Source organism: Electrophorus electricus, chromosome 2 (assembly GCF_041902795.1).
Source record: "Electrophorus electricus isolate QZ-2024a chromosome 2, ASM4190279v1, whole genome shotgun sequence".
NCBI lineage: Eukaryota > Metazoa > Chordata > Actinopteri > Gymnotiformes > Gymnotidae > Electrophorus > Electrophorus electricus.
Genome location: NC_137498.1, coordinates 4,298,281 through 4,431,767, shown reverse-complemented (window position 1 = coordinate 4,431,767; position 133,487 = coordinate 4,298,281). Strand labels below are relative to the sequence as shown.

General features: G+C 39.9%; 1 protein-coding gene, 1 long non-coding RNA gene and 35 other non-coding genes across 38 annotated transcripts; 36 read left to right on the top strand and 1 right to left on the bottom strand.

Annotated features, from left to right (window-relative positions):
* Positions 1 to 4,606: 4,606 nt before the first annotated feature.
* Positions 4,607 to 6,871, bottom strand: LOC145659965 (uncharacterized). Its single transcript, XR_014126163.1, has 3 exons — positions 6,809 to 6,871; positions 4,966 to 5,019; positions 4,607 to 4,661 (listed from the first exon to the last, which is right to left on the bottom strand). It is a non-coding gene; the product is annotated as an uncharacterized LOC145659965 (long non-coding RNA).
* A 6,116-nt stretch (positions 6,872 to 12,987) lies between these two features.
* On the top strand, positions 12,988 to 18,331 carry LOC145659963 (alpha-1-antitrypsin homolog). 2 transcript variants are annotated; one of them, XR_014126160.1, is made up of 5 exons: positions 12,988 to 13,188; positions 13,377 to 13,524; positions 16,110 to 16,421; positions 16,740 to 17,179; positions 17,322 to 18,331. XR_014126160.1 is itself a non-coding variant. In XM_081723823.1 (5 exons), the coding sequence occupies exons 1-3, from the start codon at positions 13,001 to 13,003 to the stop codon at positions 16,122 to 16,124; spliced, it is 351 nt and encodes a 116-aa protein (XP_081579949.1). In that variant the 5' UTR covers positions 12,988 to 13,000; the 3' UTR covers positions 16,125 to 16,421; positions 16,682 to 17,179; positions 17,322 to 18,331. The 2 variants fall into 2 exon arrangements, 1 of the variants encoding a protein (XP_081579949.1); XM_081723823.1 differs by having other exon boundaries at positions 16,682 to 17,179.
* A 13,401-nt stretch (positions 18,332 to 31,732) lies between these two features.
* On the top strand, positions 31,733 to 31,805 carry trnav-cac (transfer RNA valine (anticodon CAC)). The gene has a single exon. It is a non-coding gene; the product is annotated as a tRNA-Val (tRNA).
* Positions 31,806 to 34,303: 2,498 nt separating this feature from the next.
* Positions 34,304 to 34,376, top strand: trnav-cac (transfer RNA valine (anticodon CAC)). The gene has a single exon. It is a non-coding gene; the product is annotated as a tRNA-Val (tRNA).
* A 2,498-nt stretch (positions 34,377 to 36,874) lies between these two features.
* trnav-cac (transfer RNA valine (anticodon CAC)) lies at positions 36,875 to 36,947 on the top strand. Its single transcript has one exon. It is a non-coding gene; the product is annotated as a tRNA-Val (tRNA).
* Positions 36,948 to 39,763: 2,816 nt separating this feature from the next.
* trnav-aac (transfer RNA valine (anticodon AAC)) lies at positions 39,764 to 39,836 on the top strand. The gene has a single exon. It is a non-coding gene; the product is annotated as a tRNA-Val (tRNA).
* A 2,202-nt stretch (positions 39,837 to 42,038) lies between these two features.
* trnav-aac (transfer RNA valine (anticodon AAC)) lies at positions 42,039 to 42,111 on the top strand. Its single transcript has one exon. It is a non-coding gene; the product is annotated as a tRNA-Val (tRNA).
* Positions 42,112 to 46,588: 4,477 nt separating this feature from the next.
* Positions 46,589 to 46,661, top strand: trnav-aac (transfer RNA valine (anticodon AAC)). The gene has a single exon. It is a non-coding gene; the product is annotated as a tRNA-Val (tRNA).
* A 2,202-nt stretch (positions 46,662 to 48,863) lies between these two features.
* On the top strand, positions 48,864 to 48,936 carry trnav-aac (transfer RNA valine (anticodon AAC)). The gene has a single exon. It is a non-coding gene; the product is annotated as a tRNA-Val (tRNA).
* Positions 48,937 to 51,138: 2,202 nt separating this feature from the next.
* Positions 51,139 to 51,211, top strand: trnav-aac (transfer RNA valine (anticodon AAC)). The gene has a single exon. It is a non-coding gene; the product is annotated as a tRNA-Val (tRNA).
* Positions 51,212 to 53,413: 2,202 nt separating this feature from the next.
* On the top strand, positions 53,414 to 53,486 carry trnav-aac (transfer RNA valine (anticodon AAC)). The gene has a single exon. It is a non-coding gene; the product is annotated as a tRNA-Val (tRNA).
* A 2,193-nt stretch (positions 53,487 to 55,679) lies between these two features.
* On the top strand, positions 55,680 to 55,752 carry trnav-aac (transfer RNA valine (anticodon AAC)). Its single transcript has one exon. It is a non-coding gene; the product is annotated as a tRNA-Val (tRNA).
* Positions 55,753 to 57,954: 2,202 nt separating this feature from the next.
* Positions 57,955 to 58,027, top strand: trnav-aac (transfer RNA valine (anticodon AAC)). Its single transcript has one exon. It is a non-coding gene; the product is annotated as a tRNA-Val (tRNA).
* A 1,861-nt stretch (positions 58,028 to 59,888) lies between these two features.
* trnav-cac (transfer RNA valine (anticodon CAC)) lies at positions 59,889 to 59,961 on the top strand. The gene has a single exon. It is a non-coding gene; the product is annotated as a tRNA-Val (tRNA).
* Positions 59,962 to 65,031: 5,070 nt separating this feature from the next.
* trnav-cac (transfer RNA valine (anticodon CAC)) lies at positions 65,032 to 65,104 on the top strand. The gene has a single exon. It is a non-coding gene; the product is annotated as a tRNA-Val (tRNA).
* Positions 65,105 to 67,602: 2,498 nt separating this feature from the next.
* On the top strand, positions 67,603 to 67,675 carry trnav-cac (transfer RNA valine (anticodon CAC)). The gene has a single exon. It is a non-coding gene; the product is annotated as a tRNA-Val (tRNA).
* A 2,498-nt stretch (positions 67,676 to 70,173) lies between these two features.
* On the top strand, positions 70,174 to 70,246 carry trnav-cac (transfer RNA valine (anticodon CAC)). The gene has a single exon. It is a non-coding gene; the product is annotated as a tRNA-Val (tRNA).
* Positions 70,247 to 72,744: 2,498 nt separating this feature from the next.
* On the top strand, positions 72,745 to 72,817 carry trnav-cac (transfer RNA valine (anticodon CAC)). The gene has a single exon. It is a non-coding gene; the product is annotated as a tRNA-Val (tRNA).
* Positions 72,818 to 75,315: 2,498 nt separating this feature from the next.
* Positions 75,316 to 75,388, top strand: trnav-cac (transfer RNA valine (anticodon CAC)). The gene has a single exon. It is a non-coding gene; the product is annotated as a tRNA-Val (tRNA).
* Positions 75,389 to 77,875: 2,487 nt separating this feature from the next.
* trnav-cac (transfer RNA valine (anticodon CAC)) lies at positions 77,876 to 77,948 on the top strand. Its single transcript has one exon. It is a non-coding gene; the product is annotated as a tRNA-Val (tRNA).
* A 2,498-nt stretch (positions 77,949 to 80,446) lies between these two features.
* On the top strand, positions 80,447 to 80,519 carry trnav-cac (transfer RNA valine (anticodon CAC)). Its single transcript has one exon. It is a non-coding gene; the product is annotated as a tRNA-Val (tRNA).
* A 2,498-nt stretch (positions 80,520 to 83,017) lies between these two features.
* trnav-cac (transfer RNA valine (anticodon CAC)) lies at positions 83,018 to 83,090 on the top strand. The gene has a single exon. It is a non-coding gene; the product is annotated as a tRNA-Val (tRNA).
* A 2,498-nt stretch (positions 83,091 to 85,588) lies between these two features.
* trnav-cac (transfer RNA valine (anticodon CAC)) lies at positions 85,589 to 85,661 on the top strand. Its single transcript has one exon. It is a non-coding gene; the product is annotated as a tRNA-Val (tRNA).
* Positions 85,662 to 88,159: 2,498 nt separating this feature from the next.
* Positions 88,160 to 88,232, top strand: trnav-cac (transfer RNA valine (anticodon CAC)). Its single transcript has one exon. It is a non-coding gene; the product is annotated as a tRNA-Val (tRNA).
* A 3,539-nt stretch (positions 88,233 to 91,771) lies between these two features.
* On the top strand, positions 91,772 to 91,844 carry trnav-cac (transfer RNA valine (anticodon CAC)). Its single transcript has one exon. It is a non-coding gene; the product is annotated as a tRNA-Val (tRNA).
* A 3,539-nt stretch (positions 91,845 to 95,383) lies between these two features.
* Positions 95,384 to 95,456, top strand: trnav-cac (transfer RNA valine (anticodon CAC)). The gene has a single exon. It is a non-coding gene; the product is annotated as a tRNA-Val (tRNA).
* A 3,539-nt stretch (positions 95,457 to 98,995) lies between these two features.
* trnav-cac (transfer RNA valine (anticodon CAC)) lies at positions 98,996 to 99,068 on the top strand. Its single transcript has one exon. It is a non-coding gene; the product is annotated as a tRNA-Val (tRNA).
* Positions 99,069 to 101,566: 2,498 nt separating this feature from the next.
* trnav-cac (transfer RNA valine (anticodon CAC)) lies at positions 101,567 to 101,639 on the top strand. The gene has a single exon. It is a non-coding gene; the product is annotated as a tRNA-Val (tRNA).
* Positions 101,640 to 104,137: 2,498 nt separating this feature from the next.
* Positions 104,138 to 104,210, top strand: trnav-cac (transfer RNA valine (anticodon CAC)). Its single transcript has one exon. It is a non-coding gene; the product is annotated as a tRNA-Val (tRNA).
* Positions 104,211 to 106,708: 2,498 nt separating this feature from the next.
* On the top strand, positions 106,709 to 106,781 carry trnav-cac (transfer RNA valine (anticodon CAC)). Its single transcript has one exon. It is a non-coding gene; the product is annotated as a tRNA-Val (tRNA).
* Positions 106,782 to 109,279: 2,498 nt separating this feature from the next.
* Positions 109,280 to 109,352, top strand: trnav-cac (transfer RNA valine (anticodon CAC)). Its single transcript has one exon. It is a non-coding gene; the product is annotated as a tRNA-Val (tRNA).
* Positions 109,353 to 111,850: 2,498 nt separating this feature from the next.
* trnav-cac (transfer RNA valine (anticodon CAC)) lies at positions 111,851 to 111,923 on the top strand. Its single transcript has one exon. It is a non-coding gene; the product is annotated as a tRNA-Val (tRNA).
* A 2,498-nt stretch (positions 111,924 to 114,421) lies between these two features.
* Positions 114,422 to 114,494, top strand: trnav-cac (transfer RNA valine (anticodon CAC)). Its single transcript has one exon. It is a non-coding gene; the product is annotated as a tRNA-Val (tRNA).
* Positions 114,495 to 116,992: 2,498 nt separating this feature from the next.
* trnav-cac (transfer RNA valine (anticodon CAC)) lies at positions 116,993 to 117,065 on the top strand. Its single transcript has one exon. It is a non-coding gene; the product is annotated as a tRNA-Val (tRNA).
* Positions 117,066 to 119,563: 2,498 nt separating this feature from the next.
* trnav-cac (transfer RNA valine (anticodon CAC)) lies at positions 119,564 to 119,636 on the top strand. Its single transcript has one exon. It is a non-coding gene; the product is annotated as a tRNA-Val (tRNA).
* Positions 119,637 to 122,134: 2,498 nt separating this feature from the next.
* trnav-cac (transfer RNA valine (anticodon CAC)) lies at positions 122,135 to 122,207 on the top strand. The gene has a single exon. It is a non-coding gene; the product is annotated as a tRNA-Val (tRNA).
* A 2,498-nt stretch (positions 122,208 to 124,705) lies between these two features.
* On the top strand, positions 124,706 to 124,778 carry trnav-cac (transfer RNA valine (anticodon CAC)). The gene has a single exon. It is a non-coding gene; the product is annotated as a tRNA-Val (tRNA).
* The last annotated feature ends 8,709 nt before the right edge of the window (positions 124,779 to 133,487 follow it).

Genomic DNA, 133,487 nt, shown 5'->3' with positions numbered 1-133,487 from the left:
TTCAGTTCAAATTCAATTACCTCTTAGAAATAAATCTTTAATTTTTAAAAATGTATTTTTTTAGTTGTCCAAAAACACATACAAATGTTGACTTTTTAAAAGAAATAAAACGGCTTTATTATCGTTCAATACAATAGAACTTTCTTCTGTCCTTTCTAGATGCCAAGGGACAACTTCATTACTAATATCATTACCAGAAGACACAAGAGTCATAGAGACCCTGCTACCATTGCTGGGTTTAAGCAGCATTACTCGGCCAATCTGGGAGAAAGTGTCTACATCATTTTTTACTATAATTTTAATAAATTTTATATAGACTGTATCCACAGTTTTATTTATTTAGCCTTGACACTTTCCTGACTTGTACAGATGGTAGTCCAAAATATGCTGTCCATTAGTGGAGTTTCCACTGCCCAGGTGGGGTCAATGGATGATTCATTTCCTTTACAATTCATCACTATTTCTCACCCAAGAAACAGGAGGACTGTAAGGAGGTTCGTACCATCCCGAGCAGAACTGCTGAATACTTTATGATCACAGAGTCAATGGGAGAGATTTGCTCTTTGGACCACAGCGCCCATGTAGAAGGTGCAGATGTACTTTCTTGCAAAAATCAAGCTTTCCATTAAGAACACACAGTAGGACATGATGTTTGTTCACTTTAAATATGTGCCTGTACTTTATTATGTAATTACATTTTTATTGATTTTTTTGGGGAAAAAAAACATCTGTAGATGTAAGAGAGGATCTGGGTGGAGTAGTGGAATCTATTACAGAGGCAGTCAAAGTGGAGAACGCCCCAGCTGGTGAGTAGCATCAAAGCACCACATCAATAATCAGAGTTTACATACATCCACTCCATGGACACCAGTTTAAAAATTCTACTTTTATTTCAAATATAAAGGCTCAGAATGCAAGAAGTTGAAGAGAGTACGCATTTTCTTCAGACGAGCGTGGCAGGCTATAAAAAGCACCTTGTCCTGTGCCAGGCGCTCCAACAAAATTAGCCCTACTCTTTAACTTTTCCCAGCTCTTTTTAGCAATTTATTTTGTATTTCTTTTTTCCCTTCATTTTCCCCAACCTGTCTTTTCATTTTCTGAAATAACATCTTTTGACTTTTTGATTTATTTTTTATTAATAAACTTTACTTCATGCAAAGATATAGAATGTTTGCATTCTGGACCTTGTAATCATATTTTTCATTCTAAGACCAGCCAGGTTATGATTCTAATTTGGCCAAATAAATCTTGAATGATTCAATTCACTTTAATAACAATTTTAGATTAGCACATATATGTACAGTTTCATGTCACTCACCTTTAGTGAGAGGATGTACAGTAAAGGGAAAACACAAACTGAGCATTCTTGTCTCAATGGAAACACCACTGACCTCCCAGCACACACTGACAACTCAACACCCAGATCTCCACTACCACTGTGGACACACACTGACTCCAGAACTCTCACAGCATTACTTCAGTACTCCAGACCCTAATGTCCACCCAGCAGAGAGGAACTGGGAACAAATTAACTTGACCACAGCTCTTATGTTTCTTTTCAAGTTCACATCACCAGCTTTACGGAGACATACAAAACCACACAAAGTGCCATCATGTCCTTTGACCTGTGAGGACTCTGGTTGTTTCTTCCTTTGTGATGTATCCCACAACCCCACACTGACCATGATGCTGCATCTGTGAAACCGTATAGGAGGCACACATGCTCATTATAAAGCAAAGGGGGTGGAGTCTGATGTAGAGGAGAGAAACAAACAGATATATTATCCCCTCACTCTTATTCTCAAACTCCTCTTTCTAAGTTTATAGTTTTAAAATGCAGTTTATAGAGTTAATCACCTCAAAGCTTGCGTACATAGAAATATTTGCATTACTTTTTCATGGCTTGATATATTTTATGTTTGCACTATCTTATGATGTCCTGTGTACTTAATATTTTATTCATTGTATCAAATTTGTTTTAGTGGTAAATATACTTTGAACTATTATGCACTGTCACTACAGAATGCTGTCTGCTTTATGTCTCCAGAGACTATAAGCATGCAAACACACATACCCACACCCACACCCACACACACACACACACACACACACACACACACACACACACACACACACACACACACACACACACACACACACACACACACATTCAAGAATTTCTAGATAGTGAGAGGACCTACTTTTTGCTTGCTTTTTCAGCTTCCACATCACAATAATTTGTTGTGGACCATTGCTTATGCAGAAAAGTTCTTTAAGATTTTTTTGAGTAATATGAAGTTCTGAATTTACTGAATGAGTCAAAAACAAACAACAAAAACCTGCATTACTCACAATAAGAACCTATTTGAACTTTGATAAACTCTATTAATCAGCCTTTGAACATAGACATGGTTTGGTAGTATATGAGCAGTCCCTTTTCTCAGTGAAGTACTGACATCTCTCCTCACAGTACACAATATTCCCCAAATTATCAGTAACCATACCAGTCCTACTCATACTAAACCTGTTTTGTACTAAATTAAATTCAAACTGGACCTGCCATTGAGAACACACTGTAGGCTACAGTGTGTTCTCAATGGCAGGTCCAGTTAGAATTTAAGTCCTAGTTTTAGTCTGTGTTTAAAACATCATCCTTTATCCCAATTTCACATTAGAATAGACCCAGCAGTCAGAGTTTTGCTGTTTTGATTATTACACTACACTTTACAGAATAAATGTAGTATTTTGTACTATTTCTAGCTAGAAACCACTGATAAGCCTGTCATGGCATAAGGCAAGAAATAGAATAGAAGGAAAGTGAGCTTGTGAGTGTGTGACCACAGCTCAGCTGCAGAGGTGCAGAAGCAGCACGGTTGTCACTTCTGGTCTAAAATGGGCTTTAGACTCTGATCTGGTATCCACTGCCCACTGGTTGGAACTGTGAGAAATGAAACCACATCAGACATCCTGAGCTCTCAGACCAGAACAGTCTCCTCCTTCTTATGGGGTGTTCATAAGCTGTTTTGAGAGCAAAATGTTTATTGACTTTAAAAACTGCACATATTCACATTAAGATGCCATACACATATCAAATACTTTTCTACCACAATTTAGTCCACAAACCATATTTTTCTCACACCACTAATAGATTAAGAACACTGCTGTAAAAGTGGAGCCTGTATGTTATATCTGATGTATTCACTGAGCTGAGATATTTCATGACACAAGTATTTACATGAAAGTAGGGTCATACACTGACCATGACTGCAGACATTAGCATTAGGGTATTTATTCAGCAGTAGACAAACAGGGAATATCTGCGAACAATTACTGGGAGGGGTAAGAGACAAAACTCACATGAGACACATGTCAAGGAGCAGAGCAGGGGAGGAGCTACAAACTAAAACATACAAAAGCACATGGAGACAAAGACATACTAAAGCAATAACATGTAATTGTCTTCTACTCTTTACAGTGTAGCCTATAGAAACGTATACCAGGAAATATAGGACAATTGTATTTTAACTATATTAAAAAGTACACAGACTTCATAAGATGGAATCATAAGATATGCAGAAATATTTAATAATTATTTGTTAAGCAAAACATTTTTCCAGTTCAACCTGAAAAAAAGTCAGCTTGCTTAAATAACATTTTTATTAACATTAACAAATAAATGTACAATTTCATGCAATTCAGCATTAAAAGAGAATTTCACACTCACTATCAGTGAAGAGAAGACACAAACTCAGCAGCATTGTCACTATGGAAACACCAGCACACACTGACAACTCTACACCCAGAACTCCACTACCACTGTGGACACACACTGACTCCAGAGATCAGTCCAGAAATCTCTCAGGAGTACTTCACTGAAGTCCAAAAGGACTTCACTACAGTAATGTGGGGTCTTGTGAGTCCTGAGAACAACTGAGGTCTGTTTTTTCATTGTGTAGTTTCACAGAGCCCACAGGGCCCCTGGTGCCTCTGTGAACCAGACATGCATGTTGTGGTTTCAGTGTGGGGGTGTCTGTGGGGGAAGAAAGACGAGGCTTGAGAAACCACCAGAAGGCTGAAAAAGCCTCCTTGTTGACAACTTACCGTTAAAGCAGCCATGTAACACAGCCAGTCTATTGGTGGACAAAAACTGCATACGCTACTTATAGTGTAGCCATGACACTTTATAAACATAAAATACATAAATACAGCAAACATCACACAGCATAAATACATAAAATCAGCAATAGAGTGTAAATATAAAGTGTAAATATAAAATGTAATAAAGTGTAAATATTTGTATTATTCTATTTATTATGTATTTGAAAGATATTTGACAAGCCAGTTAAACAGAGCCTGGGTGATCAGTTATAATTAGACTGTGCCTTTGATATGAGCCATTACACTTAATACTAAAAATTGCTGGTTAAAACCACAAGGACCAAAACCACGACTCGCTCAGATCACGTGTTTCTTTTTAAAAACAGCTCAGCTGGCACAGAGGTTCTAAATCCGGTCATTGTGGCCGTGAGGGAAGTACCACCTGGAGTGACGTATCCACCCCTGACATGCTCCATCATCAATGTCACCACAAGCTTCCTCCATCACCTGGAGAAGGTGTATGTGTAGGTGGGGTTGGTGATCATGGACCTTCCACCTCCATGCTGAAAAGAACTCAACAGGATTTAGGAATGGAGAGTAGTGGAAGGTGAAGCACAACACATCATGAGTGTTCAGTGTGTACCAGAGCAGCCTGGCAGAAACTTGTTATTGCAGACAACAACAAACCTGGACTGCTCTGGTCCAGTCCCCTAGTGATGGGGAATGAGTGTGTTGTGTAGTGTATGGAGGAAGGTGATGACGTGGGCAGTTGTAGGGACCAAGAGTGACATGATGATAAATGACATCATTCTGGCTAATGGCTGCACACATTGTGACATCACTCATGTGCTGCTCAGGGATACTGACCATAGTGTAGTGACTTAGATTAGACTGGACCCCTGCTCAGCTCTTCTGAAACACCTGTAGAGAGAAGGTAACACTCACCATCAGCAGCGTGGAGCACAAGGAGCAGATAAACACACACCTGCATTCTTACTGAGTTACACACACACTACACACAGCTACAGCAGGACTGCTGATACACACCGTACACACTCTTCAATACAGTCTACTGAATGACTTCACAGCTTCACTTATAGTGGAGAGAAAGTGTATTCAGAGGAAACTCTGACTTACTTCTGTCCGCAAGATACACACAGCGATAAATTTGGAAGTCTTCATTTGGTACATCCTCTTTCTTCCTCATCAGTCAAACTTGCATATGACCAAATGGATCTTTTATTATTATACAATAAAAACCCAGGTGGAATTACAGCAGCCAAAGTACTGAATATTTGAGATTTGTACGACATGTTGAACAAACTTATAAAGTAGCGTTGTAATATCAGGGCATGTTTTACCCATAATGCACTGCAAGACAGGTAATTCTCAGCTGATTTGAACTGCGCATGTTCAGTTGTTTAGTGAGGTTCAGTTTCACATTTGATGGAACATATTTGGGAAATGTTTGTTGGCCAAAAACTGGTCCACGCTGTGCAACACTGTCACTCCACCACTAGAGATGTGAACTCTACTCACACCACAAATGTACTGTTGCTTTCAGCTTCTGCATATCAAAAGTCTTATCTTACCTACAATGATGTGCTGGTTGAATTATTTAACTCGTGAATTTTTTAACTCGTGTCTTTATCACAATAATAATTTAAAAAAAATACATCAATCTTATAGAAGGAAAACGAGTTAATTTAAATTTTTTTTTAAAGAAATGACATCAGTCTTAATAAGAAATATATTGCTTTTTTTCCGCAGTGTTTCCATATAATTTAAGGTCCACCTAGTGGTAAAACGTTAGATTCTGGTTTTGACAGGATTTTATAACTAAAGTGCACCTGGAAAAGATAATTTCCAGAATGTTAAATTGAATAAGTTTTGCGTTGACATTTTAATTACACATTAAATACACACACACACACACACACACACACACACACACACACACACACACACAGGTCTACAGTGCATGTGTATATTTGCCCCACACACTCATCTGTTGTACGTGTGTGTATGTCGTGTGCTGTCCTCCTCTATCCTCTTTAGTGCTGATCTGTGACTGTCTTACTGTACGTGTGATGTCCCTGCAGCAGGAGTGAGACATCACTGACTACATGAAGAACTATCTGAGTGCTCCTCAACGAAGCCTGTCATACATACACACACTGTTTTTAGGACTGTGGCGTGAGTGAGTGAGTGAACACATGAGAACTGAAACCGAGACAAACACAGGAGCAAATAAGCACTATGAATTCATGCAAAATCTAAACAGTGAGTTTTAGATTTATGTGACACTTTTATCTAAAGCAACTTATACTTATGACTGAGTACAACTTGAGCAAATGAGGGCTAAGGGTCTTGCTGAAGTGCCCAACAATGGCAACTTGGCAGTAGTGGAGACTGAACGCAGGACCTTCTGACTGACACACACACACACACACACACACACACACACACAGAGTGAAGAGTCAGAGCTAGAGCGGTATGTAACACAAATATGAAAACAGTGTCAGCAGAACAGAATCTGAGGCCACATGTGTCAGGCCTCTGATACCAGGCCAGGGTTGAGAGGTCATCACTGACACCCACAATGGAATGAAATGAATAAATATATTTAATACGGCCATGTGTTACTTATAAAGTAGCTACTGAGTAGATATTTGATCATCTACAGAATTAGAGAGAAAGTCACACTCACCATCAGCAGCATGGAGCACAAGAGGCAGATAAACACACACCTGCATTCTTACTGAGTTCCAAACACACTAAACACAGCTACAGCAGGACTTCTGATATATACCGTACACACACTCTTCAATACAGTCTACTGAATGATCTGACAACTAGACTTACAGTGGAGAGGAAGTGTATTCAAATGAAGTTCTGACGAACTAACCTCAACACAACACACACACCAAATATAGAGATGCGGGAGATTTTGTAAGTTGTCGTGTGGTATGTCCTCTTTCTTCTTTATCATTCCGTGATCTAGCAGATATTCTCAAATTGTCAGTGAGGACGGTCTCATTCTTAGTTAAGTGGCTCCATCCTTTGTCAAAGAGACACGATGTAGAAGCTCAGGGGGTGAGATCCAACATAACCTCCCTCACTACTGTTTGGTCCGTTCATTTCACTATGGCGCCCAAAGTACTTCAAATGATTATTAATGAAAATAGCAGGTGGAATTACACCAGCCACAGAACTGGCTACCTGAGACATTAAAAAAAGTGTGAACAGTTGTTTAAAGGAGCATTTAATTTCAGAGCATTATTTTTTACCCACAATGCAGTGCATGAAACATAAGTCAGGGTGAATTTTAATTGCACATTTTCAGCTTGAGTAGTGTGTTTCCATTTCAAATTTGATGGGTAATTAGTTTGCAGGAGAGATGTGTTTGCTGGTCAAAAGATGGTCTTCACACTATAAGAATGTCACTCCACCACTAGAGATGTGAACTCTGCTCACACCACAAATGTACTGTTGCGTTCAACTTCTGCATATCAAAAGCCTTTTCTTGGTCCATGTAATAATGCTGAGGTTAAAGGTGTGAATTATGTAAATAAAAAAAATACATTCATCTTGTAGAAGGAAAATTTGACATTTTTCTTTCTATAAATCAGTCTTAATAAGAAATTTGTCATTTTTATAGTCCTAGTGTTGCCATATGATTTATGTAAAATTTGTAGCATGGGTCCACCTAGTGGTAAAATGTTAAATTGCAGTTTTTACTGGATTTTAACTTAATTGTTGGTTTGAATTTTTTCTACATGTAAACTCATATGAAGTCTGTTGATTCTCCTACATTCTGACTCTATTGTCTTAATTATGAGTAGGGGTGAATAAATGCAGTGACTAATCCCCCTACAAAGGCATAATGATCCATTACACTAATGAAAATTGCACTGTACTGTTACCAGTACATTTATTTATTTGGTTAAAGTAACATTTACTCTGTCACCACGTAATGATTACTTACTCTGATTATTTGATTATTTGTCTTAGTGCATAGATATCTGTGATATATATATATATATATATATATATATATATGTATATATATATATATATATATATATATATATATATATATATATATATATATATATATATATATATATATATATAATTAGATATAACTGTAAAATTCACCTGATAAAAATAACTACCAGAATTATCGAATTTATCAACTTTTACTATACGTTTTCAGATCATATCTAATGCTACAGCATGGATTATAAATAACACACATACTTTTATATACTCACAACCCACTTTACTAGAAACAGAAAGACGACCTGGGGCACAGGGTCTGTGAGTTTGTAGACAAAAACAAATGCATCTATTTAATGTTTTATATATGGATCCAAAGGGAATTGTAAAATAAAATTAATAGCATAACTCATAATTGGTAAACAGTACAACACCTGATCATGTCTTACATGTTACCTGACTCTTAAATATGTACAGGTATCAATTGGACTAGTGAAATTTTACTAGCACTTGAAACAAACTGATGTTATATAGACTGTCCTCTAAACATCTACAACAAAAGACTGGACTGTCCAATTAAAGTGAAAGCTAAAATGACCTAAAATGTCTATAGACTATTAACTAAATGTCTATAATCATGGAATAAATTTTCCAAATAAAGTGAAAGCTGCACTATGTAGAATATATGTTGTCCACTACACTATCTGACAGAAAACTTGGCCTCACCAGGAGAAACAGTGTCATCTTGAGGACTCACTGTGCCCTGGGCCTACATGGCACTGTATTTCTCTTTGTTTGCTTTGTCTGACTCTTCAGACAGAAACTGACGCTTCCTCCCTTTTTTGTACATTCTTCACCTGTGAAAGAACGCATGCATCTGTATTCATTGATGTGGTGCAACTCTGGAAATCAATCACAGCTCAGGCAGAAGGCAATATTTCAATGCGTTATTTAACTCCACCGTGTCCACCGTTGACACAGCACAAACCTGTTCTCACTTTCCTGAACCCTTTATCCATCTGTCTGAGTTTTATAATTGCTAAACTTTAGTGTGTCTCTTGCTCTGAGAGGACAGAACACAAGAGCTGAATAACAGGAACCATGTGCGTGATTACGGCTGTCAAATGTGATGGAAAGAGTGAGTTGGCTGTCATCCAGGAAAGGAGCACTTGAGGAACAGCAGGGGGGTCAGGGAAACCACAAGGGTTTAGAGGAACTAAAGAAAGTGTGTGTGACCGTGCGCTCACTCAGAGGGCTCACTCTCCTTACAGTTACTCTGTAAGAGAGACTGAGTCCCTTATGCACTAAGGTATTATTAAGTAAAGCAAAGCACTTCTGAGAGAGTTCTGAAGTCCTCGACAGCCTGCCTGCTGCCCATAGTGCTGAAATTACAGACACAAACAGGGCCATTTAGTAAATCTTAGTTCTTTTTTTGTTGTTGAGTTTGCTGTTCAGTTTCCAGTTTTGTATGAAGGATTTACTAAAGATTGTGTGCTAAACATATATTCAGTGCTAACATTCCTCTCAAGGTATCTTTCTCAACATCTCAAAAAGTTTAAGTCAATGTTACACAATTAACACAACTCAGAGTTCTTATTCTATATGTTACATTCTACATAAAATTCACCAGGTTGCCTTTACATTATGTGATGATGTCATTAGTCTGATGTTACATTATCAGTTATGATGTGTATGATGTCATATCCTGAGTTATCATTATTTTGATTCATATGGTTCCTCTTGCTAAAAAGGACACTCTGGGAGTAAAATTAGCTAATGTTACCTTAACCAAAAATCAAGAGAATGCCAGATTGATCCTTCCCCAAACAAGTATTGAAGCTAAAATTGTCCTGGGGAAATATTCCTGTGGATTGTGGCTGTGAATTAGAAAAAAAGACAAACAGTTCACAGTGTGATTAATCTTCTTAGTACCTTCAGGAAGGAAAATAAAATTATTCCTACTTATTGCTTAGTGTCATCAAGGAATGTTTTACAATGTAAGTAGATTTTCCAACAGTTAACTAAAAGGTTAAGTGTGTGACAGGAAGTTAATGTTTATAATTTCTCTTATATTATCTTAGGGGGAAATATAAACATGCTGTGACACTGTGTGTGTGCTTCAATAAAGTAGTATTAAGGCACACCTCAAATCCACCATGTGCAGCTCAGGTGGACCTCTACCATGCAGACCTCATCTTCACCAGGTACACCATAACTCCACCAGGCAGAATTTAACTCCACCAGGTACACATCAGCTCCATCAGGCACTCCTCAGCTCCACTGGGAGGTCTGTAATAGGTAAATTAGAGTCACATCTAACATTAGCATTCCTGCTCGAATTCTTATCATTTCATAAACATGTATCACTGAATCCTGTGGAACTGGAAAATGTACAAAACAGAAATGTCAAGAAGACAAATGTAATGACACAAGCTTCCAGTTTGTTTGCTCTTCATGTATGCTGGCTGATCATGAAGGACTTTCCACAGAAGTTGGTACCAACTCTCAGACCTCTTATTCTATCAGAGTTCACAAAACAGTTTATTCAGCTCATGTCCTGAACTTGTGCCAAACCAAATGTACTAAGTCATTAAAAAATCTCACAAGCTTAAGTCTGCTTGCCTTATCTTGTTAGAATAGCAAAAAAAAGTACAAATACTCTTCAGCTAACTTTGGGATCAAATGAACACTGGACACAACATTTGAACATTTGGCTCTTTGTATGTAGGTTAGCTAAGAACATGATCATAAGAAATCTCAGTAATACTGTCATGCCAGGCACTGCAGAGACAAGCTTCATACCCTTACCAATAGAATCATGTGCTAAATAAAACATATAAGGGGTTTAATTCCATGTGAGCTGGAACTGAACTTAAAATCAAAATTCACTGCGTGCACAATGCTGTTCTCCCTTTTAGAATAAAATTAACAATATACTTCAACAGCTCCAATTAGATTGCTAGATTGCTTTCTTTGAGGGGCAGTAAAACATAATGGGTTGGCATAGCATGCTCATGGACCGGAGCACCGCCCGTTTCCATGGCTACCTAACCACTTCCTTGTTTTCCCACCATCCCCTCCCTCTCTCTCTCTCTCTCTCTCTCTCTCTCTCTCTCTCTCTCTCTCTCTCTCTCTCTCTCTCTCTCTGTTTTATTCTGTTCCCTCGTCCATTGTACTTTCTCACTGTTCTCTCGTCTACGTTGCTTTCTCTTTTCGCGTCAGGTGTTCTCCCGTTGCTTCGTTTCTGTTTAGGTTTCCTTTACCATTTTCATATACGATAGTGTTGTGTGGTTTTCCTTTTAGTTCTGTTACCTGTGTTTGTCTCTTACCTTTAGTCTAGCTAAAGTAGCCGGTTCTGTGTGCTCCCCTTCCTTGTTTCTTCTTCCCTCGCTTGTCTTAGTTTTATGTTTCATTGTTTTCCCGTTTGTCTTTCCTTAAATATTTATTTCCCTAATTTACGTAGTGTTCATCCTCACCCTGATTAGCCTGTTCTTCTTTTGTTTGTTCCTTGGTTTTGTCCTGTATTGTGTTCTCCTGGTGTTTATTAAACTTGTTCCTTTTCACTGTTCTGTCTATAGTTTGTTTTCTCCTGTTTTTGATTCCGCTCACTCGCATGTCAGAGACGATGGTACTACGCACGTGTGTTCGCCCTCCACCTTCCACGAGTTACACACGTTTAGTAATATTTTAAAATCCAGAACTGTATTAAGGGCTTGATTAGAGGAGGGATGTGAGGAGATGCAGTAAAAAAAAATACATGTGGACAACCAACCCTTTGTAAAACATATCTCCCTTTCCACGCCATTTGGATTAATATTAATGTGATGTCATTTAAGATGTCTGACTATTGTCACTCTAACCTTATGTGTGATTGACACGCTAAGTTACGTTGGGCATAGCAGGAATTCCTTGTGTCAAACGAGGTGGATCCGTAGAGTCTCGATCTTTCTCTTTACATTGGTGACTCAGTGGAGGGTTTGGTGCGTCATGCATCTGCCTTGCATGATTCTAGAAATGCAACAAGATCTATGCACTTTATTCAAGAAGGAAAAACTATAACCAGCATTAACCAGTGAAAGATGTTTGGAGTTAATAAAACAGAAAATCTTGTCTTAATTATCTTAATATATAATTATATGTGTTTTTTCTTTGTAAAGGCAAATAAATGTTACACCATCAGGTCATGCTACAGTACTGCTGTGCATTTAAACCACATAAAGGCTCAGAGAGAGTTTGCAGCTGATCCCGATGACAAATGATGACAGCAGAGCTAATGATACAGGCTTAAATTGAAATATGAGGTAAATAACTAAAATATAAATGCATACACCTGAGACTGAAATGTGCTTTGTGGCCAAATGTGTGCTTTCAAAAAGCTTTCAAAACTTGCTGCGATGGCGAGGAATCGTTCAAGCCATGTGAAGGTTCTCAGAGAGGTCAGTGGCACTGACATACAAAGAGCTCGGAAAGTAGATCTCTGTTGGAGATAGGAGGAGCTGCAGCTGTACAAAAAGGCTTCAATCCTGAAGGCAAGTTTCTGAAAGACGTCCAGCATTTCTACAAAGGTGAAGCCATCAGTGTGGACTTTTCCATACCTGAAGTCGCTGTGCAAGAAATCAACAAGTTAATTGCCAAAAAGACCAAGGACATGATCACTGATATGGTCAAGAGTCTGGATGCTGCCACTGTGATGATGCTCATCAACTATATGTATTTCAAAAGTAAGAGTAGACAAGTAGAACCCACTAGAGATTAAAATAATTTTTCATGTATTTCACCTGAACTGCAGTAACCAGTCTTGGATTTCATTCTCTCAGGTAAATGGGAAGAGGCTTTTAAAGTGGAGGACACCAGCAAAGGTGACTTTAATGTGGATGAGAACACCACAGTGTCTGTGGATATGATGAACAGAAATGGTGAATATGACTTCTACTATGACCAGGGCAACTTTACGTCTGTTATCATGCTGTCATATAATGGAAATGTCTCCATGATGATCGTCCTGCCTGACCAGGGAAAAATGGAGGAGGTGGAGAAACACATCAGCAAGGATCACCTCAAGTACTGGAAGGACAAAGCCCACAAAACGTAATGTATCATGAAATTCATTATTTTCTTTTTATATAATTTCACTTATGAATGTGAAATATTACCCACAATAGAACCTTTAATCCATGACAAGGTTACCAACTTCAAAAATATTTTAAATAAATGATTTTGCTTATGCTATTCCATGTAAGAGTGCATTTGCCTATCTGATCATCTCTGTTTTCCAGCACTTTGGACTTGTTTATGCCCAAGTTCTCTGTCTCTGCCTCCTCCGGCCTTGGGGACACTCTGAAGGAAATGGGAATAGTTGATGCATTCTCAGACAGCACAGACTTCTCTGGAATCAGTAAGGGGGCCAAAGTGGCTGTTTCTAAGGTATGTGGAGAAACTTTAAGAGATACGCTGTGATTTCTAGAGTCTCACATTACGAGTGTGGAAAATAATGTTTAAAGCCATCTCATTAGATGTCTGAGGGATCTTTGGGGCAAAAACCTAATGGTTTTCTGATGTCTTTTTGTTTTGGTAAGAACACTAAAGCAATCATTCTGTTATGGGATCAATCTGTTTTGGGAAACTTGGTGGGATCTCGGCAGAGACTGCCCATCTTAAATATCTTGTTCATGGGAAAGATAACTGACCCCACTGCATAGTGTCAGACGTCTCCCCCATTGTCTAGTCAGCAGTACGATGGGAGTGCTACTGAATTATCTCTCATATCAATTAGCAACAGATATATAGTCACATCTCTGTATTATCTCAGAGCAATCAAAGGCTAAAGGTCGTGCTAGTTTAGTCAGTAACAGGCATACAGAAGGGACTTTGTTTAGCTATAAACAAACTAAAAATAAAATGCTGCTTTCAGACTTAGTCCAGTCCCCTTACACCAGATATGAGAAAAAGAAAACAGACTGTTGGATTATTTCTGACATCACAGTGATCACAGATGTACACAAACTCAGGCATCTGAATGGTAATAAAGGCTTTGAGTGAGACTTGAATGGGTTTTCATTTGATTTGACAAATCAGTCATAGCAGTTTCGAACACACAAATCAGGGAAAGTTATAATATTAGGGATGTTGGTGATATTTGTCAGTGTTTTATACACATATTACTTAAGTGGAACAATGTAATTCTTAAACAGATGTGGCAATGTGACAATACACATATTACTTAAGTGGAACAATGTAATTCTTAAACAGATGTGGCAATGTGACAAACGTACATTAAGCTCTCTGACTGACCTGTGACTAATTTATACATAAGTTCTTTCCCAGTGTGGAGTTCTTTCCCAGTGTGCTGTCTTGTATGTTGATTCACTATGATGATCTGATCACAGCAGTTAGTGAAACATCCTGGCCCCTCTGAGTCTGTCAGGGTTCAAAATCATACTTATCGCCTCACTAACACTAACACTGCTTCTAAACCAGTACCTGGAGGTTCCATATTTGTAAAAATATGTATACGGTTGTGGTTTGACCATTTGAGCGGTAACTGAGTCAGAAATCAGACTTCAAAATGCTGTTCTCCAGTTAAAGAATGTACAGTATATGGTAGCTAGGTCTGACAATGAGGATTTTAGAGGGGATCTAAATTTTTTTAAGCTGTTTCTTTCTAGAGACAGAATTTTAGGTGATTTTTCAAGTATATTTGATCTTGTATGATTTATTGTCTGCACTGGACCTGAAAACACACTTGACCTGTAACAGATTTCTAAACCTTATTACATATCTCTAGGATTAGGTAAAAGATAGGCATATTTAAAACCATGCATATTAAAAGTAGTATGTTTTTAAACCATTATATGATTAGATTAAATCTTCCCCCTCGCTTCTGCATCCATTCTGTCAATGATTCACAAGGGATTCTGAGAAATTTCTCCTAACGCTCAATTTGGAGTGAGACTCTGAAAACCCTCTGTTTAGAGGGACCTGAAGCCCTAACAGTGCACCCTAGCCCTTTATCAGATACACTACCCCTGCTCACGAGCACTGCATATGGAGGGGCAGGGCTAAGTGGTAGGGTCAAGGGGTGAAATGTGATTGGGACATAGTGAAGGTGTATGAGGCACAGGAACATGAGAAATAATGATGTTGCTGGGGGCCACAATGACTGGATTTAAACCTCTGTGCTAGCTGACCTGTTCTTAAAAAGAAACACCTGGTCTGTGTGAGCTGTTAGTCATGGTTTCAGTCCTTGTGGTTTTAACCAGCTGTTTTAAGTATTATGTGTATATGTTATGGCTACACTATAAGTAGCATATGCAGATCGTGTCCATCAGTAGATTGGCTGTGTTACATGGCTGCTTTAACATAGTTAGTTATGGCTTGTAGTCAACAAGGAGGTCTTCTCAGCCTTCAGGTGAAAGCCTCCTCTTTCTTCCCCCATAGACACCCCCACACTGAAACCACAACATGTAAGTCTGGTTAACAGAGGCACCAGGGGCCCTGTGGGCTCTGTGAAACTACACAATGAAAAAACAGACCTCAGGTGTTCTCAGGACTCACAAGACACTCAATTACTGTGGGGGACGTAGTGAAGTCTTTGTGGACTTCAGTGAAGTGCTGCTAAGAGAGTTCTGGACTGAATTCTGGAGTCAGTGTGTGTCCACAGTGGTAGTAGAGTTCTGGGTGTAGAGTTGTCAGTGTACTGGGAGGTCAGTGATGTTTCCATAGTGACAATGCTGCTGAGTTTGTGTCTTCTCTTCACTTCATCCCACTGAAGGTGAGTGTGAAATTCTTTCTTAATGCTCAGTGACATGAAACTGTACATTTATATGAAACTTTACATTTATGTGTGAGTCACTGAGTCTTCTCTTTTATCTTGTCAGAATTTGATTCATTGTTTGCTTCACAAATAATCATTGGTCACTCCTGCATTTTGTGACTTCGTTTTAAATACACAATAAAGCTTCAAAAGGATTATCCTGATTATCTTAATTTACTGTTATGTGTTTCTGCAGGCTGCACTCTGGTAAAGAGTAGAAGAACATTAAATATCCAAGCACATGTAGGAGACTCAGCACTGCTGCCCTGTTCCTGCACTGACCGACACAGCAGACTTGAGAGTTTCACCTGCTATCAATTTGAAAAGTCCAGATACACAGGGATCTCCAGTGAGAGTGAACAGTACAGAAACAGAGTTCAGCTGGGTACTGCTCACTCTCCAGGAAATCTCTCTCTACTCATGTCACACCTGACTGAAGAGGATGAGGGACACTACAGGTGTTATATTAATCGGACTGAATACACAGACATGCAACTCACTGTTAGAGGTAAAACAATTTAGATCTGTATTTTTACTGACTTAACAAAACTCATTTTACCCTAACCTGTATGTTGCTTTTTTTAAATATACATGACAAATGTCTTTGCCATCTCCTTGTAGGTCAACACTATTAACATTCTAAAGATCACCATAGAGTTGTACTTCTTAATCACATGATTGTTATGATTACATGACAGTTTATTTGAGCTATGTGTCTATAATGATCTACTTTGGTTCCTGTGTGATCCACTGACTGCACGTCCACAGCTGGACAGATGAATCTACAGGGTCATGTGAGAGAGTCTGTTCTATTGCCCTGCTCCAGGACTGGACTACACACCAAACCACACACTCTTAAATGGACCTTCAGAGACAAAGAAATCTACCCCACTGACCAGACTCAGCATTACACAGGCAGAGTTCAGTGGCTCAGTTATTCTCAGGAAATATCTCTCTACGCAAATCACAGCTGACTGAGGAGGATCAAGAAGTGTATGTATGTGTTATCAGCAGTAAGCCCTTCAGGAGCGTACTACTTGACATCACAGGTATAAGACTTTGGCAGTTTTTACTTAGTTTGCATGCTGTTTTAAGATATACAGAAATTTCTCTCTCTCTCTCTCTCTCTCTCTCTCTCTCTCTCTCTCTCTACTTTTCCTACAAACTCTACTCCAGTGACCAAAGTCCAGACTAGATCAGTACCTTTAACCACAGCATCATATCAAAGATCTATAGGGACACACAGCACAGAGACCCCAAATAAAGGTAAGAGGTCATAGTTCTGATGTGTTTAGTTAAGATGTAAAGACATTACAGGTAATTTAACTATCTTCAGTTTTAATTTAGTTCACAAGCAGTTTTGAGCTGTCCTGAGATTGTAATCAGATCTCTCTCTCTTCACCTACAGGTATAACAACTGTCACGAACTGCTCCTCTTTCCACTTGTCTTCTGTGTTTCACAATAAACATCTATTACCTTTGAGGGAGTCTGAACGTCCTGCTCCTTGCCCTGTGGCACTCGGGCCGTTACAGAACGACTGACTGCCACAGGATGCCTACTCTCTCGACGGCAAACTGACTTCCTAGAGGGAAGTGCTTAGGCACGTACCAAGCTGCTGTCGGGATCCCTGGATCTTGGGGAGAGTACTGCAACCGGCGTTTGCGGCCACTCTGAAGAAGGAGTGGAACGCCCCTTGGAATTTCTTGGGGGGGCCTGGGCTACCGAGCCAGGATCAAGGAGAGCAGAGGGGCTCCACAGGGACCGCGGTGACGGCGGTATGGTGGAGTCGGCTAGGTCCCTGGCAAGTGAAGAAAAAGCCCAAGTTCTTCCTCTTCCCGTGGACATGCCAGGAATACTGGATGGGTCTGCCCAAATCCCAGGGGATGGACTGCCTCTGGGGCGCTCCTAGGGTGGCTGGCAAAAGAAGGACCATTAAAGGGAGTAGCACATTTGGAGCCTGGACGGACGTGCACCTCTGCGTGTCCAGTGGGGCCAAGGACACGCCACCAGAGCCTGCACTGCCAGCGCGTGCTGCATTACAGCGCCTTATGTGTGTGTCTATAGGTGCATCTGTTTGTGAATATCTGTGCCTTTTGTGTGTTTATAGGTGCATCCTCATTATATGGAGCTTAGTGGACTGCCCTGAGAGAGGCATGGACTCTGCCTTTCTCCCTCCTTCTGAGAGCTCTCCCTTGTTGGCAGTTCCTAGCCTGCCTTGTGTTGGGTGGCCACCAGGCTTTGCCGTTTCACGTAGTTCGGCCCCTCTCGTGCAGTAGGAATTTACTGTAATTGTTTTGTTTGTAGCCACACCCCTGGTGTCAGCACACACCTGCAGATGGTTTAGTGTATATTATCTGTGTGTATTTAAAGCGATGTTGGTGTGCGCTGTGTTGTCGTTAAACCTAAACATACGTGTATCGTTGCTTGTTAGTGTTAATGTTTGTGTTTCATGATGTTTTATGTACTACATTTACACCGTTTGTGTGACTGCCCTTGTGTTCTGTGTTTCACAATAAACGTCTATTACTGTCGAGGGAGTCTGAACGACCTGCTCCTTGCTCTGCGCCACTCAGACCGTTACAACAACCTTTGTTTTAAAAGCTTTGTTTTAAACAATATGTCAATATTATATTTCCTTTTTCTTACTCATCATATCTTGTATGTAGGATGTTCTAACTGAACTGAGGGACATTTCCTGAAGGAATACTTCACACAGTGAGAATGCTGTGCAGGTTTGTTGCAAAATCCTGTAGGAAATGTATTTTGAGTTTATGTGTACAGTATCCAATCTGTAAAGACTTAGTGAGCATTACAGCATGAACCAAACTAAACCAAACCAAAGACTGTCCTGTAGTAAGAAATGCAGAATTCTCATCACAGGTCTGAAATCTTCTCTCTTTCCAGAGGTTCCAATTAAAACTACAAAATCTACTCCAGTGATCACTGGCCAGACGAGACCAGCGACTACATCCACTCAAAAGCCTACCGGCAGACACAGTGAGCACAGCACAGGGGCCCCTGCTGAAGGTAAGAATACTGTTATGTTTTCTTATTAACAAAATAAACCACATGGGCTAAAACACCAAACAAAGACACACACACACACACACACACACACACACACACAGTGCATGGTACCATCAGACACAGGATGCAGTCCTCTCTCTCTCTCTCTCACTCTTTCTCTTCTCTCGCTCATGCAAACACACAAAGACACAACTGAGTTGTACATCTATCTTGTATTACTATCCTCTCCATTGATGTGTGTATTATTATTGTAATTAAATAATGTCTTTACCTACACAGATTCAAAACAGACATAAATATATAAACATGTAAAAAAAACAATTATTGGTTTGTTTACACACAGAAGTGTCCACTCATTCATTCCTGACTTACATCACCATTCCTGTTCTGCTGCTACTGTAAGAACCAGAGGAATCATTTACTATTTTTAACATTACTGACATTTTGTCGAATTGGTTAAAGAGAAAAGGGTTGTATGGCATCTATCCCACCTCAGTGTAAATCTCATTTTTTACATATTTTACAAATTTTACAAATTGTTCTCTTGTATTGTCTTTATTGCTTTGATAAGCTTAATTGCAATTTTTCAGGTAACTAAATAAGTAATTATAAATAAAGACTCATGAAAATGCATTGAGTACTCTTGTGTTTTATTACCAATACTTTTTAAGAACATAGTGATTTTACATCATCAACCTTTAAAAAGAAGTTTAATAATACATTAAGGACAGACGGTAGCTTGTAAGGCCGATAGAAGAGAGAGGTGCCATTTGTGGTCTGGGTGTTTGTCGTGGCTTTAGTTGTCATGGTTTCACACAGTGAGCAACAAAGGTCTAAGGCCTGCTGTTGGAAACATGCACTAAAGTTAGGTGAAGGCTACATGGTGTTTTCAATGGCAAATCCACACTCACTCTATAATGTGTATAAGAACAGGCATGATGTATGTCTGAGTTGATACTGATGGATGAGAGAATGGCTTATGTTAACAGTAGTGGTTCACTGAGAGAGATGTTATCACTGGTGGGATGAGTTTGGTCAGTTCTGATATAAGGGGTCTTGGCAGGATCTAAAGGACACATTTACAATGTTAGGAAAAGTTCTTCTGTTTCTCATGTCACCTCTGTCATGTCACTCCCGTCACATTATGCATGTGGCTCTTGTAAAAGGTTTCACAGATGCAGCACCTGAGAAGCGATGCTGTACAGGAGAAGAAACAGAAAGAGTTCTCAGGGCTCAGAGAACAACAAGGCACTGGCTGTGGGTTTGCACATGTCAAAACAGCTGCTGATAAATGTTAAATATAGAGGAGCTCTGACCAAGCTGATGTGAACTCGTCTCCTCTGTAATGGGGCGACACTGTGGGTGTTTCCAGTGAAGCTGTGCACAGAGTGTTCTGTAGTCAGTGGTAGTGGGTCTCAGTGAAGAGCTGTCAGTGTTTCTTACTGAGAATGCTTGTGAGATTTAATTTTCTCTCCACTTTGTTTCATTCACAAAAGGTGACTTTGCAAAAAATGTTTTTGGTCACACACACACACACACACACACACACACACACACACACACACACACACACACACACACACACACACATGTTAATATATAATTAATGAGGTTCTGACTGGGTCATCACCTCTTGTTTAATCTAATTTAATGAGCAATGAGAGACTGGTGGAGAGCAAACCAACACACATGAAAGCTGTGGTTGAAAATCAGGGTCATCCCACTAAATATTGATTTTGGAATTATTATTATTATTATTATTATTATTATTATTATTATTATTATTATTAGTGTTGTTTAAAAATTAATGTAAACTTGTTTTCTTTGCATTTTTGAGGTCTGTAAACATTGCATCGATTTTGTTATTTTGACCAGATGTTATGTTCTGCAAATGACAATATTTGTATTTAGAAATTTGGGAAAAATGTGTGAACCCCTAGCAAATCATGTTTATGGATTACCAGCGAAAGCCTGTGTGTGCTTTCTAGTCTCTGTCAGTCTAAGCAGAGAAAACACAGTGAGAGTAGGAAACAGGTTTGTGCAGGAAACAGCTCCATCCTGTGGCCACACCATGCATGTGCATTTCACAGGGACAGCAGCTGGGTTAGGGTGGGTGTATGCGCTGTGAAGTGAAGTTATAACAGAGTAACAGCAAGTCTTCTAGGACCCATGTGGCACTGGGTTTAGTTTTGTGAGACTAAAAAAAACTGCTCATGAGAGCATTAAAGAACGTAAGAGCTCTGGCCAACCTTATTTGTTCTCAGTTCCTCTCTGCTGGGTGGACATTAGGGTCTGATGTTTTATTAAGTTTCAAGTTTCAAGTTTGGTTTATTTGTCACATACATAGTCATACACAGTATAACTCGCAGTGAAATGGTTGAGAGTGCTCTGTCCAAACAGGAAAGAAAACAGGGGTGCATAGAGAAATATAGATATTCTATATATGTGAAATATATATATATGCAAAGAGAAATATATATATTCTATGTATGTACAAAATATATTAACAATGTATGTACAATATATGTATATTATGATTATATACACAATGTACAAGGTATATGGTTGTGTATATATGTACACAATGTACAGAATGTACAGACCCGTTTTGTGGAATAACATAACATATGTACAGTTGTGTTACAAGGTAATTGAATATATATATATATATATATATGTACAGTTATACAGTTATGTTACATGGTGGTGGTGGTCCCCACAGTTGATCAGTTTCCCTGATTCAGGGCCCGAATGGCCTGTGGGAAGAAGCTCCTCTTCAGTCTCTCTATCTTGGTCTTCAGGGAAAGAAAGCGCCTCTCTGACCTCAACAGAGAGAAGAGTCTATTGTTGGGATGGGTGGGGTCCTTCACAATCCTCCTGGCCTTGGTCTGGCACCGCTTGTAGTAGATGGTCTGCAGGACAGGAAGTTCCGTGTGAGTAATGCGCTCTGCTGAACGCACTACCCTTTGGAGTGCTTGTCTGTTCTGCTTGGTGCTATTCCCAAACCAGACTGTGATGTTCCCCGTGAGGATGCTCTCAATAGTGCAGGTGTAGAAGTTCCGCAGTACCTTGGAGGGCAGTCTGAAGTCTCTTAGGCGTCTGAGGTGGTAAAGACGCTGACGAGCCTTCTTTCCCAGGGAGTCGGTATGGCGGGACCAGGACAGGTCCTGCGAGATGTGAACACCAAGGTACCTGAAACTATCTACTCTCTCCACCGTGGTTCCACTTATCCTCACAGGTTGGTAGTGCCGCTCCTGCTTCTTGCTGCAATCCACGATCAGCTCCTTTGTCTTACTGATGTTTAGGAGGAGATTATTTTCCTGGCACCAGTTTTCCAGGTGTTTAATCTCCTCCAGGTAGGCCCTCTCGTCATTGTCCGAGATCAGACCCATGACAACGGTGTCGTCAGCAAACTTGCCAATGATGGTGGAGCTGGAAGTGGCTGTGCAGTCGTGGGTGTACAGTGAGTAGAGCAGGGGGCTTAGGACACAACCCTGAGGAGCTCCAGTGCTGAGGGTCAGGGTGGATGAGGTGCAGTTGCCCACCCGTACTGATTGTGGCCTGTCTGTTAGGAAGTTGGAGATCCAGTTGCACAGGGATGTATGCACTCCTAGATCCCCCAACTTAGTAGTGAGTAGGGAGGGGATGACAGTGTTAAATGCTGAACTGTAGTCGACAAACAGCATTTTAACATAATTTCCCCTCCCTTCGTCCAGGTGAGTCAGTGTAGTGTGGAGCAGATGTGCAATTGCATCGTCAGTGGAGCGGTTGTGGCGGTATGCAAACTGCAGTGGGTCCATGGAGGCTGGCAGTGAAGATGTGATGAAGTCTCTGACTAGCTTTTCAAAGCACTTCATCACGACTGATGTGATGGCAACAGGGCGGTAGTCATTGAGGTCAGAGGGTCGAGGTTTCTTCGGGACGGGGACGATGGTGGATCACTTGAAGCTGGACGGGACAAAAAATGATGGACTGAAGTACTGCTGAGAGAGTTCTGGCGTTAGTGTGTGTCCACAATGGTAGTGAAGTTCTGGGTGTAGAGTTGTCAGTGTGTGCTGGGAGGTCAGTGGTGTTTCCATAGTGACAATGTTTCTCAGTTTGTGTATTCTCTTCATTGTACTTCATCTAATTGAAGGTGAGTGTGAAATTCTCTTTTAATGCTGAGTGACATGAAAGTGTACATTTATGTTTTTTTATCTACAAATGTTATTAAAGTGAGCTGAACCATTCTAGATTTATTTGGGCAAATTAGAACCATAACTTGGCTAGTCTTAACCTGCCTCCTTATCTGTCTTTGCAACCTCCAGCTGTAAGGCCCACACCCTCAGTAACTGTCTCATGTTCCTGCCTCCTGATTTCCAGCTCGATTTCCTTTAGCTTCAGAGCCAGCATCTGGTCACCACCAGGAAACCGGATGACGTGAGGCTCTATGTGTGAGCCGACTACAGTGTCATCTCTGGTTTCCACCATTGACATGCCCTGTGTCAGGTTCACCACAACACCAACAGGACCACCTCGTTCTGGCAAAATTCCCTCTTGTCCTGAGCAGGCCTCCAAGACTTCCATGATTTCCCATTTTGTGGCTGAACAGGTCACCACGACATCAAAGAAATCTGCTAGTAGTAACAGGTCTGCCTTTCTACACAGATCAAACTGCTCCAGAGTAGGACAAAGAGTAAAACCAGACTAATCAAAACTCACAATCCTAACACAAGTGCTCCCAACACACTATGGCAAAACCCAAACTACACACAAACACACAACCACCCCACCCACAAGAGAACACCACCAACCAGCACAGAAAAAACTCACCAAAACACACAAGGGGCAAAGAAAAAAAGGAACAAAGGATACAATAACGCCCCGATTATGTTACGACCCTGTCTAGGCTGGGAGGCCATAACACAGGGTTGAGTATTACAACAGCAGAAATGAGTAATGGGAAGTTACAAGCTTTAAGTGTTTAAAGAAAAGAAAATGGTGCAATCACATCAGGAGTGACCAAGGCCAACACAACAAAGTCACACTAGAAACAAAACAACAACTGACTACGCTAACAAATGAAACTTACAATGACTACACTGTTTGAAACAAAGATAAACCCACACCCAAACAAAATGGCAGCCACTCCCTACCACCAGTGTGTAACTATATACGGGACAATATATATATATGACACAAGAAAATATACTAACAAGCCATCAAACAAGGGGCAAATCCAAAGTCATAAAGTCCCCCAAACATAACCTCAACATCTAACAAGTCAAAACCAACAACAGCAAACTCTTCACCAATGAAATCTAAGCCAAGCGCTTTGTCTCTTCCTTTTATGTTGTCCTCTGCTCACTGGAAAACCTGGTGTGGTTTGGATAGAGGCAGAGGCAAAACCTGGAAAACAGAATGTAGAAATACAGGCAGACATAAGAGGTGTATAATTACTGATTGATATAGATGTTGAAATCTCTTGAACTCTTCCTAGAGAGTAACATTCTGTCTCTCAAAGGAAATGAAACAAGTAAACAATGGTTGGTGGGCTTGAACTTTGCATCCTAATGGGGAGAAGACAATTCAAGCCAGTTTTTCCAAACATTACAAAAGGAAGCATAAACTGTGGTGAGTGTGTTCTAATTTTGTTTCCTAACAGAGGTTATGCTAATTAGCTGAATTTCAAAAGTTAATTTCATCAATTCTATGGCAAAGAAAAAATGCTTGCAAGGCAATGTCAAGGATACAGAATTTTTGCAATAGGTTATGCTCTATATGCCAATGAGAGAACTACAGAGATAAAGTAAAACTCTTCATATGATGCCTAGTTAGCAACAGTCTGTTCCTCAAATGGTAAGAAACAAGAGAACTTTGGTGGGGTTGTGAGAATTTTCATCCTAATGATTGAGAAGTCAGACTCCTTAGCCAGATTTAAAGCTATGATTTTCAAGTGCCAAAAATGAGCAAAAGCTGGAGAGTGAGCCCAAAAAGTCTGTTAACAGTGGTTTCTGTAGTGTAGTGGTCATCACATTCACCTAACATGCGAAAGGTCCTCAGTTTGAAACTGGGCAGAAACATCACTCTTGAAAGCACACTAGTGGGGCAATTGTTGTTTGTAAACAGTGTATGAAGTGGGTGTCTCTTTTTGCAGTTTGCCCTTTAGGTCCTGAGACTGAGACACCAAGCTCCTTGTCTAATCGCAGCATCATTTTGTCATAAATCCTGTTAACTACCAGACCTTTTGGGGGGATAATTATTGATTGATATAGATGTTGAACTCTCTTGATTTTTCTAGAGTAGTGATCAATGCATTTGCTTTCCAGGTCACAGGTCCCAGCTTATATACTGTGCAGAAGCATTTCTCATCCATTTTTGCTGTTTGAAATAGTTGGAACAAAGGGAAGCATGGGCAGGCGAGGCTAAAGAACTGCACAGGGAAAGCAACTTAAACTCACCATCATGGAACTGCAGCTGAGCTGCTTTTTAACTGTATTCAAAACGTTAAAAGAAGGCAATACTGTTCATGACTTCAAAGTACAATTGAGAGGAGTGAGGTTCTGAGGACAACTATTGGGACTGCAAAGAAAGAGATCTTTGGGTTTTATGGCCTTAAGCAGTGAAGATCTCACAAGGCCCTGCTGCATAAGTTTAGAAAGCAAGAACAGAACCTACCATTTTCCAGGACCACCAGTTTGGACTGAAGTGTCGCTCAGACTAGAGGGTTCCCTGTCAGCTAAACAATATTTTTTCTGCAAGTTTGAATCAGATATTTCTGAAAAATTAGAATTGTGAACCATTTGAATTTTAGATACATCTGCTCATTATTAGCATTTTAGGCCATCCAACATACCCACTAAATTTGCCTAAAATGGCAGCTATTTATGAACTTGCAAATATGAAAGGTTTTGGCATAAATGATATTCATTCTTTTACTCAATAACTTGCACTCATTATCAGTTTTGGGGATGAGTTGGTGAAAAGATTGTTCTGAAAGTGCAGTGATACCATACTGCATCAAGGAGTATTTGCATGATTTCTGTAGTGAAGTGGTCATCACGTTTGCATTATATGTAAAAGGTCCTTGAATTGAAGCTGAGCAGAAACAGTAGTTGGTTCTTTGGTTTCTGTCTCTTGTATTTGAAGTAGACATCAGGGAATCGAACGGCCTTCTTGCAGCAGAGTGAAAAGATTTTTTGAACTCCCTAGTTACTCCGATTGAGTTCTCCAATTCCTGTACTCCAAACTCTGGCACTATGACTCATGTGAAATCCCCAACGTCTTCTTCTGCAACTTGGTTCCACATTGTGCAAAATTAAAATTTCAAGATCAGAAGATTACTATCATCTTAGTATGGACATAAAGAGTAGTTTCTCTGTTGGGTCTCTATTTGCAAACTGAGAAAGTCAATATGTGCAGCACACTTGTGCTCCGGTGATGCAAAGACTGTGCTTTAGGAGCTGTGCTTAAGGCTGAATTCAGTTGTCACAGGCATGATGTAAAACTCATTGTAGCATGATGGGTGTGCTAATCCATGTATTTCAAACAAAAGTAAACAAAACAGAAACACCACGAGTGCATCTGTATTTGATCTACTAACAGAGATAAGTTATGTTACTTAGCTAATTCTTAAAAGTAAATTCTTTATAGTCTCCTGACAATTAAAATCCATGCAAAGCAATGTTTATGATGCAGAATCTGTCCAATAGGGACTGCTTTCCATGCCAATGAAAAACGGCTTCCAGTGATCAGGTAAAGTTCTTCATATTATAGCTAGAGAGTAACATTCTGTCTATCAAAGGCAATGAAACAAGTAAACATTGGTTGCTGGGATTGAATTTTGCGTCCTAATGGGGTGAAGACAATTCAAGCCAGTTTCTTAAACATTACTACAGGAAGCATACACTTTGGTGAGTGTGTTCTCATTTTGATTCCTAACAGAGGTTTTGCTAATTAGCTGAATTTCAAAAGTTAATTTCATCAATTCTATGGCAAAGAAAAAATCCTTGCAAGGCAATGTCAAGCATACAGAATTTGCGCAATAGGTTATGCTCTATATGCCAATGAGAGAACAACAGAGATAAACTAAAACTCTTTATATTATGCCTAGTTAGCAACAGTCTGTTCCTTAAATGGTAAGAAACAAGAGAACTTTGGTGGGGTTGTGAGAATTTTCATACTAATGATTGAGAAGTCAGACTCCTTAGCCAGATTTAAAGCTATGATTTTCAATTGCCAAAAATGAGCAAAAGCTGGAGAGTGAGCCCAAAGAGTCTTTTAACAGTGGTTTCTGTAGTGTAGTGGTCATCACATTCACCTAACACGAGAAAAGTCCTCAGTTTGAAACTGGGTAGAAACATCCCTCTTGATAGCACACTAGTGCTGCAATTGTTATGTGGGTGTCTCTTTGTGCGGTTTGCCCTTTAGGTCCTCAGACTGAGGCACCAAGCTCCTTGTCTAATCGCAACATCATTTTGTCATAAATCCAGTTGACTAAAAGACCTTTTTGGGGGATCATTATTGATTGATATAGATCTTGAACTCTCTTGATTTGTCTAGAGTAGTGGTCATTGCATTTGCTTTCCAGGTCACATGTCCCAGCTTCCATACTGTGCAGAAGCATTTCTCTTTCATCCATTTTTGGTGTTTACTGTATAAAATGGTTGGAACAAAGGGAAGCATGGGCAGGCGAGGCTAAAGAACTGCACAGGGAAATCAACTTAAACTCAGCATCATGGAACTGCAGCTGAGCTGCTTTTTAACTGCACTCAAAATGGTAAAAGAAGGAAATACTGTTCATGACTTCAAGGTAGAATTGAGAGGAGTGAGGTTCTGAGGACAACTATTGGGACTGCAATGAAAGAGATCTTCGGTTTTTATGGCCTTAAGCAGTGAAGAGCTCACACGGCCCTGCTACATAGGTTTAGAAAGCAAGAACAGAACCTACAATTTTCCAGGACCACCAGTTTGGACTGATGTGTAGGTCGGACTAGAGGGTTCCCTTTCAGCTAAACAGCATTTTTTTCTGACAGTTTGAATCAGATATTTCTGAAAATTACAATTGTGAACCATTTGAATTTTAGTTACGTCTGCTCATGAAACGCATTTTAGGCCATCCAACATACCCACGAAATTTGCATAAAATGGCAGCTATTTGTGAACTTCCAAATATGAAAGGTTTTGGCATAAATGATGTTCATTCTTTCTCCTAAATAATTTGCACACATTTTCAGTTTTGGGGATGAGCTGGTGAAAAAATTGTTCTGAAATTGCAGTGATACCATACTGCATCAAGGCATTTTTGCATGGTGTCTGTAGTGAATTGGTCATCACGTTTGCATTATGTGTGAAAGGACCTTGAATTGAAGCTGAGCAGAAACATTAGCTGGTTCTTTGGTTTCTGTGTCTTCTATTTGAAGTAGACACCAGGGAATCGAATGGCCTTCTTGCAGCAGAGGGAAATGATTTTCTGAACTCCCTAGTTACTCCAATTGAGTTCTCCAAGTCCTGTACTCCAAACTCCGGCACTATAACGCATGTGAAATCCCTAACCTCTTCGTCTGCAACTTGGTTCTACATTGTGCAAAATGGAAATTTCAAGATCAGAAGATTACTAGCATCTTAGTATGGACATAAAGAGTAGCTTCTCTGTTGGAAAAAAATATCCCATCACTGTCTCCATTTGCAAACCGAGAAAGTCAATATATGCAGCAGGCTTGTCCTCCGGTGATGCAAGGACTGTGCTTTAGGAGCTGTGTTTAAGGCTGATTTCAATTGTCACAGGGATGATGTAAAACTCATTGTAGCATGATGGGTGTGCTAATCCATGTATTTCAAACAAAATTAAACAAAACAGAAACTCCACGAGTGCATCTGTATTTGATCTCCTAACAGAGATAAGTTATGCTACTTAGCTAATTCTTAAAAGTAACATCCTTATAGTCTCCTGACAATTAAAATCTATGCAAAGCAATGTTAATGATGCAGAATTTGTGCACTAGGGACTGCTTTCCATGCCAATGAATAAGCCTACAGTGATCCGGTAAAGCTCTTCATATTATTCCTAGGGAGTAACATTCTGTCTCTCAAAGGCAATGAAACAAGAAAACATTGCTTGGTGGGATTGAATTTTGCGTCCTAACGGGGAGAAGACAATTCAAGCCAGTTTTTAAACTATGCCTTGCAGGCACCAAAAAGGAGGAAATGCTGGGCTGATCCTGAACGGCCAGTGCTGTAGGGTTTCTGTAGTGTAGTGGTTATCACGATGGCCTCACACGCGAAAGGTCCCTGGCTCGATACCAGGCAGAAACACAACTCTTGGTAGATGTGTAACTGCTGTCCTTTCAATTGAATGGAGAGCTGTTCTTCACAGAAAAAAGTCAGGCTCCTTAATTAATGGCCAAGCTGATTAATTAAAACTCATAGCATAATGGCTATGCTAATTCAAGTCTTTCAAGCATAAACTTCAGTGAGTGTGTTCTCATTTTGTTTCCTAACAGAGGTTATGCTAATTAGCTGAAATTTAAAAGTTACTTTCATCAAGTCTATGGCAAAGAACAAATCCTTGCAAGGCAATATCAAGCATACACAATTTGTGCAATAGGTTATGCTCTATATGCCAATGAGAGAACTACAGAGATAAAGTAAAACTCTTCATATTATGCCTAGTTAGCAACAGTCTGTTTCTAAAAGGGTAGGAAACAAGAGAACTTTGGTGGGGTTGTCTGAATTTTCATCCTAATGCTTGAGAAGTCATACTGCTTAGCCAGATTTAAAGCTATGATTTTCAAGCCCCAAAAATGAGCAAAAGCTGGAGAGGCAAAGAAGCATTTTAAAGTGGTTTCTGTAGTGTAGTGCTCAGCATGTTCGCCTAACACGAGAAAGGTCCTCTGTTCCATACCTGGCAGAAACATCCCTCTTGATAGCACAGTAGTTGGGCACGTGCTTTTTGTAAGCAGTGTATCAAGTGGGAGACTCTTTGTGCGGTTTGCCCTTTAGGTCCTCAGACTGAGGCACCAAGCTCCTTGTCTAATCGCAACATCATTTTGTCATAAATCCTGTTGACTAAAAGACCTTTTAGGGGGATCATTATTGATTGATATAGATCTTGAACTCTCTTGATTTGTCTAGAGTAGTGGTCATTGCATTTGCTTTCCAGGTCACATGTCCCAGCTTCCATACTGTGCAGAAGCATTTCTCTTTCATCCATTTTTGGTGTTTACTGTATAAAATGGTTGGAACAAAGGGAACCATGGGCAGGCGAGGCTAAAGAACTGCACAGGGAAATCAACTTAAACTCAGCATCATGGAACTGCAGCTGAGCTGCTTTTTAACTGCACTCAAAATGGTAAAAGAAGGAAATACTGTTCATGACTTCAAGGTAGAATTGAGAGGAGTGAGGTTCTGAGGACAACTATTGGGACTGCAATGAAAGAGATCTTCGGTTTTTATGGCCTTAAGCAGTGAAGAGCTCACACGGCCCTGCTACATAGGTTTAGAAAGCAAGAACAGAACCTACAATTTTCCAGGACCACCAGTTTCGACTGATGTGTAGGTCGGACTAGAGGGTTCCCTTTCAGCTAAACAGCATTTTTTTCTGACAGTTTGAATCAGATATTTCTGAAAATTACAATTGTGAACCATTTGAATTTTAGTTACGTCTGCTCATGAAACGCATTTTAGGCCATCCAACATACCCACGAAATTTGCATAAAATGGCAGCTATTTGTGAACTTCCAAATATGAAAGGTTTTGGCATAAATGATGTTCATTCTTTCTCCTAAATAATTTGCACACATTTTCAGTTTTGGGGATGAGCTGGTGAAAAAATTGTTCTGAAATTGCAGTGATACCATACTGCATCAAGGCATTTTTGCATGGTGTCTGTAGTGAATTGGTCATCACGTTTGCATTATGTGTGAAAGGACCTTGAATTGAAGCTGAGCAGAAACATTAGCTGGTTCTTTGGTTTCTGTGTCTTCTATTTGAAGTAGACACCAGGGAATCGAATGGCCTTCTTGCAGCAGAGGGAAATGATTTTCTGAACTCCCTAGTTACTCCAATTGAGTTCTCCAAGTCCTGTACTCCAAACTCCGGCACTATAACGCATGTGAAATCCCTAACCTCTTCGTCTGCAACTTGGTTCTACATTGTGCAAAATGGAAATTTCAAGATCAGAAGATTACTAGCATCTTAGTATGGACATAAAGAGTAGCTTCTCTGTTGGAAAAAAATATCCCATCACTGTCTCCATTTGCAAACCGAGAAAGTCAATATATGCAGCAGGCTTGTCCTCCGGTGATGCAAGGACTGTGCTTTAGGAGCTGTGTTTAAGGCTGATTTCAATTGTCACAGGGATGATGTAAAACTCATTGTAGCATGATGGGTGTGCTAATCCATGTATTTCAAACAAAATTAAACAAAACAGAAACTCCACGAGTGCATCTGTATTTGATCTCCTAACAGAGATAAGTTATGCTACTTAGCTAATTCTTAAAAGTAACATCCTTATAGTCTCCTGACAATTAAAATCTATGCAAAGCAATGTTAATGATGCAGAATTTGTGCACTAGGGACTGCTTTCCATGCCAATGAATAAGCCTACAGTGATCCGGTAAAGCTCTTCATATTATTCCTAGGGAGTAACATTCTGTCTCTCAAAGGCAATGAAACAAGAAAACATTGCTTGGTGGGATTGAATTTTGCGTCCTAACGGGGAGAAGACAATTCAAGCCAGTTTTTAAACTATGCCTTGCAGGCACCAAAAAGGAGGAAATGCTGGGCTGATCCTGAACGGCCGGTGCTGTAGGGTTTCTGTAGTGTAGTGGTTATCACGTTCGCCTCACACGCGAAAGGTCCCTGGCTCGATACCAGGCAGAAACACAACTCTTGGTAGATGTGTAACTGCTGTCCTTTCAATTGAATGGAGAGCTGTTCTTCACAGAAAAAAGTCAGGCTCCTTAATTATTGGCCAAGCTGATTAATTAAAACTCATAGCATAATGGTTATGCTAATTCAAGTCTTTCAAGCATAAACTTCAGTGAGTGTGTTCTCGTTTTGTTTCCTAACAGAGGTTACGCTAATTAGCTGAAATTTAAACGTTACTTTCATCAAGTCTATGGCAAAGAACAAATCCTTGCAAGGCAATATCAAGCATACACAATTTGTGCAATAGGTTATGCTCTATATGCCAATGAGAGAACTTCAGAGATAAAGTAAAACTCTTCATATTATGCCTAGATAGCAACAGTCTGTTTCTAAAAGGGTAGGAAACAAGAGAACTTTGGTGGGGTTGTCTGAATTTTCATCCTAATGCTTGAGAAGTCATACTGCTTAGCCAGATTTAAAGCTATGATTTTCAAGCCCCAAAAATGAGCAAACGCTGGAGAGGCAAAGAAGCATTTTAAAGTGGTTTATGTAGTGTAGTGCTCAGCATGTTCGCCTAACACGAGAAAGGTCCTCTGTTCCATACCTGGCAGAAACATCCCTCTTGATAGCACAGTAGTTGGGCACGTGCATTTTGTAAGCAGTGTATCAAGTGGGAGACTCTTTGTGCGGTTTGCCCTTTAGGTCCTCAGACTGAGGCACCAAGCTCCTTGTCTAATCGCAACATCATTTTGTCATAAATCCAGTTGACTAAAAGACCTTTTTGGGGGATCATTATTGATTGATATAGATCTTGAACTCTCTTGATTTGTCTAGAGTAGTGGTCATTGCATTTGCTTTCCAGGTCACATGTCCCAGCTTCCATACTGTGCAGAAGCATTTCTCTTTCATCCATTTTTGGTGTTTACTGTATAAAATGGTTGGAACAAAGGGAAGCATGGGCAGGCGAGGCTAAAGAACTGCACAGGGAAATCAACTTAAACTCAGCATCATGGAACTGCAGCTGAGCTGCTTTTTAACTGCACTCAAAATGGTAAAAGAAGGAAATACTGTTCATGACTTCAAGGTAGAATTGAGAGGAGTGAGGTTCTGAGGACAACTATTGGGACTGCAATGAAAGAGATCTTCGGTTTTTATGGCCTTAAGCAGTGAAGAGCTCACACGGCCCTGCTACATAGGTTTAGAAAGCAAGAACAGAACCTACAATTTTCCAGGACCACCAGTTTCGACTGATGTGTAGGTCGGACTAGAGGGTTCCCTTTCAGCTAAACAGCATTTTTTTCTGACAGTTTGAATCAGATATTTCTGAAAATTACAATTGTGAACCATTTGAATTTTAGTTACGTCTGCTCATGAAACGCATTTTAGGCCATCCAACATACCCACGAAATTTGCATAAAATGGCAGCTATTTGTGAACTTCCAAATATGAAAGGTTTTGGCATAAATGATGTTCATTCTTTCTCCTAAATAATTTGCACACATTTTCAGTTTTGGGGATGAGCTGGTGAAAAAATTGTTCTGAAATTGCAGTGATACCATACTGCATCAAGGCATTTTTGCATGGTGTCTGTAGTGAATTGGTCATCACGTTTGCATTATGTGTGAAAGGACCTTGAATTGAAGCTGAGCAGAAACATTAGCTGGTTCTTTGGTTTCTGTGTCTTCTATTTGAAGTAGACACCAGGGAATCGAATGGCCTTCTTGCAGCAGAGGGAAATGATTTTCTGAACTCCCTAGTTACTCCAATTGAGTTCTCCAAGTCCTGTACTCCAAACTCCGGCACTATAACGCATGTGAAATCCCTAACCTCTTCGTCTGCAACTTGGTTCTACATTGTGCAAAATGGAAATTTCAAGATCAGAAGATTACTAGCATCTTAGTATGGACATAAAGAGTAGCTTCTCTGTTGGAAAAAAATATCCCATCACTGTCTCCATTTGCAAACCGAGAAAGTCAATATATGCAGCAGGCTTGTCCTCCGGTGATGCAAGGACTGTGCTTTAGGAGCTGTGTTTAAGGCTGATTTCAATTGTCACAGGGATGATGTAAAACTCATTGTAGCATGATGGGTGTGCTAATCCATGTATTTCAAACAAAATTAAACAAAACAGAAACTCCACGAGTGCATCTGTATTTGATCTCCTAACAGAGATAAGTTATGCTACTTAGCTAATTCTTAAAAGTAACATCCTTATAGTCTCCTGACAATTAAAATCTATGCAAAGCAATGTTAATGATGCAGAATTTGTGCACTAGGGACTGCTTTCCATGCCAATGAATAAGCCTACAGTGATCCGGTAAAGCTCTTCATATTATTCCTAGGGAGTAACATTCTGTCTCTCAAAGGCAATGAAACAAGAAAACATTGCTTGGTGGGATTGAATTTTGCGTCCTAACGGGGAGAAGACAATTCAAGCCAGTTTTTAAACTATGCCTTGCAGGCACCAAAAAGGAGGAAATGCTGGGCTGATCCTGAACGGCCAGTGCTGTAGGGTTTCTGTAGTGTAGTGGTTATCACGTTGGCCTCACACGCGAAAGGTCCCTGGCTCGATACCAGGCAGAAACACAACTCTTGGTAGATGTGTAACTGCTGTCCTTTCAATTGAATGGAGAGCTGTTCTTCACAGAAAAAAGTCAGGCTCCTTAATTAATGGCCAAGCTGATTAATTAAAACTCATAGCATAATGGCTATGCTAATTCAAGTCTTTCAAGCATAAACTTCAGTGAGTGTGTTCTCGTTTTGTTTCCTAACAGAGGTTATGCTAATTAGCTGAAATTTAAAAGTTTCTTTCATCAAGTCTATGGCAAAGAACAAATCCTTGCAAGGCAATATCAAGCATACACAATTTGTGCAATAGGTTATGCTCTATATGCCAATGAGAGAACTACAGAGATAAAGTAAAACTCTTCATATTATGCCTAGTTAGCAACAGTCTGTTTCTAAAAGGGTAGGAAACAAGAGAACTTTGGTGGGGTTGTCTGAATTTTCATCCTAATGCTTGAGAAGTCATACTGCTTAGCCAGATTTAAAGCTATGATTTTCAAGCCCCAAAAATGAGCAAAAGCTGGAGAGGCAAAGAAGCATTTTAAAGTGGTTTCTGTAGTGTAGTGCTCAGCATGTTCGCCTAACACGAGAAAGGTCCTCTGTTCCATACCTGGCAGAAACATCCCTCTTGATAGCACAGTAGTTGGGCACGTGCTTTTTGTAAGCAGTGTATCAAGTGGGAGACTCTTTGTGCGGTTTGCCCTTTAGGTCCTCAGACTGAGGCACCAAGCTCCTTGTCTAATCGCAACATCATTTTGTCATAAATCCTGTTGACTAAAAGACCTTTTAGGGGGATCATTATTGATTGATATAGATCTTGAACTCTCTTGATTTGTCTAGAGTAGTGGTCATTGCATTTGCTTTCCAGGTCACATGTCCCAGCTTCCATACTGTGCAGAAGCATTTCTCTTTCATCCATTTTTGGTGTTTACTGTATAAAATGGTTGGAACAAAGGGAAGCATGGGCAGGCGAGGCTAAAGAACTGCACAGGGAAATCAACTTAAACTCAGCATCATGGAACTGCAGCTGAGCTGCTTTTTAACTGCACTCAAAATGGTAAAAGAAGGAAATACTGTTCATGACTTCAAGGTAGAATTGAGAGGAGTGAGGTTCTGAGGACAACTATTGGGACTGCAATGAAAGAGATCTTCGGTTTTTATGGCCTTAAGCAGTGAAGAGCTCACACGGCCCTGCTACATAGGTTTAGAAAGCAAGAACAGAACCTACAATTTTCCAGGACCACCAGTTTCGACTGATGTGTAGGTCGGACTAGAGGGTTCCCTTTCAGCTAAACAGCATTTTTTTCTGACAGTTTGAATCAGATATTTCTGAAAATTACAATTGTGAACCATTTGAATTTTAGTTACGTCTGCTCATGAAACGCATTTTAGGCCATCCAACATACCCACGAAATTTGCATAAAATGGCAGCTATTTGTGAACTTCCAAATATGAAAGGTTTTGGCATAAATGATGTTCATTCTTTCTCCTAAATAATTTGCACACATTTTCAGTTTTGGGGATGAGCTGGTGAAAAAATTGTTCTGAAATTGCAGTGATACCATACTGCATCAAGGCATTTTTGCATGGTGTCTGTAGTGAATTGGTCATCACGTTTGCATTATGTGTGAAAGGACCTTGAATTGAAGCTGAGCAGAAACATTAGCTTGTTCTTTGGTTTCTGTGTCTTCTATTTGAAGTAGACACCAGGGAATCGAATGGCCTTCTTGCAGCAGAGGGAAATGATTTTCTGAACTCCCTAGTTACTCCAATTGAGTTCTCTAAGTCCTGTACTCCAAACTCCGGCACTATAACGCATGTGAAATCCCTAACCTCTTCGTCTGCAACTTGGTTCTACATTGTGCAAAATGGAAATTTCAAGATCAGAAGATTACTAGCATCTTAGTATGGACATAAAGAGTAGCTTCTCTGTTGGAAAAAAATATCCCATCACTGTCTCCATTTGCAAACCGAGAAAGTCAATATATGCAGCAGGCTTGTCCTCCGGTGATGCAAGGACTGTGCTTTAGGAGCTGTGTTTAAGGCTGATTTCAATTGTCACAGGGATGATGTAAAACTCATTGTAGCATGATGGGTGTGCTAATCCATGTATTTCAAACAAAATTAAACAAAACAGAAACTCCACGAGTGCATCTGTATTTGATCTCCTAACAGAGATAAGTTATGCTACTTAGCTAATTCTTAAAAGTAACATCCTTATAGTCTCCTGACAATTAAAATCTATGCAAAGCAATGTTAATGATGCAGAATTTGTGCACTAGGGACTGCTTTCCATGCCAATGAATAAGCCTACAGTGATCCGGTAAAGCTCTTCATATTATTCCTAGGGAGTAACATTCTGTCTCTCAAAGGCAATGAAACAAGAAAACATTGCTTGGTGGGATTGAATTTTGCGTCCTAACGGGGAGAAGACAATTCAAGCCAGTTTTTAAACTATGCCTTGCAGGCACCAAAAAGGAGGAAATGCTGGGCTGATCCTGAACGGCCAGTGCTGTAGGGTTTCTGTAGTGTAGTGGTTATCACGTTGGCCTCACACGCGAAAGGTCCCTGGCTCGATACCAGGCAGAAACACAACTCTTGGTAGATGTGTAACTGCTGTCCTTTCAATTGAATGGAGAGCTGTTCTTCACAGAAAAAAGTCAGGCTCCTTAATTAATGGCCAAGCTGATTAATTAAAACTCATAGCATAATGGCTATGCTAATTCAAGTCTTTCAAGCATAAACTTCAGTGAGTGTGTTCTCGTTTTGTTTCCTAACAGAGGTTATGCTAATTAGCTGAAATTTAAAAGTTTCTTTCATCAAGTCTATGGCAAAGAACAAATCCTTGCAAGGCAATATCAAGCATACACAATTTGTGCAATAGGTTATGCTCTATATGCCAATGAGAGAACTACAGAGATAAAGTAAAACTCTTCATATTATGCCTAGTTAGCAACAGTCTGTTTCTAAAAGGGTAGGAAACAAGAGAACTTTGGTGGGGTTGTCTGAATTTTCATCCTAATGCTTGAGAAGTCATACTGCTTAGCCAGATTTAAAGCTATGATTTTCAAGCCCCAAAAATGAGCAAAAGCTGGAGAGGCAAAGAAGCATTTTAAAGTGGTTTCTGTAGTGGAGTGCTCAGCATGTTCGCCTAACACGAGAAAGGTCCTCTGTTCCATACCTGGCAGAAACATCCCTCTTGATAGCACAGTAGTTGGGCACGTGCTTTTTGTAAGCAGTGTATCAAGTGGGAGACTCTTTGTGCGGTTTGCCCTTTAGGTCCTCAGACTGAGGCACCAAGCTCCTTGTCTAATCGCAACATCATTTTGTCATAAATCCTGTTGACTAAAAGACCTTTTAGGGGGATCATTATTGATTGATATAGATCTTGAACTCTCTTGATTTGTCTAGAGTAGTGGTCATTGCATTTGCTTTCCAGGTCACATGTCCCAGCTTCCATACTGTGCAGAAGCATTTCTCTTTCATCCATTTTTGGTGTTTACTGTATAAAATGGTTGGAACAAAGGGAAGCATGGGCAGGCGAGGCTAAAGAACTGCACAGGGAAATCAACTTAAACTCACCATCATTGAACTGCAGCTGAGCTGCTTTTTAACTATATTCAAAACGTTAAAAGAAGGCAATACTGCTCATGACTTCAAAGTACAATTGAGAGGAGTGAGGTTCTGAGCACAACTATTGGGACTGCAAAGAAAGAGATCTTCGGGTTTTATGGCCTTAAGCAGTGAAGATCTCACATGGCCCTGCTGCATAAGTTTAGAAAGCCAGAACAGAACCTACCATTTTCCAGGACCAGCAGTTTGGACTGAAGTGTCGCTCGGACTAGAGGGTTTCCTGTCAGCTAACCAATATTTTTTCTGCAAGTTTGAATCAGATATTTCTGAAAAATTGGACTTGTGAACCATTTGAATTTTAGGTACATCTGCTCATTATTAGCATTTTAGGCCATCCAACATACCCACTAAATTTGCGTAAAATGGCAGCTATTTGTGAACTTGCAAATATGAAAGGTTTTGGCATAAATTATATTCATTCTTTTACTCAATAACTTGCACTCATTATCAGTTTTGGGTATGAGTTGGTGAAAAGATTGTTCTGAAAGTGCATTGATACCATACTGCATCAAGCTGTCTTTGCATGATTTCTGTAGTGAAGTGGTCATCACCTTTGCATTATACGTAAAAGGTCCTTGAATTGAAGCTGAGCAGAAACAGTAGTTGGTTCTTGGGTTTCTGACTCTTGTATTTGAAGTAGACATCAGGGAATCGAATGGCCTTCTTGCAGCAGAGTGAAAAGATTTTTTGAACTCCCTACTTACTCCGATTGAGTTCTCCAATTCCTGTACTCCAAAATCTGGCACTATAACTCATGTGAAATCCCCAACGTCTTCTTCTGCAACTTGGTTCCACATTGTGCAAAATTAAAATTTCAAGATCAGAAGATTACTATCATCTTAGTATGGACATAAAGAGTAGTTTCTCTGTTGGGGCTCTATTTGCAAACTGAGAAAGTCAATATATGCAGCACACTTTTGCTCCGGTGATGCAAGGACTGTGCTTTAGGAGCTGTGCTTAAGGCTGATTTCAATTGTCACAGGCATGATGTAAAACTCATTGTAGCATGATGGGTGTGCTAATCCATGTATTTCAAACAAAAGTAAACAAAACAGAAACACCACGAGTGCATCTGTATTTGATCTACTAACAGAGATAAGTTATGCTACTTAGCTAATTCTTAAAAGTAAATTCCTTCTAGTCTCCTGACAATTAAAATCCATGCAAAGCAATGTTTATGATACAGAATCTGTGCACTAGGGATTGCTTTCCATGCCAGTGAAACAGCTTCCAGTGATCAGGTAAAGTTCTTCATATTATTCCTAGAGAGTAACATTCTGTCTCTCAAAGGCAATGAAACAAGTAAACATTGGTTGCTGGGTTTGAATTTTGCGTCCTAATGGGGTGAAGACAATTCAAGCCAGTTTCTTAAACATTACTACAGGAAGCATAAACTTTGGTGAGTGTGTTCTCATTTTGTTTCCCAACAGAGGTTATGCTAATTAGCTGAATTTCAAAAGTTAATTTCATCAATTCTATGGCAAAGAAAAAATCCTTGCAAGGCAATGTCAAGCATACAGAATTTGCGCAATAGGTTATGCTCTATATGCCAATGAGGGAACTACAGAGATAAAGTAAAACTCTTCATAATATGCCTAGTTAGCAACAGTCTGTTCCTCAAATGGTAAGAAACAAGAGAACTTTGGTGGGGTTGTGAGAATTTCCATCCTAATGATTGAGAAGTCAGACTCCTTAGCCAGATTTAAAGCTATGATTTTCAAGTGCCAAAAATGAGCAAAAGCTGGAGAGTGAGCCCAAAGAACCTTTTAACAGTGGTTTCTGTAGTGTAGTGGTCATCACATTCGCCTAACACGCGAAAGGTCCTCAGTTCGAAACTGGGCAGAAACATCCCTCTTGATAGCACACTAGTGGGGCAATTGTTGTTTGTAAACAGTGTATGAAGTGGTTCTCTTTTTGCAGTTTCCCCTTTAGGTCCTGAGACTGAGACGCCAAGCTCCTTGTCTAATTGCAGCATCATTTTGTCATAAATCCTGTTAACAACCAGACCTTTTGGGGGTATAATTATTGATTGATATAGATGTTGAACACTCTTGATTTTTCTAGAGTAGTGGTCAATGCATTTGCTTTCCAGGTTACAGGTCCCAGCTTATATACTGTGCAGAAGCATTTCTCATCCATTTTTGCTGTTTGAAATAGTTGGAACAAAGGGAAGCATGGGCAGGCGAGGCTAAAGAACTGCACAGGGAAATCAACTTAAACTCACCATCATTGAACTGCAGCTGAGCTGCTTTTTAACTATATTCAAAACGTTAAAAGAAGGCAATACTGCTCATGACTTCAAAGTACAATTGAGAGGAGTGAGGTTCTGAGCACAACTATTGGGACTGCAAAGAAAGAGATCTTCGGGTTTTATGGCCTTAAGCAGTGAAGATCTCACATGGCCCTGCTGCATAAGTTTAGAAAGCCAGAACAGAACCTACCATTTTCCAGGACCAGCAGTTTGGACTGAAGTGTCGCTCGGACTATAGGGTTTCCTGTCAGCTAACCAATATTTTTTCTGCAAGTTTGAATCAGATATTTCTGAAAAATTGGACTTGTGAACCATTTGAATTTTAGGTACATCTGCTCATTATTAGCATTTTAGGCCATCCAACATACCCACTAAATTTGCGTAAAATGGCAGCTATTTGTGAACTTGCAAATATGAAAGGTTTTGGCATAAATTATATTCATTCTTTTACTCAATAACTTGCACTCATTATCAGTTTTGGGTATGAGTTGGTGAAAAGATTGTTCTGAAAGTGCATTGATACCATACTGCATCAAGGAGTCTTTGCATGATTTCTGTAGTGAAGTGGTCATCACCTTTGCATTATACGTAAAAGGTCCTTGAATTGAAGCTGAGCAGAAACAGTAGTTGGTTCTTGGGTTTCTAACTCTTGTATTTGAAGTAGACATCAGGGAATCGAATGGCCTTCTTGCAGCAGAGTGAAAAGATTTTTTGAACTCCCTACTTACTCCGATTGAGTTCTCCAATTCCTGTACTCCAAAATCTGGCACTATAACTCATGTGAAATCCCCAACGTCTTCTTCTGCAACTTGGTTCCACATTGTGCAAAATTAAAATTTCAAGATCAGAAGATTACTATCATCTTAGTATGGACATAAAGAGTAGTTTCTCTGTTGGGGCTCTATTTGCAAACTGAGAAAGTCAATATATGCAGCACACTTTTGCTCTGGTGATGCAAGGACTGTGCTTTAGGAGCTGTGCTTAAGGCTGATTTCAATTGTCACAGGCATGATGTAAAACTCATTGTAGCATGATGGGTGTGCTAATCCATGTATTTCAAACAAAAGTAAACAAAACAGAAACACCACGAGTGCATCTGTATTTGATCTACTAACAGAGATAAGTTATGCTACTTAGCTAATTCTTAAAAGTAAATTCCTTCTAGTCTCCTGACAATTAAAATCCATGCAAAGCAATGTTTATGATGCAGAATCTGTGCACTAGGGATTGCTTTCCATGCCAGTGAAACAGCTTCCAGTGATCAGGTAAAGTTCTTCATATTATTCCTAGAGAGTAACATTCTGTCTCTCAAAGGCAATGAAACAAGTAAACATTGGTTGCTGGGTTTGAATTTTGCGTCCTAATGGGGTGAAGACAATTCAAGCCAGTTTCTTAAACATTACTACAGGAAGCATAAACTTTGGTGAGTGTGTTCTCATTTTGTTTCCCAACAGAGGTTATGCTAATTAGCTGAATTTCAAAAGTTAATTTCATCAATTCTATGGCAAAGAAAAAATCCTTGCAAGGCAATGTCAAGCATACAGAATTTGCGCAATAGGTTATGCTCTATATGCCAATGAGGGAACTACAGAGATAAAGTAAAACTCTTCATAATATGCCTAGTTAGCAACAGTCTGTTCCTCAAATGGTAAGAAACAAGAGAACTTTGGTGGGGTTGTGAGAATTTCCATCCTAATGATTGAGAAGTCAGACTCCTTAGCCAGATTTAAAGCTATGATTTTCAAGTGCCAAAAATGAGCAAAAGCTGGAGAGTGAGCCCAAAGACTCTTTTAACAGTGGTTTCTGTAGTGTAGTGGTCATCACATTCGCCTAACATGCGAAAGGTCCTCAGTTCGAAACTGGGCAGAAACATCCCTCTTGATAGCACACTAGTAGGGCAATTGTTGTTTGTAAACAGTGTATGAAGTGGTTGTCTTTTTGCAGTTTGCCCTTTAGGTCCTGAGACTGAGACGCCAAGCTCCTTGTCTAATCGCAGCATCATTTTGTCATAAATCCTGTTAACAACCAGACCTTTTGGGGGTATAATTATTGATTGATATAGATGTTGAACACTCTTGATTTTTCTAGAGTAGTGGTCAATGCATTTGCTTTCCAGGTTACAGGTCCCAGCTTATATACTGTGCAGAAGCATTTCTCATCCATTTTTGCTGTTTGAAATAGTTGGAACAAAGGGAAGCATGGGCAGGCGAGGCTAAAGAACTGCACAGGGAAATCAACTTAAACTCACCATCATTGAACTGCAGCTGAGCTGCTTTTTAACTATATTCAAAACGTTAAAAGAAGGCAATACTGCTCATGACTTCAAAGTACAATTGAGAGGAGTGAGGTTCTGAGCACAACAATTGGGACTGCAAAGAAAGAGATCTTCGGGTTTTATGGCCTTAAGCAGTGAAGATCTCACATGGCCCTGCTGCATAAGTTTAGAAAGCCAGAACAGAACCTACCATTTTCCAGGTTCAGCAGTTTGGACTGAAGTGTCGCTCGGACTAGAGGGTTTCCTGTCAGCTAACCAATATTTTTTCTGCAAGTTTGAATCAGATATTTCTGAAAAATTGGACTTGTGAACCATTTGAATTTTAGGTACATCTGCTCATTATTAGCATTTTAGGCCATCCAACATACCCACTAAATTTGCGTAAAATGGCAGCTATTTGTGAACTTGCAAATATGAAAGGTTTTGGCATAAATTATATTCATTCTTTTACTCAATAACTTGCACTCATTATCAGTTTTGGGTATGAGTTGGTGAAAAGATTGTTCTGAAAGTGCATTGATACCATACTGCATCAAGCTGTCTTTGCATGATTTCTGTAGTGAAGTGGTCATCACCTTTGCATTATACGTAAAAGGTCCTTGAATTGAAGCTGAGCAGAAACAGTAGTTGGTTCTTGGGTTTCTGACTCTTGTATTTGAAGTAGACATCAGGGAATCGAATGGCCTTCTTGCAGCAGAGTGAAAAGATTTTTTGAACTCCCTACTTACTCCGATTGAGTTCTCCAATTCCTGTACTCCAAAATCTGGCACTATAACTCATGTGAAATCCCCAACGTCTTCTTCTGCAACTTGGTTCCACATTGTGCAAAATTAAAATTTCAAGATCAGAAGATTACTATCATCTTAGTATGGACATAAAGAGTAGTTTCTCTGTTGGGGCTCTATTTGCAAACTGAGAAAGTCAATATATGCAGCACACTTTTGCTCCGGTGATGCAAGGACTGTGCTTTAGAAGCTGTGCTTAAGGCTGATTTCAATTGTCACAGGCATGATGTAAAACTCATTGTAGCATGATGGGTGTGCTAATCCATGTATTTCAAACAAAAGTAAACAAAACAGAAACACCACGAGTGCATCTGTATTTGATCTACTAACAGAGATAAGTTATGCTACTTAGCTAATTCTTAAAAGTAAATTCCTTCTAGTCTCCTGACAATTAAAATCCACGCAAAGCAATGTTTATGATGCAGAATCTGTGCACTAGGGATTGCTTTCCATGCCAGTGAAACAGCTTCCAGTGATCAGGTAAAGTTCTTCATATTATTCCTAGAGAGTAACATTCTGTCTCTCAAAGGCAATGAAACAAGTAAACATTGGTTGCTGGGTTTGAATTTTGCGTCCTAATGGGGTGAAGACAATTCAAGCCAGTTTCTTAAACATTACTACAGGAAGCATAAACTTTGGTGAGTGTGTTCTCATTTTGTTTCCCAACAGAGGTTATGCTAATTAGCTGAATTTCAAAAGTTAATTTCATCAATTCTATGGCAAAGAAAAAATCCTTGCAAGGCAATGTCAAGCATACAGAATTTGCGCAATAGGTTATGCTCTATATGCCAATGAGGGAACTACAGAGATAAAGTAAAACTCTTCATAATATGCCTAGTTAGCAACAGTCTGTTCCTCAAATGGTAAGAAACAAGAGAACTTTGGTGGGGTTGTGAGAATTTCCATCCTAATGATTGAGAAGTCAGACTCCTTAGCCACATTTAAAGCTATGATTTTCAAGTGCCAAAAATGAGCAAAAGCTGGAGAGTGAGCCCAAAGAACCTTTTAACAGTGGTTTCTGTAGTGTAGTGGTCATCACATTCGCCTAATGCGTGAAAGGTCCTCAGTTCGAAACTGGGCAGAAATATCCCTCTTGATAGCACACTAGTGGGGCAATTGTTGTTTGTAAACAGTGTATGAAGTGGTTCTCTTTTTGCGGTTTGCCCTTTAGGTCCTGAGACTGAGACGCCAAGCTCCTTGTCTAATTGCAGCATCATTTTGTCATAAATCCTGTTAACAACCAGACCTTTTGGGGGTATAATTATTGATTGATATAGATGTTGAACACTCTTGATTTTTCTAGAGTAGTGGTCAATGCATTTGCTTTCCAGGTTACAGGTCCCAGCTTATATACTGTGCAGAAGCATTTCTCATCCATTTTTGCTGTTTGAAATAGTTGGAACACAGGGAAGCATGGGCAGGCGAGGCTAAAGAACTGCACAGGGAAATCAACTTAAACTCACCATCATTGAACTGCAGCTGAGCTGCTTTTTAACTATATTCAAAACGTTAAAAGAAGGCAATACTGCTCATGACTTCAAAGTACAATTGAGAGGAGTGAGGTTCTGAGCACAACTATTGGGACTGCAAAGAAAGAGATCTTTGGGTTTTATGGCCTTAAGCAGTGAAGATCTCACATGGCCCTGCTGCATAAGTTTAGAAAGCCAGAACAGAACCTACCATTTTCCAGGACCAGCAGTTTGGCCTGAAGTGTCGCTCGGACTAGAGGGTTTCCTGTCAGCTAACCAATATTTTTTTTGCAAGTTTGAATCAGATATTTCTGAAAAATTGGACTTGTGAACCATTTGAATTTTAGGTACATCTGCTCATTATTAGCATTTTAGGCCATCCAACATACCCACTAAATTTGCGTAAAATGGCAGCTATTTCTGAACTTGCAAATATGAAAGGTTTTGGCATAAATTATATTCATTCTTTTACTCAATAACTTGCACTCATTATCAGTTTTGGGTATGAGTTGGTGAAAAGATTGTTCTGAAAGTGCATTGATACCATACTGCATCAAGGAGTCTTTGCATGATTTCTGTAGTGAAGTGGTCATCACCTTTGCATTATACGTAAAAGGTCCTTGAATTGAAGCTGAGCAGAAACAGTAGTTGGTTCTTGGGTTTCTGACTCTTGTATTTGAAGTAGACATCAGGGAATCGAATGGCCTTCTTGCAGCAGAGTGAAAAGATTTTTTGAACTCCCTACTTACTCCGATTGAGTTCTCCAATTCCTGTACTCCAAAATCTGGCACTATAACTCATGTGAAATCCCCAACGTCTTCTTCTGCAACTTGGTTCCACATTGTGCAAAATTAAAATTTCAAGATCAGAAGATTACTATCATCTTAGTATGGACATAAAGAGTAGTTTCTCTGTTGGGGCTCTATTTGCAAACTGAGAAAGTCAATATATGCAGCACACTTTTGCTCCGGTGATGCAAGGACTGTGCTTTAGGAGCTGTGCTTAAGGCTGATTTCAATTGTCACAGGCATGATGTAAAACTCATTGTAGCATGATGGGTGTGCTAATCCATGTATTTCAAACAAAAGTAAACAAAACAGAAACACCACGAGTGCATCTGTATTTGATCTACTAACAGAGATAAGTTATGCTACTTAGCTAATTCTTAAAAGTAAATTCCTTCTAGTCTCCTGACAATTAAAATCCATGCAAAGCAATGTTTATGATGCAGAATCTGTGCACTAGGGATTGCTTTCCATGCCAGTGAAACAGCTTCCAGTGATCAGGTAAAGTTCTTCATATTATTCCTAGAGAGTAACATTCTGTCTCTCAAAGGCAATGAAACAAGTAAACATTGGTTGCTGGGTTTGAATTTTGCGTCCTAATGGGGTGAAGACAATTCAAGCCAGTTTCTTAAACATTACTACAGGAAGCATAAACTTTGGTGAGTGTGTTCTCATTTTGTTTCCCAACAGAGGTTATGCTAATTAGCTGAATTTCAAAAGTTAATTTCATCAATTCTATGGCAAAGAAAAAATCCTTGCAAGGCAATGTCAAGCATACAGAATTTGCGCAATAGGTTATGCTCTATATGCCAATGAGGGAACTACAGAGATAAAGTAAAACTCTTCATAATATGCCTAGTTAGCAACAGTCTGTTCCTCAAATGGTAAGAAACAAGAGAACTTTGGTGGGGTTGTGAGAATTTCCATCCTAATGATTGAGAAGTCAGACTCCTTAGCCAGATTTAAAGCTATGATTTTCAAGTGCCAAAAATGAGCAAAAGCTGGAGAGTGAGCCCAAAGACTCTTTTAACAGTGGTTTCTGTAGTGTAGTGGTCATCACATTCGCCTAACATGCGAAAGGTCCTCAGTTCGAAACTGGGCAGAAACATCCCTCTTGATAGCACACTAGTAGGGCAATTGTTGTTTGTAAACAGTGTATGAAGTGGTTGTCTTTTTGCAGTTTGCCCTTTAGGTCCTGAGACTGAGACGCCAAGCTCCTTGTCTAATCGCAGCATCATTTTGTCATAAATCCTGTTAACAACCAGACCTTTTGGGGGTATAATTATTGATTGATATAGATGTTGAACACTCTTGATTTTTCTAGAGTAGTGGTCAATGCATTTGCTTTCCAGGTTACAGGTCCCAGCTTATATACTGTGCAGAAGCATTTCTCATCCATTTTTGCTGTTTGAAATAGTTGGAACAAAGGGAAGCATGGGCAGGCGAGGCTAAAGAACTGCACAGGGAAATCAACTTAAACTCACCATCATTGAACTGCAGCTGAGCTGCTTTTTAACTATATTCAAAACGTTAAAAGAAGGCAATACTGCTCATGACTTCAAAGTACAATTGAGAGGAGTGAGGTTCTGAGCACAACAATTGGGACTGCAAAGAAAGAGATCTTCGGGTTTTATGGCCTTAAGCAGTGAAGATCTCACATGGCCCTGCTGCATAAGTTTAGAAAGCCAGAACAGAACCTACCATTTTCCAGGTTCAGCAGTTTGGACTGAAGTGTCGCTCGGACTAGAGGGTTTCCTGTCAGCTAACCAATATTTTTTCTGCAAGTTTGAATCAGATATTTCTGAAAAATTGGACTTGTGAACCATTTGAATTTTAGGTACATCTGCTCATTATTAGCATTTTAGGCCATCCAACATACCCACTAAATTTGCGTAAAATGGCAGCTATTTGTGAACTTGCAAATATGAAAGGTTTTGGCATAAATTATATTCATTCTTTTACTCAATAACTTGCACTCATTATCAGTTTTGGGTATGAGTTGGTGAAAAGATTGTTCTGAAAGTGCATTGATACCATACTGCATCAAGCTGTCTTTGCATGATTTCTGTAGTGAAGTGGTCATCACCTTTGCATTATACGTAAAAGGTCCTTGAATTGAAGCTGAGCAGAAACAGTAGTTGGTTCTTGGGTTTCTGACTCTTGTATTTGAAGTAGACATCAGGGAATCGAATGGCCTTCTTGCAGCAGAGTGAAAAGATTTTTTGAACTCCCTACTTACTCCGATTGAGTTCTCCAATTCCTGTACTCCAAAATCTGGCACTATAACTCATGTGAAATCCCCAACGTCTTCTTCTGCAACTTGGTTCCACATTGTGCAAAATTAAAATTTCAAGATCAGAAGATTACTATCATCTTAGTATGGACATAAAGAGTAGTTTCTCTGTTGGGGCTCTATTTGCAAACTGAGAAAGTCAATATATGCAGCACACTTTTGCTCCGGTGATGCAAGGACTGTGCTTTAGAAGCTGTGCTTAAGGCTGATTTCAATTGTCACAGGCATGATGTAAAACTCATTGTAGCATGATGGGTGTGCTAATCCATGTATTTCAAACAAAAGTAAACAAAACAGAAACACCACGAGTGCATCTGTATTTGATCTACTAACAGAGATAAGTTATGCTACTTAGCTAATTCTTAAAAGTAAATTCCTTCTAGTCTCCTGACAATTAAAATCCACGCAAAGCAATGTTTATGATGCAGAATCTGTGCACTAGGGATTGCTTTCCATGCCAGTGAAACAGCTTCCAGTGATCAGGTAAAGTTCTTCATATTATTCCTAGAGAGTAACATTCTGTCTCTCAAAGGCAATGAAACAAGTAAACATTGGTTGCTGGGTTTGAATTTTGCGTCCTAATGGGGTGAAGACAATTCAAGCCAGTTTCTTAAACATTACTACAGGAAGCATAAACTTTGGTGAGTGTGTTCTCATTTTGTTTCCCAACAGAGGTTATGCTAATTAGCTGAATTTCAAAAGTTAATTTCATCAATTCTATGGCAAAGAAAAAATCCTTGCAAGGCAATGTCAAGCATACAGAATTTGCGCAATAGGTTATGCTCTATATGCCAATGAGGGAACTACAGAGATAAAGTAAAACTCTTCATAATATGCCTAGTTAGCAACAGTCTGTTCCTCAAATGGTAAGAAACAAGAGAACTTTGGTGGGGTTGTGAGAATTTCCATCCTAATGATTGAGAAGTCAGACTCCTTAGCCAGATTTAAAGCTATGATTTTCAAGTGCCAAAAATGAGCAAAAGCTGGAGAGTGAGCCCAAAGACTCTTTTAACAGTGGTTTCTGTAGTGTAGTGGTCATCACATTCGCCTAACATGCGAAAGGTCCTCAGTTCGAAACTGGGCAGAAACATCCCTCTTGATAGCACACTAGTAGGGCAATTGTTGTTTGTAAACAGTGTATGAAGTGGTTGTCTTTTTGCAGTTTGCCCTTTAGGTCCTGAGACTGAGACGCCAAGCTCCTTGTCTAATCGCAGCATCATTTTGTCATAAATCCTGTTAACAACCAGACCTTTTGGGGGTATAATTATTGATTGATATAGATGTTGAACACTCTTGATTTTTCTAGAGTAGTGGTCAATGCATTTGCTTTCCAGGTTACAGGTCCCAGCTTATATACTGTGCAGAAGCATTTCTCATCCATTTTTGCTGTTTGAAATAGTTGGAACAAAGGGAAGCATGGGCAGGCGAGGCTAAAGAACTGCACAGGGAAATCAACTTAAACTCACCATCATTGAACTGCAGCTGAGCTGCTTTTTAACTATATTCAAAACGTTAAAAGAAGGCAATACTGCTCATGACTTCAAAGTACAATTGAGAGGAGTGAGGTTCTGAGCACAACAATTGGGACTGCAAAGAAAGAGATCTTCGGGTTTTATGGCCTTAAGCAGTGAAGATCTCACATGGCCCTGCTGCATAAGTTTAGAAAGCCAGAACAGAACCTACCATTTTCCAGGTTCAGCAGTTTGGACTGAAGTGTCGCTCGGACTAGAGGGTTTCCTGTCAGCTAACCAATATTTTTTCTGCAAGTTTGAATCAGATATTTCTGAAAAATTGGACTTGTGAACCATTTGAATTTTAGGTACATCTGCTCATTATTAGCATTTTAGGCCATCCAACATACCCACTAAATTTGCGTAAAATGGCAGCTATTTGTGAACTTGCAAATATGAAAGGTTTTGGCATAAATTATATTCATTCTTTTACTCAATAACTTGCACTCATTATCAGTTTTGGGTATGAGTTGGTGAAAAGATTGTTCTGAAAGTGCATTGATACCATACTGCATCAAGCTGTCTTTGCATGATTTCTGTAGTGAAGTGGTCATCACCTTTGCATTATACGTAAAAGGTCCTTGAATTGAAGCTGAGCAGAAACAGTAGTTGGTTCTTGGGTTTCTGACTCTTGTATTTGAAGTAGACATCAGGGAATCGAATGGCCTTCTTGCAGCAGAGTGAAAAGATTTTTTGAACTCCCTACTTACTCCGATTGAGTTCTCCAATTCCTGTACTCCAAAATCTGGCACTATAACTCATGTGAAATCCCCAACGTCTTCTTCTGCAACTTGGTTCCACATTGTGCAAAATTAAAATTTCAAGATCAGAAGATTACTATCATCTTAGTATGGACATAAAGAGTAGTTTCTCTGTTGGGGCTCTATTTGCAAACTGAGAAAGTCAATATATGCAGCACACTTTTGCTCCGGTGATGCAAGGACTGTGCTTTAGAAGCTGTGCTTAAGGCTGATTTCAATTGTCACAGGCATGATGTAAAACTCATTGTAGCATGATGGGTGTGCTAATCCATGTATTTCAAACAAAAGTAAACAAAACAGAAACACCACGAGTGCATCTGTATTTGATCTACTAACAGAGATAAGTTATGCTACTTAGCTAATTCTTAAAAGTAAATTCCTTCTAGTCTCCTGACAATTAAAATCCACGCAAAGCAATGTTTATGATGCAGAATCTGTGCACTAGGGATTGCTTTCCATGCCAGTGAAACAGCTTCCAGTGATCAGGTAAAGTTCTTCATATTATTCCTAGAGAGTAACATTCTGTCTCTCAAAGGCAATGAAACAAGTAAACATTGGTTGCTGGGTTTGAATTTTGCGTCCTAATGGGGTGAAGACAATTCAAGCCAGTTTCTTAAACATTACTACAGGAAGCATAAACTTTGGTGAGTGTGTTCTCATTTTGTTTCCCAACAGAGGTTATGCTAATTAGCTGAATTTCAAAAGTTAATTTCATCAATTCTATGGCAAAGAAAAAATCCTTGCAAGGCAATGTCAAGCATACAGAATTTGCGCAATAGGTTATGCTCTATATGCCAATGAGGGAACTACAGAGATAAAGTAAAACTCTTCATAATATGCCTAGTTAGCAACAGTCTGTTCCTCAAATGGTAAGAAACAAGAGAACTTTGGTGGGGTTGTGAGAATTTCCATCCTAATGATTGAGAAGTCAGACTCCTTAGCCAGATTTAAAGCTATGATTTTCAAGTGCCAAAAATGAGCAAAAGCTGGAGAGTGAGCCCAAAGAACCTTTTAACAGTGGTTTCTGTAGTGTAGTGGTCATCACATTCGCCTAACGCGTGAAAGGTCCTCAGTTCGAAACTGGGCAGAAATATCCCTCTTGATAGCACACTAGTGGGGCAATTGTTGTTTGTAAACAGTGTATGAAGTGGTTCTCTTTTTGCGGTTTGCCCTTTAGGTCCTGAGACTGAGACGCCAAGCTCCTTGTCTAATTGCAGCATCATTTTGTCATAAATCCTGTTAACAACCAGACCTTTTGGGGGTATAATTATTGATTGATATAGATGTTGAACACTCTTGATTTTTCTAGAGTAGTGGTCAATGCATTTGCTTTCCAGGTTACAGGTCCCAGCTTATATACTGTGCAGAAGCATTTCTCATCCATTTTTGCTGTTTGAAATAGTTGGAACACAGGGAAGCATGGGCAGGCGAGGCTAAAGAACTGCACAGGGAAATCAACTTAAACTCATCATCATTGAACTGCAGCTGAGCTGCTTTTTAACTATATTCAAAACGTTAAAAGAAGGCAATACTGCTCATGACTTCAAAGTACAATTGAGAGGAGTGAGGTTCTGAGCACAACTATTGGGACTGCAAAGAAAGAGATCTTTGGGTTTTATGGCCTTAAGCAGTGAAGATCTCACATGGCCCTGCTGCATAAGTTTAGAAAGCCAGAACAGAACCTACCATTTTCCAGGACCAGCAGTTTGGCCTGAAGTGTCGCTCGGACTAGAGGGTTTCCTGTCAGCTAACCAATATTTTTTTTGCAAGTTTGAATCAGATATTTCTGAAAAATTGGACTTGTGAACCATTTGAATTTTAGGTACATCTGCTCATTATTAGCATTTTAGGCCATCCAACATACCCACTAAATTTGCGTAAAATGGCAGCTATTTCTGAACTTGCAAATATGAAAGGTTTTGGCATAAATTATATTCATTCTTTTACTCAATAACTTGCACTCATTATCAGTTTTGGGTATGAGTTGGTGAAAAGATTGTTCTGAAAGTGCATTGATACCATACTGCATCAAGGAGTCTTTGCATGATTTCTGTAGTGAAGTGGTCATCACCTTTGCATTATACGTAAAAGGTCCTTGAATTGAAGCTGAGCAGAAACAGTAGTTGGTTCTTGGGTTTCTGACTCTTGTATTTGAAGTAGACATCAGGGAATCGAATGGCCTTCTTGCAGCAGAGTGAAAAGATTTTTTGAACTCCCTACTTACTCCGATTGAGTTCTCCAATTCCTGTACTCCAAAATCTGGCACTATAACTCATGTGAAATCCCCAACGTCTTCTTCTGCAACTTGGTTCCACATTGTGCAAAATTAAAATTTCAAGATCAGAAGATTACTATCATCTTAGTATGGACATAAAGAGTAGTTTCTCTGTTGGGGCTCTATTTGCAAACTGAGAAAGTCAATATATGCAGCACACTTTTGCTCCGGTGATGCAAGGACTGTGCTTTAGGAGCTGTGCTTAAGGCTGATTTCAATTGTCACAGGCATGATGTAAAACTCATTGTAGCATGATGGGTGTGCTAATCCATGTATTTCAAACAAAAGTAAACAAAACAGAAACACCACGAGTGCATCTGTATTTGATCTACTAACAGAGATAAGTTATGCTACTTAGCTAATTCTTAAAAGTAAATTCCTTCTAGTCTCCTGACAATTAAAATCCATGCAAAGCAATGTTTATGATGCAGAATCTGTGCACTAGGGATTGCTTTCCATGCCAATGAAACAGCTTCCAGTGATCAGGTAAAGTTCTTCATATTATTCCTAGAGAGTAACATTCTGTCTCTCAAAGGCAATGAAACAAGTAAACATTGGTTGCTGGGTTTGAATTTTGCGTCCTAATGGGGTGAAGACAATTCAAGCCAGTTTCTTAAACATTACTACAGGAAGCATAAACTTTGGTGAGTGTGTTCTCATTTTGTTTCCCAACAGAGGTTATGCTAATTAGCTGAATTTCAAAAGTTAATTTCATCAATTCTATGGCAAAGAAAAAATCCTTGCAAGGCAATGTCAAGCATACAGAATTTGCGCAATAGGTTATGCTCTATATGCCAATGAGGGAACTACAGAGATAAAGTAAAACTCTTCATAATATGCCTAGTTAGCAACAGTCTGTTCCTCAAATGGTAAGAAACAAGAGAACTTTGGTGGGGTTGTGAGAATTTCCATCCTAATGATTGAGAAGTCAGACTCCTTAGCCAGATTTAAAGCTATGATTTTCAAGTGCCAAAAATGAGCAAAAGCTGGAGAGTGAGCCCAAAGAACCTTTTAACAGTGGTTTCTGTAGTGTAGTGGTCATCACATTCGCCTAACATGCGAAAGGTCCTCAGTTTGAAACTGGGCAGAAACATCCTTCTTGATAGCACACTAGTGGGGCAATTGTTGTGTGTATGAAGTGGTTCTCTTTTTGCAGTTTGCCCTTTAGGGCCTGAGACTGAGACGCCAAGCTCCTTGTCTAATCGCAGCATCATTTTGTCATAAATCCTGTTAACAACCAGACCTTTTGGGGGTATAATTATTGATTGATATAGATGTTGAACACTCTTGATTTTTCTAGAGTAGTGGTCAATGCATTTGCTTTCCAGGTCACAGGTCCCAGTTTATATACTGTGCAGAAGCATTTCTCATCCATTTTTGCTGTTTGAAATAGTTGGAACAAAGGGAAGCATGGGCAGGTGAGGCTAAAGAACTGCACAGGGAAATCAACTTAAACTCAGCATCATGGAACTGCAGCTGAGCTGCTTTTTAACTGTATTCAAAACGTTAAAAGAAGGCAATACTGTTCATGACTTCAAAGTACAATTGAGATGAGTGAGGTTCTGAGCACAACTATTGGGACTGCAAAGAAAAAGATCTTCGGGTTTTATGGCCTTAAGCAGTGAAGATCTCACATGGCCCTGCTGCATAAGTTTAGAAAGCCAGAACAGAACCTACCATTTTCCAGGACCACCAGTTTGGACTGAAGTGTCGCTCGGACTAGAGGGTTTCCTGTCAGCTATCCAATATTTTTTCTGCAAGTTTGAATCAGATATTTCTGAAAAATTGGAATTGTGAACCAATTGAATTTTAGGTACATCTGCTCATTATTAGCATTTTAGGCCATCCAACATACCCACTAAATTTGCGTAAAATGGCAGCTATTTGTGAACTTGCAAATATGAAAGGTTTTGGCATAAATTATATTCATTCTTTTACTCAATAACTTGCACTCATTATCAGTTTTGGGTATGAGTTGGTGAAAAGATTGTTCTGAAAGTGCATTGATACCATACTGCATCAAGCTGTCTTTGCATGATTTCTGTAGTGAAGTGGTCATCACCTTTGCATTATACGTAAAAGGTCCTTGAATTGAAGCTGAGCAGAAACAGTAGTTGGTTCTTGGGTTTCTGACTCTTGTATTTGAAGTAGACATCAGGGAATCGAATGGCCTTCTTGCAGCAGAGTGAAAAGATTTTTTGAACTCCCTACTTACTCCGATTGAGTTCTCCAATTCCTGTACTCCAAAATCTGGCACTATAACTCATGTGAAATCCCCAACGTCTTCTTCTGCAACTTGGTTCCACATTGTGCAAAATTAAAATTTCAAGATCAGAAGATTACTATCATCTTAGTATGGACATAAAGAGTAGTTTCTCTGTTGGGGCTCTATTTGCAAACTGAGAAAGTCAATATATGCAGCACACTTTTGCTCCGGTGATGCAAGGACTGTGCTTTAGGAGCTGTGCTTAAGGCTGATTTCAATTGTCACAGGCATGATGTAAAACTCATTGTAGCATGATGGGTGTGCTAATCCATGTATTTCAAACAAAAGTAAACAAAACAGAAATACCACGAGTGCATCTGTATTTGATCTACTAACAGAGATAAGTTATGCTACTTAGCTAATTCTTAAAAGTAAATTCCTTCTAGTCTCCTGACAATTAAAATCCATGCAAAGCAATGTTTATGATGCAGAATCTGTGCACTAGGGATTGCTTTCCATGCCAATGAAACAGCTTCCAGTGATCAGGTAAAGTTCTTCATATTATTCCTAGAGAGTAACATTCTGTCTCTCAAAGGCAATGAAACAAGTAAACATTGGTTGCTGGGTTTGAATTTTGCGTCCTAATGGGGTGAAGACAATTCAAGCCAGTTTCTTAAACATTACTACAGGAAGCATAAACTTTGGTGAGTGTGTTCTCATTTTGTTTCCCAACAGAGGTTATGCTAATTAGCTGAATTTCAAAAGTTAATTTCATCAATTCTATGGCAAAGAAAAAATCCTTGCAAGGCAATGTCAAGCATACAGAATTTGCGCAATAGGTTATGCTCTATATGCCAATGAGGGAACTACAGAGATAAAGTAAAACTCTTCATAATATGCCTAGTTAGCAACAGTCTGTTCCTCAAATGGTAAGAAACAAGAGAACTTTGGTGGGGTTGTGAGAATTTCCATCCTAATGATTGAGAAGTCAGACTCCTTAGCCAGATTTAAAGCTATGATTTTCAAGTGCCAAAAATGAGCAAAAGCTGGAGAGTGAGCCCAAAGAATCTTTTAACAGTGGTTTCTGTAGTGTAGTGGTCATCACATTCCCCTAACATGCGAAAGGTCCTCAGTTCGAAACTGGGCAGAAACATCCCTCTTGATAGCACACTAGTGGGGCAATTGTTGTTTGTAAACAGTGTATGAAGTGGTTCTCTTTTTGCAGTTTGCCCTTTAGGTCCTGAGACTGAGACGCCAAGCTCCTTGTCTAATCGCAGCATCATTTTGTCATAAATCCTGTTAACAACCAGACCTTTTGGGGGTATAATTATTGATTGATATAGATGTTGAACACTCTTGATTTTTCTAGAGTAGTGGTCAATGCATTTGCTTTCCAGGTTACAGGTCCCAGCTTATATACTGTGCAGAAGCATTTCTCATCCATTTTTGCTGTTTGAAATAGTTGGAACAAAGGGAAGCATGGGCAGGCGAGGCTAAAGAACTGCACAGGGAAATCAACTTAAACTCACCATCATTGAACTGCAGCTGAGCTGCTTTTTAACTATATTCAAAACGTTAAAAGAAGGCAATACTGCTCATGACTTCAAAGTACAATTGAGAGGAGTGAGGTTCTGAGCACAACTATTGGGACTGCAAAGAAAGAGATCTTCGGGTTTTATGGCCTTAAGCAGTGAAGATCTCACATGGCCCTGCTGCATAAGTTTAGAAAGCCAGAACAGAACCTACCATTTTCCAGGACCAGCAGTTTGGACTGAAGTGTCGCTCGGACTAGAGGGTTTCCTGTCAGCTAACCAATATTTTTTCTGCATGTTTGAATCAGATATTTCTGAAAAATTGGACTTGTGAACCATTTGAATTTTAGGTACATCTGCTCATTATTAGCATTTTAGGCCATCCAACATACCCACTAAATTTGCGTAAAATGGCAGCTATTTGTGAACTTGCAAATATGAAAGGTTTTGGCATAAATTATATTCATTCTTTTACTCAATAACTTGCACTCATTATCAGTTTTGGGTATGAGTTGGTGAAAAGATTGTTCTGAAAGTGCATTGATACCATACTGCATCAAGGAGTCTTTGCATGATTTCTGTAGTGAAGTGGTCATCACCTTTGCATTATACGTAAAAGGTCCTTGAATTGAAGCTGAGCAGAAACAGTAGTTGGTTCTTTGGTTTCTGACTATTTTATTTGAAGTAGACATCAGGGAATCGAATGGCCTTCTTGCAGCAGAGTGAAAAGATTTTTTGAACTCCCTACTTACTCCGATTGAGTTCTCCAATTCCTGTACTCCAAAATCTGGCACTATAACTCATGTGAAATCCCCAACGTCTTCTTCTGCAACTTGGTTCCACATTGTGCAAAATTAAAATTTCAAGATCAGAAGATTACTATCATCTTAGTATGGACATAAAGAGTAGTTTCTCTGTTGGGGCTCTATTTGCAAACTTAGAAAGTCAATATATGCAGCACACTTGTGCTCCGGTGATGCAAGGACTATGCTTTAGGAGCTGTGCTTAAGGCTGATTTCAGTTGTCACAGGCATGATGTAAAACTCATTGTAGCATGATGGGTGTGCTAATCCATGTATTTCAAACAAAAGTAAACAAAACAGAAACACCACGAGTGCATCTGTATTTGATCTACTAACAGAGATAAGTTATGCTACTTAGCTAATTCTTAAAAGTAAATTCCTTCTAGTCTCCTGACAATTAAAATCCATGCAAAGCAATGTTTATGATGCAGAATCTGTGCACTAGGGATTGCTTTCCATGCCAATGAAACAGCTTCCAGTGATCAGGTAAAGTTCTTCATATTATTCCTAGAGAGTAACATTCTGTCTCTCAAAGGCAATGAAACAAGTAAACATTGGTTGCTGGGTTTGAATTTTGCGTCCTAATGGGGTGAAGACTATTCAAGCCAGTTTCTTAAACATTACTACAGGAAGCATAAACTTTGGTGAGTGTGTTCTCATTTTGTTTCCCAACAGAGGTTATGCTAATTAGCTGAATTTCAAAAGTTAATTTCATCAATTCTATGGCAAAGAAAAAATCCTTGCAAGGCAATGTCAAGCATACAGAATTTGCGCAATAGGTTATGCTCTATATGCCAATGAGGGAACTACAGAGATAAAGTAAAACTCTTCATAATATGCCTAGTTAGCAACAGTCTGTTCCTCAAATGGTAAGAAACAAGAGAACTTTGGTGGGGTTGTGAAAATTTCCATCCTAATGATTGAGAAGTCAGACTCCTTAGCCAGATTTAAAGCTATGATTTTCAAGTGCCAAAAATGAGCAAAAGCTGGAGAGTGAGCCCAAAGACTCTTTTAACAGTGGTTTCTGTAGTGTAGTGGTCATCACATTCGCCTAACACACGAAAGGTCCTCAGTTCGAAACTGGGCAGAAACATCCCTCTTGATAGCACACTAGTAGGGCAATTGTTGTTTGTAAACAGTGTATGAAGTGGTTCTCTTTTTGCAGTTTGCCCTTTAGGTCCTGAGACTGAGACGCCAAGCTCCTTGTCTAATCGCAGCATCATTTTGTCATAAATCCTGTTAACAACCAGACCTTTTGGGGGTATAATTATTGATTGATATAGATGTTGAACACTCTTGATTTTTCTAGAGTAGTGGTCAATGCATTTGCTTTCCAGGTCACAGGTCCCAGCTTATATACTGTGCAGAAGCATTTCTCATCCATTTTAGCTGTTTGAAATAGTTGGAACAAAGGGAAGCATGGGCAGGCGAGGCTAAAGAACTGCACAGGGAAATCAACTTAAACTCACCATCATGGAACTGCAGCTGAGCTGCTTTTTAACTGTATTCAAAACGTTAAAAGAAGGCAATACTGTTCATGACTTCAAAGTACAATTGAGAGGAGTGAGGTTCTGAGCACAACTATTGGGACTGCAAAGAAAGAGATCTTCGGGTTTTATGGCCTTAAGCAGTGAAGATCTCACATGTCCCTGCTGCATAAGTTTAGAAAGCCAGAACAGAACCTACCATTTTCCAGGACCACCAGTTTGGACTGAAGTGTCGCTCGGACTAGAGGGTTTCCTGTCAGCTATCCAATATTTTTTCTGCAAGTTTGAATAAGATATTTCTGAAAAATTGGAATTGTGAACCATTTGAATTTTACTTACATCTGCTCTTTATTAGCATTTTAGGCCATCCAACATACCCACTAAATTTGCGTAAAATGGCAGCTATTTGTGAACTTGCAAATATGAAAGGTTTTGGCATAAATGTTATTCATTCTTTTACTCAATAACTTGCACTCATTATCAGTTTTGGGTATGAGTTGGTGAAAAGATTGTTCTGAAAGTGCATTGATACCATACTGCATCAAGGAGTCTGCATGATTTCTGTAGTGAAGTGGTCATCACCTTTGCATTATACGTAAAAGGTCCTTGAATTGAAGCTGAGCAGAAACAGTAGTTGGTTCTTTGGTTTCTGACTCTTGTATTTGAAGTAGACATCAGGGAATCAAATGGCCTTCTTGCAGCAGAGTGAAAAGATTTTTTGAACTCCCTAGTTACTCCGATTGAGTCTCCAATTCCTGTACTCCAAAATCTGGCACTATAACTCATGTGAAATCCCCAACGTCTTCTTCTGCAACTTGGTTCCACATTGTGCAAAATTAAAATTTCAAGATCAGAAGATTACTATCATCTTAGTATGGACATAAAGAGTAGTTTCTCTGTTGGGGCTCTATTTGCAAACTTAGAAAGTCAATATTTGCAGCACACTTGTGCTCCGGTGATGCAAGGACTGTGCTTTAGGAGCTGTGTTTAAGGCTGATTTCAATTGTCACAGGGATGATGTAAAACTCATTGTAGCATGATGAGTGTGCTAATCCATGTATTTCAAACAAAATTAAACAAAACAGAAACTCCACGAGTGCATCTGTATTTGATCTCCTAACAGAGATAAGTTATGCTACTTAGCTAATTCTTAAAAGTAACATCCTTATAGTCTCCTTACAATTAAAATCTATGCAAAGCAATGTTAATGATGCAGAATTTGTGCACTAGGGACTGCTTTCCATGCCAATGAATAAGCCTACAGTGATCCGGTAAAGCTCGTCATATTATTCCTAGGGAGTAACATTCTGTCTCACAAAGGCAGTGAAACAAGAAAACATTGCTTGGTGGGATTGAATTTTGCATCCTAACGGGGAGAAGACAATTCAAGCCAGTTTTTAAACTATGCCTTGCAGGCACCAAAAAGGAGGAAATGCTGGGCTGATCCTGAACGGCCAGTGCTGTAGGGTTTCTGTAGTGTAGTGGTTATCACGTTCGCCTCACACGCGAAAGGTCCCTGGCTCAATACCAGGCAGGAACACAACTCTTGGTAGATGTGTAACTGCTGTCCTTTCAATTGAATGGATAGCAGTTCTTCACAGAGAAAAGTCAGGCTCCTTAATTAATGGGCAAGCTGATTAATTAAAATTCTTAGCATAATGGCTGTGCTAATTCAAGTCTTTCAAGCATAAACTTCAGTGAGTGTGTTCTCATTTTGTTTCCTAACAGAGGTTATGCTAATTAGCTGAAATTTAAAAGTTACTTTCATCAAGTCTATGGCAAAGAACAAATCCTTGCAAGGCAATATCAAGCATACACAATTTGTGCAATAGGTTATGCTCTAAATGCCAATGAGAGAACTACAGAGATAAAGTAAAACTCTTCATATTATGCCTAGTTAGCAACAGTCTGTTTCTCGAAGGGTAGGAAACAAGAGAACTTTGGTGGGGTTGTCTGAATTTTCATCCTAATGCTTGAGAAGTCATACTGCTTAGCCAGATTTAAAGCTATGATTTTCAAGCCCCAAAAATGAGCAAAAGCTGGAGAGGCAAAGAAGCATTTTAAAGTGGTTTCTGTAGTGTAGTGCTCAGCATGTTCGCCTAACACGAGAAAGGTCCTCTGTTCCATACCTAGCAGAAACATCCCTCTTGATAGCACAGTAGTTGGGCACGTGCTTTTTCTAAGCAGTGTATCAAGTGGGAGACTCTTTGTGCGGTTCGCCCTTTAGGTCCTCAGACTGAGGCACCAAGCTCCTTGTCTAATCGCAACATCATTTTGTCATATATCCTGTTGACTAAAAGACCTTTTTGGGGGATCATTATTGATTGATATAGATCTTGAACTCTCTTGATTTGTCTAGAGTAGTGGTCATTGCATTTGCTTTCCAGGTCACATGTCCCAGCTTCCATACTGTGCAGAAGCATTTCTCTTTCATCCATTTTTGGTGTTTACTGTATAAAATGGTTGGAACAAAGGGAAGCATGGGCAGGCGAGGCTAAAGAACTGCACAGGGAAATCAACTTAAACTCAGCATCATGGAACTGCAGCTGAGCTGCTTTTTAACTGCACTCAAAATGGTAAAAGAAGGAAATACTGTTCATGACTTCAAGGTAGAATTGAGAGGAGTGAGGTTCTGAGGACAACTATTGGGACTGCAATGAAAGAGATCTTCGGTTTTTATGGCCTTAAGCAGTGAAGAGCTCACACGGCCCTGCTACATAGGTTTAGAAAGCAAGAACAGAACCTACAATTTTCCAGGACCACCAGTTTCGACTGATGTGTAGGTCGGACTAGAGGGTTCCCTTTCAGCTAAACAGCATTTTTTTTCTGACAGTTTGAATCAGATATTTCTGAAAATTACAATTGTGAACCATTTGAATTTTAGTTACGTCTGCTCATGAAACGCATTTTAGGCCATCCAACATACCCACGAAATTTGCATAAAATGGCAGCTATTTGTGAACTTCCAAATATGAAAGGTTTTGGCATAAATGATGTTCATTCTTTCTCCTAAATAATTTGCACACATTTTCAGTTTTGGGGATGAGCTGGTGAAAAAATTGTTCTGAAATTGCAGTGATACCATACCGCATCAAGGCATTTTTGCATGGTGTCTGTAGTGAATTGGTCATCACGTTTGCATTATGTGTGAAAGGACCTTGAATTGAAGCTGAGCAGAAACATTAGCTGGTTCTTTGGTTTCTGTGTCTTCTATTTGAAGTAGACACCAGGGAATCGAATGGCCTTCTTGCAGCAGAGGGAAATGATTTTCTGAACTCCCTAGTTACTCCAATTGAGTTCTCCAAGTCCTGTACTCCAAACTCCGGCACTATAACGCATGTGAAATCCCTAACCTCTTCGTCTGCAACTTGGTTCTACATTGTGCAAAATGGAAATTTCAAGATCAGAAGATTACTAGCATCTTAGTATGGACATAAAGAGTAGCTTCTCTGTTGGAAAAAAATATCCCATCACTGTCTCCATTTGCAAACCGAGAAAGTCAATATATGCAGCAGGCTTGTCCTCCGGTGATGCAAGGACTGTGCTTTAGGAGCTGTGTTTAAGGCTGATTTCAATTGTCACAGGGATGATGTAAAACTCATTGTAGCATGATGGGTGTGCTAATCCATGTATTTCAAACAAAATTAAACAAAACAGAAACTCCACGAGTGCATCTGTATTTGATCTCCTAACAGAGATAAGTTATGCTACTTAGCAAATTCTTAAAAGTAACATCCTTATAGTCTCCTGACAATTAAAATCTATGCAAAGCAATGTTAATGATGCAGAATTTGTGCACTAGGGACTGCTTTCCATGCCAATGAATAAGCCTACAGTGATCCGGTAAAGCTCTTCATATTATTCCTAGGGAGTAACATTCTGTCTCTCAAAGGCAATGAAACAAGAAAACATTGCTTGGTGGGATTGAATTTTGCGTCCTAACGGGGAGAAGACAATTCAAGCCAGTTTTTAAACTATGCCTTGCAGGCACCAAAAAGGAGGAAATGCTGGGCTGATCCTGAACGGCCAGTGCTGTAGGGTTTCTGTAGTGTAGTGGTTATCACATTAGCCTCACACGCGAAAGGTCCCTGGCTCGATACCAGGCAGGAACACAACTCTTGGAAAATGTGTAACTGCTGTCCTTTCAATTGAATGGAGAGCAGTTCTTCACAGAGAAAAGTCAGGCTCCTTAATTAATGGGCAAGCTGATTAATTAAAATTCTTAGCATAATGGCTGTGCTAATTCAAGTCTTTCAAGCATAAACTTCAGTGAGTGTGTTCTCATTTTGTTTCCTAACAGAGGTTATGCTAATTAGCTGAAATTTAAAAGTTACTTTCATCAAGTCTATGGCAAAGAACAAATCCTTGCAAGGCAATATCAAGCATACACAATTTGTGCAATAGGTTATGCTCTAAATGCCAATGAGAGAACTACAGAGATAAAGTAAAACTCTTCATATTATGCCTAGTTAGCAACAGTCTGTTTCTCGAAGGGTAGGAAACAAGAGAACTTTGGTGGGATTGTCTGAATTTTCATCCTAATGCTTGAGAAGTCATACTGCTTAGCCAGATTTAAAGCTATGATTTTCAAGCCCCAAAAATGAGCAAAAGCTGGAGAGGCAAAGAAGCATTTTAAAGTGGTTTCTGTAGTGTAGTGCTCAGCATGTTCGCCTAACACGAGAAAGGTCCTCTGTTCCATACCTGGCAGAAACATCCCTCTTGATAGCACAGTAGTTGGGCACGTGCTTTTTCTAAGCAGTGTATCAACTGGGAGACTCTTTGTGCGGTTTGCCCTTTAGGTCCTCAGACTGAGGCACCAAGCTCCTTGTCTAATCGCAACATCATTTTGTCATAAATCCTGTTGACTAAAAGACCTTTTTGGGGGATCATTATTGATTGATATAGATCTTGAACTCTCTTGATTTGTCTAGAGTAGTGGTCATTGCATTTGCTTTCCAGGTCACATGTCCCAGCTTCCATACTGTGCAGAAGCATTTCTCTTTCATCCATTTTTGGTGTTTACTGTATAAAATGGTTGGAACAAAGGGAAGCATGGGCAGGCGAGGCTAAAGAACTGCACAGGGAAATCAACTTAAACTCAGCATCATGGAACTGCAGCTGAGCTGCTATTTAACTGCACTCAAAATGGTAAAAAAAGGAAATACTGTTCATAACTTCAAGGTAGAATTGAGAGGAGTGAGGTTCTGAGGACAACTATTGGGACTGCAATGAAAGAGATCTTCGGTTTTTATGGCCTTAAGCAGTGAAGAGCTCACACGGCCCTGCTACATAGGTTTAGAAAGCAAGAACAGAACCTACAATTTTCCAGGACCACCAGTTTGGACTGATGTGTAGGTCGGACTAGAGGGTTCCCTTTCAGCTAAACAGCATTTTTTTCTGACAGTTTGAATCAGATATTTCTGAAAATTACAATTGTGAACCATTTGAATTTTAGTTACGTCTGCTCATGAAACGCATTTTAGGCCATCCAACATACCCATGAAATTTGCATAAAATGGCAGCTATTTGTGAACTTCCAAATATGAAAGGTTTTGGCATAAATGATGTTCATTCTTTCTCCTAAATAATTTGCACACATTTTCAGTTTTGGGGATGAGCTGGTGAAAAAATTGTTCTGAAATTGCAGTGATACCATACTGCATCAAGGCATTTTTGCATGGTGTCTGTAGTGAATTGGTCATCACGTTTGCATTATGTGTGAAAGGACCTTGAATTGAAGCTGAGCAGAAACATTAGCTGGTTCTTTGGTTTCTGTGTCTTCTATTTGAAGTAGACACCAGGGAATCGAATGGCCTTCTTGCAGCAGAGGGAAATGATTTTCTGAACTCCCTAGTTACTCCAATTGAGTTCTCCAAGTCCTGTACTCCAAACTCCGGCACTATAACGCATGTGAAATCCCTAACCTCTTCGTCTGCAACTTGGTTCTACATTGTACAAAATGGAAATTTCAAGATCAGAAGATTACTAGCATCTTAGTATGGACATAAAGTGTAGCTTCTCTGTTGGAAAAAAATATCCCATCACTGTCTCCATTTGCAAACCGAGAAAGTCAATATATGCAGCAGGCTTGTCCTCCGGTGATGCAAGGACTGTGCTTTAGGAGCTGTGTTTAAGGCTGATTTCAATTGTCACAGGGATGATGTAAAACTCATTGTAGCATGATGGGTGTGCTAATCCATGTATTTCAAACAAAATTAAACAAAACAGAAACTCCACGAGTGCATCTGTATTTGATCTCCTAACAGAGATAAGTTATGCTACTTAGCTAATTCTTAAAAGTAACATCCTTATAGTCTCCTGACAATTAAAATCTATGCAAAGCAATGTTAATGATGCAGAATTTGTGCACTAGGGACTGCTTTCCATGCCAATGAATAAGCCTACAGTGATCCGGTAGAGCTCTTCATATTATTCCTAGGGAGTAACATTCTGTCTCTCAAAGGCAATGAAACAAGAAAACATTGCTTGGTGGGATTGAATTTTGCGTCCTAACGGGGAGAAGACAATTCAAGCCAGTTTTTAAACTATGCCTTGCAGGCACCAAAAAGGAGGAAATGCTGGGCTGATCCTGAAGGGCCGGTGCTGTAGGGTTTCTGTAGTGTAGTGGTTATCACGTTCGCCTCACACGCGAAAGGTCCCTGGCTCGATACCAGGCAGAAACACAACTCTTGGTAGATGTGTAACTGCTGTCCTTTCAATTGAATGGAGAGCTGTTCTTCACAGAAAAAAGTCAGGCTCCTTAATTAATGGCCAAGCTGATTAATTAAAACTCATAGCATAATGGCTATGCTAATTCAATTCTTTCAAGCATAAACTTCAGTGAGTGTGTTCTCGTTTTGTTTCCTAACAGAGGTTATGCTAATTAGCTGAAATTTAAAAGTTTCTTTCATCAAGTCTATGGCAAAGAACAAATCCTTGCAAGGCAATATCAAGCATACACAATTTGTGCAATAGGTTATGCTCTATATGCCAATGAGAGAACTACAGAGATAAAGTAAAACTCTTCATATTATGCCTAGTTAGCAACAGTCTGTTTCTAAAAGGGTAGGAAACAAGAGAACTTTGGTGGGGTTGTCTGAATTTTCATCCTAATGCTTGAGAAGTCATACTGCTTAGCCAGATTTAAAGCTATGATTTTCAAGCCCCAAAAATGAGCAAAAGCTGGAGAGGCAAAGAAGCATTTTAAAGTGGTTTCTGTAGTGTAGTGCTCAGCATGTTCGCCTAACACGAGAAAGGTCCTCTGTTCCATACCTGGCAGAAACATCCCTCTTGATAGCACAGTAGTTGGGCACGTGCTTTTTCTAAGCAGTGTATCAAGTGGGAGACTCTTTGTGCGGTTCGCCCTTTAGGTCCTCAGACTGAGGCACCAAGCTCCTTGTCTAATCGCAACATCATTTTGTCATATATCCTGTTGACTAAAAGACCTTTTTGGGGGATCATTATTGATTGATATAGATCTTGAACTCTCTTGATTTGTCTAGAGTAGTGGTCATTGCATTTGCTTTCCAAGTCACATGTCCCAGCTTCCATACTGTGCAGAAGCATTTCTCTTTCATCCATTTTTGGTGTTTACTGTATAAAATGGTTGGAACAAAGGGAAGCATGGGCAGGCGAGGCTAAAGAACTGCACAGGGAAATCAACTTAAACTCAGCATCATGGAACTGCAGCTGAGCTGCTTTTTAACTGCACTCAAAATGGTAAAAGAAGGAAATACTGTTCATGACTTCAAGGTAGAATTGAGAGGAGTGAGGTTCTGAGGACAACTATTGGGACTGCAATGAAAGAGATCTTCGGTTTTTATGGCCTTAAGCAGTGAAGAGCTCACACGGCCCTGCTACATAGGTTTAGAAAGCAAGAACAGAACCTACAATTTTCCAGGACCACCAGTTTGGACTGATGTGTAGGTCGGACTAGAGGGTTCCCTTTCAGCTAAACAGCATTTTTTTCTGACAGTTTGAATCAGATATTTCTGAAAATTACAATTGTGAACCATTTGAATTTTAGTTACGTCTGCTCATGAAACGCATTTTAGGCCATCCAACATACCCACGAAATTTGCATAAAATGGCAGCTATTTGTGAACTTCCAAATATGAAAGGTTTTGGCATAAATGATGTTCATTCTTTCTCCTAAATAATTTGCACACATTTTCAGTTTTGGGGATGAGCTGGTGAAAAAATTGTTCTGAAATTGCAGTGATACCATACTGCATCAAGGCATTTTTGCATGGTGTCTGTAGTGAATTGGTCATCACGTTTGCATTATGTGTGAAAGGACCTTGAATTGAAGCTGAGCAGAAACATTAGCTGGTTCTTTGGTTTCTGTGTCTTCTATTTGAAGTAGACACCAGGGAATCGAATGGCCTTCTTGCAGCAGAGGGAAATGATTTTCTGAACTCCCTAGTTACTCCAATTGAGTTCTCCAAGTCCTGTACTCCAAACTCCGGCACTATAACGCATGTGAAATCCCTAACCTCTTCGTCTGCAACTTGGTTCTACATTGTGCAAAATGGAAATTTCAAGATCAGAAGATTACTAGCATCTTAGTATGGACATAAAGTGTAGCTTCTCTGTTGGAAAAAAATATCCCATCACTGTCTCCATTTGCAAACCGAGAAAGTCAATATATGCAGCAGGCTTGTCCTCCGGTGATGCAAGGACTGTGCTTTAGGAGCTGTGTTTAAGGCTGATTTCAATTGTCACAGGGATGATGTAAAACTCATTGTAGCATGATGGGTGTGCTAATCCATGTATTTCAAACAAAATTAAACAAAACAGAAACTCCACGAGTGCATCTGTATTTGATCTCCTAACAGAGATAAGTTATGCTACTTAGCTAATTCTTAAAAGTAACATCCTTATAGTCTCCTGACAATTAAAATCTATGCAAAGCAATGTTAATGATGCAGAATTTGTGCACTAGGGACTGCTTTCCATGCCAATGAATAAGCCTACAGTGATCCGCTAGAGCTCTTCATATTATTCCTAGGGAGTAACATTCTGTCTCTCAAAGGCAATGAAACAAGAAAACATTGCTTGGTGGGATTGAATTTTGCATCCTAACGGGGAGAAGACAATTCAAGCCAGTTTTTAAACTATGCCTTGCAGGCACCAAAAAGGAGGAAATGCTGGGCTGATCCTGAACGGCCGGTGCTGTAGGGTTTCTGTAGTGTAGTGGTTATCACGTTCGCCTCACACGCGAAAGGTCCCTGGCTCGATACCAGGCAGAAACACAACTCTTGGTAGATGTGTAACTGCTGTCCTTTCAATTGAATGGAGAGCTGTTCTTCACAGAAAAAAGTCAGGCTCCTTAATTAATGGCCAAGCTGATTAATTAAAACTCATAGCATAATGGCTATGCTAATTCAAGTCTTTCAAGCATAAACTTCAGTGAGTGTGTTCTCGTTTTGTTTCCTAACAGAGGTTATGCTAATTAGCTGAAATTTAAAAGTTTCTTTCATCAAGTCTATGGCAAAGAACAAATCCTTGCAAGGCAATATCAAGCATACACAATTTGTGCAATAGGTTATGCTCTATATGCCAATGAGAGAACTACAGAGATAAAGTAAAACTCTTCATATTATGCCTAGTTAGCAACAGTCTGTTTCTAAAAGGGTAGGAAACAAGAGAACTTTGGTGGGGTTGTCTGAATTTTCATCCTAATGCTTGAGAAGTCATACTGCTTAGCCAGATTTAAAGCTATGATTTTCAAGCCCCAAAAATGAGCAAAAGCTGGAGAGGCAAAGAAGCATTTTAAAGTGGTTTCTGTAGTGTAGTGCTCAGCATGTTCGCCTAACACGAGAAAGGTCCTCTGTTCCATACCTGGCAGAAACATCCCTCTTGATAGCACAGTAGTTGGGCACGTGCTTTTTCTAAGCAGTGTATCAAGTGGGAGACTCTTTGTGCGGTTCGCCCTTTAGGTCCTCAGACTGAGGCACCAAGCTCCTTGTCTAATCGCAACATCATTTTGTCATATATCCTGTTGACTAAAAGACCTTTTTGGGGGATCATTATTGATTGATATAGATCTTGAACTCTCTTGATTTGTCTAGAGTAGTGGTCATTGCATTTGCTTTCCAAGTCACATGTCCCAGCTTCCATACTGTGCAGAAGCATTTCTCTTTCATCCATTTTTGGTGTTTACTGTATAAAATGGTTGGAACAAAGGGAAGCATGGGCAGGCGAGGCTAAAGAACTGCACAGGGAAATCAACTTAAACTCAGCATCATGGAACTGCAGCTGAGCTGCTTTTTAACTGCACTCAAAATGGTAAAAGAAGGAAATACTGTTCATGACTTCAAGGTAGAATTGAGAGGAGTGAGGTTCTGAGGACAACTATTGGGACTGCAATGAAAGAGATCTTCGGTTTTTATGGCCTTAAGCAGTGAAGAGCTCACACGGCCCTGCTACATAGGTTTAGAAAGCAAGAACAGAACCTACAATTTTCCAGGACCACCAGTTTGGACTGATGTGTAGGTCGGACTAGAGGGTTCCCTTTCAGCTAAACAGCATTTTTTTCTGACAGTTTGAATCAGATATTTCTGAAAATTACAATTGTGAACCATTTGAATTTTAGTTACGTCTGCTCATGAAACGCATTTTAGGCCATCCAACATACCCACGAAATTTGCATAAAATGGCAGCTATTTGTGAACTTCCAAATATGAAAGGTTTTGGCATAAATGATGTTCATTCTTTCTCCTAAATAATTTGCACACATTTTCAGTTTTGGGGATGAGCTGGTGAAAAAATTGTTCTGAAATTGCAGTGATACCATACTGCATCAAGGCATTTTTGCATGGTGTCTGTAGTGAATTGGTCATCACGTTTGCATTATGTGTGAAAGGACCTTGAATTGAAGCTGAGCAGAAACATTAGCTGGTTCTTTGGTTTCTGTGTCTTCTATTTGAAGTAGACACCAGGGAATCGAATGGCCTTCTTGCAGCAGAGGGAAATGATTTTCTGAACTCCCTAGTTACTCCAATTGAGTTCTCCAAGTCCTGTACTCCAAACTCCGGCACTATAACGCATGTGAAATCCCTAACCTCTTCGTCTGCAACTTGGTTCTACATTGTGCAAAATGGAAATTTCAAGATCAGAAGATTACTAGCATCTTAGTATGGACATAAAGTGTAGCTTCTCTGTTGGAAAAAAATATCCCATCACTGTCTCCATTTGCAAACCGAGAAAGTCAATATATGCAGCAGGCTTGTCCTCCGGTGATGCAAGGACTGTGCTTTAGGAGCTGTGTTTAAGGCTGATTTCAATTGTCACAGGGATGATGTAAAACTCATTGTAGCATGATGGGTGTGCTAATCCATGTATTTCAAACAAAATTAAACAAAACAGAAACTCCACGAGTGCATCTGTATTTGATCTCCTAACAGAGATAAGTTATGCTACTTAGCTAATTCTTAAAAGTAACATCCTTATAGTCTCCTGACAATTAAAATCTATGCAAAGCAATGTTAATGATGCAGAATTTGTGCACTAGGGACTGCTTTCCATGCCAATGAATAAGCCTACAGTGATCCGCTAGAGCTCTTCATATTATTCCTAGGGAGTAACATTCTGTCTCTCAAAGGCAATGAAACAAGAAAACATTGCTTGGTGGGATTGAATTTTGCGTCCTAACGGGGAGAAGACAATTCAAGCCAGTTTTTAAACTATGCCTTGCAGGCACCAAAAAGGAGGAAATGCTGGGCTGATCCTGAACGGCCGGTGCTGTAGGGTTTCTGTAGTGTAGTGGTTATCACGTTCGCCTCACACGCGAAAGGTCCCTGGCTCGATACCAGGCAGAAACACAACTCTTGGTAGATGTGTAACTGCTGTCCTTTCAATTGAATGGAGAGCTGTTCTTCACAGAAAAAAGTCAGGCTCCTTAATTAATGGCCAAGCTGATTAATTAAAACTCATAGCATAATGGCTATGCTAATTCAAGTCTTTCAAGCATAAACTTCAGTGAGTGTGTTCTCGTTTTGTTTCCTAACAGAGGTTATGCTAATTAGCTGAAATTTAAAAGTTTCTTTCATCAAGTCTATGGCAAAGAACAAATCCTTGCAAGGCAATATCAAGCATACACAATTTGTGCAATAGGTTATGCTCTATATGCCAATGAGAGAACTACAGAGATAAAGTAAAACTCTTCATATTATGCCTAGTTAGCAACAGTCTGTTTCTAAAAGGGTAGGAAACAAGAGAACTTTGGTGGGGTTGTCTGAATTTTCATCCTAATGCTTGAGAAGTCATACTGCTTAGCCAGATTTAAAGCTATGATTTTCAAGCCCCAAAAATGAGCAAAAGCTGGAGAGGCAAAGAAGCATTTTAAAGTGGTTTCTGTAGTGTAGTGCTCAGCATGTTCGCCTAACACGAGAAAGGTCCTCTGTTCCATACCTGGCAGAAACATCCCTCTTGATAGCACAGTAGTTGGGCACGTGCTTTTTCTAAGCAGTGTATCAAGTGGGAGACTCTTTGTGCGGTTCGCCCTTTAGGTCCTCAGACTGAGGCACCAAGCTCCTTGTCTAATCGCAACATCATTTTGTCATATATCCTGTTGACTAAAAGACCTTTTTGGGGGATCATTATTGATTGATATAGATCTTGAACTCTCTTGATTTGTCTAGAGTAGTGGTCATTGCATTTGCTTTCCAAGTCACATGTCCCAGCTTCCATACTGTGCAGAAGCATTTCTCTTTCATCCATTTTTGGTGTTTACTGTATAAAATGGTTGGAACAAAGGGAAGCATGGGCAGGCGAGGCTAAAGAACTGCACAGGGAAATCAACTTAAACTCAGCATCATGGAACTGCAGCTGAGCTGCTTTTTAACTGCACTCAAAATGGTAAAAGAAGGAAATACTGTTCATGACTTCAAGGTAGAATTGAGAGGAGTGAGGTTCTGAGGACAACTATTGGGACTGCAATGAAAGAGATCTTCGGTTTTTATGGCCTTAAGCAGTGAAGAGCTCACACGGCCCTGCTACATAGGTTTAGAAAGCAAGAACAGAACCTACAATTTTCCAGGACCACCAGTTTGGACTGATGTGTAGGTCGGACTAGAGGGTTCCCTTTCAGCTAAACAGCATTTTTTTCTGACAGTTTGAATCAGATATTTCTGAAAATTACAATTGTGAACCATTTGAATTTTAGTTACGTCTGCTCATGAAACGCATTTTAGGCCATCCAACATACCCACGAAATTTGCATAAAATGGCAGCTATTTGTGAACTTCCAAATATGAAAGGTTTTGGCATAAATGATGTTCATTCTTTCTCCTAAATAATTTGCACACATTTTCAGTTTTGGGGATGAGCTGGTGAAAAAATTGTTCTGAAATTGCAGTGATACCATACTGCATCAAGGCATTTTTGCATGGTGTCTGTAGTGAATTGGTCATCACGTTTGCATTATGTGTGAAAGGACCTTGAATTGAAGCTGAGCAGAAACATTAGCTGGTTCTTTGGTTTCTGTGTCTTCTATTTGAAGTAGACACCAGGGAATCGAATGGCCTTCTTGCAGCAGAGGGAAATGATTTTCTGAACTCCCTAGTTACTCCAATTGAGTTCTCCAAGTCCTGTACTCCAAACTCCGGCACTATAACGCATGTGAAATCCCTAACCTCTTCGTCTGCAACTTGGTTCTACATTGTGCAAAATGGAAATTTCAAGATCAGAAGATTACTAGCATCTTAGTATGGACATAAAGTGTAGCTTCTCTGTTGGAAAAAAATATCCCATCACTGTCTCCATTTGCAAACCGAGAAAGTCAATATATGCAGCAGGCTTGTCCTCCGGTGATGCAAGGACTGTGCTTTAGGAGCTGTGTTTAAGGCTGATTTCAATTGTCACAGGGATGATGTAAAACTCATTGTAGCATGATGGGTGTGCTAATCCATGTATTTCAAACAAAATTAAACAAAACAGAAACTCCACGAGTGCATCTGTATTTGATCTCCTAACAGAGATAAGTTATGCTACTTAGCTAATTCTTAAAAGTAACATCCTTATAGTCTCCTGACAATTAAAATCTATGCAAAGCAATGTTAATGATGCAGAATTTGTGCACTAGGGACTGCTTTCCATGCCAATGAATAAGCCTACAGTGATCCGCTAGAGCTCTTCATATTATTCCTAGGGAGTAACATTCTGTCTCTCAAAGGCAATGAAACAAGAAAACATTGCTTGGTGGGATTGAATTTTGCGTCCTAACGGGGAGAAGACAATTCAAGCCAGTTTTTAAACTATGCCTTGCAGGCACCAAAAAGGAGGAAATGCTGGGCTGATCCTGAACGGCCGGTGCTGTAGGGTTTCTGTAGTGTAGTGGTTATCACGTTCGCCTCACACGCGAAAGGTCCCTGGCTCGATACCAGGCAGAAACACAACTCTTGGTAGATGTGTAACTGCTGTCCTTTCAATTGAATGGAGAGCTGTTCTTCACAGAAAAAAGTCAGGCTCCTTAATTAATGGCCAAGCTGATTAATTAAAACTCATAGCATAATGGCTATGCTAATTCAAGTCTTTCAAGCATAAACTTCAGTGAGTGTGTTCTCGTTTTGTTTCCTAACAGAGGTTATGCTAATTAGCTGAAATTTAAAAGTTTCTTTCATCAAGTCTATGGCAAAGAACAAATCCTTGCAAGGCAATATCAAGCATACACAATTTGTGCAATAGGTTATGCTCTATATGCCAATGAGAGAACTACAGAGATAAAGTAAAACTCTTCATATTATGCCTAGTTAGCAACAGTCTGTTTCTAAAAGGGTAGGAAACAAGAGAACTTTGGTGGGGTTGTCTGAATTTTCATCCTAATGCTTGAGAAGTCATACTGCTTAGCCAGATTTAAAGCTATGATTTTCAAGCCCCAAAAATGAGCAAAAGCTGGAGAGGCAAAGAAGCATTTTAAAGTGGTTTCTGTAGTGTAGTGCTCAGCATGTTCGCCTAACACGAGAAAGGTCCTCTGTTCCATACCTGGCAGAAACATCCCTCTTGATAGCACAGTAGTTGGGCACGTGCTTTTTCTAAGCAGTGTATCAAGTGGGAGACTCTTTGTGCGGTTCGCCCTTTAGGTCCTCAGACTGAGGCACCAAGCTCCTTGTCTAATCGCAACATCATTTTGTCATATATCCTGTTGACTAAAAGACCTTTTTGGGGGATCATTATTGATTGATATAGATCTTGAACTCTCTTGATTTGTCTAGAGTAGTGGTCATTGCATTTGCTTTCCAAGTCACATGTCCCAGCTTCCATACTGTGCAGAAGCATTTCTCTTTCATCCATTTTTGGTGTTTACTGTATAAAATGGTTGGAACAAAGGGAAGCATGGGCAGGCGAGGCTAAAGAACTGCACAGGGAAATCAACTTAAACTCAGCATCATGGAACTGCAGCTGAGCTGCTTTTTAACTGCACTCAAAATGGTAAAAGAAGGAAATACTGTTCATGACTTCAAGGTAGAATTGAGAGGAGTGAGGTTCTGAGGACAACTATTGGGACTGCAATGAAAGAGATCTTCGGTTTTTATGGCCTTAAGCAGTGAAGAGCTCACACGGCCCTGCTACATAGGTTTAGAAAGCAAGAACAGAACCTACAATTTTCCAGGACCACCAGTTTGGACTGATGTGTAGGTCGGACTAGAGGGTTCCCTTTCAGCTAAACAGCATTTTTTTCTGACAGTTTGAATCAGATATTTCTGAAAATTACAATTGTGAACCATTTGAATTTTAGTTACGTCTGCTCATGAAACGCATTTTAGGCCATCCAACATACCCACGAAATTTGCATAAAATGGCAGCTATTTGTGAACTTCCAAATATGAAAGGTTTTGGCATAAATGATGTTCATTCTTTCTCCTAAATAATTTGCACACATTTTCAGTTTTGGGGATGAGCTGGTGAAAAAATTGTTCTGAAATTGCAGTGATACCATACTGCATCAAGGCATTTTTGCATGGTGTCTGTAGTGAATTGGTCATCACGTTTGCATTATGTGTGAAAGGACCTTGAATTGAAGCTGAGCAGAAACATTAGCTGGTTCTTTGGTTTCTGTGTCTTCTATTTGAAGTAGACACCAGGGAATCGAATGGCCTTCTTGCAGCAGAGGGAAATGATTTTCTGAACTCCCTAGTTACTCCAATTGAGTTCTCCAAGTCCTGTACTCCAAACTCCGGCACTATAACGCATGTGAAATCCCTAACCTCTTCGTCTGCAACTTGGTTCTACATTGTGCAAAATGGAAATTTCAAGATCAGAAGATTACTAGCATCTTAGTATGGACATAAAGTGTAGCTTCTCTGTTGGAAAAAAATATCCCATCACTGTCTCCATTTGCAAACCGAGAAAGTCAATATATGCAGCAGGCTTGTCCTCCGGTGATGCAAGGACTGTGCTTTAGGAGCTGTGTTTAAGGCTGATTTCAATTGTCACAGGGATGATGTAAAACTCATTGTAGCATGATGGGTGTGCTAATCCATGTATTTCAAACAAAATTAAACAAAACAGAAACTCCACGAGTGCATCTGTATTTGATCTCCTAACAGAGATAAGTTATGCTACTTAGCTAATTCTTAAAAGTAACATCCTTATAGTCTCCTGACAATTAAAATCTATGCAAAGCAATGTTAATGATGCAGAATTTGTGCACTAGGGACTGCTTTCCATGCCAATGAATAAGCCTACAGTGATCCGGTAGAGCTCTTCATATTATTCCTAGGGAGTAACATTCTGTCTCTCAAAGGCAATGAAACAAGAAAACATTGCTTGGTGGGATTGAATTTTGCGTCCTAACGGGGAGAAGACAATTCAAGCCAGTTTTTAAACTATGCCTTGCAGGCACCAAAAAGGAGGAAATGCTGGGCTGATCCTGAACGGCCAGTGCTGTAGGGTTTCTGTAGTGTAGTGGTTATCACGTTCGCCTCACACGCGAAAGGTCCCTGGCTCGATACCAGGCAGAAACACAACTCTTGGTAGATGTGTAACTGCTGTCCTTTCAATTGAATGGAGAGCTGTTCTTCACAGAAAAAAGTCAGGCTCCTTAATTAATGGCCAAGCTGATTAATTAAAACTCATAGCATAATGGCTATGCTAATTCAAGTCTTTCAAGCATAAACTTCAGTGAGTGTGTTCTCGTTTTGTTTCCTAACAGAGGTTATGCTAATTAGCTGAAATTTAAAAGTTTCTTTCATCAAGTCTATGGCAAAGAACAAATCCTTGCAAGGCAATATCAAGCATACACAATTTGTGCAATAGGTTATGCTCTATATGCCAATGAGAGAACTACAGAGATAAAGTAAAACTCTTCATATTATGCCTAGTTAGCAACAGTCTGTTTCTAAAAGGGTAGGAAACAAGAGAACTTTGGTGGGGTTGTCTGAATTTTCATCCTAATGCTTGAGAAGTCATACTGCTTAGCCAGATTTAAAGCTATGATTTTCAAGCCCCAAAAATGAGCAAAAGCTGGAGAGGCAAAGAAGCATTTTAAAGTGGTTTCTGTAGTGTAGTGCTCAGCATGTTCGCCTAACACGAGAAAGGTCCTCTGTTCCATACCTGGCAGAAACATCCCTCTTGATAGCACAGTAGTTGGGCACGTGCTTTTTCTAAGCAGTGTATCAAGTGGGAGACTCTTTGTGCGGTTTGCCCTTTAGGTCCTCAGACTGAGGCACCAAGCTCCTTGTCTAATCGCAACATCATTTTGTCATAAATCCTGTTGACTAAAAGACCTTTTTGGGGGATCATTATTGATTGATATAGATCTTGAACTCTCTTGATTTGTCTAGAGTAGTGGTCATTGCATTTGCTTTCCAGGTCACATGTCCCAGCTTCCATACTGTGCAGAAGCATTTCTCTTTCATCCATTTTTGGTGTTTACTGTATAAAATGGTTGGAACAAAGGGAAGCATGGGCAGGCGAGGCTAAAGAACTGCACAGGGAAATCAACTTAAACTCAGCATCATGGAACTGCAGCTGAGCTGCTTTTTAACTGCACTCAAAATGGTAAAAGAAGGAAATACTGTTCATGACTTCAAGGTAGAATTGAGAGGAGTGAGGTTCTGAGGACAACTATTGGGACTGCAATGAAAGAGATCTTCGGTTTTTATGGCCTTAAGCAGTGAAGAGCTCACACGGCCCTGCTACATAGGTTTAGAAAGCAAGAACAGAACCTACAATTTTCCAGGACCACCAGTTTCGACTGATGTGTAGGTCGGACTAGAGGGTTCCCTTTCAGCTAAACAGCATTTTTTTCTGACAGTTTGAATCAGATATTTCTGAAAATTACAATTGTGAACCATTTGAATTTTAGTTACGTCTGCTCATGAAACGCATTTTAGGCCATCCAACATACCCACGAAATTTGCATAAAATGGCAGCTATTTGTGAACTTCCAAATATGAAAGGTTTTGGCATAAATGATGTTCATTCTTTCTCCTAAATAATTTGCACACATTTTCAGTTTTGGGGATGAGCTGGTGAAAAAATTGTTCTGAAATTGCAGTGATACCATACTGCATCAAGGCATTTTTGCATGGTGTCTGTAGTGAATTGGTCATCACGTTTGCATTATGTGTGAAAGGACCTTGAATTGAAGCTGAGCAGAAACATTAGCTGGTTCTTTGGTTTCTGTGTCTTCTATTTGAAGTAGACACCAGGGAATCGAATGGCCTTCTTGCAGCAGAGGGAAATGATTTTCTGAACTCCCTAGTTACTCCAATTGAGTTCTCCAAGTCCTGTACTCCAAACTCCGGCACTATAACGCATGTGAAATCCCTAACCTCTTCGTCTGCAACTTGGTTCTACATTGTGCAAAATGGAAATTTCAAGATCAGAAGATTACTAGCATCTTAGTATGGACATAAAGTGTAGTTTCTCTGTTGGAAAAAAATATCCCATCACTGTCTCCATTTGCAAACCGAGAAAGTCAATATATGCAGCAGGCTTGTCCTCCGGTGATGCAAGGACTGTGCTTTAGGAGCTGTGTTTAAGGCTGATTTCAATTGTCACAGGGATGATGTAAAACTCATTGTAGCATGATGGGTGTGCTAATCCATGTATTTCAAACAAAATTAAACAAAACAGAAACTCCACGAGTGCATCTGTATTTGATCTCCTAACAGAGATAAGTTATGCTACTTAGCTAATTCTTAAAAGTAACATCCTTATAGTCTCCTGACAATTAAAATCTATGCAAAGCAATGTTAATGATGCAGAATTTGTGCACTAGGGACTGCTTTCCATGCCAATGAATAAGCCTACAGTGATCCGGTAGAGCTCTTCATATTATTCCTAGGGAGTAACATTCTGTCTCTCAAAGGCAATGAAACAAGAAAACATTGCTTGGTGGGATTGAATTTTGCGTCCTAACGGGGAGAAGACAATTCAAGCCAGTTTTTAAACTATGCCTTGCAGGCACCAAAAAGGAGGAAATGCTGGGCTGATCCTGAATGGCCGGTTCTGTAGTGTAGTGGTTATCACGTTCGCCTCACATGCGAAAGGTCCCTGGCTCGATACCAGGCAGAAACACAACTCTTGGTAGATGTGTAACTGCTGTCCTTTCAATTGAATGGAGAGCTGTTCTTCACAGAAAAAAGTCAGGCTCCTTAATTAATGGCCAAGCTGGTTAATTAAAACTCATAGCATAATGGCTATGCTAATTCAAGTCTTTCAAGCATAAACTTCAGTGAGTGTGTTCTCGTTTTGTTTCCTAACAGAGGTTATGCTAATTAGCTGAAATTTAAAAGTTTCTTTCATCAAGTCTATGGCAAAGAACAAATCCTCGCAAGGCAATATCAAGCATACACAATTTGTGCAATAGGTTATGCTCTATATGCCAATGAGAGAACTACAGAGATAAAGTAAAACTCTTCATATTATGCCTAGTTAGCAACAGTCTGTTTCTAAAAGGGTAGGAAACAAGAGAACTTTGGTGGGGTTGTCTGAATTTTCATCCTAATGCTTGAGAAGTCATACTGCTTAGCCAGATTTAAAGCTATGATTTTCAAGCCCCAAAAATGAGCAAAAGCTGGAGAGGCAAAGAAGCATTTTAAAGTGGTTTCTGTAGTGTAGTGCTCAGCATGTTCGCCTAACACGAGAAAGGTCCTCTGTTCCATACCTGGCAGAAACATCCCTCTTGATAGCACAGTAGTTGGGCACGTGCTTTTTCTAAGCAGTGTATCAAGTGGGAGACTCTTTGTGCGGTTTGCCCTTTAGGTCCTCAGACTGAGGCACCAAGCTCCTTGTCTAATCGCAACATCATTTTGTCATAAATCCTGTTGACTAAAAGACCTTTTTGGGGGATCATTATTGATTGATATAGATCTTGAACTCTCTTGATTTGTCTAGAGTAGTGGTCATTGCATTTGCTTTCCAGGTCACATGTCCCAGCTTCCATACTGTGCAGAAGCATTTCTCTTTCATCCATTTTTGGTGTTTACTGTATAAAATGGTTGGAACAAAGGGAAGCATGGGCAGGCGAGGCTAAAGAACTGCACAGGGAAATCAACTTAAACTCAGCATCATGGAACTGCAGCTGAGCTGCTTTTTAACTGCACTCAAAATGGTAAAAGAAGGAAATACTGTTCATGACTTCAAGGTAGAATTGAGAGGAGTGAGGTTCTGAGGACAACTATTGGGACTGCAATGAAAGAGATCTTCGGTTTTTATGGCCTTAAGCAGTGAAGAGCTCACACGGCCCTGCTACATAGGTTTAGAAAGCAAGAACAGAACCTACAATTTTCCAGGACCACCAGTTTCGACTGATGTGTAGGTCGGACTAGAGGGTTCCCTTTCAGCTAAACAGCATTTTTTTCTGACAGTTTGAATCAGATATTTCTGAAAATTACAATTGTGAACCATTTGAATTTTAGTTACGTCTGCTCATGAAACGCATTTTAGGCCATCCAACATACCCACGAAATTTGCATAAAATGGCAGCTATTTGTGAACTTCCAAATATGAAAGGTTTTGGCATAAATGATGTTCATTCTTTCTCCTAAATAATTTGCACACATTTTCAGTTTTGGGGATGAGCTGGTGAAAAAATTGTTCTGAAATTGCAGTGATACCATACTGCATCAAGGCATTTTTGCATGGTGTCTGTAGTGAATTGGTCATCACGTTTGCATTATGTGTGAAAGGACCTTGAATTGAAGCTGAGCAGAAACATTAGCTGGTTCTTTGGTTTCTGTGTCTTCTATTTGAAGTAGACACCAGGGAATCGAATGGCCTTCTTGCAGCAGAGGGAAATGATTTTCTGAACTCCCTAGTTACTCCAATTGAGTTCTCCAAGTCCTGTACTCCAAACTCCGGCACTATAACGCATGTGAAATCCCTAACCTCTTCGTCTGCAACTTGGTTCTACATTGTGCAAAATGGAAATTTCAAGATCAGAAGATTACTAGCATCTTAGTATGGACATAAAGTGTAGCTTCTCTGTTGGAAAAAAATATCCCATCACTGTCTCCATTTGCAAACCGAGAAAGTCAATATATGCAGCAGGCTTGTCCTCCGGTGATGCAAGGACTGTGCTTTAGGAGCTGTGTTTAAGGCTGATTTCAATTGTCACAGGGATGATGTAAAACTCATTGTAGCATGATGGGTGTGCTAATCCATGTATTTCAAACAAAATTAAACAAAACAGAAACTCCACGAGTGCATCTGTATTTGATCTCCTAACAGAGATAAGTTATGCTACTTAGCTAATTCTTAAAAGTAACATCCTTATAGTCTCCTGACAATTAAAATCTATGCAAAGCAATGTTAATGATGCAGAATTTGTGCACTAGGGACTGCTTTCCATGCCAATGAATAAGCCTACAGTGATCCGGTAGAGCTCTTCATATTATTCCTAGGGAGTAACATTCTGTCTCTCAAAGGCAATGAAACAAGAAAACATTGCTTGGTGGGATTGAATTTTGCGTCCTAACGGGGAGAAGACAATTCAAGCCAGTTTTTAAACTATGCCTTGCAGGCACCAAAAAGGAGGAAATGCTGGGCTGATCCTGAACGGCCGGCGCTGTAGGGTTTCTGTAGTGTAGTGGTTATCACGTTCGCCTCACACGCGAAAGGTCCCTGGCTCGATACCAGGCAGAAACACAACTCTTGGTAGATGTGTAACTGCTGTCCTTTCAATTGAATGGAGAGCTGTTCTTCACAGAAAAAAGTCAGGCTCCTTAATTAATGGCCAAGCTGATTAATTAAAACTCATAGCATAATGGCTATGCTAATTCAAGTCTTTCAAGCATAAACTTCAGTGAGTGTGTTCTCGTTTTGTTTCCTAACAGAGGTTATGCTAATTAGCTGAAATTTAAAAGTTTCTTTCATCAAGTCTATGGCAAAGAACAAATCCTTGCAAGGCAATATCAAGCATACACAATTTGTGCAATAGGTTATGCTCTATATGCCAATGAGAGAACTACAGAGATAAAGTAAAACTCTTCATATTATGCCTAGTTAGCAACAGTCTGTTTCTAAAAGGGTAGGAAACAAGAGAACTTTGGTGGGGTTGTCTGAATTTTCATCCTAATGCTTGAGAAGTCATACTGCTTAGCCAGATTTAAAGCTATGATTTTCAAGCCCCAAAAATGAGCAAAAGCTGGAGAGGCAAAGAAGCATTTTAAAGTGGTTTCTGTAGTGTAGTGCTCAGCATGTTCGCCTAACACGAGAAAGGTCCTCTGTTCCATACCTGGCAGAAACATCCCTCTTGATAGCACAGTAGTTGGGCACGTGCTTTTTCTAAGCAGTGTATCAAGTGGGAGACTCTTTGTGCGGTTCGCCCTTTAGGTCCTCAGACTGAGGCACCAAGCTCCTTGTCTAATCGCAACATCATTTTGTCATATATCCTGTTGACTAAAAGACCTTTTTGGGGGATCATTATTGATTGATATAGATCTTGAACTCTCTTGATTTGTCTAGAGTAGTGGTCATTGCATTTGCTTTCCAAGTCACATGTCCCAGCTTCCATACTGTGCAGAAGCATTTCTCTTTCATCCATTTTTGGTGTTTACTGTATAAAATGGTTGGAACAAAGGGAAGCATGGGCAGGCGAGGCTAAAGAACTGCACAGGGAAATCAACTTAAACTCAGCATCATGGAACTGCAGCTGAGCTGCTTTTTAACTGCACTCAAAATGGTAAAAGAAGGAAATACTGTTCATGACTTCAAGGTAGAATTGAGAGGAGTGAGGTTCTGAGGACAACTATTGGGACTGCAATGAAAGAGATCTTCAGTTTTTATGGCCTTAAGCAGTGAAGAGCTCACACGGCCCTGCTACATAGGTTTAGAAAGCAAGAACAGAACCTACAATTTTCCAGGACCACCAGTTTGGACTGATGTGTAGGTCGGACTAGAGGGTTCCCTTTCAGCTAAACAGCATTTTTTTCTGACAGTTTGAATCAGATATTTCTGAAAATTACAATTGTGAACCATTTGAATTTTAGTTACGTCTGCTCATGAAACGCATTTTAGGCCATCCAACATACCCACGAAATTTGCATAAAATGGCAGCTATTTGTGAACTTCCAAATATGAAAGGTTTTGGCATAAATGATGTTCATTCTTTCTCCTAAATAATTTGCACACATTTTCAGTTTTGGGGATGAGCTGGTGAAAAAATTGTTCTGAAATTGCAGTGATACCATACTGCATCAAGGCATTTTTGCATGGTGTCTGTAGTGAATTGGTCATCACGTTTGCATTATGTGTGAAAGGACCTTGAATTGAAGCTGAGCAGAAACATTAGCTGGTTCTTTGGTTTCTGTGTCTTCTATTTGAAGTAGACACCAGGGAATCGAATGGCCTTCTTGCAGCAGAGGGAAATGATTTTCTGAACTCCCTAGTTACTCCAATTGAGTTCTCCAAGTCCTGTACTCCAAACTCCGGCACTATAACGCATGTGAAATCCCTAACCTCTTCGTCTGCAACTTGGTTCTACATTGTGCAAAATGGAAATTTCAAGATCAGAAGATTACTAGCATCTTAGTATGGACATAAAGTGTAGCTTCTCTGTTGGAAAAAAATATCCCATCACTGTCTCCATTTGCAAACCGAGAAAGTCAATATATGCAGCAGGCTTGTCCTCCGGTGATGCAAGGACTGTGCTTTAGGAGCTGTGTTTAAGGCTGATTTCAATTGTCACAGGGATGATGTAAAACTCATTGTAGCATGATGGGTGTGCTAATCCATGTATTTCAAACAAAATTAAACAAAACAGAAACTCCACGAGTGCATCTGTATTTGATCTCCTAACAGAGATAAGTTATGCTACTTAGCTAATTCTTAAAAGTAACATCCTTATAGTCTCCTGACAATTAAAATCTATGCAAAGCAATGTTAATGATGCAGAATTTGTGCACTAGGGACTGCTTTCCATGCCAATGAATAAGCCTACAGTGATCCGCTAGAGCTCTTCATATTATTCCTAGGGAGTAACATTCTGTCTCTCAAAGGCAATGAAACAAGAAAACATTGCTTGGTGGGATTGAATTTTGCGTCCTAACGGGGAGAAGACAATTCAAGCCAGTTTTTAAACTATGCCTTGCAGGCACCAAAAAGGAGGAAATGCTGGGCTGATCCTGAACGGCCGGTGCTGTAGGGTTTCTGTAGTGTAGTGGTTATCACGTTCGCCTCACACGCGAAAGGTCCCTGGCTCGATACCAGGCAGAAACACAACTCTTGGTAGATGTGTAACTGCTGTCCTTTCAATTGAATGGAGAGCTGTTCTTCACAGAAAAAAGTCAGGCTCCTTAATTAATGGCCAAGCTGATTAATTAAAACTCATAGCATAATGGCTATGCTAATTCAAGTCTTTCAAGCATAAACTTCAGTGAGTGTGTTCTCGTTTTGTTTCCTAACAGAGGTTATGCTAATTAGCTGAAATTTAAAAGTTTCTTTCATCAAGTCTATGGCAAAGAACAAATCCTTGCAAGGCAATATCAAGCATACACAATTTGTGCAATAGGTTATGCTCTATATGCCAATGAGAGAACTACAGAGATAAAGTAAAACTCTTCATATTATGCCTAGTTAGCAACAGTCTGTTTCTAAAAGGGTAGGAAACAAGAGAACTTTGGTGGGGTTGTCTGAATTTTCATCCTAATGCTTGAGAAGTCATACTGCTTAGCCAGATTTAAAGCTATGATTTTCAAGCCCCAAAAATGAGCAAAAGCTGGAGAGGCAAAGAAGCATTTTAAAGTGGTTTCTGTAGTGTAGTGCTCAGCATGTTCGCCTAACACGAGAAAGGTCCTCTGTTCCATACCTGGCAGAAACATCCCTCTTGATAGCACAGTAGTTGGGCACGTGCTTTTTCTAAGCAGTGTATCAAGTGGGAGACTCTTTGTGCGGTTCGCCCTTTAGGTCCTCAGACTGAGGCACCAAGCTCCTTGTCTAATCGCAACATCATTTTGTCATATATCCTGTTGACTAAAAGACCTTTTTGGGGGATCATTATTGATTGATATAGATCTTGAACTCTCTTGATTTGTCTAGAGTAGTGGTCATTGCATTTGCTTTCCAAGTCACATGTCCCAGCTTCCATACTGTGCAGAAGCATTTCTCTTTCATCCATTTTTGGTGTTTACTGTATAAAATGGTTGGAACAAAGGGAAGCATGGGCAGGCGAGGCTAAAGAACTGCACAGGGAAATCAACTTAAACTCAGCATCATGGAACTGCAGCTGAGCTGCTTTTTAACTGCACTCAAAATGGTAAAAGAAGGAAATACTGTTCATGACTTCAAGGTAGAATTGAGAGGAGTGAGGTTCTGAGGACAACTATTGGGACTGCAATGAAAGAGATCTTCGGTTTTTACGGCCTTAAGCAGTGAAGAGCTCACACGGCCCTGCTACATAGGTTTAGAAAGCAAGAACAGAACCTACAATTTTCCAGGACCACCAGTTTGGACTGATGTGTAGGTCGGACTAGAGGGTTCCCTTTCAGCTAAACAGCATTTTTTTCTGACAGTTTGAATCAGATATTTCTGAAAATTACAATTGTGAACCATTTGAATTTTAGTTACGTCTGCTCATGAAACGCATTTTAGGCCATCCAACATACCCACGAAATTTGCATAAAATGGCAGCTATTTGTGAACTTCCAAATATGAAAGGTTTTGGCATAAATGATGTTCATTCTTTCTCCTAAATAATTTGCACACATTTTCAGTTTTGGGGATGAGCTGGTGAAAAAATTGTTCTGAAATTGCAGTGATACCATACTGCATCAAGGCATTTTTGCATGGTGTCTGTAGTGAATTGGTCATCACGTTTGCATTATGTGTGAAAGGACCTTGAATTGAAGCTGAGCAGAAACATTAGCTGGTTCTTTGGTTTCTGTGTCTTCTATTTGAAGTAGACACCAGGGAATCGAATGGCCTTCTTGCAGCAGAGGGAAATGATTTTCTGAACTCCCTAGTTACTCCAATTGAGTTCTCCAAGTCCTGTACTCCAAACTCCGGCACTATAACGCATGTGAAATCCCTAACCTCTTCGTCTGCAACTTGGTTCTACATTGTGCAAAATGGAAATTTCAAGATCAGAAGATTACTAGCATCTTAGTATGGACATAAAGTGTAGCTTCTCTGTTGGAAAAAAATATCCCATCACTGTCTCCATTTGCAAACCGAGAAAGTCAATATATGCAGCAGGCTTGTCCTCCGGTGATGCAAGGACTGTGCTTTAGGAGCTGTGTTTAAGGCTGATTTCAATTGTCACAGGGATGATGTAAAACTCATTGTAGCATGATGGGTGTGCTAATCCATGTATTTCAAACAAAATTAAACAAAACAGAAACTCCACGAGTGCATCTGTATTTGATCTCCTAACAGAGATAAGTTATGCTACTTAGCTAATTCTTAAAAGTAACATCCTTATAGTCTCCTGACAATTAAAATCTATGCAAAGCAATGTTAATGATGCAGAATTTGTGCACTAGGGACTGCTTTCCATGCCAATGAATAAGCCTACAGTGATCCGGTAGAGCTCTTCATATTATTCCTAGGGAGTAACATTCTGTCTCTCAAAGGCAATGAAACAAGAAAACATTGCTTGGTGGGATTGAATTTTGCGTCCTAACGGGGAGAAGACAATTCAAGCCAGTTTTTAAACTATGCCTTGCAGGCACCAAAAAGGAGGAAATGCTGGGCTGATCCTGAACGGCCGGTGCTGTAGGGTTTCTGTAGTGTAGTGGTTATCACGTTCGCCTCACACGCGAAAGGTCCCTGGCTCGATACCAGGCAGAAACACAACTCTTGGTAGATGTGTAACTGCTGTCCTTTCAATTGAATGGAGAGCTGTTCTTCACAGAAAAAAGTCAGGCTCCTTAATTAATGGCCAAGCTGATTAATTAAAACTCATAGCATAATGGCTATGCTAATTCAAGTCTTTCAAGCATAAACTTCAGTGAGTGTGTTCTTGTTTTGTTTCCTAACAGAGGTTATGCTAATTAGCTGAAATTTAAAAGTTTCTTTCATCAAGTCTATGGCAAAGAACAAATCCTTGCAAGGCAATATCAAGCATACACAATTTGTGCAATAGGTTATGCTCTATATGCCAATGAGAGAACTACAGAGATAAAGTAAAACTCTTCATATTATGCCTAGTTAGCAACAGTCTGTTTCTAAAAGGGTAGGAAACAAGAGAACTTTGGTGGGGTTGTCTGAATTTTCATCCTAATGCTTGAGAAGTCATACTGCTTAGCCAGATTTAAAGCTATGATTTTCAAGCCCCAAAAATGAGCAAAAGCTGGAGAGGCAAAGAAGCATTTTAAAGTGGTTTCTGTAGTGTAGTGCTCAGCATGTTCGCCTAACACGAGAAAGGTCCTCTGTTCCATACCTGGCAGAAACATCCCTCTTGATAGCACAGTAGTTGGGCATGTGCTTTTTCTAAGCAGTGTATCAAGTGGGAGACTCTTTGTGCGGTTTGCCCTTTAGGTCCTCAGACTGAGGCACCAAGCTCCTTGTCTAATCGCAACATCATTTTGTCATAAATCCTGTTGACTAAAAGACCTTTTTGGGGGATCATTATTGATTGATATAGATCTTGAACTCTCTTGATTTGTCTAGAGTAGTGGTCATTGCATTTGCTTTCCAGGTCACATGTCCCAGCTTCCATACTGTGCAGAAGCATTTCTCTTTCATCCATTTTTGGTGTTTACTGTATAAAATGGTTGGAACAAAGGGAAGCATGGGCAGGCGAGGCTAAAGAACTGCACAGGGAAATCAACTTAAACTCAGCATCATGGAACTGCAGCTGAGCTGCTTTTTAACTGCACTCAAAATGGTAAAAGAAGGAAATACTGTTCATGACTTCAAGGTAGAATTGAGAGGAGTGAGGTTCTGAGGACAACTATTGGGACTGCAATGAAAGAGATCTTCGGTTTTTATGGCCTTAAGCAGTGAAGAGCTCACACGGCCCTGCTACATAGGTTTAGAAAGCAAGAACAGAACCTACAATTTTCCAGGACCACCAGTTTGGACTGATGTGTAGGTCGGACTAGAGGGTTCCCTTTCAGCTAAACAGCATTTTTTTCTGACAGTTTGAATCAGATATTTCTGAAAATTACAATTGTGAACCATTTGAATTTTAGTTACGTCTGCTCATGAAACGCATTTTAGGCCATCCAACATACCCACGAAATTTGCATAAAATGGCAGCTATTTGTGAACTTCCAAATATGAAAGGTTTTGGCATAAATGATGTTCATTCTTTCTCCTAAATAATTTGCACACATTTTCAGTTTTGGGGATGAGCTGGTGAAAAAATTGTTCTGAAATTGCAGTGATACCATACTGCATCAAGGCATTTTTGCATGGTGTCTGTAGTGAATTGGTCATCACGTTTGCATTATGTGTGAAAGGACCTTGAATTGAAGCTGAGCAGAAACATTAGCTGGTTCTTTGGTTTCTGTGTCTTCTATTTGAAGTAGACACCAGGGAATCGAATGGCCTTCTTGCAGCAGAGGGAAATGATTTTCTGAACTCCCTAGTTACTCCAATTGAGTTCTCCAAGTCCTGTACTCCAAACTCCGGCACTATAACGCATGTGAAATCCCTAACCTCTTCGTCTGCAACTTGGTTCTACATTGTGCAAAATGGAAATTTCAAGATCAGAAGATTACTAGCATCTTAGTATGGACATAAAGTGTAGCTTCTCTGTTGGAAAAAAATATCCCATCACTGTCTCCATTTGCAAACCGAGAAAGTCAATATATGCAGCAGGCTTGTCCTCCGGTGATGCAAGGACTGTGCTTTAGGAGCTGTGTTTAAGGCTGATTTCAATTGTCACAGGGATGATGTAAAACTCATTGTAGCATGATGGGTGTGCTAATCCATGTATTTCAAACAAAATTAAACAAAACAGAAACTCCACGAGTGCATCTGTATTTGATCTCCTAACAGAGATAAGTTATGCTACTTAGCTAATTCTTAAAAGTAACATCCTTATAGTCTCCTGACAATTAAAATCTATGCAAAGCAATGTTAATGATGCAGAATTTGTGCACTAGGGACTGCTTTCCATGCCAATGAATAAGCCTACAGTGATCCGGTAGAGCTCTTCATATTATTCCTAGGGAGTAACATTCTGTCTCTCAAAGGCAATGAAACAAGAAAACATTGCTTGGTGGGATTGAATTTTGCGTCCTAACGGGGAGAAGACAATTCAAGCCAGTTTTTAAACTATGCCTTGCAGGCACCAAAAAGGAGGAAATGCTGGGCTGATCCTGAACGGCCGGTGCTGTAGGGTTTCTGTAGTGTAGTGGTTATCACGTTCGCCTCACACGCGAAAGGTCCCTGGCTCGATACCAGGCAGAAACACAACTCTTGGTAGATGTGTAACTGCTGTCCTTTCAATTGAATGGAGAGCTGTTCTTCACAGAAAAAAGTCAGGCTCCTTAATTAATGGCCAAGCTGATTAATTAAAACTCATAGCATAATGGCTATGCTAATTCAAGTCTTTCAAGCATAAACTTCAGTGAGTGTGTTCTCGTTTTGTTTCCTAACAGAGGTTATGCTAATTAGCTGAAATTTAAAAGTTTCTTTCATCAAGTCTATGGCAAAGAACAAATCCTTGCAAGGCAATATCAAGCATACACAATTTGTGCAATAGGTTATGCTCTATATGCCAATGAGAGAACTACAGAGATAAAGTAAAACTCTTCATATTATGCCTAGTTAGCAACAGTCTGTTTCTAAAAGGGTAGGAAACAAGAGAACTTTGGTGGGGTTGTCTGAATTTTCATCCTAATGCTTGAGAAGTCATACTGCTTAGCCAGATTTAAAGCTATGATTTTCAAGCCCCAAAAATGAGCAAAAGCTGGAGAGGCAAAGAAGCATTTTAAAGTGGTTTCTGTAGTGTAGTGCTCAGCATGTTCGCCTAACACGAGAAAGGTCCTCTGTTCCATACCTGGCAGAAACATCCCTCTTGATAGCACAGTAGTTGGGCACGTGCTTTTTCTAAGCAGTGTATCAAGTGGGAGACTCTTTGTGCGGTTCGCCCTTTAGGTCCTCAGACTGAGGCACCAAGCTCCTTGTCTAATCGCAACATCATTTTGTCATATATCCTGTTGACTAAAAGACCTTTTTGGGGGATCATTATTGATTGATATAGATCTTGAACTCTCTTGATTTGTCTAGAGTAGTGGTCATTGCATTTGCTTTCCAAGTCACATGTCCCAGCTTCCATACTGTGCAGAAGCATTTCTCTTTCATCCATTTTTGGTGTTTACTGTATAAAATGGTTGGAACAAAGGGAAGCATGGGCAGGCGAGGCTAAAGAACTGCACAGGGAAATCAACTTAAACTCAGCATCATGGAACTGCAGCTGAGCTGCTTTTTAACTGCACTCAAAATGGTAAAAGAAGGAAATACTGTTCATGACTTCAAGGTAGAATTGAGAGGAGTGAGGTTCTGAGGACAACTATTGGGACTGCAATGAAAGAGATCTTCGGTTTTTATGGCCTTAAGCAGTGAAGAGCTCACACGGCCCTGCTACATAGGTTTAGAAAGCAAGAACAGAACCTACAATTTTCCAGGACCACCAGTTTGGACTGATGTGTAGGTCGGACTAGAGGGTTCCCTTTCAGCTAAACAGCATTTTTTTCTGACAGGTCCCTGGCTCGATACCAGGCAGAAACACAACTCTTGGTAGATGCATCTCTATATGCCAATGAGAGAACTACAGAGATAAAGTAAAACTCTTCATATTATGCCTAGTTAGCAACAGTCTGTTTCTAAAAGGGTAGGAAACAAGAGAACTTTGGTGGGGTTGTCTGAATTTTCATCCTAATGCTTGAGAAGTCATACTGCTTAGCCAGATTTAAAGCTATGATTTTCAAGCCCCAAAAATGAGCAAAAGCTGGAGAGGCAAAGAAGCATTTTAAAGTGGTTTCTGTAGTGTAGTGCTCAGCATGTTCGCCTAACACGAGAAAGGTCCTCTGTTCCATACCTGGCAGAAACATCCCTCTTGATAGCACAGTAGTTGGGCACGTGCTTTTTCTAAGCAGTGTATCAAGTGGGAGACTCTTTGTGCGGTTCGCCCTTTAGGTCCTCAGACTGAGGCACCAAGCTCCTTGTCTAATCGCAACATCATTTTGTCATATATCCTGTTGACTAAAAGACCTTTTTGGGGGATCATTATTGATTGATATAGATCTTGAACTCTCTTGATTTGTCTAGAGTAGTGGTCATTGCATTTGCTTTCCAAGTCACATGTCCCAGCTTCCATACTGTGCAGAAGCATTTCTCTTTCATCCATTTTTGGTGTTTACTGTATAAAATGGTTGGAACAAAGGGAAGCATGGGCAGGCGAGGCTAAAGAACTGCACAGGGAAATCAACTTAAACTCAGCATCATGGAACTGCAGCTGAGCTGCTTTTTAAGTGTATTCAAAACGTTAAAAGAAGGCAATACTGTTCATGACTTCAAGGTAGAATTGAGAGGAGTGAGGTTCTGAGGACAACTATTGGGACTGCAATGAAAGAGATCTTCGGTTTTTATGGCCTTAAGCAGTGAAGAGCTCACACGGCCCTGCTACATAGGTTTAGAAAGCAAGAACAGAACCTACAATTTTCCAGGACCACCAGTTTGGACTGATGTGTAGGTCGGACTAGAGGGTTCCCTTTCAGCTAAACAGCATTTTTTTCTGACAGTTTGAATCAGATATTTCTGAAAATTACAATTGTGAACCATTTGAATTTTAGTTACGTCTGCTCATGAAACGCATTTTAGGCCATCCAACATACCCACGAAATTTGCATAAAATGGCAGCTATTTGTGAACTTCCAAATATGAAAGGTTTTGGCATAAATGATGTTCATTCTTTCTCCTAAATAATTTGCACACATTTTCAGTTTTGGGGATGAGCTGGTGAAAAAATTGTTCTGAAATTGCAGTGATACCATACTGCATCAAGGCATTTTTGCATGGTGTCTGTAGTGAATTGGTCATCACGTTTGCATTATGTGTGAAAGGACCTTGAATTGAAGCTGAGCAGAAACATTAGCTGGTTCTTTGGTTTCTGTGTCTTCTATTTGAAGTAGACACCAGGGAATCGAATGGCCTTCTTGCAGCAGAGGGAAATGATTTTCTGAACTCCCTAGTTACTCCAATTGAGTTCTCCAAGTCCTGTACTCCAAACTCCGGCACTATAACGCATGTGAAATCCCTAACCTCTTCGTCTGCAACTTGGTTCTACATTGTGCAAAATGGAAATTTCAAGATCAGAAGATTACTAGCATCTTAGTATGGACATAAAGTGTAGCTTCTCTGTTGGAAAAAAATATCCCATCACTGTCTCCATTTGCAAACCGAGAAAGTCAATATATGCAGCAGGCTTGTCCTCCGGTGATGCAAGGACTGTGCTTTAGGAGCTGTGTTTAAGGCTGATTTCAATTGTCACAGGGATGATGTAAAACTCATTGTAGCATGATGGGTGTGCTAATCCATGTATTTCAAACAAAATTAAACAAAACAGAAACTCCACGAGTGCATCTGTATTTGATCTCCTAACAGAGATAAGTTATGCTACTTAGCTAATTCTTAAAAGTAACATCCTTATAGTCTCCTGACAATTAAAATCTATGCAAAGCAATGTTAATGATGCAGAATTTGTGCACTAGGGACTGCTTTCCATGCCAATGAATAAGCCTACAGTGATCCGGTAGAGCTCTTCATATTATTCCTAGGGAGTAACATTCTGTCTCTCAAAGGCAATGAAACAAGAAAACATTGCTTGGTGGGATTGAATTTTGCGTCCTAACGGGGAGAAGACAATTCAAGCCAGTTTTTAAACTATGCCTTGCAGGCACCAAAAAGGAGGAAATGCTGGGCTGATCCTGAACGGCCGGTGCTGTAGGGTTTCTGTAGTGTAGTGGTTATCACGTTCGCCTCACACGCGAAAGGTCCCTGGCTCGATACCAGGCAGAAACACAACTCTTGGTAGATGTGTAACTGCTGTCCTTTCAATTGAATGGAGAGCTGTTCTTCACAGAAAAAAGTCAGGCTCCTTAATTAATGGCCAAGCTGATTAATTAAAACTCATAGCATAATGGCTATGCTAATTCAAGTCTTTCAAGCATAAACTTCAGTGAGTGTGTTCTCGTTTTGTTTCCTAACAGAGGTTATGCTAATTAGCTGAAATTTAAAAGTTTCTTTCATCAAGTCTATGGCAAAGAACAAATCCTTGCAAGGCAATATCAAGCATACACAATTTGTGCAATAGGTTATGCTCTATATGCCAATGAGAGAACTACAGAGATAAAGTAAAACTCTTCATATTATGCCTAGTTAGCAACAGTCTGTTTCTAAAAGGGTAGGAAACAAGAGAACTTTGGTGGGGTTGTCTGAATTTTCATCCTAATGCTTGAGAAGTCATACTGCTTAGCCAGATTTAAAGCTATGATTTTCAAGCCCCAAAAATGAGCAAAAGCTGGAGAGGCAAAGAAGCATTTTAAAGTGGTTTCTGTAGTGTAGTGCTCAGCATGTTCGCCTAACACGAGAAAGGTCCTCTGTTCCATACCTGGCAGAAACATCCCTCTTGATAGCACAGTAGTTGGGCACGTGCTTTTTCTAAGCAGTGTATCAAGTGGGAGACTCTTTGTGCGGTTCGCCCTTTAGGTCCTCAGACTGAGGCACCAAGCTCCTTGTCTAATCGCAACATCATTTTGTCATAAATCCTGTTGACTAAAAGACCTTTCTGGGGGATCATTATTGATTGATATAGATCTTGAACTCTCTTGATTTGTCTAGAGTAGTGGTCATTGCATTTGCTTTCCAAGTCACATGTCCCAGCTTCCATACTGTGCAGAAGCATTTCTCTTTCATCCATTTTTGGTGTTTACTGTATAAAATGGTTGGAACAAAGGGAAGCATGGGCAGGCGAGGCTAAAGAACTGCACAGGGAAATCAACTTAAACTCAGCATCATGGAACTGCAGCTGAGCTGCTTTTTAACTGCACTCAAAATGGTAAAAGAAGGAAATACTGTTCATGACTTCAAGGTAGAATTGAGAGGAGTGAGGTTCTGAGGACAACTATTGGGACTGCAATGAAAGAGATCTTCGGTTTTTATGGCCTTAAGCAGTGAAGAGCTCACACGGCCCTGCTACATAGGTTTAGAAAGCAAGAACAGAACCTACAATTTTCCAGGACCACCAGTTTGGACTGATGTGTAGGTCGGACTAGAGGGTTCCCTTTCAGCTAAACAGCATTTTTTTCTGACAGGTCCCTGGCTCGATACCAGGCAGAAACACAACTCTTGGTAGATGCATCTCTATATGCCAATGAGAGAACTACAGAGATAAAGTAAAACTCTTCATATTATGCCTAGTTAGCAACAGTCTGTTTCTTAAAGGGTAGGAAACAAGAGAACTTTGGTGGGGTTGTCTGAATTTTCATCCTAATGCTTGAGAAGTCATACTGCTTAGCCAGATTTAAAGCTATGATTTTCAAGCCCCAAAAATGAGCAAAAGCTGGAGAGGCAAAGAAGCATTTTAAAGTGGTTTCTGTAGTGTAGTGCTCAGCATGTTCGCCTAACACGAGAAAGGTCCTCTGTTCCATACCTGGCAGAAACATCCCTCTTGATAGCACAGTAGTTGGGCACGTGCTTTTTCTAAGCAGTGTATCAAGTGGGAGACTCTTTGTGCGGTTCGCCCTTTAGGTCCTCAGACTGAGGCACCAAGCTCCTTGTCTAATCGCAACATCATTTTGTCATATATCCTGTTGACTAAAAGACCTTTTTGGGGGATCATTATTGATTGATATAGATCTTGAACTCTCTTGATTTGTCTAGAGTAGTGGTCATTGCATTTGCTTTCCAAGTCACATGTCCCAGCTTCCATACTGTGCAGAAGCATTTCTCTTTCATCCATTTTTGGTGTTTACTGTATAAAATGGTTGGAACAAAGGGAAGCATGGGCAGGCGAGGCTAAAGAACTGCACAGGGAAATCAACTTAAACTCAGCATCATGGAACTGCAGCTGAGCTGCTTTTTAACTGCACTCAAAATGCTAAAAGAAGGAAATACTGTTCATGACTTCAAGGTAGAATTGAGAGGAGTGAGGTTCTGAGGACAACTATTGGGACTGCAATGAAAGAGATCTTCGGTTTTTATGGCCTTAAGCAGTGAAGAGCTCACACGGCCCTGCTACATAGGTTTAGAAAGCAAGAACAGAACCTACAATTTTCCAGGACCACCAGTTTGGACTGATGTGTAGGTCGGACTAGAGGGTTCCCTTTCAGCTAAACAGCATTTTTTTCTGACAGTTTGAATCAGATATTTCTGAAAATTACAATTGTGAACCATTTGAATTTTAGTTACGTCTGCTCATGAAACGCATTTTAGGCCATCCAACATACCCACGAAATTTGCATAAAATGGCAGCTATTTGTGAACTTCCAAATATGAAAGGTTTTGGCATAAATGATGTTCATTCTTTCTCCTAAATAATTTGCACACATTTTCAGTTTTGGGGATGAGCTGGTGAAAAAATTGTTCTGAAATTGCAGTGATACCATACTGCATCAAGGCATTTTTGCATGGTGTCTGTAGTGAATTGGTCATCACGTTTGCATTATGTGTGAAAGGACCTTGAATTGAAGCTGAGCAGAAACATTAGCTGGTTCTTTGGTTTCTGTGTCTTCTATTTGAAGTAGACACCAGGGAATCGAATGGCCTTCTTGCAGCAGAGGGAAATGATTTTCTGAACTCCCTAGTTACTCCAATTGAGTTCTCCAAGTCCTGTACTCCAAACTCCGGCACTATAACGCATGTGAAATCCCTAACCTCTTCGTCTGCAACTTGGTTCTACATTGTGCAAAATGGAAATTTCAAGATCAGAAGATTACTAGCATCTTAGTATGGACATAAAGTGTAGCTTCTCTGTTGGAAAAAAATATCCCATCACTGTCTCCATTTGCAAACCGAGAAAGTCAATATATGCAGCAGGCTTGTCCTCCGGTGATGCAAGGACTGTGCTTTAGGAGCTGTGTTTAAGGCTGATTTCAATTGTCACAGGGATGATGTAAAACTCATTGTAGCATGATGGGTGTGCTAATCCATGTATTTCAAACAAAATTAAACAAAACAGAAACTCCACGAGTGCATCTGTATTTGATCTCCTAACAGAGATAAGTTATGCTACTTAGCTAATTCTTAAAAGTAACATCCTTATAGTCTCCTGACAATTAAAATCTATGCAAAGCAATGTTAATGATGCAGAATTTGTGCACTAGGGACTGCTTTCCATGCCAATGAATAAGCCTACAGTGATCCGGTAGAGCTCTTCATATTATTCCTAGGGAGTAACATTCTGTCTCTCAAAGGCAATGAAACAAGAAAACATTGCTTGGTGGGATTGAATTTTGCGTCCTAACGGGGAGAAGACAATTCAAGCCAGTTTTTAAACTATGCCTTGCAGGCACCAAAAAGGAGGAAATGCTGGGCTGATCCTGAACGGCCGGTGCTGTAGGGTTTCTGTAGTGTAGTGGTTATCACGTTCGCCTCACACGCGAAAGGTCCCTGGCTCGATACCAGGCAGAAACACAACTCTTGGTAGATGTGTAACTGCTGTCCTTTCAATTGAATGGAGAGCTGTTCTTCACAGAAAAAAGTCAGGCTCCTTAATTAATGGCCAAGCTGATTAATTAAAACTCATAGCATAATGGCTATGCTAATTCAAGTCTTTCAAGCATAAACTTCAGTGAGTGTGTTCTCGTTTTGTTTCCTAACAGAGGTTATGCTAATTAGCTGAAATTTAAAAGTTTCTTTCATCAAGTCTATGGCAAAGAACAAATCCTTGCAAGGCAATATCAAGCATACACAATTTGTGCAATAGGTTATGCTCTATATGCCAATGAGAGAACTACAGAGATAAAGTAAAACTCTTCATATTATGCCTAGTTAGCAACAGTCTGTTTCTAAAAGGGTAGGAAACAAGAGAACTTTGGTGGGGTTGTCTGAATTTTCATCCTAATGCTTGAGAAGTCATACTGCTTAGCCAGATTTAAAGCTATGATTTTCAAGCCCCAAAAATGAGCAAAAGCTGGAGAGGCAAAGAAGCATTTTAAAGTGGTTTCTGTAGTGTAGTGCTCAGCATGTTCGCCTAACACGAGAAAGGTCCTCTGTTCCATACCTGGCAGAAACATCCCTCTTGATAGCACAGTAGTTGGGCACGTGCTTTTTCTAAGCAGTGTATCAAGTGGGAGACTCTTTGTGCGGTTCGCCCTTTAGGTCCTCAGACTGAGGCACCAAGCTCCTTGTCTAATCGCAACATCATTTTGTCATAAATCCTGTTGACTAAAAGACCTTTCTGGGGGATCATTATTGATTGATATAGATCTTGAACTCTCTTGATTTGTCTAGAGTAGTGGTCATTGCATTTGCTTTCCAAGTCACATGTCCCAGCTTCCATACTGTGCAGAAGCATTTCTCTTTCATCCATTTTTGGTGTTTACTGTATAAAATGGTTGGAACAAAGGGAAGCATGGGCAGGCGAGGCTAAAGAACTGCACAGGGAAATCAACTTAAACTCAGCATCATGGAACTGCAGCTGAGCTGCTTTTTAACTGCACTCAAAATGGTAAAAGAAGGAAATACTGTTCATGACTTCAAGGTAGAATTGAGAGGAGTGAGGTTCTGAGGACAACTATTGGGACTGCAATGAAAGAGATCTTCGGTTTTTATGGCCTTAAGCAGTGAAGAGCTCACACGGCCCTGCTACATAGGTTTAGAAAGCAAGAACAGAACCTACAATTTTCCAGGACCACCAGTTTGGACTGATGTGTAGGTCGGACTAGAGGGTTCCCTTTCAGCTAAACAGCATTTTTTTCTGACAGGTCCCTGGCTCGATACCAGGCAGAAACACAACTCTTGGTAGATGCATCTCTATATGCCAATGAGAGAACTACAGAGATAAAGTAAAACTCTTCATATTATGCCTAGTTAGCAACAGTCTGTTTCTTAAAGGGTAGGAAACAAGAGAACTTTGGTGGGGTTGTCTGAATTTTCATCTTAATGCTTGAGAAGTCATACTGCTTAGCCAGATTTAAAGCTATGATTTTCAAGCCCCAAAAATGAGCAAAAGCTGGAGAGGCAAAGAAGCATTTTAAAGTGGTTTCTGTAGTGTAGTGCTCAGCATGTTCGCCTAACACGAGAAAGGTCCTCTGTTCCATACCTGGCAGAAACATCCCTCTTGATAGCACAGTAGTTGGGCACGTGCTTTTTCTAAGCAGTGTATCAAGTGGGAGACTCTTTGTGCGGTTCGCCCTTTAGGTCCTCAGACTGAGGCACCAAGCTCCTTGTCTAATCGCAACATCATTTTGTCATATATCCTGTTGACTAAAAGACCTTTTTGGGGGATCATTATTGATTGATATAGATCTTGAACTCTCTTGATTTGTCTAGAGTAGTGGTCATTGCATTTGCTTTCCAAGTCACATGTCCCAGCTTCCATACTGTGCAGAAGCATTTCTCTTTCATCCATTTTTGGTGTTTACTGTATAAAATGGTTGGAACAAAGGGAAGCATGGGCAGGCGAGGCTAAAGAACTGCACAGGGAAATCAACTTAAACTCAGCATCATGGAACTGCAGCTGAGCTGCTTTTTAACTGCACTCAAAATGGTAAAAGAAGGAAATACTGTTCATGACTTCAAGGTAGAATTGAGAGGAGTGAGGTTCTGAGGACAACTATTGGGACTGCAATGAAAGAGATCTTCGGTTTTTATGGCCTTAAGCAGTGAAGAGCTCACACGGCCCTGCTACATAGGTTTAGAAAGCAAGAACAGAACCTACAATTTTCCAGGACCACCAGTTTGGACTGATGTGTAGGTCGGACTAGAGGGTTCCCTTTCAGCTAAACAGCATTTTTTTCTGACAGTTTGAATCAGATATTTCTGAAAATTACAATTGTGAACCATTTGAATTTTAGTTACGTCTGCTCATGAAACGCATTTTAGGCCATCCAACATACCCACGAAATTTGCATAAAATGGCAGCTATTTGTGAACTTCCAAATATGAAAGGTTTTGGCATAAATGATGTTCATTCTTTCTCCTAAATAATTTGCACACATTTTCAGTTTTGGGGATGAGCTGGTGAAAAAATTGTTCTGAAATTGCAGTGATACCATACTGCATCAAGGCATTTTTGCATGGTGTCTGTAGTGAATTGGTCATCACGTTTGCATTATGTGTGAAAGGACCTTGAATTGAAGCTGAGCAGAAACATTAGCTGGTTCTTTGGTTTCTGTGTCTTCTATTTGAAGTAGACACCAGGGAATCGAATGGCCTTCTTGCAGCAGAGGGAAATGATTTTCTGAACTCCCTAGTTACTCCAATTGAGTTCTCCAAGTCCTGTACTCCAAACTCCGGCACTATAACGCATGTGAAATCCCTAACCTCTTCGTCTGCAACTTGGTTCTACATTGTGCAAAATGGAAATTTCAAGATCAGAAGATTACTAGCATCTTAGTATGGACATAAAGTGTAGCTTCTCTGTTGGAAAAAAATATCCCATCACTGTCTCCATTTGCAAACCGAGAAAGTCAATATATGCAGCAGGCTTGTCCTCCGGTGATGCAAGGACTGTGCTTTAGGAGCTGTGTTTAAGGCTGATTTCAATTGTCACAGGGATGATGTAAAACTCATTGTAGCATGATGGGTGTGCTAATCCATGTATTTCAAACAAAATTAAACAAAACAGAAACTCCACGAGTGCATCTGTATTTGATCTCCTAACAGAGATAAGTTATGCTACTTAGCTAATTCTTAAAAGTAACATCCTTATAGTCTCCTGACAATTAAAATCTATGCAAAGCAATGTTAATGATGCAGAATTTGTGCACTAGGGACTGCTTTCCATGCCAATGAATAAGCCTACAGTGATCCGGTAGAGCTCTTCATATTATTCCTAGGGAGTAACATTCTGTCTCTCAAAGGCAATGAAACAAGAAAACATTGCTTGGTGGGATTGAATTTTGCGTCCTAACGGGGAGAAGACAATTCAAGCCAGTTTTTAAACTATGCCTTGCAGGCACCAAAAAGGAGGAAATGCTGGGCTGATCCTGAACGGCCGGTGCTGTAGGGTTTCTGTAGTGTAGTGGTTATCACGTTCGCCTCACACGCGAAAGGTCCCTGGCTCGATACCAGGCAGAAACACAACTCTTGGTAGATGTGTAACTGCTGTCCTTTCAATTGAATGGAGAGCTGTTCTTCACAGAAAAAAGTCAGGCTCCTTAATTAATGGCCAAGCTGATTAATTAAAACTCATAGCATAATGGCTATGCTAATTCAAGTCTTTCAAGCATAAACTTCAGTGAGTGTGTTCTCATTTTGTTTCCTAACAGAGGTTATGCTAATTAGCTGAAATTTAAAAGTTTCTTTCATCAAGTCTATGGCAAAGAACAAATCCTTGCAAGGCAATATCAAGCATACACAATTTGTGCAATAGGTTATGCTCTATATGCCAATGAGAGAACTACAGAGATAAAGTAAAACTCTTCATATTATGCCTAGTTAGCAACAGTCTGTTTCTAAAAGGGTAGGAAACAAGAGAACTTTGGTGGGGTTGTCTGAATTTTCATCCTAATGCTTGAGAAGTCATACTGCTTAGCCAGATTTAAAGCTATGATTTTCAAGCCCCAAAAATGAGCAAAAGCTGGAGAGGCAAAGAAGCATTTTAAAGTGGTTTCTGTAGTGTAGTGCTCAGCATGTTCGCCTAACACGAGAAAGGTCCTCTGTTCCATACCTGGCAGAAACATCCCTCTTGATAGCACAGTAGTTGGGCACGTGCTTTTTCTAAGCAGTGTATCAAGTGGGAGACTCTTTGTGCGGTTCGCCCTTTAGGTCCTCAGACTGAGGCACCAAGCTCCTTGTCTAATCGCAACATCATTTTGTCATATATCCTGTTGACTAAAAGACCTTTTTGGGGGATCATTATTGATTGATATAGATCTTGAACTCTCTTGATTTGTCTAGAGTAGTGGTCATTGCATTTGCTTTCCAAGTCACATGTCCCAGCTTCCATACTGTGCAGAAGCATTTCTCTTTCATCCATTTTTGGTGTTTACTGTATAAAATGGTTGGAACAAAGGGAAGCATGGGCAGGCGAGGCTAAAGAACTGCACAGGGAAATCAACTTAAACTCAGCATCATGGAACTGCAGCTGAGCTGCTTTTTAACTGCACTCAAAATGGTAAAAGAAGGAAATACTGTTCATGACTTCAAGGTAGAATTGAGAGGAGTGAGGTTCTGAGGACAACTATTGGGACTGCAATGAAAGAGATCTTCGGTTTTTATGGCCTTAAGCAGTGAAGAGCTCACACGGCCCTGCTACATAGGTTTAGAAAGCAAGAACAGAACCTACAATTTTCCAGGACCACCAGTTTCGACTGATGTGTAGGTCGGACTAGAGGGTTCCCTTTCAGCTAAACAGCATTTTTTTCTGACAGTTTGAATCAGATATTTCTGAAAATTACAATTGTGAACCATTTGAATTTTAGTTACGTCTGCTCATGAAACGCATTTTAGGCCATCCAACATACCCACGAAATTTGCATAAAATGGCAGCTATTTGTGAACTTCCAAATATGAAAGGTTTTGGCATAAATGATGTTCATTCTTTCTCCTAAATAATTTGCACACATTTTCAGTTTTGGGGATGAGCTGGTGAAAAAATTGTTCTGAAATTGCAGTGATACCATACTGCATCAAGGCATTTTTGCATGGTGTCTGTAGTGAATTGGTCATCACGTTTGCATTATGTGTGAAAGGACCTTGAATTGAAGCTGAGCAGAAACATTAGCTGGTTCTTTGGTTTCTGTGTCTTCTATTTGAAGTAGACACCAGGGAATCGAATGGCCTTCTTGCAGCAGAGGGAAATGATTTTCTGAACTCCCTAGTTACTCCAATTGAGTTCTCCAAGTCCTGTACTCCAAACTCCGGCACTATAACGCATGTGAAATCCCTAACCTCTTCGTCTGCAACTTGGTTCTACATTGTGCAAAATGGAAATTTCAAGATCAGAAGATTACTAGCATCTTAGTATGGACATAAAGTGTAGCTTCTCTGTTGGAAAAAAATATCCCATCACTGTCTCCATTTGCAAACCGAGAAAGTCAATATATGCAGCAGGCTTGTCCTCCGGTGATGCAAGGACTGTGCTTTAGGAGCTGTGTTTAAGGCTGATTTCAATTGTCACAGGGATGATGTAAAACTCATTGTAGCATGATGGGTGTGCTAATCCATGTATTTCAAACAAAATTAAACAAAACAGAAACTCCACGAGTGCATCTGTATTTGATCTCCTAACAGAGATAAGTTATGCTACTTAGCTAATTCTTAAAAGTAACATCCTTATAGTCTCCTGACAATTAAAATCTATGCAAAGCAATGTTAATGATGCAGAATTTGTGCACTAGGGACTGCTTTCCATGCCAATGAATAAGCCTACAGTGATCCGGTAGAGCTCTTCATATTATTCCTAGGGAGTAACATTCTGTCTCTCAAAGGCAATGAAACAAGAAAACATTGCTTGGTGGGATTGAATTTTGCGTCCTAACGGGGAGAAGACAATTCAAGCCAGTTTTTAAACTATGCCTTGCAGGCACCAAAAAGGAGGAAATGCTGGGCTGATCCTGAACGGCCGGTGCTGTAGGGTTTCTGTAGTGTAGTGGTTATCACGTTCGCCTCACACGCGAAAGGTCCCTGGCTCGATACCAGGCAGAAACACAACTCTTGGTAGATGTGTAACTGCTGTCCTTTCAATTGAATGGAGAGCTGTTCTTCACAGAAAAAAGTCAGGCTCCTTAATTAATGGCCAAGCTGATTAATTAAAACTCATAGCATAATGGCTATGCTAATTCAAGTCTTTCAAGCATAAACTTCAGTGAGTGTGTTCTCATTTTGTTTCCTAACAGAGGTTATGCTAATTAGCTGAAATTTAAAAGTTTCTTTCATCAAGTCTATGGCAAAGAACAAATCCTTGCAAGGCAATATCAAGCATACACAATTTGTGCAATAGGTTATGCTCTATATGCCAATGAGAGAACTACAGAGATAAAGTAAAACTCTTCATATTATGCCTAGTTAGCAACAGTCTGTTTCTAAAAGGGTAGGAAACAAGAGAACTTTGGTGGGGTTGTCTGAATTTTCATCCTAATGCTTGAGAAGTCATACTGCTTAGCCAGATTTAAAGCTATGATTTTCAAGCCCCAAAAATGAGCAAAAGCTGGAGAGGCAAAGAAGCATTTTAAAGTGGTTTCTGTAGTGTAGTGCTCAGCATGTTCGCCTAACACGAGAAAGGTCCTCTGTTCCATACCTGGCAGAAACATCCCTCTTGATAGCACAGTAGTTGGGCACGTGCTTTTTCTAAGCAGTGTATCAAGTGGGAGACTCTTTGTGCGGTTCGCCCTTTAGGTCCTCAGACTGAGGCACCAAGCTCCTTGTCTAATCGCAACATCATTTTGTCATATATCCTGTTGACTAAAAGACCTTTTTGGGGGATCATTATTGATTGATATAGATCTTGAACTCTCTTGATTTGTCTAGAGTAGTGGTCATTGCATTTGCTTTCCAAGTCACATGTCCCAGCTTCCATACTGTGCAGAAGCATTTCTCTTTCATCCATTTTTGGTGTTTACTGTATAAAATGGTTGGAACAAAGGGAAGCATGGGCAGGCGAGGCTAAAGAACTGCACAGGGAAATCAACTTAAACTCAGCATCATGGAACTGCAGCTGAGCTGCTTTTTAACTGCACTCAAAATGGTAAAAGAAGGAAATACTGTTCATGACTTCAAGGTAGAATTGAGAGGAGTGAGGTTCTGAGGACAACTATTGGGACTGCAATGAAAGAGATCTTCGGTTTTTATGGCCTTAAGCAGTGAAGAGCTCACACGGCCCTGCTACATGGGTTTAGAAAGCAAGAACAGAACCTACAATTTTCCAGGACCACCAGTTTGGACTGATGTGTAGGTCGGACTAGAGGGTTCCCTTTCAGCTAAACAGCATTTTTTTCTGACAGTTTGAATCAGATATTTCTGAAAATTACAATTGTGAACCATTTGAATTTTAGTTACGTCTGCTCATGAAACGCATTTTAGGCCATCCAACATACCCACGAAATTTGCATAAAATGGCAGCTATTTGTGAACTTCCAAATATGAAAGGTTTTGGCATAAATGATGTTCATTCTTTCTCCTAAATAATTTGCACACATTTTCAGTTTTGGGGATGAGCTGGTGAAAAAATTGTTCTGAAATTGCAGTGATACCATACTGCATCAAGGCATTTTTGCATGGTGTCTGTAGTGAATTGGTCATCACGTTTGCATTATGTGTGAAAGGACCTTGAATTGAAGCTGAGCAGAAACATTAGCTGGTTCTTTGGTTTCTGTGTCTTCTATTTGAAGTAGACACCAGGGAATCGAATGGCCTTCTTGCAGCAGAGGGAAATGATTTTCTGAACTCCCTAGTTACTCCAATTGAGTTCTCCAAGTCCTGTACTCCAAACTCCGGCACTATAACGCATGTGAAATCCCTAACCTCTTCGTCTGCAACTTGGTTCTACATTGTGCAAAATGGAAATTTCAAGATCAGAAGATTACTAGCATCTTAGTATGGACATAAAGTGTAGCTTCTCTGTTGGAAAAAAATATCCCATCACTGTCTCCATTTGCAAACCGAGAAAGTCAATATATGCAGCAGGCTTGTCCTCCGGTGATGCAAGGACTGTGCTTTAGGAGCTGTGTTTAAGGCTGATTTCAATTGTCACAGGGATGATGTAAAACTCATTGTAGCATGATGGGTGTGCTAATCCATGTATTTCAAACAAAATTAAACAAAACAGAAACTCCACGAGTGCATCTGTATTTGATCTCCTAACAGAGATAAGTTATGCTACTTAGCTAATTCTTAAAAGTAACATCCTTATAGTCTCCTGACAATTAAAATCTATGCAAAGCAATGTTAATGATGCAGAATTTGTGCACTAGGGACTGCTTTCCATGCCAATGAATAAGCCTACAGTGATCCGGTAGAGCTCTTCATATTATTCCTAGGGAGTAACATTCTGTCTCTCAAAGGCAATGAAACAAGAAAACATTGCTTGGTGGGATTGAATTTTGCGTCCTAACGGGGAGAAGACAATTCAAGCCAGTTTTTAAACTATGCCTTGCAGGCACCAAAAAGGAGGAAATGCTGGGCTGATCCTGAACGGCCGGTGCTGTAGGGTTTCTGTAGTGTAGTGGTTATCACGTTCGCCTCACACGCGAAAGGTCCCTGGCTCGATACCAGGCAGAAACACAACTCTTGGTAGATGTGTAACTGCTGTCCTTTCAATTGAATGGAGAGCTGTTCTTCACAGAAAAAAGTCAGGCTCCTTAATTAATGGCCAAGCTGATTAATTAAAGCTCATAGCATAATGGCTATGCTAATTCAAGTCTTTCAAGCATAAACTTCAGTGAGTGTGTTCTCGTTTTGTTTCCTAACAGAGGTTATGCTAATTAGCTGAAATTTAAAAGTTTCTTTCATCAAGTCTATGGCAAAGAACAAATCCTTGCAAGGCAATATCAAGCATACACAATTTGTGCAATAGGTTATGCTCTATATGCCAATGAGAGAACTACAGAGATAAAGTAAAACTCTTCATATTATGCCTAGTTAGCAACAGTCTGTTTCTAAAAGGGTAGGAAACAAGAGAACTTTGGTGGGGTTGTCTGAATTTTCATCCTAATGCTTGAGAAGTCATACTGCTTAGCCAGATTTAAAGCTATGATTTTCAAGCCCCAAAAATGAGCAAAAGCTGGAGAGGCAAAGAAGCATTTTAAAGTGGTTTCTGTAGTGTAGTGCTCAGCATGTTCGCCTAACACGAGAAAGGTCCTCTGTTCCATACCTGGCAGAAACATCCCTCTTGATAGCACAGTAGTTGGGCACGTGCTTTTTCTAAGCAGTGTATCAAGTGGGAGACTCTTTGTGCGGTTCGCCCTTTAGGTCCTCAGACTGAGGCACCAAGCTCCTTGTCTAATCGCAACATCATTTTGTCATATATCCTGTTGACTAAAAGACCTTTTTGGGGGATCATTATTGATTGATATAGATCTTGAACTCTCTTGATTTGTCTAGAGTAGTGGTCATTGCATTTGCTTTCCAAGTCACATGTCCCAGCTTCCATACTGTGCAGAAGCATTTCTCTTTCATCCATTTTTGGTGTTTACTGTATAAAATGGTTGGAACAAAGGGAAGCATGGGCAGGCGAGGCTAAAGAACTGCACAGGGAAATCAACTTAAACTCAGCATCATGGAACTGCAGCTGAGCTGCTTTTTAACTGCACTCAAAATGGTAAAAGAAGGAAATACTGTTCATGACTTCAAGGTAGAATTGAGAGGAGTGAGGTTCTGAGGACAACTATTGGGACTGCAATGAAAGAGATCTTCGGTTTTTATGGCCTTAAGCAGTGAAGAGCTCACACGGCCCTGCTACATGGGTTTAGAAAGCAAGAACAGAACCTACAATTTTCCAGGACCACCAGTTTGGACTGATGTGTAGGTCGGACTAGAGGGTTCCCTTTCAGCTAAACAGCATTTTTTTCTGACAGTTTGAATCAGATATTTCTGAAAATTACAATTGTGAACCATTTGAATTTTAGTTACGTCTGCTCATGAAACGCATTTTAGGCCATCCAACATACCCACGAAATTTGCATAAAATGGCAGCTATTTGTGAACTTCCAAATATGAAAGGTTTTGGCATAAATGATGTTCATTCTTTCTCCTAAATAATTTGCACACATTTTCAGTTTTGGGGATGAGCTGGTGAAAAAATTGTTCTGAAATTGCAGTGATACCATACTGCATCAAGGCATTTTTGCATGGTGTCTGTAGTGAATTGGTCATCACGTTTGCATTATGTGTGAAAGGACCTTGAATTGAAGCTGAGCAGAAACATTAGCTGGTTCTTTGGTTTCTGTGTCTTCTATTTGAAGTAGACACCAGGGAATCGAATGGCCTTCTTGCAGCAGAGGGAAATGATTTTCTGAACTCCCTAGTTACTCCAATTGAGTTCTCCAAGTCCTGTACTCCAAACTCCGGCACTATAACGCATGTGAAATCCCTAACCTCTTCGTCTGCAACTTGGTTCTACATTGTGCAAAATGGAAATTTCAAGATCAGAAGATTACTAGCATCTTAGTATGGACATAAAGTGTAGCTTCTCTGTTGGAAAAAAATATCCCATCACTGTCTCCATTTGCAAACCGAGAAAGTCAATATATGCAGCAGGCTTGTCCTCCGGTGATGCAAGGACTGTGCTTTAGGAGCTGTGTTTAAGGCTGATTTCAATTGTCACAGGGATGATGTAAAACTCATTGTAGCATGATGGGTGTGCTAATCCATGTATTTCAAACAAAATTAAACAAAACAGAAACTCCACGAGTGCATCTGTATTTGATCTCCTAACAGAGATAAGTTATGCTACTTAGCTAATTCTTAAAAGTAACATCCTTATAGTCTCCTGACAATTAAAATCTATGCAAAGCAATGTTAATGATGCAGAATTTGTGCACTAGGGACTGCTTTCCATGCCAATGAATAAGCCTACAGTGATCCGGTAGAGCTCTTCATATTATTCCTAGGGAGTAACATTCTGTCTCTCAAAGGCAATGAAACAAGAAAACATTGCTTGGTGGGATTGAATTTTGCGTCCTAACGGGGAGAAGACAATTCAAGCCAGTTTTTAAACTATGCCTTGCAGGCACCAAAAAGGAGGAAATGCTGGGCTGATCCTGAACGGCCGGTGCTGTAGGGTTTCTGTAGTGTAGTGGTTATCACGTTCGCCTCACACGCGAAAGGTCCCTGGCTCGATACCAGGCAGAAACACAACTCTTGGTAGATGTGTAACTGCTGTCCTTTCAATTGAATGGAGAGCTGTTCTTCACAGAAAAAAGTCAGGCTCCTTAATTAATGGCCAAGCTGATTAATTAAAGCTCATAGCATAATGGCTATGCTAATTCAAGTCTTTCAAGCATAAACTTCAGTGAGTGTGTTCTCGTTTTGTTTCCTAACAGAGGTTATGCTAATTAGCTGAAATTTAAAAGTTTCTTTCATCAAGTCTATGGCAAAGAACAAATCCTTGCAAGGCAATATCAAGCATACACAATTTGTGCAATAGGTTATGCTCTATATGCCAATGAGAGAACTACAGAGATAAAGTAAAACTCTTCATATTATGCCTAGTTAGCAACAGTCTGTTTCTAAAAGGGTAGGAAACAAGAGAACTTTGGTGGGGTTGTCTGAATTTTCATCCTAATGCTTGAGAAGTCATACTGCTTAGCCAGATTTAAAGCTATGATTTTCAAGCCCCAAAAATGAGCAAAAGCTGGAGAGGCAAAGAAGCATTTTAAAGTGGTTTCTGTAGTGTAGTGCTCAGCATGTTCGCCTAACACGAGAAAGGTCCTCTGTTCCATACCTGGCAGAAACATCCCTCTTGATAGCACAGTAGTTGGGCACGTGCTTTTTCTAAGCAGTGTATCAAGTGCGAGACTCTTTGTGCGGTTCGCCCTTTAGGTCCTCAGACTGAGGCACCAAGCTCCTTGTCTAATCGCAACATCATTTTGTCATATATCCTGTTGACTAAAAGACCTTTTTGGGGGATCATTATTGATTGATATAGATCTTGAACTCTCTTGATTTGTCTAGAGTAGTGGTCATTGCATTTGCTTTCCAAGTCACATGTCCCAGCTTCCATACTGTGCAGAAGCATTTCTCTTTCATCCATTTTTGGTGTTTACTGTATAAAATGGTTGGAACAAAGGGAAGCATGGGCAGGCGAGGCTAAAGAACTGCACAGGGAAATCAACTTAAACTCAGCATCATGGAACTGCAGCTGAGCTGCTTTTTAACTGCACTCAAAATGGTAAAAGAAGGAAATACTGTTCATGACTTCAAGGTAGAATTGAGAGGAGTGAGGTTCTGAGGACAACTATTGGGACTGCAATGAAAGAGATCTTCGGTTTTTATGGCCTTAAGCAGTGAAGAGCTCACACGGCCCTGCTACATGGGTTTAGAAAGCAAGAACAGAACCTACAATTTTCCAGGACCACCAGTTTGGACTGATGTGTAGGTCGGACTAGAGGGTTCCCTTTCAGCTAAACAGCATTTTTTTCTGACAGTTTGAATCAGATATTTCTGAAAATTACAATTGTGAACCATTTGAATTTTAGTTACGTCTGCTCATGAAACGCATTTTAGGCCATCCAACATACCCACGAAATTTGCATAAAATGGCAGCTATTTGTGAACTTCCAAATATGAAAGGTTTTGGCATAAATGATGTTCATTCTTTCTCCTAAATAATTTGCACACATTTTCAGTTTTGGGGATGAGCTGGTGAAAAAATTGTTCTGAAATTGCAGTGATACCATACTGCATCAAGGCATTTTTGCATGGTGTCTGTAGTGAATTGGTCATCACGTTTGCATTATGTGTGAAAGGACCTTGAATTGAAGCTGAGCAGAAACATTAGCTGGTTCTTTGGTTTCTGTGTCTTCTATTTGAAGTAGACACCAGGGAATCGAATGGCCTTCTTGCAGCAGAGGGAAATGATTTTCTGAACTCCCTAGTTACTCCAATTGAGTTCTCCAAGTCCTGTACTCCAAACTCCGGCACTATAACGCATGTGAAATCCCTAACCTCTTCGTCTGCAACTTGGTTCTACATTGTGCAAAATGGAAATTTCAAGATCAGAAGATTACTAGCATCTTAGTATGGACATAAAGTGTAGCTTCTCTGTTGGAAAAAAATATCCCATCACTGTCTCCATTTGCAAACCGAGAAAGTCAATATATGCAGCAGGCTTGTCCTCCGGTGATGCAAGGACTGTGCTTTAGGAGCTGTGTTTAAGGCTGATTTCAATTGTCACAGGGATGATGTAAAACTCATTGTAGCATGATGGGTGTGCTAATCCATGTATTTCAAACAAAATTAAACAAAACAGAAACTCCACGAGTGCATCTGTATTTGATCTCCTAACAGAGATAAGTTATGCTACTTAGCTAATTCTTAAAAGTAACATCCTTATAGTCTCCTGACAATTAAAATCTATGCAAAGCAATGTTAATGATGCAGAATTTGTGCACTAGGGACTGCTTTCCATGCCAATGAATAAGCCTACAGTGATCCGGTAGAGCTCTTCATATTATTCCTAGGGAGTAACATTCTGTCTCTCAAAGGCAATGAAACAAGAAAACATTGCTTGGTGGGATTGAATTTTGCGTCCTAACGGGGAGAAGACAATTCAAGCCAGTTTTTAAACTATGCCTTGCAGGCACCAAAAAGGAGGAAATGCTGGGCTGATCCTGAACGGCCGGTGCTGTAGGGTTTCTGTAGTGTAGTGGTTATCACGTTCGCCTCACACGCGAAAGGTCCCTGGCTCGATACCAGGCAGAAACACAACTCTTGGTAGATGTGTAACTGCTGTCCTTTCAATTGAATGGAGAGCTGTTCTTCACAGAAAAAAGTCAGGCTCCTTAATTAATGGCCAAGCTGATTAATTAAAGCTCATAGCATAATGGCTATGCTAATTCAAGTCTTTCAAGCATAAACTTCAGTGAGTGTGTTCTCGTTTTGTTTCCTAACAGAGGTTATGCTAATTAGCTGAAATTTAAAAGTTTCTTTCATCAAGTCTATGGCAAAGAACAAATCCTTGCAAGGCAATATCAAGCATACACAATTTGTGCAATAGGTTATGCTCTATATGCCAATGAGAGAACTACAGAGATAAAGTAAAACTCTTCATATTATGCCTAGTTAGCAACAGTCTGTTTCTAAAAGGGTAGGAAACAAGAGAACTTTGGTGGGGTTGTCTGAATTTTCATCCTAATGCTTGAGAAGTCATACTGCTTAGCCAGATTTAAAGCTATGATTTTCAAGCCCCAAAAATGAGCAAAAGCTGGAGAGGCAAAGAAGCATTTTAAAGTGGTTTCTGTAGTGTAGTGCTCAGCATGTTCGCCTAACACGAGAAAGGTCCTCTGTTCCATACCTGGCAGAAACATCCCTCTTGATAGCACAGTAGTTGGGCACGTGCTTTTTCTAAGCAGTGTATCAAGTGGGAGACTCTTTGTGCGGTTCGCCCTTTAGGTCCTCAGACTGAGGCACCAAGCTCCTTGTCTAATCGCAACATCATTTTGTCATATATCCTGTTGACTAAAAGACCTTTTTGGGGGATCATTATTGATTGATATAGATCTTGAACTCTCTTGATTTGTCTAGAGTAGTGGTCATTGCATTTGCTTTCCAAGTCACATGTCCCAGCTTCCATACTGTGCAGAAGCATTTCTCTTTCATCCATTTTTGGTGTTTACTGTATAAAATGGTTGGAACAAAGGGAAGCATGGGCAGGCGAGGCTAAAGAACTGCACAGGGAAATCAACTTAAACTCAGCATCATGGAACTGCAGCTGAGCTGCTTTTTAACTGCACTCAAAATGGTAAAAGAAGGAAATACTGTTCATGACTTCAAGGTAGAATTGAGAGGAGTGAGGTTCTGAGGACAACTATTGGGACTGCAATGAAAGAGATCTTCGGTTTTTATGGCCTTAAGCAGTGAAGAGCTCACACGGCCCTGCTACATAGGTTTAGAAAGCAAGAACAGAACCTACAATTTTCCAGGACCACCAGTTTGGACTGATGTGTAGGTCGGACTAGAGGGTTCCCTTTCAGCTAAACAGCATTTTTTTCTGACAGTTTGAATCAGATATTTCTGAAAATTACAATTGTGAACCATTTGAATTTTAGTTACGTCTGCTCATGAAACGCATTTTAGGCCATCCAACATACCCACGAAATTTGCATAAAATGGCAGCTATTTGTGAACTTCCAAATATGAAAGGTTTTGGCATAAATGATGTTCATTCTTTCTCCTAAATAATTTGCACACATTTTCAGTTTTGGGGATGAGCTGGTGAAAAAATTGTTCTGAAATTGCAGTGATACCATACTGCATCAAGGCATTTTTGCATGGTGTCTGTAGTGAATTGGTCATCACGTTTGCATTATGTGTGAAAGGACCTTGAATTGAAGCTGAGCAGAAACATTAGCTGGTTCTTTGGTTTCTGTGTCTTCTATTTGAAGTAGACACCAGGGAATCGAATGGCCTTCTTGCAGCAGAGGGAAATGATTTTCTGAACTCCCTAGTTACTCCAATTGAGTTCTCCAAGTCCTGTACTCCAAACTCCGGCACTATAACGCATGTGAAATCCCTAACCTCTTCGTCTGCAACTTGGTTCTACATTGTGCAAAATGGAAATTTCAAGATCAGAAGATTACTAGCATCTTAGTATGGACATAAAGTGTAGCTTCTCTGTTGGAAAAAAATATCCCATCACTGTCTCCATTTGCAAACCGAGAAAGTCAATATATGCAGCAGGCTTGTCCTCCGGTGATGCAAGGACTGTGCTTTAGGAGCTGTGTTTAAGGCTGATTTCAATTGTCACAGGGATGATGTAAAACTCATTGTAGCATGATGGGTGTGCTAATCCATGTATTTCAAACAAAATTAAACAAAACAGAAACTCCACGAGTGCATCTGTATTTGATCTCCTAACAGAGATAAGTTATGCTACTTAGCTAATTCTTAAAAGTAACATCCTTATAGTCTCCTGACAATTAAAATCTATGCAAAGCAATGTTAATGATGCAGAATTTGTGCACTAGGGACTGCTTTCCATGCCAATGAATAAGCCTACAGTGATCCGGTAGAGCTCTTCATATTATTCCTAGGGAGTAACATTCTGTCTCTCAAAGGCAATGAAACAAGAAAACATTGCTTGGTGGGATTGAATTTTGCGTCCTAACGGGGAGAAGACAATTCAAGCCAGTTTTTAAACTATGCCTTGCAGGCACCAAAAAGGAGGAAATGCTGGGCTGATCCTGAACGGCCGGTGCTGTAGGGTTTCTGTAGTGTAGTGGTTATCACGTTCGCCTCACACGCGAAAGGTCCCTGGCTCGATACCAGGCAGAAACACAACTCTTGGTAGATGTGTAACTGCTGTCCTTTCAATTGAATGGAGAGCTGTTCTTCACAGAAAAAAGTCAGGCTCCTTAATTAATGGCCAAGCTGATTAATTAAAGCTCATAGCATAATGGCTATGCTAATTCAAGTCTTTCAAGCATAAACTTCAGTGAGTGTGTTCTCGTTTTGTTTCCTAACAGAGGTTATGCTAATTAGCTGAAATTTAAAAGTTTCTTTCATCAAGTCTATGGCAAAGAACAAATCCTTGCAAGGCAATATCAAGCATACACAATTTGTGCAATAGGTTATGCTCTATATGCCAATGAGAGAACTACAGAGATAAAGTAAAACTCTTCATATTATGCCTAGTTAGCAACAGTCTGTTTCTAAAAGGGTAGGAAACAAGAGAACTTTGGTGGGGTTGTCTGAATTTTCATCCTAATGCTTGAGAAGTCATACTGCTTAGCCAGATTTAAAGCTATGATTTTCAAGCCCCAAAAATGAGCAAAAGCTGGAGAGGCAAAGAAGCATTTTAAAGTGGTTTCTGTAGTGTAGTGCTCAGCATGTTCGCCTAACACGAGAAAGGTCCTCTGTTCCATACCTGGCAGAAACATCCCTCTTGATAGCACAGTAGTTGGGCACGTGCTTTTTCTAAGCAGTGTATCAAGTGGGAGACTCTTTGTGCGGTTCGCCCTTTAGGTCCTCAGACTGAGGCACCAAGCTCCTTGTCTAATCGCAACATCATTTTGTCATATATCCTGTTGACTAAAAGACCTTTTTGGGGGATCATTATTGATTGATATAGATCTTGAACTCTCTTGATTTGTCTAGAGTAGTGGTCATTGCATTTGCTTTCCAAGTCACATGTCCCAGCTTCCATACTGTGCAGAAGCATTTCTCTTTCATCCATTTTTGGTGTTTACTGTATAAAATGGTTGGAACAAAGGGAAGCATGGGCAGGCGAGGCTAAAGAACTGCACAGGGAAATCAACTTAAACTCAGCATCATGGAACTGCAGCTGAGCTGCTTTTTAACTGCACTCAAAATGGTAAAAGAAGGAAATACTGTTCATGACTTCAAGGTAGAATTGAGAGGAGTGAGGTTCTGAGGACAACTATTGGGACTGCAATGAAAGAGATCTTCGGTTTTTATGGCCTTAAGCAGTGAAGAGCTCACACGGCCCTGCTACATAGGTTTAGAAAGCAAGAACAGAACCTACAATTTTCCAGGACCACCAGTTTGGACTGATGTGTAGGTCGGACTAGAGGGTTCCCTTTCAGCTAAACAGCATTTTTTTCTGACAGTTTGAATCAGATATTTCTGAAAATTACAATTGTGAACCATTTGAATTTTAGTTACGTCTGCTCATGAAACGCATTTTAGGCCATCCAACATACCCACGAAATTTGCATAAAATGGCAGCTATTTGTGAACTTCCAAATATGAAAGGTTTTGGCATAAATGATGTTCATTCTTTCTCCTAAATAATTTGCACACATTTTCAGTTTTGGGGATGAGCTGGTGAAAAAATTGTTCTGAAATTGCAGTGATACCATACTGCATCAAGGCATTTTTGCATGGTGTCTGTAGTGAATTGGTCATCACGTTTGCATTATGTGTGAAAGGACCTTGAATTGAAGCTGAGCAGAAACATTAGCTGGTTCTTTGGTTTCTGTGTCTTCTATTTGAAGTAGACACCAGGGAATCGAATGGCCTTCTTGCAGCAGAGGGAAATGATTTTCTGAACTCCCTAGTTACTCCAATTGAGTTCTCCAAGTCCTGTACTCCAAACTCCGGCACTATAACGCATGTGAAATCCCTAACCTCTTCGTCTGCAACTTGGTTCTACATTGTGCAAAATGGAAATTTCAAGATCAGAAGATTACTAGCATCTTAGTATGGACATAAAGTGTAGCTTCTCTGTTGGAAAAAAATATCCCATCACTGTCTCCATTTGCAAACCGAGAAAGTCAATATATGCAGCAGGCTTGTCCTCCGGTGATGCAAGGACTGTGCTTTAGGAGCTGTGTTTAAGGCTGATTTCAATTGTCACAGGGATGATGTAAAACTCATTGTAGCATGATGGGTGTGCTAATCCATGTATTTCAAACAAAATTAAACAAAACAGAAACTCCACGAGTGCATCTGTATTTGATCTCCTAACAGAGATAAGTTATGCTACTTAGCTAATTCTTAAAAGTAACATCCTTATAGTCTCCTGACAATTAAAATCTATGCAAAGCAATGTTAATGATGCAGAATTTGTGCACTAGGGACTGCTTTCCATGCCAATGAATAAGCCTACAGTGATCCGGTAGAGCTCTTCATATTATTCCTAGGGAGTAACATTCTGTCTCTCAAAGGCAATGAAACAAGAAAACATTGCTTGGTGGGATTGAATTTTGCGTCCTAACGGGGAGAAGACAATTCAAGCCAGTTTTTAAACTATGCCTTGCAGGCACCAAAAAGGAGGAAATGCTGGGCTGATCCTGAACGGCCGGTGCTGTAGGGTTTCTGTAGTGTAGTGGTTATCACGTTCGCCTCACACGCGAAAGGTCCCTGGCTCGATACCAGGCAGAAACACAACTCTTGGTAGATGTGTAACTGCTGTCCTTTCAATTGAATGGAGAGCTGTTCTTCACAGAAAAAAGTCAGGCTCCTTAATTAATGGCCAAGCTGATTAATTAAAGCTCATAGCATAATGGCTATGCTAATTCAAGTCTTTCAAGCATAAACTTCAGTGAGTGTGTTCTCGTTTTGTTTCCTAACAGAGGTTATGCTAATTAGCTGAAATTTAAAAGTTTCTTTCATCAAGTCTATGGCAAAGAACAAATCCTTGCAAGGCAATATCAAGCATACACAATTTGTGCAATAGGTTATGCTCTATATGCCAATGAGAGAACTACAGAGATAAAGTAAAACTCTTCATATTATGCCTAGTTAGCAACAGTCTGTTTCTAAAAGGGTAGGAAACAAGAGAACTTTGGTGGGGTTGTCTGAATTTTCATCCTAATGCTTGAGAAGTCATACTGCTTAGCCAGATTTAAAGCTATGATTTTCAAGCCCCAAAAATGAGCAAAAGCTGGAGAGGCAAAGAAGCATTTTAAAGTGGTTTCTGTAGTGTAGTGCTCAGCATGTTCGCCTAACACGAGAAAGGTCCTCTGTTCCATACCTGGCAGAAACATCCCTCTTGATAGCACAGTAGTTGGGCACGTGCTTTTTCTAAGCAGTGTATCAAGTGGGAGACTCTTTGTGCGGTTCGCCCTTTAGGTCCTCAGACTGAGGCACCAAGCTCCTTGTCTAATCGCAACATCATTTTGTCATATATCCTGTTGACTAAAAGACCTTTTTGGGGGATCATTATTGATTGATATAGATCTTGAACTCTCTTGATTTGTCTAGAGTAGTGGTCATTGCATTTGCTTTCCAAGTCACATGTCCCAGCTTCCATACTGTGCAGAAGCATTTCTCTTTCATCCATTTTTGGTGTTTACTGTATAAAATGGTTGGAACAAAGGGAAGCATGGGCAGGCGAGGCTAAAGAACTGCACAGGGAAATCAACTTAAACTCAGCATCATGGAACTGCAGCTGAGCTGCTTTTTAACTGCACTCAAAATGGTAAAAGAAGGAAATACTGTTCATGACTTCAAGGTAGAATTGAGAGGAGTGAGGTTCTGAGGACAACTATTGGGACTGCAATGAAAGAGATCTTCGGTTTTTATGGCCTTAAGCAGTGAAGAGCTCACACGGCCCTGCTACATAGGTTTAGAAAGCAAGAACAGAACCTACAATTTTCCAGGACCACCAGTTTGGACTGATGTGTAGGTCGGACTAGAGGGTTCCCTTTCAGCTAAACAGCATTTTTTTCTGACAGTTTGAATCAGATATTTCTGAAAATTACAATTGTGAACCATTTGAATTTTAGTTACGTCTGCTCATGAAACGCATTTTAGGCCATCCAACATACCCACGAAATTTGCATAAAATGGCAGCTATTTGTGAACTTCCAAATATGAAAGGTTTTGGCATAAATGATGTTCATTCTTTCTCCTAAATAATTTGCACACATTTTCAGTTTTGGGGATGAGCTGGTGAAAAAATTGTTCTGAAATTGCAGTGATACCATACTGCATCAAGGCATTTTTGCATGGTGTCTGTAGTGAATTGGTCATCACGTTTGCATTATGTGTGAAAGGACCTTGAATTGAAGCTGAGCAGAAACATTAGCTGGTTCTTTGGTTTCTGTGTCTTCTATTTGAAGTAGACACCAGGGAATCGAATGGCCTTCTTGCAGCAGAGGGAAATGATTTTCTGAACTCCCTAGTTACTCCAATTGAGTTCTCCAAGTCCTGTACTCCAAACTCCGGCACTATAACGCATGTGAAATCCCTAACCTCTTCGTCTGCAACTTGGTTCTACATTGTGCAAAATGGAAATTTCAAGATCAGAAGATTACTAGCATCTTAGTATGGACATAAAGTGTAGCTTCTCTGTTGGAAAAAAATATCCCATCACTGTCTCCATTTGCAAACCGAGAAAGTCAATATATGCAGCAGGCTTGTCCTCCGGTGATGCAAGGACTGTGCTTTAGGAGCTGTGTTTAAGGCTGATTTCAATTGTCACAGGGATGATGTAAAACTCATTGTAGCATGATGGGTGTGCTAATCCATGTATTTCAAACAAAATTAAACAAAACAGAAACTCCACGAGTGCATCTGTATTTGATCTCCTAACAGAGATAAGTTATGCTACTTAGCTAATTCTTAAAAGTAACATCCTTATAGTCTCCTGACAATTAAAATCTATGCAAAGCAATGTTAATGATGCAGAATTTGTGCACTAGGGACTGCTTTCCATGCCAATGAATAAGCCTACAGTGATCCGGTAGAGCTCTTCATATTATTCCTAGGGAGTAACATTCTGTCTCTCAAAGGCAATGAAACAAGAAAACATTGCTTGGTGGGATTGAATTTTGCGTCCTAACGGGGAGAAGACAATTCAAGCCAGTTTTTAAACTATGCCTTGCAGGCACCAAAAAGGAGGAAATGCTGGGCTGATCCTGAACGGCCGGTGCTGTAGGGTTTCTGTAGTGTAGTGGTTATCACGTTCGCCTCACACGCGAAAGGTCCCTGGCTCGATACCAGGCAGAAACACAACTCTTGGTAGATGTGTAACTGCTGTCCTTTCAATTGAATGGAGAGCTGTTCTTCACAGAAAAAAGTCAGGCTCCTTAATTAATGGCCAAGCTGATTAATTAAAACTCATAGCATAATGGCTATGCTAATTCAAGTCTTTCAAGCATAAACTTCAGTGAGTGTGTTCTCGTTTTGTTTCCTAACAGAGGTTATGCTAATTAGCTGAAATTTAAAAGTTTCTTTCATCAAGTCTATGGCAAAGAACAAATCCTTGCAAGGCAATATCAAGCATACACAATTTGTGCAATAGGTTATGCTCTATATGCCAATGAGAGAACTACAGAGATAAAGTAAAACTCTTCATATTATGCCTAGTTAGCAACAGTCTGTTTCTAAAAGGGTAGGAAACAAGAGAACTTTGGTGGGGTTGTCTGAATTTTCATCCTAATGCTTGAGAAGTCATACTGCTTAGCCAGATTTAAAGCTATGATTTTCAAGCCCCAAAAATGAGCAAAAGCTGGAGAGGCAAAGAAGCATTTTAAAGTGGTTTCTGTAGTGTAGTGCTCAGCATGTTCGCCTAACACGAGAAAGGTCCTCTGTTCCATACCTGGCAGAAACATCCCTCTTGATAGCACAGTAGTTGGGCACGTGCTTTTTCTAAGCAGTGTATCAAGTGGGAGACTCTTTGTGCGGTTCGCCCTTTAGGTCCTCAGACTGAGGCACCAAGCTCCTTGTCTAATCGCAACATCATTTTGTCATATATCCTGTTGACTAAAAGACCTTTTTGGGGGATCATTATTGATTGATATAGATCTTGAACTCTCTTGATTTGTCTAGAGTAGTGGTCATTGCATTTGCTTTCCAAGTCACATGTCCCAGCTTCCATACTGTGCAGAAGCATTTCTCTTTCATCCATTTTTGGTGTTTACTGTATAAAATGGTTGGAACAAAGGGAAGCATGGGCAGGCGAGGCTAAAGAACTGCACAGGGAAATCAACTTAAACTCAGCATCATGGAACTGCAGCTGAGCTGCTTTTTAACTGCACTCAAAATGGTAAAAGAAGGAAATACTGTTCATGACTTCAAGGTAGAATTGAGAGGAGTGAGGTTCTGAGGACAACTATTGGGACTGCAATGAAAGAGATCTTCGGTTTTTATGGCCTTAAGCAGTGAAGAGCTCACACGGCCCTGCTACATAGGTTTAGAAAGCAAGAACAGAACCTACAATTTTCCAGGACCACCAGTTTGGACTGATGTGTAGGTCGGACTAGAGGGTTCCCTTTCAGCTAAACAGCATTTTTTTCTGACAGTTTGAATCAGATATTTCTGAAAATTACAATTGTGAACCATTTGAATTTTAGTTACGTCTGCTCATGAAACGCATTTTAGGCCATCCAACATACCCACGAAATTTGCATAAAATGGCAGCTATTTGTGAACTTCCAAATATGAAAGGTTTTGGCATAAATGATGTTCATTCTTTCTCCTAAATAATTTGCACACATTTTCAGTTTTGGGGATGAGCTGGTGAAAAAATTGTTCTGAAATTGCAGTGATACCATACTGCATCAAGGCATTTTTGCATGGTGTCTGTAGTGAATTGGTCATCACGTTTGCATTATGTGTGAAAGGACCTTGAATTGAAGCTGAGCAGAAACATTAGCTGGTTCTTTGGTTTCTGTGTCTTCTATTTGAAGTAGACACCAGGGAATCGAATGGCCTTCTTGCAGCAGAGGGAAATGATTTTCTGAACTCCCTAGTTACTCCAATTGAGTTCTCCAAGTCCTGTACTCCAAACTCCGGCACTATAACGCATGTGAAATCCCTAACCTCTTCGTCTGCAACTTGGTTCTACATTGTGCAAAATGGAAATTTCAAGATCAGAAGATTACTAGCATCTTAGTATGGACATAAAGTGTAGCTTCTCTGTTGGAAAAAAATATCCCATCACTGTCTCCATTTGCAAACCGAGAAAGTCAATATATGCAGCAGGCTTGTCCTCCGGTGATGCAAGGACTGTGCTTTAGGAGCTGTGTTTAAGGCTGATTTCAATTGTCACAGGGATGATGTAAAACTCATTGTAGCATGATGGGTGTGCTAATCCATGTATTTCAAACAAAATTAAACAAAACAGAAACTCCACGAGTGCATCTGTATTTGATCTCCTAACAGAGATAAGTTATGCTACTTAGCTAATTCTTAAAAGTAACATCCTTATAGTCTCCTGACAATTAAAATCTATGCAAAGCAATGTTAATGATGCAGAATTTGTGCACTAGGGACTGCTTTCCATGCCAATGAATAAGCCTACAGTGATCCGGTAGAGCTCTTCATATTATTCCTAGGGAGTAACATTCTGTCTCTCAAAGGCAATGAAACAAGAAAACATTGCTTGGTGGGATTGAATTTTGCGTCCTAACGGGGAGAAGACAATTCAAGCCAGTTTTTAAACTATGCCTTGCAGGCACCAAAAAGGAGGAAATGCTGGGCTGATCCTGAACGGCCGGTGCTGTAGGGTTTCTGTAGTGTAGTGGTTATCACGTTCGCCTCACACGCGAAAGGTCCCTGGCTCGATACCAGGCAGAAACACAACTCTTGGTAGATGTGTAACTGCTGTCCTTTCAATTGAATGGAGAGCTGTTCTTCACAGAAAAAAGTCAGGCTCCTTAATTAATGGCCAAGCTGATTAATTAAAACTCATAGCATAATGGCTATGCTAATTCAAGTCTTTCAAGCATAAACTTCAGTGAGTGTGTTCTCGTTTTGTTTCCTAACAGAGGTTATGCTAATTAGCTGAAATTTAAAAGTTTCTTTCATCAAGTCTATGGCAAAGAACAAATCCTTGCAAGGCAATATCAAGCATACACAATTTGTGCAATAGGTTATGCTCTATATGCCAATGAGAGAACTACAGAGATAAAGTAAAACTCTTCATATTATGCCTAGTTAGCAACAGTCTGTTTCTAAAAGGGTAGGAAACAAGAGAACTTTGGTGGGGTTGTCTGAATTTTCATCCTAATGCTTGAGAAGTCATACTGCTTAGCCAGATTTAAAGCTATGATTTTCAAGCCCCAAAAATGAGCAAAAGCTGGAGAGGCAAAGAAGCATTTTAAAGTGGTTTCTGTAGTGTAGTGCTCAGCATGTTCGCCTAACACGAGAAAGGTCCTCTGTTCCATACCTGGCAGAAACATCCCTCTTGATAGCACAGTAGTTGGGCACGTGCTTTTTCTAAGCAGTGTATCAAGTGGGAGACTCTTTGTGCGGTTCGCCCTTTAGGTCCTCAGACTGAGGCACCAAGCTCCTTGTCTAATCGCAACATCATTTTGTCATATATCCTGTTGACTAAAAGACCTTTTTGGGGGATCATTATTGATTGATATAGATCTTGAACTCTCTTGATTTGTCTAGAGTAGTGGTCATTGCATTTGCTTTCCAAGTCACATGTCCCAGCTTCCATACTGTGCAGAAGCATTTCTCTTTCATCCATTTTTGGTGTTTACTGTATAAAATGGTTGGAACAAAGGGAAGCATGGGCAGGCGAGGCTAAAGAACTGCACAGGGAAATCAACTTAAACTCAGCATCATGGAACTGCAGCTGAGCTGCTTTTTAACTGCACTCAAAATGGTAAAAGAAGGAAATACTGTTCATGACTTCAAGGTAGAATTGAGAGGAGTGAGGTTCTGAGGACAACTATTGGGACTGCAATGAAAGAGATCTTCGGTTTTTATGGCCTTAAGCAGTGAAGAGCTCACACGGCCCTGCTACATAGGTTTAGAAAGCAAGAACAGAACCTACAATTTTCCAGGACCACCAGTTTGGACTGATGTGTAGGTCGGACTAGAGGGTTCCCTTTCAGCTAAACAGCATTTTTTTCTGACAGTTTGAATCAGATATTTCTGAAAATTACAATTGTGAACCATTTGAATTTTAGTTACGTCTGCTCATGAAACGCATTTTAGGCCATCCAACATACCCACGAAATTTGCATAAAATGGCAGCTATTTGTGAACTTCCAAATATGAAAGGTTTTGGCATAAATGATGTTCATTCTTTCTCCTAAATAATTTGCACACATTTTCAGTTTTGGGGATGAGCTGGTGAAAAAATTGTTCTGAAATTGCAGTGATACCATACTGCATCAAGGCATTTTTGCATGGTGTCTGTAGTGAATTGGTCATCACGTTTGCATTATGTGTGAAAGGACCTTGAATTGAAGCTGAGCAGAAACATTAGCTGGTTCTTTGGTTTCTGTGTCTTCTATTTGAAGTAGACACCAGGGAATCGAATGGCCTTCTTGCAGCAGAGGGAAATGATTTTCTGAACTCCCTAGTTACTCCAATTGAGTTCTCCAAGTCCTGTACTCCAAACTCCGGCACTATAACGCATGTGAAATCCCTAACCTCTTCGTCTGCAACTTGGTTCTACATTGTGCAAAATGGAAATTTCAAGATCAGAAGATTACTAGCATCTTAGTATGGACATAAAGTGTAGCTTCTCTGTTGGAAAAAAATATCCCATCACTGTCTCCATTTGCAAACCGAGAAAGTCAATATATGCAGCAGGCTTGTCCTCCGGTGATGCAAGGACTGTGCTTTAGGAGCTGTGTTTAAGGCTGATTTCAATTGTCACAGGGATGATGTAAAACTCATTGTAGCATGATGGGTGTGCTAATCCATGTATTTCAAACAAAATTAAACAAAACAGAAACTCCACGAGTGCATCTGTATTTGATCTCCTAACAGAGATAAGTTATGCTACTTAGCTAATTCTTAAAAGTAACATCCTTATAGTCTCCTGACAATTAAAATCTATGCAAAGCAATGTTAATGATGCAGAATTTGTGCACTAGGGACTGCTTTCCATGCCAATGAATAAGCCTACAGTGATCCGGTAGAGCTCTTCATATTATTCCTAGGGAGTAACATTCTGTCTCTCAAAGGCAATGAAACAAGAAAACATTGCTTGGTGGGATTGAATTTTGCGTCCTAACGGGGAGAAGACAATTCAAGCCAGTTTTTAAACTATGCCTTGCAGGCACCAAAAAGGAGGAAATGCTGGGCTGATCCTGAACGGCCGGTGCTGTAGGGTTTCTGTAGTGTAGTGGTTATCACGTTCGCCTCACACGCGAAAGGTCCCTGGCTCGATACCAGGCAGAAACACAACTCTTGGTAGATGTGTAACTGCTGTCCTTTCAATTGAATGGAGAGCTGTTCTTCACAGAAAAAAGTCAGGCTCCTTAATTAATGGCCAAGCTGATTAATTAAAACTCATAGCATAATGGCTATGCTAATTCAAGTCTTTCAAGCATAAACTTCAGTGAGTGTGTTCTCGTTTTGTTTCCTAACAGAGGTTATGCTAATTAGCTGAAATTTAAAAGTTTCTTTCATCAAGTCTATGGCAAAGAACAAATCCTTGCAAGGCAATATCAAGCATACACAATTTGTGCAATAGGTTATGCTCTATATGCCAATGAGAGAACTACAGAGATAAAGTAAAACTCTTCATATTATGCCTAGTTAGCAACAGTCTGTTTCTAAAAGGGTAGGAAACAAGAGAACTTTGGTGGGGTTGTCTGAATTTTCATCCTAATGCTTGAGAAGTCATACTGCTTAGCCAGATTTAAAGCTATGATTTTCAAGCCCCAAAAATGAGCAAAAGCTGGAGAGGCAAAGAAGCATTTTAAAGTGGTTTCTGTAGTGTAGTGCTCAGCATGTTCGCCTAACACGAGAAAGGTCCTCTGTTCCATACCTGGCAGAAACATCCCTCTTGATAGCACAGTAGTTGGGCACGTGCTTTTTCTAAGCAGTGTATCAAGTAGGAGACTCTTTGTGCGGTTCGCCCTTTAGGTCCTCAGACTGAGGCACCAAGCTCCTTGTCTAATCGCAACATCATTTTGTCATATATCCTGTTGACTAAAAGACCTTTTTGGGGGATCATTATTGATTGATATAGATCTTGAACTCTCTTGATTTGTCTAGAGTAGTGGTCATTGCATTTGCTTTCCAAGTCACATGTCCCAGCTTCCATACTGTGCAGAAGCATTTCTCTTTCATCCATTTTTGGTGTTTACTGTATAAAATGGTTGGAACAAAGGGAAGCATGGGCAGGCGAGGCTAAAGAACTGCACAGGGAAATCAACTTAAACTCAGCATCATGGAACTGCAGCTGAGCTGCTTTTTAACTGCACTCAAAATGGTAAAAGAAGGAAATACTGTTCATGACTTCAAGGTAGAATTGAGAGGAGTGAGGTTCTGAGGACAACTATTGGGACTGCAATGAAAGAGATCTTCGGTTTTTATGGCCTTAAGCAGTGAAGAGCTCACACGGCCCTGCTACATAGGTTTAGAAAGCAAGAACAGAACCTACAATTTTCCAGGACCACCAGTTTGGACTGATGTGTAGGTCGGACTAGAGGGTTCCCTTTCAGCTAAACAGCATTTTTTTCTGACAGTTTGAATCAGATATTTCTGAAAATTACAATTGTGAACCATTTGAATTTTAGTTACGTCTGCTCATGAAACGCATTTTAGGCCATCCAACATACCCACGAAATTTGCATAAAATGGCAGCTATTTGTGAACTTCCAAATATGAAAGGTTTTGGCATAAATGATGTTCATTCTTTCTCCTAAATAATTTGCACACATTTTCAGTTTTGGGGATGAGCTGGTGAAAAAATTGTTCTGAAATTGCAGTGATACCATACTGCATCAAGGCATTTTTGCATGGTGTCTGTAGTGAATTGGTCATCACGTTTGCATTATGTGTGAAAGGACCTTGAATTGAAGCTGAGCAGAAACATTAGCTGGTTCTTTGGTTTCTGTGTCTTCTATTTGAAGTAGACACCAGGGAATCGAATGGCCTTCTTGCAGCAGAGGGAAATGATTTTCTGAACTCCCTAGTTACTCCAATTGAGTTCTCCAAGTCCTGTACTCCAAACTCCGGCACTATAACGCATGTGAAATCCCTAACCTCTTCGTCTGCAACTTGGTTCTACATTGTGCAAAATGGAAATTTCAAGATCAGAAGATTACTAGCATCTTAGTATGGACATAAAGTGTAGCTTCTCTGTTGGAAAAAAATATCCCATCACTGTCTCCATTTGCAAACCGAGAAAGTCAATATATGCAGCAGGCTTGTCCTCCGGTGATGCAAGGACTGTGCTTTAGGAGCTGTGTTTAAGGCTGATTTCAATTGTCACAGGGATGATGTAAAACTCATTGTAGCATGATGGGTGTGCTAATCCATGTATTTCAAACAAAATTAAACAAAACAGAAACTCCACGAGTGCATCTGTATTTGATCTCCTAACAGAGATAAGTTATGCTACTTAGCTAATTCTTAAAAGTAACATCCTTATAGTCTCCTGACAATTAAAATCTATGCAAAGCAATGTTAATGATGCAGAATTTGTGCACTAGGGACTGCTTTCCATGCCAATGAATAAGCCTACAGTGATCCGGTAGAGCTCTTCATATTATTCCTAGGGAGTAACATTCTGTCTCTCAAAGGCAATGAAACAAGAAAACATTGCTTGGTGGGATTGAATTTTGCGTCCTAACGGGGAGAAGACAATTCAAGCCAGTTTTTAAACTATGCCTTGCAGGCACCAAAAAGGAGGAAATGCTGGGCTGATCCTGAACGGCCGGTGCTGTAGGGTTTCTGTAGTGTAGTGGTTATCACGTTCGCCTCACACGCGAAAGGTCCCTGGCTCGATACCAGGCAGAAACACAACTCTTGGTAGATGTGTAACTGCTGTCCTTTCAATTGGATGGAGAGCTGTTCTTCACAGAAAAAAGTCAGGCTCCTTAATTAATGGCCAAGCTGATTAATTAAAACTCATAGCATAATGGCTATGCTAATTCAAGTCTTTCAAGCATAAACTTCAGTGAGTGTGTTCTCATTTTGTTTCCTAACAGAGGTTATGCTAATTAGCTGAAATTTAAAAGTTTCTTTCATCAAGTCTATGGCAAAGAACAAATCCTTGCAAGGCAATATCAAGCATACACAATTTGTGCAATAGGTTATGCTCTATATGCCAATGAGAGAACTACAGAGATAAAGTAAAACTCTTCATATTATGCCTAGTTAGCAACAGTCTGTTTCTAAAAGGGTAGGAAACAAGAGAACTTTGGTGGGGTTGTCTGAATTTTCATCCTAATGCTTGAGAAGTCATACTGCTTAGCCAGATTTAAAGCTATGATTTTCAAGCCCCAAAAATGAGCAAAAGCTGGAGAGGCAAAGAAGCATTTTAAAGTGGTTTCTGTAGTGTAGTGCTCAGCATGTTCGCCTAACACGAGAAAGGTCCTCTGTTCCATACCTGGCAGAAACATCCCTCTTGATAGCACAGTAGTTGGGCACGTGCTTTTTCTAAGCAGTGTATCAATTGGGAGACTCTTTGTGCGGTTCGCCCTTTAGGTCCTCAGACTGAGGCACCAAGCTCCTTGTCTAATCGCAACATCATTTTGTCATATATCCTGTTGACTAAAAGACCTTTTTGGGGGATCATTATTGATTGATATAGATCTTGAACTCTCTTGATTTGTCTAGAGTAGTGGTCATTGCATTTGCTTTCCAGGTCACATGTCCCAGCTTCCATACTGTGCAGAAGCATTTCTCTTTCATCCATTTTTGGTGTTTACTGTATAAAATGGTTGGAACAAAGGGAAGCATGGGCAGGCGAGGCTAAAGAACTGCACAGGGAAATCAACTTAAACTCAGCATCATGGAACTGCAGCTGAGCTGCTTTTTAACTGCACTCAAAATGGTAAAAGAAGGAAATACTGTTCATGACTTCAAGGTAGAATTGAGAGGAGTGAGGTTCTGAGGACAACTATTGGGACTGCAATGAAAGAGATCTTCGGTTTTCATGGCCTTAAGCAGTGAAGAGCTCACACGGCCCTGCTACATATGTTTAGAAAGCAAGAACAGAACCTACCATTTTCCAGGACCACCAGTTTGGACTGAAGTGTCGCTCGGACTAGAGGGTTCCCTGTCAGCTAAACAATATTTTTTCTGCATGTTTGAATCAGATATTTCTGAAAAATTAGAATTGTGAACCTTTTGAATTTTAGGTACATCTGCTCATTATTAGCATTTTAGGCCATCCAACATACCCACTAAATTTGCGTAAAATGGCAGCTATTTGTGAACTTGCAAATATGAAAGGTTTTGGCATAAATGATATTCATTCTTTTACTCAATAACTTGCACTCATTATCAGTTTTGGGGATGAGTTGGTGAAAAGATTGTTCTGAAAGTGCAGTAATACCATACTGCATCAAGGAGTCTTTGCACGATTTCTGTAATGAAGTGGTCATCACGTTTGCATTATATGTAAAAGGTGTTGAATTGAAGCTGAGCAGCAACAGTAGTTGGTTCTTTGGTTTCTGTCTATTGTATTTGAAGTAGACATCAGGGAATCGAATGGCCTTCTTGCAGCAGAGTGAAAAGATTTTTTGAACTCCCTAGTTACTGCGATTGAGTTCTCCAATTCCTGTACTCCAAACTCTGGCACTATAACTCATGTGAAATCCCCAACGTCTTCTTCTGCAACTTGGTTCCACATTGTGCAAAATAAAAATTTCAAGATCAGAAGATTACTATCATCTTAGTATGGACATAAAGAGTAGTTTCTCTGTTGGGTCTCTATTTGCAAACTGAGAAAGTCAATATATGCAGCACACTTGTGCTCCGGTGATGCAAGGACTGTGCTTTAGGAGCTGTGCTTAAGGCTGATTTCAATTGTCACAGGCATGATGTAAAACTCATTGTAGCATGATGGGTGTGCTAATCCATGTATTTCAAACAAAAGTAAACAAAACAAAAACACCACGAGTGCATCTGTATTTGATCTACTAACAGAGATAAGTTATGCTACTTAGCTAATTCTTAAAAGTAAATTCTTTCTAGTCTCCTGACAATTAAAATCCATGCAAAGCAATGTTTATGATGCAGAATCTGTGCAATAGGGACTGCTTTCCATGCCAATGAAACAGCTTCCAGTGATCAGGTAAAGTTCTTCATATTATTCCTAGAGAGTAACATTCTGTCTCTCAAAGGCAAGGAAACAAGTAAACATTGGTTGCTGGGATTGAATTTTGCATCCTAATAGGGTGAAGACAATTCAAGCCAGTTTCTTAAACATTACTACAGGAAGCATAAACTTTGGTGAGTGTGTTCTCATTTTGTTTCCTAACAGAGGTTATGCTAATTAGCTGAATTTCAAAAGTTAATTTCATCAATTCTATGGCAAAGAAAAAATCCTTGCAAGGCAATGTCAAGCATACAGAATTTGCGCAATAGGTTATGCTCTATATGCCAATGAGAGAACTACAGAGATAAAGTAAAACTCTTCATATTATGCCTAGTTAGCAACAGTCTGTTCCTCAAATGGTAAGAAACAAGAGAACTTTGGTGGGGTTGTGAGAATTTTCATCCTAATGATTGAGAAGTCAGACTCCTTAGCCAGATTTAAAGCTATGATTTTCAAGTGCCAAAAATGAGCAAAAGCTGGAGAGTGAGCCCAAAGAATCTTTTAGCAGTGGTTTCTGTAGTGTAGTGGTCATCACATTCGCCTAACCAGCGAAAGGTCTTCAGTTCGAAACTGGGCAGAAACATCCCTCTTGATAACACACTAGTGGGGCAATTGTTGTTTGTAAACAGTGTATGAAGTGGGTGTCTCTTTTTGCAGTTTGCCCTTTAGGTCCTGAGACTGAGACACCAAGCTGCTTGTCTAATCGCAGCATCATTTTGTCATAAATCCTGTTAACTACCAGACCTTTTGGGGGATCATTATTGATTGATATAGATGTTGAACTCTCTTGATTTTTCTAGAGTAGTGGTCAATGCATTTGCTTTCCAGGTCACTGGTCCCAGCTTATGTACTGTGCAGAAGCATTTCTCATCCATTTTTGCTGTTTGAAATAGTTGGAACAAAGGGAAGCATGGGCAGGCGAGGCTAAAGAACTGCACAGGGAAATCAACTTAAACTCACCATCATGGAACTGCAGCTGAGCTGCTTTTTAAGTGTATTCAAAACGTTAAAAGAAGGCAATACTGTTCATGACTTCAAGGTAGAATTGAGAGGAGTGAGGTTCTGAGGACAACTATTGGGACTGCAATGAAAAAGATCTTCGGTTTTCATGGCCTTAAGCAGTGAAGAGCTCACACGGCCCTGCTACATATGTTTAGAAAGCAAGAACAGAACCTACCATTTTCCAGGACCACCAGTTTGGACTGAAGTGTCGCTCGGACTAGAGGGTTCCCTGTCAGCTAAACAATATTTTTTCTGCATGTTTGAATCAGATATTTCTGAAAAATTAGAATTGTGAACCTTTTGAATTTTAGGTACATCTGCTCATTATTAGCATTTTAGGCCATCCAACATACCCACTAAATTTGCGTAAAATGGCAGCTATTTGTGAACTTGCAAATATGAAAGGTTTTGGCATAAATGATATTCATTCTTTTACTCAATAACTTGCACTCATTATCAGTTTTGGGGATGAGTTGGTGAAAAGATTGTTCTGAAAGCGCAGTAATACCATACTGCATCAAGGAGTCTTTGCACAATTTCTGTAATGAAGTGGTCATCACGTTTGCATTATATGTAAAAGGTGTTGAATTGAAGCTGAGCAGCAACAGTAGTTGGTTCTTTGGTTTCTGTCTATTGTATTTGAATTAGACATCAGGGAATCGAATGGCCTTCTTGCAGCAGAGTGAAAAGATTTTTTGAACTCCCTAGTTACTGCGATTGAGTTCTCCAATTCCTGTACTCCAAACTCTGGCACTATAACTCATGTGAAATCCCCAACGTCTTCTTCTGCAACTTGGTTCCACATTGTGCAAAATAAAAATTTCAAGATCAGAAGATTACTATCATCTTAGTATGGACATAAAGAGTAGTTTCTCTGTTGGGTCTCTATTTGCAAACTGAGAAAGTCAATATATGCAGCACACTTGTGTGCTTTAGGAGCTGTGCTTAAGGCTGATTTCAATTGTCACAGGCATGATGTAAAACTCATTGTAGCATGATGGGTGTGCTAATCCATGTATTTCAAACAAAAGTAAACAAAACAGAAACACCACGAGTGCATCTGTATTTGATCTACTAACAGAGATAAGTTATGCTACTTAGCTAATTCTTAAAAGTAAATTCCTTCTAGTCTCCTGACAATTAAAATCCATGCAAAGCAATGTTTATGATGCAGAATCTGTGCACTAGGGATTGCTTTCCATGCCAATGAAACAGCTTCCAGTGATCAGGTAAAGTTCTTCATATTATTCCTAGAGAGTAACATTCTGTCTCTCAAAGGCAATGAAACAAGTAAACATTGGTTGCTGGGATTGAATTTTGCGTCCTAATGGGGTGAAGACAGTTCAAGCCAGTTTCTTAAACATTACTACAGGAAGCATAAACTTTGGTGAGTGTGTTCTCATTATGTTTCCTAACAGAGGTTATGCTAATTAGCTGAATTTCAAAAGTTAATTTCATCAATTCTATGGCAAAGAAAAAATCCTTGCAAGGCAATGTCAAGCATACAGAATTTACGCAATAGGTTATGCTCTACATGCCAATGAGAGAACTACAGAGATAAAGTAAAGCTCTTCATATTATGCCTAGTTAGCAACAGTCTGTTCCTCAAATGGTAAGAAACAAGAGAACTTTGGTGGGGTTGTGAGAATTTTCATCCTAATGATTGAGAAGTCAGACTCCTTAGCCAAATTTAAAGCTATGATTTTCAAGTGCCAAAAATGAGCAAAAGTTGGAGAGTGAGCCCAAAGAATCTTTTAGCAGTGGTTTCTGTAGTGTAGTGGTCATCACATTTGCCTAACACGCGAAAGGTCCTCAGTTTGAAACTGGGCAGAAACATCCCTCTTGATAGCACACTAGTGGGGCAATTGTTTTTTGTAAACAGTGTATGAAGTGGGTGTCTCTTTTTGCAGTTTGCTCTTTAGGTCCTGAGACTGAGACACCAAGCTCCTTGTCTAATCGCAGCATCATTTTATCATAAATCCTTTTAACTACCAGACCTTTTGGGGGGATAATTATTGATTGATATAGATGTTGAACTCTCTTGATTTTTCTAGAGTAGTGGTCAATGCATTTGCTTTCCAGTTCACAGGTCCCAGCTTATATACTGTGCAGAAGCATTTCTCATCCATTTTTGCTGTTTGAAATAGTTGGAACAAAGGGAAGCATGGGCAGGCGAGGCTAAAGAACTGCACAGGGAAATCAACTTAAACTCAGCATCATGGAACTGCAGCTGAGCTGCTTTTTAAGTGTATTCAAAACGTTAAAAGAAGGCAATACTGTTCATGACTTCAAGGTAGAATTGAGAGGAGTGAGGTTCTGAGGACAACTATTGGGACTGCAATGAAAGAGATCTTCGGTTTTCATGGCCTTAAGCAGTGAAGAGCTCACACGGCCCTGCTACATAGGTTTAGAAAGCAAGAACAGAACCTACAATTTTCCAGGACCACCAGTTTGGACTGATGTGTAGGTCGGACTAGAGGGTTCCCTGTCAGCTAAACAGCATTTTTTTCTGACAGTTTGAATCAGATATTTCTGAAAATTAGAATTGTGAACCTTTTGAATTTTAGGTACATCTGCTCATTATTAGCATTTTAGGCCATCCAACATACCCACTAAATTTGCGTAAAATGGCAGCTATTTGTGAACTTGCAAATATGAAAGGTTTTGGCATAAATGATATTCATTCTTTTACTCAATAACTTGCACTCATTATCAGTTTTGGGGATGAGTTGGTGAAAAGATTGTTCTGAAAGTGCAGTAATACCATACTGCATCAAGGAGTCTTTGCACAATTTCTGTAATGAAGTGGTCATCACGTTTGCATTATATGTAAAAGGTGTTGAAATGAAGCTGAGCAGCAACAGTAGTTGGTTCTTTGGTTTCTGTCTATTGTATTTGAATTAGACATCAGGGAATCGAATGGCCTTCTTGCAGCAGAGTGAAAAGATTTTTTGAACTCCCTAGTTACTGCGATTGAGTTCTCCAATTCCTGTACTCCAAACTCTGGCACTATAACTCATGTGAAATCCCCAACGTCTTCTTCTGCAACTTGGTTCCACATTGTGCAAAATAAAAATTTCAAGATCAGAAGATTACTATCATCTTAGTATGGACATAAAGAGTAGTTTCTCTGTTGGGTCTCTATTTGCAAACTGAGAAAGTCAATATATGCAGCACACTTGTGCTCCGGTGATGCAAGGACTGTGCTTTAGGAGCTGTGCTTAAGGCTGATTTCAATTGTCACAGGCATGATGTAAAACTCATTGTAGCATGATGGGTGTGCTAATCCATGTATTTCAAACAAAAGTAAACAAAACAAAAACACCACGAGTGCATCTGTATTTGATCTACTAACAGAGATAAGTTATGCTACTTAGCTAATTCTTAAAAGTAAATTCTTTCTAGTCTCCTGACAATTAAAATCCATGCAAAGCAATGTTTATGATGCAGAATCTGTGCAATAGGGACTGCTTTCCATGCCAATGAAACAGCTTCCAGTGATCAGGTAAAGTTCTTCATATTATTCCTAGAGAGTAACATTCTGTCTCTCAAAGGCAAGGAAACAAGTAAACATTGGTTGCTGGGATTGAATTTTGCATCCTAATAGGGTGAAGACAATTCAAGCCAGTTTCTTAAACATTACTACAGGAAGCATAAACTTTGGTGAGTGTGTTCTCATTTTGTTTCCTAACAGAGGTTATGCTAATTAGCTGAATTTCAAAAGTTAATTTCATCAATTCTATGGCAAAGAAAAAATCCTTGCAAGGCAATGTCAAGCATACAGAATTTGCGCAATAGGTTATGCTCTATATGCCAATGAGAGAACTACAGAGATAAAGTAAAACTCTTCATATTATGCCTAGTTAGCAACAGTCTGTTCCTCAAATGGTAAGAAACAAGAGAACTTTGGTGGGGTTGTGAGAATTTTCATCCTAATGATTGAGAAGTCAGACTCCTTAGCCAGATTTAAAGCTATGATTTTCAAGTGCCAAAAATGAGCAAAAGCTGGAGAGTGAGCCCAAAGAATCTTTTAGCAGTGGTTTCTGTAGTGTAGTGGTCATCACATTCGCCTAACCAGCGAAAGGTCTTCAGTTCGAAACTGGGCAGAAACATCCCTCTTGATAACACACTAGTGGGGCAATTGTTGTTTGTAAACAGTGTATGAAGTGGGTGTCTCTTTTTGCAGTTTGCCCTTTAGGTCCTGAGACTGAGACACCAAGCTGCTTGTCTAATCGCAGCATCATTTTGTCATAAATCCTGTTAACTACCAGACCTTTTGGGGGATCATTATTGATTGATATAGATGTTGAACTCTCTTGATTTTTCTAGAGTAGTGGTCAATGCATTTGCTTTCCAGGTCACTGGTCCCAGCTTATTTACTGTGCAGAAGCATTTCTCATCCATTTTTGCTGTTTGAAATAGTTGGAACAAAGGGAAGCATGGGCAGGCGAGGCTAAAGAACTGCACAGGGAAATCAACTTAAACTCACCATCATGGAACTGCAGCTGAGCTGCTTTTTAACTGTATTCAAAACGTTAAAAGAAGGCAATACTGTTCATGACTTCAAGGTAGAATTGAGAGGAGTGAGGTTCTGAGGACAACTATTGGGACTGCAATGAAAAAGATCTTCGGTTTTCATGGCCTTAAGCAGTGAAGAGCTCACACGGCCCTGCTACATATGTTTAGAAAGCAAGAACAGAACCTACCATTTTCCAGGACCACCAGTTTGGACTGAAGTGTCGCTCGGACTAGAGGGTTCCCTGTCAGCTAAACAATATTTTTTCTGCATGTTTGAATCAGATATTTCTGAAAAATTAGAATTGTGAACCTTTTGAATTTTAGGTACATCTGCTCATTATTAGCATTTTAGGCCATCCAACATACCCACTAAATTTGCGTAAAATGGCAGCTATTTGTGAACTTGCAAATATGAAAGGTTTTGGCATAAATGATATTCATTCTTTTACTCAATAACTTGCACTCATTATCAGTTTTGGGGATGAGTTGGTGAAAAGATTGTTCTGAAAGTGCAGTAATACCATACTGCATCAAGGAGTCTTTGCACAATTTCTGTAATGAAGTGGTCATCACGTTTGCATTATATGTAAAAGGTGTTGAATTGAAGCTGAGCAGCAACAGTAGTTGGTTCTTTGGTTTCTGTCTATTGTATTTGAATTAGACATCAGGGAATCGAATGGCCTTCTTGCAGCAGAGTGAAAAGATTTTTTGAACTCCCTAGTTACTGCGATTGAGTTCTCCAATTCCTGTACTCCAAACTCTGGCACTATAACTCATGTGAAATCCCCAACGTCTTCTTCTGCAACTTGGTTCCACATTGTGCAAAATAAAAATTTCAAGATCAGAAGATTACTATCATCTTAGTATGGACATAAAGAGTAGTT

Bases quoted from the DNA above. Each gene is read 5' to 3' on its own strand.
- LOC145659963 (XM_081723823.1), top strand. From the start codon at position 13,001: ATGATGAACAGAAATGGTGAATATGACTTCTACTATGACCAGGGCAAC. The intron at 13,189-13,376 runs GTAATGTATCAT...TCTGTTTTCCAG, and splicing joins AAGGACAAAGCCCACAAAAC to CACTTTGGACTTGTTTATGC.